This window comes from Garra rufa, chromosome 14, assembly GCF_049309525.1.
Source record: "Garra rufa chromosome 14, GarRuf1.0, whole genome shotgun sequence".
NCBI lineage: Eukaryota > Metazoa > Chordata > Actinopteri > Cypriniformes > Cyprinidae > Garra > Garra rufa.
Window position 1 is genome coordinate 31593432 of NC_133374.1, and position 116525 is coordinate 31709956.

General features: G+C 35.0%; 2 protein-coding genes and 1 long non-coding RNA gene across 3 annotated transcripts; 1 reads left to right on the plus strand and 2 right to left on the minus strand.

Annotated features, from left to right (window-relative positions):
* The first annotated feature begins 6108 nt into the window (after positions 1-6108).
* mipepa (mitochondrial intermediate peptidase a) lies at positions 6109-42729 on the plus strand. Its single transcript, XM_073817810.1, has 19 exons — positions 6109-6424; positions 6514-6687; positions 8857-8945; positions 9037-9123; positions 9379-9442; positions 9529-9711; positions 10485-10641; positions 10817-10865; positions 12112-12172; positions 12320-12372; positions 14738-14891; positions 15009-15086; positions 17030-17234; positions 17345-17454; positions 17737-17811; positions 23218-23334; positions 30390-30511; positions 32469-32542; positions 42287-42729. The coding sequence occupies exons 1-19, from the start codon at positions 6281-6283 to the stop codon at positions 42385-42387; spliced, it is 2097 nt and encodes a 698-aa protein (XP_073673911.1). The 5' UTR covers positions 6109-6280; the 3' UTR covers positions 42388-42729.
* A 1862-nt stretch (positions 42730-44591) lies between these two features.
* On the minus strand, positions 44592-97547 carry tnfrsf19 (tumor necrosis factor receptor superfamily, member 19). The gene is made up of 10 exons (XM_073818046.1): positions 97193-97547; positions 95145-95236; positions 94947-95057; positions 79908-80086; positions 75850-75935; positions 58858-59019; positions 53552-53674; positions 53227-53329; positions 51661-51905; positions 44592-45183 (listed from the first exon to the last, which is right to left on the minus strand). Exons 2-10 carry the CDS (start codon positions 95211-95213, stop codon positions 45179-45181), a joined length of 1083 nt encoding a protein of 360 aa, XP_073674147.1. The 5' UTR covers positions 95214-95236; positions 97193-97547; the 3' UTR covers positions 44592-45178.
* Positions 97548-101694: 4147 nt separating this feature from the next.
* Positions 101695-105587, minus strand: LOC141285365 (uncharacterized). The gene is made up of 2 exons (XR_012338591.1): positions 104959-105587; positions 101695-102475 (listed from the first exon to the last, which is right to left on the minus strand). It is a non-coding gene; the product is annotated as an uncharacterized lncRNA (long non-coding RNA).
* Between the last annotated feature and the right edge of the window lie 10938 nt (positions 105588-116525).

Sequence of the window (116525 nt, forward strand, 5' to 3'; positions counted from 1 at the left end):
CACCAGCTAAAACCAGCCTGACCAGGCTGGGAGACCAGCTAAAACCAGCTACTCCAGCTTAAACCAGTTAAGACCAGCCAATCAGCCTAGGCTGGTTTTAGCTGTTTTTTTGTTTTGTTTTTTCAGCAGGGCAACCAAATATTTTTAATGGAAATTAAATCTGGAGACTGAACAAGCCAATCCAAAACATTCTATGACTGGTCCCTGAACCAAGCATTATAAGTAGATTTGGATGTATACTTTGGTATGATTGTCTGGCAGGTAAGTCCATTGATTATCAGCTTCAGTCTATGCATCAAAGGCATCAGAATTCTTGTCATAATGACCTTAAACTTCAAAGAATCCATGATGTCCTTCATATGGTCATAATTTCCAGTTCCTGTAACAGTAAAAGGACCCTATAACAGGACTGATCCACCTCCAAGTTTGGCGATAGAGATGGTGTTCTTCTGCTCATAAGTTTTGTCTTTTTTTCACCAGACATACTGCTGATCCATAAGTCCAAAAGGGTAAACATTGTTCCAGCACTTTACAAGTCTATCCAAATGAATTTTAGCATGTTCAAGTCTGACTTCTTAGTCAAGAGTGATATTCGGCAAGATGCCTCAACACGAAGGCCGTACTTGTCTAGTGTTCTTCTTATACACTGCATTGAGATGTTTTTCCTCCTTTCATAAGGTCAGCTTGCAAGTCTTTGGCAGAACATTTCAGTTTTCTTCTCAGTTGTTCTGATCAAACATTGATGCAAAAAAAATGATCGATAAATGCCACAATTAAAAGAACAGCAGCAATAACAAGAATCACATTATTAATGACTGTTAATTCCAGGAATGTAATTTTGATTAAAAGAAATAAACATATTAATTCCCAATTCCAAGTTGTCAATCTGATCAAATAAAGTCTAATTAAATATAGTCTAATTAATCAAATTAGAATTAAAATCAAAGTCAAATTAAAAATGTAAGTCAAATTCAAAGCTAGTCAAATCTGAGAGAAGCAAGTCTAAAAGAAATAGACTGTCTAGGTCACTGGTCTCAAACTCAATTCCTGGAGGGCCACAGCTCTGCACAGTTTAGCTCCAACCCTAATCAAACACACCTGATCCAGCTAATCAAGGTCTTCAGGATTACTAGAAATTTCCAAGCAGGTGTGAGTTGGAGTTGGTTGGAGCTAAACTCTGCAGAGCTGCGGCCCTCCAGGAATTGAGTTTGAGACCTCTGGTCTAGGTGCACCCAGTATCTGTCACAGTTCTGTCTGTTTTGTCATTGGTTTTTCCCATTTGTCTTCCCCCTGTCATTTTGTGATCATTTGGTTTAGCCCTCATTTGTGTATCACCGTCACCTGTGTTTGATTAGATCGTCATCTGTATCACCTATGTCTTATGATTAGTATGTCTTTAAAAGTCTGTCTGTGAGTTCAGTTCCCTGTCGATCTTTAACATTATTTTGATGTGTGTGAAAGCCCTCTGTGTTCCTGCCTGTTCCAGCCTTGTTCATCTTGGAGAATTCTATTAAATATAGGATTGGGCATCGTTTTTAAATATATTGTTAATTGTTAATCTCGTCTATCGTCTCGTCTCGTCCTGCACACACCCCTAACAGAAAGACCGACCGACAACAGTTTATCCGGCACCTTTCCCTGCGTTTCTTTTCCGTTTTTTGTATCAGTGATTTATTTTTATTTATTTTTATTTTTTTTCCCTCATGGATGACCCTGCCGTCCTCATCATCCTCCTGAAGCAGGGGAACCGCTCTCTCGAGGACCACACCAGAGACTTTGTGTTCCTCGCCCCGTTAACGCACTACCCGGACAGCTGCCTATGCACGTTCTTCCACAACGGACTTAATGACACCATCAAGAGGCAGCTGTCCGGGGAGGGTCCTCGAGAGAGCCTCGCCGGATACATCGAGTGGGTGCTGGCGTCCTGTGGATCTCCCTGGACTGTTGGCTTTGTCGAGGAGGACGTCAGCCCCGCTCATGACCCAGAGAGCAGCCAATCATCGCCCCGACATGCAGAGCGATAACCCGAGCGCACCGCGGATGAGGGAAATGGAGAGCCCTGCCCACTGCAACACCGCTGGGGGTGAGATGGAAAACTCTGGGGACTTAATCGACTTCTTCTCCGAAGTTTTGGTGCACGAATCATGTGATTTAATAGACTTTTTCACGGAGCCACTGGCTGACATAAACTTCCCACCCACCCGCCCTCTTCTGTCTGAATCTGCCTGGTCCCCGCTGGTTCCGCCCAGCCGTCCTGAGTCCCCGCTGGTTCCGCCCAGCCGTCCGAAGTTTCCCAGGTCATCAGTCAGTCCCCTTGCTCACCCTCAGCCCACCATCTATGCAGTGGGCTCGCCGTAGGGATGCCAGCTAACATCGGTGGCATGGCTGGAGGTTCCCTCAGCTCCGCCTCCAGCCTCCGAGCCCAGATCTCCACCTCGGCCCTCCGACCCTGCGGTTCCACCACGGCTCTCTACGCCCTCAGCTCCACCGTCGCCCGTCGGCCCACCAGCTCCACCGGGCTCCATCGTCCTTCCGGCTCCGCCTTGGTCAGTCGTCGACCATCCGCCTCGGGACTCCACTCCTCTGGCTTCGCCTCATCCCTCTGTCCTTCCGGCTCTGTCAGGCTCCTCCTTCCTGTCAGCGTCGCCTTTGTCCTCTGTCGCTCCGGCTCCGCCGTGGACCTCCGGATCTCCGCCTCCGCCACCAGAGCCTCCGGTTCCGCCTTGGCCCTCCGATCCGCGGTGTCGCCCTGGTCACTCGGCTCTCCATCTCCGCCTCGGGTTCCTCTGCCAACTGCTCCGCCTCTGTCGGTCGGCCCCCTGGAGTCGGCGGTCCTTCCTCCACCATGGCTCCTCCCTCCGTCGGCTCCACCGTGGGCCGTCATCCTGGCTGCAATCTGGGTCCTGCTTCAGGTCCCTCCTGTTTCCTCCCTGGCTCCTCTCACCGTCGTCGCCCCCTTGGACTGTCTTTTTTGCCCTCTGGACTTATGTTTTGGTCCCCCTCCTTCGGTTGCGTCCTCCGCCGAAGCCCCCTCCCTCATGGACTCTATGTTTCTGGTTTGCCGCCCCTCTCTTTTTTTCTACGGTGCGAGGACGCACCTATTCGGAGGGGTGCGTAATGTCACAGTTCTGTCTGTTTTGTCATTTGGTTTTTCCCATTTGTCTTCCCCCTGTCATTTTGTGATCATTTGGTTTAGCCCTCGTTTGTGTATCACCGTCACCTGTGTTTGATTAGATCGTCATCTGTATCACCTGTGTCTTATGATTAGTATGTCTTTAAAAGTCTGTCTGTGAGTTCAGTTCCCTGTCGGTCTTTAACATTATTTCGAAACATAACGAAAGCCCTCTGTGTTCCTGCCTGTTCCAGCCTTGTTCATCTTGGAGAATTCTATTAAATATATTGTTAATCTCGTCTCGTCCTGCACACACCCCTAACAGTATCAGAGTAAAAGATAGAGAGCGGAGAGAAAGAAGTGAAGTCTCTGATCTGGTGCAGGGTTAGCACTTCTTATACCCTAAAACCAGACAGTACAGGAAGTCAACAGGTCGCTTATGTCTAATTTTGATTAAGAACACATATGTCTCAGCTTGTGAACAACACAAATTAATTTGCATGTTTGCCCAGCAACCCAAACTTTAAAAAGGCACATTTACTAAGAAGTACTTCTTGTTCTAAGAACTTCGGTCTGTCTGTTGGAGTTGATGATAGATATGATAAAACGTACAAAAATAACACAGCTACATAGCAACAGCATACAGTCTCATGTCATGTCTCAAAAGGTCAGTCAGGGTAAAACTGTTAAGGCATTGAATACATATTCTCAAAAATATTAACAATGATATAAATATAATTCATAAGACATATTATTAATACAGTTAATAATGCATAATCTTAGATATAAATATGCAAATTCTTGTTAATTTCATAAAGTTAACACATCAAACATTTACTGTGATTTTTGTAAAACACATTTAAACTAAGAAATAAGGCTGCCAGCTGTGTCTCTAGGAACTTTTAATGTCTTATCTCTAAAGTAATAGAACTATTTCTTCTCTGTAGCTTTTGTGAGAGTTCTGCTGACTTTGCCATATACAGTGCCTTGCAAAAGTATTCATACCTCTTCATTTTTTTCACATTTTGTTTTGTTGCAGCATTATGTTAAACTGCTTTAAATTAGTTTTTCCCCACAGCAATTTACACTCCATACACCATAATAATGACAAAGCAAACACCAGATTTGCAAATTTGACAAATGTATTAAAAAATAAAACACTGAAATAAGTACATTGCATAAGTATTCATACCCTTAATTCAGTACATAGTTGAAGCACCTTTACAGCCTCAAGTCTTTTTGGGTATGATGTGACAAGCTTTGCACATCTGCATTTGGCAATTATCTGCCATTCTTTGCCTCACCTTTTCACCTCTCAAGCTCTGTCAGATTGGATGGGGGCTGGCAGACATTTTCTAGAGTCCTAGTTGTTTCAATCGTCTTCCATTATGGATAATGCGACATGCTTCTGTGAACCTTCAATGCAGCAGATTTTTTTCTGAACTCTTCTCTAGATCATCGCCTTAACGCAAGTCTGTCACTGAGTTCTACAAGCAGTTATCTTGACCTCAGGACTTGGTTTTTGCTCTGATATGCATTTTCAGCTGTTAGACCTTTTCTGAGAGGTGTGTGCCTTTCTAAATCATACTCATTCAAATGAATTTGCCACAGTTTATCTCCACTCGAAGTGTAGTAACATCTAGAAGCAATATGAATGCTCCTAAGCTAAATTTCGAGTGTCCCAGAAAAGGGTATAAATACTTATGCAATGGGATCTTTTCAGTTTTTTATTTCAAACAAATTTGCAAATTGTTACAAACCTGTTTTGTGCTTTGTCATTATGGTGGATGAGATGTAGATTGATGTGGAAAAAAAGTAATTTAAAGCAGTTTAAGGCTGCAACATAACAAAACGTACCAAAAACCCTGCTAAAAAAAACAGCATATGCTGGTTAGGTATGTTTTGGTGCTGGGATGCTGGTTTTAGCTGGTTTATGCTGGTCCTTTGCTGGTTTATGCTGGTCCTTTGCTGGTTAATGCTGGTCTTTTGCTGGTTTATGCTGGTCATGTTGCTGGTCAAGGACCAGCACAAACCAGCAAAGTACCAGCATAAACCAGCTAAAACCAGCATCCAAGCACCAAAACATACCTAACCAGCATATGCTAGTTTTTTCAGCAGGGAAAAAAGGAGTATACTTAAAGGCACTGTAGCTACTTTAACATACAACTGTTTGTATGTGTAACAACTCGAGTTAATTCTGTTTTCTAATATAGTTTCTAAAGGTTTAACTGTGTTTAAGACCATTTTGTTCCCCACAATACAAATAAGTGACTAAAAACAGCAATAATTCTAGAACTCAAAAATATTATATATTGACATTATCACTCTTAATATGCCAGTATTCTGTTAAAGAAGCAGTTTTTATAAAATCCTGTATCTTTTTGGGATATATTTGTAAAGTACTGCAGTCTCTGATAGATATAGATTTTTGAACAATTTTCAAATATGTAGCTACTCCAATAATGATTCATTATATATAATTATTAGCATTGTTGTAAAAATACAAGTGATTAAATTTTAATGTGAAATTATTCATGTTTATATTAATATTTACATAAAAAGATAGTAATATATAAAATGTATGAGATGAAAAATGTAAATGTTTAAGTTGTCAGAAAACCAATTGATTATTTATTAGTAGTGTAGTAGTAATAGTAGTAGGTAGCAGTAGTAGTAGAAACACCAGTAATAGTAAAGAACTCTCTCTAAATCATATTGCGGAGATTATTATGTTCAGATAATAGTTGAACCTTTATTTTGAAATACCAGATGATTCGCTTCAAATTCAGTTTCGACTTAAACCAGAGAAAGTTTAAACTCACCGTGACATCTGTGGACATCTTGTGAATAATCAAACCACAACTGTATTACTGAAACTATTTTAATTAAACAAATTTTAGCATTTCTACAGAATGAAATGTGATTTTAGAAATTCTGACGAATTTATTCCCGTGTCGAAAGTGCTGCTGTGAAAACTAAGCGACCAATGTCATTAGAAGAAGCATGTCATGCCTGTTTTCTTAAAATCTCTTAAAGTTGCGTTTTACTGCAGTGCTGTTCTGTTTGTTGGAGTTGTTTAGTCTAGGTAGTTAAATTGTCGGTTTTGTTGACTGTGAATGTTGAATTCAGTGTAGTTGTCGAGTCGTATGTTTACTGTCATCACCAGTAATGTCAGTGTATAGACCCCTGGTGTGTTTGCTCAGGCATGGGACAGCAGCGCGGGTCTGTAGGACAGTCACCACCTGGTCACCTGTAGGAGCTGCTTTCAATGCCAAAGTCCAGAGAAGGCTAGATCTCTTCCAACAAAATGTGGTACGTACCTGTCTGGATCTGTCTCATTTTAATTGCTGATTGTTCTTTATTAGACTAAAATACAAACTATATGTCTGTCTGCCTGTCAGGGGCTGTTTGGTGTCCCAGAGCTCAGCTCTGTGGAGGGCTTTGAGGTGGTCCAGGACAGAGCCCTGCAGGAGACAGAGCAGCTGGTGGAGAAAGCCTGTCAGTGCCCTCCAGGAGTCCAGACCGTGGAGATATTTGACAAACTCTCAGACAGCCTGTGCAGAGTGGCAGACATGGTAAACATGTTAAACATGGTTTATGTAAATCAATAAATAACAGGGGATGAAAAACGAGAAGCTTTAGAAGACCACTGTCCTTGTTTTTTCCTCATTTGAAATATGTGATTTGTAGGTGTGTGTATATACACTACCAGTCAAAGGTTTTTGGACAGTAAGATTTTTGATGTTTTTTACAGAAGTCTCTTCTGCTCACCAAGTCTGCATTTATTTGTTTCAAAGTACAGCAAAAAGGGTAACATTTTGAAATACTTTTACTATTTAAAATAACTGTTTTCTATTTGACTATAATAATTTATTCCTATGATTTCTAAGCTGAATTTTCAGCGTAACTACTCTAGTCTTCAGTGTCACATGATCCTTCAGAAATTATTCTAATATTCTGATTTGCTATAACTCACAGTCACAAGTTTATATCCTGCAATTCTGACTTAATTTCTCAGAATTGCGGATTTCGGAAGTTATAACTCACAATTACGAGTTTATATCATGCAATTCTAACTTAGAAACTCACAATTACGACTTTATATCATGCAATTCTAACTGAGTAACTCACAATTATGAGTTTATATAACACAATTCTGACTTAATTTCTCAGAATTGCGGATTTCGGACGTTATAACTCACAATTACGAGTTTATATCATGGAATTCTAACTTAGTAACTCACAATTTTGAGTTTATATCACACAATTCTGACTTCATCTCTCAGAATTGCGGATTTCGGACTTCATAACTCACAATTACGAGTTTATATCACATAATTATGACTTAATTTCTCAAAATGAAGAAATTCGGACTTTATAACTCACAATTACGAGTTTATATCATGCAATTCTAACTTTGAAACTCACAATTACGAGTTTATATCACACAATTCTGACTTAATTTCTCAGAATTAGGGAATTCGGACTCTATAACTCACAATTTTGAGTTTATATCATGCAATTCTAACTTAGTAACTCACAATTACGAGTTTATATCATGCAATTCTAACTTAGAAACTCACAATTTTGAGTTTATATCATGCAATTCTAACTGAGTAACTCACAATTATGAGTTTATATCACACAATTCTGACTTAATTTCTCAGAATTAGGGAATTCGGACTCTATAACTCACAATTATGACTTTATATCATGCAATTCTAACTTAGTAACTCACAATTACGAGTTTATATCATGCAGTTCTAACTTTTTAATTCACAATCACAAGTTTATATCATGCAATTCTGACTTAATTTTTTCAGAATTGCAGATTTCGGACGTTATAACTCACAATTACGAGTTTATATCATGGAATTCTAACTTAGTAACTCACAATTTTGAGTTTATATCACACAATTCTGACTTCATCTCTCAGACTTAAGAATATATATTGAATATATTTGAATATATTCAAATAGAAAGCAGTTATTTTACATAATAAAATGTTTAAAAATTGTTTAAAAGTTTTTGCTGTACTTTGGATCAAATAAATGCAGGCTTGGTGAGCTGAAGAGACGTCTTTAAAAACTATAAAATATATATAATATAGAATAAAATAGAATAATAAAATAATAATAGTAAAATAAAAATAGTCTCTCATGCTTACCAAGGTAGCATTTATTTGATCAAAAATACAATAAAACATTAATATTGTGAACTATTATCTAATATCTATTATTTTTAAATATGTATTCCTGTGATGGCTAAGATGAATAAAGTTTTGCTGCCTAGAATTTTGCGAAAACTGATATGTTTTTTTTTTCTTCAGCATTCTTTGGTGAATATTCAAGTTAAAATGAAAAGCATTTATTTGAAATATAATTCATATGTAATATTATAAATGGCTTCATAGTTTTGACCAATTTAATGCATCCTTGCTAAATAAAAGAAATAATTTTAAAATGATTGTTTCACTGTATTTTGATTAATAAATCCAGACTTGGTGACTTCTTTCAAAAATATAAATAAAATCTTAATGATTTCAAACTTTCAACCAGTTTGGTATGTAACAAAAAATTATATATATATATATATATATATATATATATATATATATATATATATATATATATATATATATATATATATATAAAAACATATTCTTCTTTTTAAATGTATATACTTAAATTTTTATATATAATGCTTATTATTTATTATTATTATTTATTTTAATTTTTTTGCAGGCAGACTTTATTAAAGTGGCACATCCAGACCCGTCATACAGGGAGGCCGCAGAAAGGACTTGCATAAGCATTGGCACTATGGTAGAAAGGTGGGCCTGGATTTATATTCCCTCATTTTTGAATATATATCAAATATATATTTTCGCCTGAGGTCTTTATGGTTTATAATCTTTCCTACAGACTCAATACCAATGTTGAATTGTGTAAGAGCTTAAAAGACTTGCTGGATAATGAAGAGATCTTATCCAAACTGGACCCAGAAACAAGGTATAAATCAGAACTCCTATTATATTTGAATATATAAATTAGCCATGATAGTATTAGTGATGCAGATGTTGTGCTACAGGGAAAGTCGGTATGCCATTTATTTATTTGTTACTGTGTGAATATAACATAATCACAGGCATAGTATATAAACTTTAAAAGTTGCATCTCATTTAAAAATATATGTATGTAATAATTTAATTTGTTTGTTAAAAAAGTGTTTTAATATTAGCTAACTATATTGTTTTATTCATGCAGAAGAGTGGCTGAACTATTTATGTTTGACTTTGAGATAAGCGGAATCCATCTGGACAAAAAAAAGGTCAGAATTTTTATATTAATTATACATTTTTTGACTAATCTCAGTGTAAGACACAGTTAGTCATCTTACAGATTTCTTTTTTACAGAGGAAAGAGGCTGTGAACCTGAACGTGAAGCTGTTGGATCTGAGCAACCAGTTTCTTATGAGCTGCCACATGCCCAACAGAATCGAGAAGAGAGCTCTTCCTGAACACATTCACCAGCACTTCACTAAAGAAGGGAATTACATTCAGATCGGAGGCCTGAATGCAGATGCGCCTGATGATCTGGTAGATTGCTTTCCTTAATGGGAGACATTGCACTGTTTTTTCATGCACCTGTCAGGTTTGAGATTTTGGGCTTTTCGGTGTTTCATAAAGTGTTTTTTCAGACTAGCGGAAAGAAAACACCCAAAAGACACTGTTAAGTGTTTCTTTTATAGCACTTTATCTATTTGTGTCAATGGAGTTCAATTACAATGCATATATTTAAAGGCAGTTTTCTCAAAATGAGTTTTAATGAGCCATTAATCTCCACTTCACATTGTTTTCCTGTCTATATTCTGAAGGTTTTCGCGGAGGGATTTGTTAATATATAATTTGCTTGGTTTTAAACAATTTATTCCCTCAAAAATGGTTAAAAAAAATACATTGTTTTCTGTCTGTTCTAAGTTTTTTTCTGAATTATGGAGTGACAAAATGAGATCCCCAAGATCCCCTCAGTAAAAACATTCGACTCTAATATGTCAAGAAAATTAAACAAGAACTTTAAAAACTGACCTCATCCAGTGTTGAGATTTTTGTACTAGAAATGTATGCAAATTAGTGCATATTTCATTAACTAATGTCTCATTTGCATATTTAAACCTCACATTTTAGAACACTATGAATGTTTGCAATTATCAATGCAATCAATTAACTGGGTAAGTAAGGTGATAACTATTCATTTTTGTTTTACCCTATTCACCTGCAGTGTCTCGCCTTATTTATTAGAAACTGTTTAAATTATATGGCATAAAGATTGAAAGTTGCTTTGTTGTGACGTATTTTTACATATTTTTCAGGTCAGGGAAGTTGCATATAAAGTTTTCCTCTACCCGAATGCAGATGTGATGCACATACTTGAGGAACTGCTGTCCTGTAGAGATAAACTGGCTCGCTTGGTTGGTTATGAATCTTACGCACATAGAGCATTAAAAGGAACCATGGTTAAAAGCCCAGGTAGATTATTACAAATTTTTTTTTAACTCACTTTAATTTTTTATCTTTAAACTTGAAATGTGTTTCTGTACCACTAGCTACACCAAATAGAACTGAGAGAATAACATTGATTCAATATTATGTAAATGATATATTTTTTATATTATATTATATTGTAAGGTCTGTTTTTCCACAGAGGCAGTTATGAGCTTTTTACAGCAGATCACAGACAAGCTCACGGACAGGTTGAGTTTTCCCTCTTCAATATTTTGTCAATTGCTTTAAGCTGTGGGTACATAATAATAAATATATGTTATGTGCAAAAATGAAAATGTTTTTTTAAGAAAATATAACATTAATGTCCTGCAATGTTGTTAGAATCCTATTCTAACAGATGCCACTAGGTGTCACTGTCAACTACGTTTTATATATATAAAATAATGGAGACACTATGTGGTATTGTATTGGTGGCTTGGATTGATAGTTATGTGTAAAAAATGTATATATGCTTGTATAAGGTATATATTTTTATATACGAACTACTACTCAAAAGTTTGGGATCATTAAGATTTTTAATGTATTTGACATTTTTTAATGCTCATCATGGCTGTGTTTATTTGATCAAAAATACAGAAATGTATTATTACAATGTAAAATAACATTCTTCTATTTTAATAGACATTAAAAATCTAATTTATTTCTGTGATCAAAGCTGACTTTTTCAACATCATTACTCTAGTATTTAGTGTCACATGATCCTTCAGAAATCATTCCAGTATGCTGATTTATTATTATTATTATTATATGGAAACATTTGTGTTGCTTAATAATTTTTTAAAACCTTTTTTCAGGATTCTTTGATCAATAAAAAGTTAAAAAGAACAGCATTTATTTAAAATAGAAAGGTTTTCTAATAATATACACTACTGTTCAAAAGTTTGGGGTCAGAAATTATTGCTTTTATTCAGCAAGGATGTGTTAAATTGATAAAAAGTGATAGCAAAGACATATGTTGTTAGGAAAGATTTATATTTTGAGTAAATACTGTTGTTTTTAACTTTTTATTTATAAAAAAATTCTGAAATTCTGATCACAGGTTCCCAAAAAAATTTGGTAGCGCAACTGTTGCCAACATTAATTATTCTAATAATAAATCAGCACATTAAAATGATTTCTGAAGGATCATGTGACACTGAAGATAGTAGTAATGGCTGATGAAAAAAAAAAAAAAAAAAAAAATATATATATATATATATATATATATATATATATATATATATACATTATTTTGTATTGTAATAACACTTTGTATTATTATACATTATTGTTTTTTCTGTATTTTTGATCAAATAAAAGCAGTCTTGATGAGCATAAGAGACTTTAAAAAAAAAAAAAAACATTTCTTACTGATCCCAAACTTTCGAACGGCAGTGTAAATTGTAATGTTTATGTGTTATATAATATGTGAACCAATATTTCTGTAAACTTTAGGACAAAGAAGGATTTTGAAATGCTGAGGGAAATGAAGACAAAACTCAACCCCAGAAATGCTGTAAGCACTCAGTTGTCTATGATATTTGGATTTTCATATCGTCTGATTATTGTGTAATTTTTTAAAATGTTAGAAACTTACTGATACCTGCAAATGGTCTATTACTCTATAGAAAAATTCAACCAGAATAAAAATCTTCCTTTGCAGGAGCTGATGCCGTGGGACCATCCGTATTTCAGTGGTGTGATACGTGCTGAAAGGTAAGAGATCTGAGAAAAGCATGAGACGGATTTATTTTTGTCTAAAAGAAATTATCCTAAAATTAGCTGCAATGCTGTTCAAAAGTTTGGGATCAGTAAGATTTTTTTTTTTTTTTATTACTACCTGTGCTTTTTCAGAAAGGATGTGTTAAATTAATTTAAAGTTAGAGTAAAGACATTTATACTGTTAGTTTTCTAATTCAGATAAATGCTGTTCTCTTTAAATTTTATTTATCAAAGAATCCTGAAAAAAGCATTACAGGTTCAAAAAAAAAGCAAAAAAAAAGAAGCTGTTTCCAACATTTATAATAAATCTGCATATCAGAATGATTTCTGAAGGATCATGTGACACTGACTACGTTTACATGGACACCCGTAATCTAATTAATGACCTTATTCTGAATAAGACAATAATATGATTAAGCTGTTTACATGAGTTGCTTTTAGAATATTCCTTTCATGTTCCCGTTTTACATGTTATAGTACATAGATCGATTAATGACACACATCATTACGTCCACACGCGACGCTATCAGTTCATCTTCATTATAGACTTTTGGATGTTTGGGTTTTAATTTTACAAAAGCTTGAAGTGGCTCTGGACATATGCAACATTTTTTAGAATGTGTGAGTTAAAATTTGCCGTGGTCGCATTTGTGCGAGTGCGTGCTGTGCTGCTCCAAAGCGTCTGCTCCATACAGCGAGCGTTTCAGAGCCAGTCAGTTTTTAGGAGAAAAAAAAAACACACGCAAGCACAGTCACCGAAAGCCAGTTTAGTTTTACTTTTTTTGTTTGTTTTCATTTTTAAAACCCTGTTATCTTTGCCGTGTACCTCACATTACGCTTTGGAGGCTTTCTTTCATTTATTTTCTTTATTAATTATTTTGATTGCTCAGTGTTTGCGCGCCCTGTAATAAATTGTTTAGTCGGCATATAACAGCATGTGATGGAGTCCATGCCTCGTCTTATTAGTTTTTGTTAATAAATGCTATATAAGCTAGTTTTAATTTATTTTTGTTATGCTGTTTAATTAAAAATAACAAATCCATCTTTTAAGAATTTGTTTTAATCTTAAAATTGATAGGTGTAGCCTTATATATGCAAGCAAAACCAAGATCATGAATTCGAAAGTAAAAGTAGCCTAAAAAGCATCCTAAGACTTTCCAATAGCGGAAATCCCGTTCACAAAATTAAAATAAATACTTACAAATAATACTAATGAAAAAGGGGGTTGAATGTTAAAAACGTTTCCATAAAACTAAAAATTATGATAACAAACTAGGCTATTTATCAGCAATGAGCATTGATTAAGCCCATGTTGTAGCAAAAAATAAATAAATAAAAATGAAACCAAAGCGCGACCAACTGAGAGCGTTATGCCGCGTTCCAGACAACCCGTTACCCGTGTTTTTCCAAACTTCTACCCGTGAAAGTGCACTGGAAAGGCACTCAAACCCGTGAATTCCCACCCGTGAACTCGTACTAGATCGACGACGTACTCCCAGTTCCGAGTTCTGACGTGACATAGCCTGAGAAACAACAATATAAAGCCTCTAGGGGTGCGGTTTTTAGTGGCACACGGTGGAAAAATAGAGTTTAGGACAATATAACGTTGCAGTCAAATTATTAATACTATAAAAATAATAAATGCTTGGCGTGACTTGCCTGGAACGCTACAAAGTCCTGAGTCGTGGTTTGAACACGTGATTTACGAGCTCAAAAACCTGCCTGGAACGCAGCATTAGTGTGTATCCTGTCACAAAATGTGGCGAAAAGTCCTACAAGGGGAATAGTCTGATTAAGGTGTGTACATGTCTTCCATAATGCGACTAAAATAGGAATACTCCACCTGTCTTAATTCGATTTGTGTTTACTCAGATTATGACTTTAGTCGGATTAAATTAATCAAAAATATCAGTTTACATGGTTGCTTCTTAATCAGAGTATTGACTTAATCGCGTTAAAATCGGAATATTGTTGTCCATGTAAACGTACTCACTGAAGACTGGAGTAATTATATTGTAAATTCAGCTTTGCAGCTAAATAAATCAATTATGTTTTAAAGTGTATCAAAATAGAAAACTGTTATTTTAAAATGTAATAATATTTCACAGTATTACAGTTTTTTTCTGTACTTTTAATCAAATAAATGCAGCCTTGATGAGCGTAAGAGACTTCTTTAAAAAACATGAAAAATCGTACTAATCCTAAACTTGAACAACAGTGTGTATATATGTCATTTTTTGAGATTTCTGTGCTTATTCTCATTCTCAAAATTTCCCTTTTGTAGTCTTGGTGAGTAAAATTTGTGACCTTCAGCCTTTAATAACATGGCATGTTGGAATGTTGTGTTTTGTCTTTCCAGATTCAACATAGAGCCAAGTCTGTACAGTCCGTACTTCTCGCTGGGAGCGTGTATGGAAGGTCTGAATGGTCTTTTCACGCAGCTGTATGGTGTATCACTGCTGGCTGAGCAGCCCAGCGCGGGGGAGGTCTGGAGCGAAGATGTGCGCAAGCTGGTGAGATCACACTTCTGTGCTCGATTATCAAACCCAGTGGGCCTAAATGAGAGCTCATCTTCAGGTCAAGCCAACTTCATTTCTAATTTCACTTGCAATTTTGAATTTTTCCTTCAGGCTGTGGTGCATGAAACAGAGGGACTGCTGGGATACATCTATTGTGACTTCTTCTACAGACCAGATAAACCTCACCAGGTAAAGAATGACACTGAAAGCCCATCTACGTATAGTGACATTGGTTTGTCCATCTCAAATTAGTATTTGACACCATTATATAATCATTCACTTCAACTAATTTATTTAAAAGCATTAATTTAACTGATTGATCATTAAGAAAAGAATTAAGTAACTATCTTTGAGTCATTGAATAATTTACTCAATTTGTTCAAAAACCTTGATTCGTTCAGGAAAGAAAAAAATACTGTCTTTATGGGGGAGTCATTGTATCATTCACTCGAGCAGTTCATACAAAAACACTAATTTGTTAAATTATATGTGAGTCATTGAATCTTTATTCGACTAATTCATTAAAAGACTGCTTCATTAAGAAAAGAAACAAGTTACTATCTATATGTGTGAGTCATTGAATCATTTACTTAGACAATTTGTTCAGAAACATTGATTAATTAAGAAAATAATAAAATACTGTCTATATAAGGGAGTCATTGAATCATTCACTCAACCAATTCATTCAAAAACGCTGAACACTCATTGAGGAAAGAAAAAAACTACTCTGTCTTTGTGAGGGAATCATTTAATAATTTATTCAAGGAGTTCTTTAAAAAAACACTGATTTATTAAGGAAAGAAACAAGTTACTATCTTTGTAAGGGAGTCATTGAATCATTTACTCAACCGATTCATTTAAAAACACTCATTCATCAAGAAAAGAAACAAGTTACTATTTTTCTGAGTGGGTCATTTAATCATTTTCCCAATCAATTCATTCAAAAACACTGATTCATTAAAGGGATAGTTCACCCAAAAATGAAAATTTGATGTTTATCTGCTTACCCCCAATGCATCCAAGATGTAGGTGACTTTGTTTCCTCAGAAAAACACAAACGAAGATTTTTAACGAAAACCGGTGCAGTCTGCCAGCCTTATCATGGACGTTGATGGGCACCAAACCTTTAAAAGTAAACAAAAACATGCACAGACGAATCCTGCGGCTCGTGACGATACATTGATGTCCTAAGACACGAAACGATCGGTTTTTGCGAGAAACTGAACAGTATTTATATAATTTTTTACCTTTGATACACAGCCACGTCCATCAAAAACATTGATTCACTAAAGGAAAATTACTATTTTATGCGTGAGTCATTGAATCATTCATTCAACTAATTTATTCAAAAAGTCAGATTCATTAAGGAAAGAAAAAAAGTACTGTCATTGAGAGAGTCATTGAATAATTCACTCAAGCAGTTTCTTAAAAAAATGCTACTATCTTTATGAGGGAGTTATTGAATCACTCACTCAGCTGATTCATTCAAGAACACTGATCATTTAAGCAAAGAAACAAATTACTGTCTTTATGAGGAAGACATTTACTTATTTAGCCGGTCAAATCATTAAAAAACATTGATTAATTGAAAAAATACTATCTTTATGGGTAGGTCATTGAATCATTCATTCAAATACATTTGATTCATTAAGGAAAACAAATTACTATATTTGTGTGAGTCATTGAACCATTCATTCAACTAATTCCTTCAAAAACACCTAATCTTTAAGGAAAGAAACCATTTAATTTCAATGTGTGTGAGTCATTGAATCATTTACTCAGTCAGTTTGTTCGAAAATGTTGATTCACTAAGGAAAGAAAAAAATCATTGTCATTGAATAATTCACTCAAGCAGTTTATTTAAAAACACTAATTCGTTAATGAAAGAAACTATTTACTATGTTCATGAAGAAGTCATTGAATCATTCACTTAACCAATTCATTCCAAAACACTGATTTATTATAGAAAAAAACATTACTGTCTTTATGAGTGAGTCATTGAATCATTTACTTAATTTGTCATTTACTCTGCTCTACTCTACTTAATTGAATAATTTACTCTATTCATTCAGGAATAAATCAAATTTATATAAAAGTTTTGATCAACCCCGTTTCTTTTGTGTGCCACTTAGGACTGCCACTTCACTATTCGTGGTGGAAGACAGCTGGACGATGGGCAGTATCAGCTGCCGATGGTGGTCCTGATGCTGAACCTGCCTAACCCTACACGGTCTGCTCCCACATTGCTCAGCCCAGGCATGATGGAAAATCTCTTCCATGAGATGGGCCATGCCATGCACTCCATGCTGGGACGCACTCGCTACCAACATGTGACAGGTACGATACGATCACTGCAAAAAAAAGCTAATTTTGTTCAGATTTGTGGTCTTCAGCCTTAAAATGTACCTGCAGTAGCATAATCACAGTGATATTGTGTCTCTCTTTAGGAACACGATGTGCCACTGATTTTGCAGAGGTGCCTTCTATTCTAATGGAATATTTTGCCACAGACTATCGCGTGATCAGTCAGTTCGCTCGCCACTATCAAACTGGACAGGTACATTGCAGACTCCACTACAATGTTCATGTCAGTCATGATCAGTATGATCATTATTTAAAACTCATTTTGAATTCTATGCTTGTCACTTTTTTCAACTAAAATAAAATTGAGAATGAGGCTACTGAGTTTCAAACAAAGTGGAGAAGTACTGTAAAAATAGTCTATATGATTCATACATTATATTTCAAAGCTTTCATTCAATTCATTTTTGGATGAACCATTAATATAAATTGAAATTTGATGTGTATTTATAGTTTGAATCTATATAATTTCTCTTAGCCTTTGCCGCAAAGCATGGTGGCCCGTCTTTGTGAGTCCAAGAAGGTCTGTGGTGCAGCTGACACTCAACTTCAGGTACCAGATCTTTTAATACAACATTGAGAAAAAAATCCAACATAACTACATTTTTGAAGTATAAAATATAACAAAAATGACAATGAGTTTCATAAGAGAAAGAATTATTCATTTTAGAAACATTAGCTGATATTGCTAATATAAACAGTAATGCTATTGACTTTTTAATTAGGGTCTATAACTGATGTGATGGCCGAAATAGTTTTTTTTTTAATTTATTTTTAATTGTTATTGGTTTATTACCAATCATTCCAAAGCATTGATTTATCAAGGACATGATACTTTTTATGAATTAGTTATTGAATCATTTACTCAATCAATTTGTTCAAAAACATTGATTTATTAAGGAAATAAAAGAATGCTGTTTTTATGAGAGAGACAATGAATAATTCACTCAAGCATTTCATTAAAAAAAAACATTCTTTAAGGAAGGAAACAAGTTACTATCTGTGAGGAAGTCATTGAATCATTCACTCAAACGATTAATTCAAAAACACTGATTCTTTAAAGGGATAATTCATCCAGAAATGAAAATTTGATGTTTATCTGCTTACCCCCAGGGCATCCAAGATGTAGGTGACTTTGTTTCTTCAGCAGAACACAAAGATTTTTAACTAAAACTAGCGATCTGTCACATGAATACGACACTCATTGTTTACACAGTGCACAGAGATTGTGGGTATAGCGGCTATTCAAAATGGCAATTACTTGCGCTTATCCTGATTGTTCAAACCGATTTAAAGCTAAAAGATTACGTTTGCTTGTGCAAACTCATCCGGGACTGTTGTTTTTTCACAGATTTTCCCTTCCGGCGTTTGCGTATACTACGCTAGAGCACGTACACATGTAACAAGCCGGATGATGAGCTCGTACTCAGGACAGATGGACGTGGCTGTGTATCAAATGTAAAAAATGATATAAATACTGTTCAGTTTCTCGCACAAACTGATCGTTTCGTGTCTTAGGACATCAGTGTATCGTCACGACCCGCAGGGTGTAATTTGAATTTGTCTTTGCATGTTTTTTTTTTTACTTTCAAAGGTCTGGTGCCCATCCACTGCCATTATATGGCTGGCAGACTGCACCAGTTTTAGTTAAAAATCTTTGTGTTCTGCTGAAGAAACAAACTCACCTACATCTTGGATGCCCTGGGGGTAAGCAGATAAACATAAAACTTTCATTTTTGGGTGAACTATCCTTTTAAGGAAATTAACAAGTTACTATCTTTATGAGTGAGTCATTGAATTATTGTCAATAGCAAATTAGTTCAAAATTCTTTCTTTAATTTTTATTCTTTAAGCCAAGAAAAGATAACTAAAAAAAAGTCTTTATGAGGGAGTCATTGAATAATTCACTCAGGCAGTTCATTCAAAACCACTGATTCATTAAGGGATAGAAAATGACACATTTAAATCATTCACTCAAGCAGTTCCTTATTAAGGAAAGAAAAAAGTTAATATCTTTTTGAGGGAGTCATTGAATCGTTCACTCAACCGATTGATTCAAAAACACTGATTCACTGAGGAAAGAAACAAGTTACTATCGTTATGAGTGAGTCATTTAATCATTTACCCAATAAATTCATTCAAAAACACTGATTTATTAAGGAAAGAAACAAGTTACTATCTTTTTGAGGGAGTCATTGAATCATTCACTCAACCGATTCATTAAAAAACACTGATTCATTAAGGAAAGAAACAAGTTACTATCGTTATAAGTGAGTCATTTAATCATTTACCCAATTAATTTGTTCAAAAACACTGATTCATTAAGGAAAGAAACAAGTTACTATCTTTTTGAGGAAGTCATTGAATCATTCACTCAACCAATTCATTCAAAAACACTGATTCACTTAGGAAAGAAACAAGTTACTATCGTTATAAGTGAGTCATTTAATCATTTACCCAATACATTCATTCAAAAACACTGATTTATTAAGGAAAGAAACAAGTTACTATTTTTTGAGGGAGTCATTGAATCATTCACTCAACCAATTCATTCAAAAACACTGATTCACTGAGGAAAGAAACAAGTTACTATTGTTATAAGTGAGTCATTTAATCATTTACCCAATAAATTCATTCAAAAACACTGATTTATTAAGGAAAGAAACAAGTTACTATCTTTTCGAGGGAGTCATTGAATCAGTCACTCAACCGATTCATTCAAAAACACTGATTCACTTAGGAAAGAAACAAGTTACTATTGTTATAAGTGAGTCATTTAATCATTTACCCAATTAATTTCTTCAAAAACACTGATTCATTAAGGAAAGAAACAAGTTACTATCTTTTTGAGGAAGTCATTGAATCATTCACTCAACCAATTCATTCAAAAACACTGATTCACTGAGGAAAGAAACAAGTTACTATTGTTATAAGTGAGTCATTTAATCATTTACCCAATTAATTTGTTCAAAAACACTGATTCATTAAGGAAAGAAACAAGTTACTATCTTTTTGAGGAAGTCATTGATTCATTCACTCAACCAATTCATTCAAAAACACTGATTCACTGAGGAAAGAAACAAGTTACTATCGTTATAAGTGAGTCATTTAATCATTTACCCAATAAATTCATTCAAAAACACTGATTTATTAAGGAAAGAAACAAGTTACTATTTTTTGAGGGAGTCATTGAATCATTCACTCAACCAATTCATTCAAAAACACTGATTCACTGAGGAAAGAAACAAGTTACTATCGTTATAAGTGAGTCATTTAATCATTTACCCAATAAATTCATTCAAAAACACTGATTTATTAAGGAAAGAAACAAGTTACTATCTTTTCGAGGGAGTCATTGAATCAGTCACTCAACCGATTCATTCAAAAACACTGATTCACTTAGGAAAGAAACAAGTTACTATTGTTATAAGTGAGTCATTTAATCATTTACCCAATTAATTTCTTCAAAAACACTGATTCATTAAGGAAAGAAACAAGTTACTATCTTTTTGAGGAAGTCATTGAATCATTCACTCAACCAATTCATTCAAAAACACTGATTCACTTAGGAAAGAAACAAGTTACTATTGTTATAAGTGAGTCATTTAATCATTTACCCAATTAATTTGTTCAAAAACACTGATTCATTAAGGAAAGAAACAAGTTACTATCTTTTTGAGGAAGTCATTGATTCATTCACTCAACCAATTCATTCAAAAACACTGATTCACTGAGGAAAGAAACAAGTTACTATCGTTATAAGTGAGTCATTTAATCATTTACCCAATAAATTCATTCAAAAACACTGATTTATTAAGGAAAGAAACAAGTTACTATCTTTTTGAGGGAGTCATTGAATCATTCACTCAACCGATTCATTAAAAAACACTGATTCATTAAGGAAAGAAACAAGTTACTATCGTTATAAGTGAGTCATTTAATCATTTACCCAATAAATTCATTCAAAAACACTGATTTATTAAGGAAAGAAACAAGTTACTATCTTTTCGAGGGAGTCATTGAATCATTCACTCAACCGATTCATTCAAAAACACTGATTCACTTAGGAAAGAAACAAGTTACTATTGTTATAAGTGAGTCATTTAATCATTTACCCAATTAATTTCTTCAAAAACACTGATTTATTAAGGAAAGAAACAAGTTACTATTTTTTGAGGGAGTCATTGAATCATTCACTCAACCAATTCATTCAAAAACACTGATTCACTGAGGAAAGAAACAAGTTACTATTGTTATAAGTGAGTCATTTAATCATTTACCCAATTAATTTCTTCAAAAACACTGATTCATTAAGGAAAGAAACAAGTTACTATCTTTTTGAGGAAGTCATTGAATCATTCACTCAACCAATTCATTCAAAAACACTGATTCACTGAGGAAAGAAACAAGTTACTATCGTTATAAGTGAGTCATTTAATCATTTACCCAATAAATTCATTCAAAAACACTGATTTATTAAGGAAAGAAACAAGTTACTATCTTTTTGAGGGAGTCATTGAATCATTCACTCAACCGATTCATTAAAAAACACTGATTCATTAAGGAAAGAAACAAGTTACTATCGTTATAAGTGAGTCATTTAATCATTTACCCAATTAATTTGTTCAAAAACACTGATTCATTAAGGAAAGAAACAAGTTACTATCTTTTTGAGGAAGTCATTGAATCATTCACTCAACCAATTCATTCAAAAACACTGATTCACTTAGGAAAGAAACAAGTTACTATCGTTATAAGTGAGTCATTTAATCATTTACCCAATAAATTCATTCAAAAACACTGATTTATTAAGGAAAGAAACAAGTTACTATTTTTTGAGGGAGTCATTGAATCATTCACTCAACCAATTCATTCAAAAACACTGATTCACTGAGGAAAGAAACAAGTTACTATCGTTATAAGTGAGTCATTTAATCATTTACCCAATAAATTCATTCAAAAACACTGATTTATTAAGGAAAGAAACAAGTTACTATCTTTTCGAGGGAGTCATTGAATCATTCACTCAACCGATTCATTCAAAAACACTGATTCACTTAGGAAAGAAACAAGTTACTATTGTTATAAGTGAGTCATTTAATCATTTACCCAATTAATTTCTTCAAAAACACTGATTCATTAAGGAAAGAAACAAGTTACTATCTTTTTGAGGAAGTCATTGAATCATTCACTCAACCAATTCATTCAAAAACACTGATTCACTGAGGAAAGAAACAAGTTACTATCGTTATAAGTGAGTCATTTAATCATTTACCCAAGAAAATTCATTCAAAAACACTGATTTATTAAGGAAAGAAACAAGTTACTATTTTTTGAGGGAGTCATTGAATCATTCACTCAACCAATTCATTCAAAAACACTGATTCACTGAGGAAAGAAACAAGTTACTATTGTTATAAGTGAGTCATTTAATCATTTACCCAATAAATTCATTCAAAAACACTGATTTATTAAGGAAAGAAACAAGTTACTATCTTTTCGAGGGAGTCATTGAATCATTCACTCAACCGATTCATTCAAAAACACTGATTCACTTAGGAAAGAAACAAGTTACTATTGTTATAAGTGAGTCATTTAATCATTTACCCAATTAATTTCTTCAAAAACACTGATTCATTAAGGAAAGAAACAAGTTACTATCTTTTTGAGGAAGTCATTGAATCATTCACTCAACCAATTCATTCAAAAACACTTCATTCGTTAAGGAAAGGTTTATTTATTATTCATTTTTTAAGAGTATTTACAGTCAAGATTGTAAAATCTTTCATTAAATTAATAAAAAACTAACATTTTAAAAATTACATTTTATATGCTTGTTTTCTGTTTCCTAAAATAAAAAAGATGATATCAAACAATATATAATGCAGGTTAATAATATGGTTCATTCATAAATGGTGTGTTATCTAAATTCAAGGTTTCTGTAAATGGTCCTCTTTAGGTTTTCTATGCAATCCTGGATCAAGTTTATCATGGAAAACCACAAAATCGATCAACGACTGATATCATGTTAGACATGCAAAAGAAGTATTATGGCCTGCCATACGTCACCAACACAGTAAGTGCTTTTAATTAAAATTAAAATGAACTTTTTTTTTTCTTCCAATCCATATAGTAGAACTACAAAAATCCCTGAATTTGTAAAATCAGGTATAGGAAATCTTTGCTTAGACATTATGCTTGGTCTTAAGTATAACTTTGTTGTATTTGTCAGTTATTAAATGCTTCCTGGAAATCACTGTTTCACAAAAAGCACATCTCCCGATATGTAGGTGGTCCGTTGCCCTGAAATGAAGTGATCCATTGCCATTATTGAAGTTAATGAATGTTTGGGAATGGTTTCTTGGCTAATCCTTAATAACATCTTATACTCCCGCTTCTGAAGTAGAAAAACACATCAACACACCAAGGTAGTTTAGTTTTGGCCCCTTTCCTGCCGTGTGTTTTTCTACATCTTTCACAGACACTGCACGGTTAAAGGATTAAAATGCTTTTCTCCGCTCTCCGGACTTTTCGGGGGCCTTTTCTGCAATAACAAAGCAGAGATATACTTTGAAGAAGCACTCCCTGGGGGAAATATTTGAAACTCTTCTTTGAGAGTCTTTTTGGAAGGGAAAACATAGTTTGAAATGCTTTTCTCAGCTCTTCGGCAGCTGTAGAGATGGCCGCCTGAGAGCTGCAGCGATCTAAAACATATTTTATTTCGGAATGGCCTTCATAAACCGTTCATCCTGGCCTGTAATTATGTGGAGCCACTGGGAATCAGGCCTCCCCCCAACTCTAAATATTCCACTCTCTCTTTAATTGCTTCAGCCCTAATGTCTTTACCATCCTCTAAATCACCCAGCTTCCCCCTTTTTATCCGTTATTACTGCCTCTCACGGGAACGCAGCTAATAGTATGTGTGTGTGTCTTTGGTTCCTGTAGGATGCATGTTTTAGTGACTATTAAAGAACAACTGAAAGCTTTCCTCTGTCCACATATGGCCATAAAACCCAACTCTATTGAAATATGACAGCTGTTTTGACACATTTTGTTGCAGATTTTTACCAGTTTTTATAGATCCCTTCTTCCAGTGTAAACTCTTATGCTCTCTTGTGCTCACCAAGTTTACATTTATTTGATCATAAATACAGTGAAACTGTAATATTGTTAACTGTTTTCTATTTTAATAGACTTTATTCATGTGATGCAAAGCTACGTTTTCAGCATCATTACTCCAGTCTTAAGTGTCACATGGCCCTTCAGAAATCATTCTAGAAATCGATATTCGAAAATTTATCTTTTTGTTTTTGTTTGTTTCTTGGTTTGCTTTTTATTTGTTTCTTGTATTGTTTTTTTATGTTTTATTGTTTTTGTTGGTTTATTTTTGTTTTGTTTAGTTTGTTACTGGGTTTTTATTTGTTTGGTTTATTTAGTTTTTGTTTGAATTATTGGTTTTGGTTTGTTTGTTGTTTTGATTTTTATGTTTCTTGGTGTGCAGTTTTGTTTTTTCAATTATTTTTTGTTTGTCTGTTTTTGCTTGTTTTGGTTTGTTTGTTTCTTGCTATGCTGTTTTATTTGTTTGTTTTTTGATGCTTTTATATTTGTGACCCTGGACCACAAAACCAGTCTTAAGTCGCTGGGGTATATTTGTAGCAATAGCCAAAAATACATTGTATGGGTCAAAATTATTGTTTTTTCTTTTATGTCAATAATCATTAGGAAATTAAGTAAAGATCATGTTCCATGAAGATTTTTTGTAAAATTCCTACTGTAAACCTGTCAAAATGTAATTTTTGATTAGTAATATGCATTGTTAAGAACTTAATTTGGACAACTTTAAAGGTGATTTTCTCAGTATTTTGATTTTTTGCACCCTTAGATTCCAGATTTTCAAATAGATGTATCTTGGCCAAATATTATCCTATCCTAACAAACCATATATCAATAAAAAGCTTATTTATTGAGCTTTCATATGATGTATATATCTCAGTTTTGTAAAATTTAACCTTATGACTGGTTTTGTGGTCCAGGGTCACATTTCTTGTGTTGTTGTTTTTTAGTTTGTTTCATGTTTTGTCATTTTTGTTGGTTTGTTTGTTTCTTAATTTAGTTTGATTTGTTACCTTGATTGGGTTGTTTTGCGGTTTAGTTTTTTTTCTTGTTTTGGTTTGTTTCTTTCTTGTTTTCTTTGTCTTTTTTATTTTGTTTGTTTCTTGCTGTGCTGTTTTATTTGTTTTGATGCTTTTATATTTCTTCTTGGTTCGTTATTTTGTTTCTTGGTTTGTTTTTTTCTTAGCATTGTTGTGTTTGTTGGTTTATTTGGTTTGTTTGTTTGTTACCTTTATTGGGTTGTTTTGCTTTTTTTGTTTGGATTCTTTTTTCGGTTTGTTTATTGTTTTGATTTGTTTGTTTCTTGTTTACTTTGTTTCTTGATGTGTCTTTATTGTTTTATTTGTGCTGCTTTTTTCCTTGTTTATTACGATGTTTGTTTCTTGTATTGTTTTTTTTTGTTTTGTTTGTTTTATGGTTTGTTGTTTTATTTGGTTTAGTTTTGTTTGGTTTGTAACTTGGTTTGTTTGTTTGTTAATTTGGTTTGATTTGTATTGTTTTTCTTATTTTATGTTTTGGTGTTATTGTTTGTTTATTTGTTTTGTTTGTTTGGTTTATTTTTGTTTTATTTGTTTTGTTACTGGGTTTCTTAATTTGGTATGATGTGTTACCTTGATTTGGGTTGTTTTGCTATTTAGTTTTTGTTTTGATTTTGGTTTCTTTTTGTTTGTTTTATTGCATTTTTTTGTTTCTTGTATTGTCTTTATTTTGTTTGTTTTATGTTTTGTTATTTTTGTTGGTTTATTTGTTTTGTTTGTTTGTTTCTCAATTTGCTTTTAATTATTACCTTGATTGGGTTGTTTTGCTGTTTAGTTTTTGTTTGTTGTTTTCTTTGTTTCTTTGTGTCTTTTTTATGTTGTTTGTTTCTTGCTGTGTGTTTTATTTGTTTGTTTTTTGATCGCTTTTTGTTTTTGCTTATTGGTTCGTTATTTTGTTTCTTGTTAGTTTTTTTTTTGTTTTGTTTTGCATTGTTTGTTTCTTGTATTGATTTTTATTTTGTTTCATGTTTTGTTGTTTTTGTTGTTTATTTGTTTTATTTATTTATTGTTTGATTGGTTGATTTGTTACTTAATTTCTTAGTAATTTCTTAATTTGGTTTGATGTTGCTAGGTTTGAGTTGTTTTGCTTTTTAGTTTTTGTTTGTTTATTTGTTATTTATGTTGCTACACAATAAAGGACAATTTCAGGATTTTTTTTTTTTTATGAAAAAAAAAAAAAAGTTAAAAATTGCAAAGTACACATTTCTGTGATTTATTTTTGCCCATTTTAACTTCCACCTGGGGGAAATTGAGCCTTGCTGCTTTACAAAAATAGCACCCTGCAATTTGAGGTATCATTTATGTCTTACCACAAATGGCACAAGTGCCGGAGTTTCATACTGGGGTTTGTTCAAATCGCTAACCCTAATAATAGCAATGCCTGACCACTAATAAAGCTTGCGGCCAATGACGGAGATGGTTAATGATTCACAGAGAGAGCTGCATTTCCAGTTGTTTGACTTTTGTTGACGTTGATTCGGTTTACTAGGGCATTAATAGTGTTCTGCAAGATAATGTCAGCTGTTAGAAACATGGACCAGATGGAAGTTCTTGTCCTGTTGCTAATATTTGGGAACATGCGCACACAGCATTACATTCCTCTGGCTACTGAGATGCATCACGGGATGCTAAGAGCAGGTCCAAAAAGCATGGTAATACCATGTTAAATTTGGTCCTTTTGTTTAGTCAAGCTCTGTGAATGTGAAATTCTTATAAACATACATTTTAAAGTATCTCATGGCCAGCAGCTTGACAGGACCCATCTGCAGTGGAAATATTTCCATAACCGAATACAGATTTTAGGTGAGTGTTGATAGTCAAGTAGCTGTTCTGCTTTGCTAATGTTTGGCTTTCAGATGTTACATCCCAGCAGGAGTGCATTTAAGCTTACTGAAGTCATTAGGGGCCATATGGGATATGTCTTGCTGGTACTCTGGGGCTTAACTCTGTATTATACAGAGGTTTCACCTTCTTCAACCATAATGTGTCTCTCGTAGTGCTGTTTATACAACCCTGGCTCTCTTCAACAACTTTGCAGGAAAAAGAAAAAAACCTTAAAGCGCACATTCTGCATCAGAACAGAGTGTCCAGCATGTCCTTTTGTGATCATTAGAGCCAGATGTCTGTGCGGAGTCCTTAATATCCTTCAGCATGATAGCAGTGCTTTTATAATGTACCTACAAAAGTACGTAGTTATATAATACATGTATCTGTAAAATTAATGAGTACAGACAGGTTGCAACATTTGGATGTAAATCAAGTATTTAGCGGATTGTATAGAAGTGAGATCATTTGCACTTGGAGCAAATAGTTGTTGTTTTTTTGTTTTGTATTTTCTTTATTTCTTGGTTTGCTTTTTGTTTTGTTTTTTCTCTTGTGTTGTTTTATGTTTTGTTTGTTGGTTTATTTGTTTGGTTTGTTTGTTTCTTAATTTGGTTTGATTTGTTACCTTGACTGGGTTGTTTTGCTTTTTAGTTTTTGTTTTGATTCTTGCTTTGAATTGTTTGTTTCTTGTTTTTTTTGTTTCTTGATTTGTCTTTTGTTTTGTTTGTTTGTGGAGTGCAGTTTTGTTTCTTCAATTGATGTGTTTTCTTTTTTGTTTGCATTTTGTTTCGTTTGTTTCATGTTTTTGTTGGTTTATTTCTCTTTGGTTTTAGTTTGTTACTGGGTTTGTTTTTTTCTTAATCTGGTTTCATTTGTTACCTTGCTTAGTTTTTGTTTAGATTCTTGGTTTGGTTTTTCTTTTTTTATTTTGTTTGTTTCTTGATGTGCAGTTTTGTTTCTTCGATTTGTTTTTTTTTTATTTTTTTTTTTTATTTTGTTTGTTTCATGTTTTGTTATTTTTGTTGATTTATTTGTTTTGTTTGTTTTTAATTTGGTTTGATTTGTTACCTTGATTGGGTTGTGTTGCTTTTTAGTTTTTGTTTAGATTTGTGGTTTGGTTTTGTTTGTTGTTTTTATTCTTATTTTTCTTGTTTTGTTTCTTGATTTGCCAGTTTTGATTCTTCGGTTGGTTTGTTTTTTTGTTCTTGGTTTCTTAGTTTTTTGCGTTTTTGTTGTTGTATTGTTTTTTAAATTTTGTTTGTTTCTTTTTTTTGTTGTTTTAATTTAGTTTGTTTGTTAATTTGGTTTGATTTGTATACCTTGACTAGGCTGTTTTGCTTTTTAGTTTGTTTGGGTTCTTAGATTTTTTTTGTTTGTTTCTCGTTTTCTTTGTTTCTTGATTTGTCTTTTTTGTTTTATTTGTTTCTTGGTGTGCAGTTTTGTTTCTTTGTTAATTGTTTTTTTTTTCTTTCATGTTTTGTTATTTTTGTTGGTTAATTTGTTTTGTTTGTTGTTATCTTGGTTTGATTTGTTACCTTGATTGGGTTGTGTTGCTTTTTAGGTTTTTTTTTTTTTTTTTTTAATTTAGTTTTTTTTTCTTCTTGTTTTGTTTCTTGATTTCTTGGTTTGCTTTTTCCTTTGTTTCTTGCTCTGTTGTTTTTGTAGGTTTAATTTTGGTTGTTTGTTTGTTAATTTGGTTTGATTTCTTAACCTAGCTTGGGCTGTTTTGCTTTTTAGTTTGTTTTGATTCTTAAGTTGGTTGGTTGGTTTGTTTGTTTGTTTCTTGTTTTATTTGTTTCTTGGTGTGCTGCTTTATTTTTTGATAGTTTTTTGCTTCTTAGTTCATTATTGTGTTTCTTGGTTTGTTTTTCTGCACTGTTTCTTGTATTATTTTTTGTTTGTTTAATGTTTTGTTGTTTGTTAGTTTATTTGTCTTTTATTTATTTAATATTTGTTTGTTACTTAATTTCTTAGTTTTTTGGTTTGATTTGTTTGGGTTGTTTTGGTTTTTAGTTGTGTTTGTTTGTTTTGTTTGGTTTCTTGATTTGACTTTTTTGTTTCTTTTTGTTTGTTTCTTGGTTTGGTTTAATTTCTGGTTTATACATGTATAATATATTTAATTAATTTAATTTTTTTTTAAATAATTTATAATTTATTTTCTTGTTTTATTTGTTTCCTGTTTTTAATTGTTTTGTTTTGGTTTGTTTGTTTGTTTTTCTTTTTCACCTGGTTCTCAATTGTTTGTTTTAGGTTTGTTGTGTTTAGTTTTTTTGGGGAGGGTTTTTGTTTGTTTTGTAATCAAATAGCATTAATATAATATAATATGTAAATGTGCAATTTTTGTATTGTATTTGTCAGATTCAGTAGTCACAGGATTTTGGGGTGGGGGTTTGAGATTGCCTTGACTTTATGCAAAGTCAGGTATGCGTATCCTGCAGGGCTGTGTCAAGACCCACCACACAGAAACTACCGTTAACATTTTTGTAGATTTGAATGGCGTCCGCTTAACATTCAGTGGCTCCACCACACCTGACAGTAATGAAAAATGTCCTCCTTCATTCAGTATATCCCATACCAGTTACAGCATGACCATCTTACTTGCTGACTTTATGAACCCAGACATCCAGTTAGATTAGCTGTAGCTATAAACTGATATTATCATATACCAACAGGTTTGTTGCCCCTATTTACTGCCATATCAAGCGTAGTGTGCTCGGTTCATTTCCTGAAGGGATAATGGTAACAGCGGGTGTCTAAGCACGTCTCCATCCCTCAGCGATGCATTTGAACTACTGAGCTCTTTCAACACAAGTCTAGCCTGTGTTTTAATAGCAAAATACTTCCCTAACTTGCACCCACCCAAAACATTATCACTCTCTTTCATTTAGCTCAGAGTAAAGTAGCCATGGGAATAGGCTTTGCACCATTTGTGCTCTGGGAATGTAAATATTTAGTGATGAATGTGGTCCCGGAGGCATTGTGTGGCAATAACTTGACTCTTCCATTTAATTGGGTCACAGTTGGAGCTGAGATATTGAATGTTGTCAGCATCAGCATGTTTCCAGGTTAGGAAATAACTTGGCAAGCATTTACAGAGATGTAACAGGAATATTCCTACGGCAGCTTGTGATTAGTTCACCTGCACCTGTCTCTGCAGGCCTGGCAGCTGAGGTTCAGTCATCTTGTCGGCTATGGGGCGAAGTACTACTCGTACCTGATGTCACGGGCGGTGGCCTCAATGGTGTGGAAGCAGTGTTTCTATAAAGACCCCCTCAACAGGTTTGTGCAAAACATGCATTAGTTGTAATGCCACTACATGTGTTTTTCCTTAAAGTTTGTATACTCTTAACTATGGAAGCCCATTTCTGCCCACTGAATAAAAAAAAAAAAAACGTTTTTTGCGACTTATCTCACAATTCTGGATTCTTGGGTTGTTGTTTTATTTGTTTCTTTATTTGTTTCTTTTTGTTTTGTTTGTTGCTTGGTTTGTATTCCAATTCTCTCAGAATTGTGAGATATAAACTCACAATTGCGAGTTATAGTCAGAATTCTGAGATATGAACTCGCAATTCTGACTTTTCCGCTCAGAATTAAATATAAACTTGCAATTCTGAGAAATGAAGTCAGAACTCTGTTATAGAAACTCGCAATTGCGAGTTATTAAGTCAGAATTGTGAGAGATAAATTCGCAATTGTGTGTTATAAAGTGAGAATTGCATGATGTAAACTCGCAATTCTGATAAATTAAGTCAGAACTCTGAGAGATAAACTCGCAATTCTGTAAACATATCAGTCTTCTTTTTTCTCCTCAGAACTGGACTTTATAACTCCAAATTGCAAGTTTATATCTCACAATTCTGAGAGAAAAGTCAGAATTGAGTTTGTATGATGCAATTCTGAGAAAAAAGTCAGAATTGCCAGATACAAATCCGGAATTGTGAGGGAAAAAGTCTATAAAAAAGTTTATATCCTACAATTCTGAGTTTATAACTCGCAGTTGTGCGTTTATATCTCACATTTCTACAAAAAAAAAAAAAAGTGAGTTTATATAACACAATTCTGTGAAAAAGTCAAAATTGTGAGATGTAAACTCAATTGCGAAAGAAAAGGCAAAATTGTGAGATGTAAACTCAAAATTGCGAAAGAAAAGGCAAAATTGTGAGTTAAATAGTTGCAGTTACCTTTTTTAATTTTTATTCAGTGGCGGAAACGGCTTCCTTACTTAACCCTCTGGTGTTGTTCAGTAATTTTTGACAGAAAAATGAAAAATCATACATTTTGTTTGTTTTACTTCATCGGAATTATATAAAACTATGTGAACACACAAAAGAAAATCACGGATCAAAGTCAAAATCACAGTCAAAAATGATTCTGCACTCAAGCAAAATCTTACTGAAAGCTAATTTTTTGAGATATCAGCCTCAAATTTGGAGCACAACTTGTTTAAATTTTTGACTTTGATTTTATTGCCGTTTTAGAGTAAAACATGTTTTGGAAAAGATAGCTTTTAATTATACACTCTGCCGTTCAAAAGTTTGGGTAAAATACAGAAAAAAATATAATATTGTGAAATATTACAATGTAAAATAACGTTTTTATATTTTAATATACATTAAAAATCGAATTTATTTCTGGGATTAAAGCTAAATTTTCAGCATCATTACTCCTGTCCTTAGTGTCACATGATCATTCAGAAATCATTCTAATATGCTGATTTATTATCAGTGCTGGAAACAGAGAACCATTTTTAACTTATAAAATATATTTTGTCCGTGGTTGATAAGGTTCTTTGTGGCATTATAGATGCCAATGAAGAAGCTTTATGCATGCATGAAATTCATCTAATAAATGATTTCTGTATTACATACCTCATTAACTTAACTGAAATATTTGTTTCTTTTCTCTCAGAAAAGATAAACTGTACATTTTAAATGTGTATATCTACTAAAAGATATTTTGTTAGGATTTAAGACTGTACTAACATAAAAAATAGTCTCGAAGCTAACAGGCACAGACTGAAAACCACAAAACTCCTGTTTTCATTTCACGGGGTCTTTAAAAATACCAGGATATCTTAACTACTCCACTGTGGTTTTGTTCTTTAGTACTTCCTTTTGTTTGGACAGTTTTGGACATGTCAGGCAGTTAGAGAGGGAACATAAGGGTTTATGGGCTTGGATTGTGGGAACGATGCTGGTAGTGTAAAGTAAACCTCTGTCTGCTCACGTTGTTGCAGGGAAACCGGAGAGCGGTACCGTAGAGAGATGCTGGCTCATGGGGGAGGGAAGGAGCCCATGCTGATGGTGGAAGGTAAGAAAAGAAGTCTACACCTGAGAGAATGAACACAGTGTCAGTTCAGCCACTGCCATTTCTTTGTCCCTCAAAGAGTCAACATAAAAAGTCGAGATTGACCTTGTTTTCTTTCCTAGTACGTGTTCCTGGTGTTATACTGAATGATTCATCAGTGCCCCAGTAATGTCAAAATGCATTAACCTATAATAAACAATTGCCAAGAGTCAATGAATATATAATGGCAATAACACAATACCAGGATTTCTACTGGATGACAAATTTCCCAGCCCTGGTACTGAAAAAAATATATATAGTTACTCTTATCAACTGAAATTTCTACATCAGTGCATTCACTTCTTTATTTTCTGATTCCTTAGCTACTTGTATCTTTCACTGTTAACTTTCTGAACCAGGGGTTCTCCTCAGTGCACCCCATGCCCCCCTCCTCTGTGCCAAGCCTGTACACAGCTCTTGTTCCACAGTGGAACAAGAGCCACCCTAGAGAGAGCCTGTAGCTTGGGCCTTTTTTATCTGCCAGGCTCCTCGCTCTGAGCTGGCCGGATCCCAGGCCTCTGGTGCTGAAAAGTCCAGGCTGGATTAGATGGCATAGCAGAGAGAGGAAAGTGACGGACTGACGGCCATGCTGACTGAAGCCCTGTGTTCTCTAGCCATGGGCGGCACAGAGGCGTCTTTCATGGCCCTCAGCTTTCCCAAGGACCTCTATTTTAGTGCCGAAGGACAGACTGAAAGAACAATAGCTGACTCGAGCACCTGGGGTGGGATATGTTTTAGCACTGTAGCACACAGATGGTGACATGCATGAGTTTGAGATACAGGATCACAGGAGGGTCAGGTTCACCTTAGTTTCAAACATTCCCTAATGGGTTTTTAATTAAAAGTGCTTACATATGTATCAATAATCTATCACAAAGAAAGGCAGAAATATGGTGGCAGAGAGACCTCAACGCCCTGCAAATGAAAAACACATGCAAATAGAAAAAACACCTGCAAATTTAGTAAACATCTTCATCAGTTTGTCAAAACACCGGCTGCAAAAACTCACAACGCGACCAAATACAGAAACGCAATGCAAATACTCACAGACCACATGAGAAATGTTTAAGGGAACCGCAACAAGTGCCGAACCTGTCTTGCATGTTGTGAGTATTTGCAGCGCTTTTCTGTTTTTGGAGCACGTTTCTGTTTTTGGTTGTGTTGTTAGTTTTTGCAGCACGTTTCTGTATTTGGTTGTATTGTGAGTATTTGCAAAAAGTTTCCGTACTTGGTTGAGTTGTATTTGCAGAGAGTTTCTAATTTTGGTTAAGTTGTGAGTTTTTGTAGTGTGTTTCTGTATTTGGTTGAGTTGGTAGTATTTGCAGAGAGTTTCTAAATTTGGTTGAGTTGTGAGTATTTGCAACGTGTTTTTGTATTTGGTTGAGTTGTGAGTATTTGCAACGTGTTTTTGTATTTGGTTGAGTTGTGAGTATTTGCAGAGAGTTTCTGTATTTGGTTGAGTTGCGAGTATTTGCAGAGTGTTTCTGTATTGGGTTGGGTTGTGTTGTGAGTATTTGCAGAGTGTTTCTGTATTGGGTTGTGTTGTGAGTATTTTCAGCACATTTCTGTATTTGGTTGAGTTGTGAGTATTTGCAGAGTGTTTCTGTATTGGGTTGTGTTTTGAGTATTTTGAGCACATTTCTGTATTTGGTTGAGTTGTGAGTATTAGCAGAGAGTTTCTGTATTTGGTTGGGTTTTATTTGCATCACATTTCTGTATTTGGTTGAGTTGTGAGTATTTGCAACGTGTTTTTGTATTTGGTTGAGTTGTGAGTATTTGCAGAAAGTTTCTGTATTTGGTTGAGTTGCGAGTATTTGCAGAGAGTTTCTGTATTGGGTTGAATTTTATTTGCAGAGCATTTCTGTATTTGTTTGCGTTGTGAGTATTTGCAGAGAGTTTCTAAATTTGGTTGTTTTATTTGCAGCGCATTTCTGTACTTGGTTGAGTTGTGAGTATTTGCAGAGAGTTTCTGTATTGGGTTGGGTTGTGTTGTGAGTATTTGCAGAGAGTTTCTAAATTTGGTTGTTTTATTTGCAGCGCATTTCTGTACTTGGTTGAGTTGTGAGTATTTGCAGAGTGTTTCTGTATTGGGTTGGGTTGTGTTGTGAGTATTTGCAGAGTGTTTCTGTATTGGGTTGTGTTGTGAGTATTTTCAGCACATTTCTGTATTTGGTTGAGTTGTGAGTATTAGCAGAGAGTTTCTGTATTTGGTTGGGTTTTATTTGCATCACATTTCTGTATTTGGTTGAGTTGTGAGTATTTGCAACGTGTTTTTGTATTTGGTTGAGTTGTGAGTATTTGCAGAAAGTTTCTGTATTTGGTTGAGTTGCGAGTATTTGCAGAGTGTTTCTGTATTGGGCTGTGTTGTGAGTATCTGCTGAGAGTTTCTAAATTTGGTTGTGAGTATTTGCAGAGTGTTTCTGTATTGGGTTGTGTTTTGAGTATTTTCAGCACATTTCTGTATTTGGTTGAGTTGTGAGTATTTGCAACGTGTTTTTGTATTTGGTTGAGTTGTGAGTATTTGCAGAGAGTTTCTAAATTTGGTTGAGTTATATTTGCAGAGAGTTTCTGTATTTGGTTGAGTTGTGAGTATTTGCAGAGAGTTTCTAAATTTGGTTGTTTTATTTGCAGCGCATTTCTGTACTTGGTTGAGTTGTGAGTATTTGCAGAGAGTTTCTGTATTTGGTTGAGTTGTGAGTATTTGCAGAGAGTTTCTAAATTTGGTTGTTTTATTTGCAGCGCATTTCTGTACTTGGTTGAGTTGTGAGTATTTGCAGAGAGTTTCTGTATTTGGTTGTGTTTCAAGTATTTTCAGCACATTTTTGTATTTGGCTGAGTTGTGAATATTTGCCGCGAGTGTCTGTTTTTGGTTGTGTTGCAAGTATTTGCAGAACGTTTCTGTATTTGGTTGCATTGCAAATAAGTAATTTAATAAAATAAACCTCTTGAATTATAAACTCTGAAAACTCTTTTGCTTTATTGCTTTATACATTCTGTAAAGTCAGAATTGCGAAATCCAAACTATTGTGAGAAAAAGGGAAATGAAATGTGAGAATAAAAATTCGGATTTACTTTGTTTCCACACAAATTCATATCCGTATAACATCCTTTGTAATAAGATTTACAAGAAGTGAGAATTGAGAGATGAATGCTCTGAATTTTAATAAAAAAAAATCTGTGATATAAACTTATATATAATGTTTACAAGAACAATCTTTTTTTCATAGTTGAACAGACCTTAAGCCACATGATTCACATGCACAGTGGCATAATCCTTGAAATGTGAGCTTCCTTTTTATTTTTTTTTTGACAAAGCTTTGAAACCTTTAGTTTTAATTACATAGTCGATGATGAAGTAATTTAAGCCTTCAGGTAGATCATGAGCTTATTGCTTTCAACTCGTGACATGTTTCAAATAGTTACAAATGCAGGCGCACGTCAAAGCCGTGGAGTAACCAGAAAATCTCTTCATCTGCTGGGAGGGAGGCTGTAATTATCTTCTCAGTCTTTAAACATTGCTCAACCTGAGTCGAAGCAGCGTTCATAGAGACCAAGAACTCTGCAACTCATTCTGTAGAGTTTTAGGAGCACATAACAAAACAATGAACTCGACTCGGTTGCATAAGACTTCATATAGTATCTTATGTCAAGTCCTCGTTTGACCTCTTCATAACCCTGTCCTGTTTCACATGAAACCCAAACCAGTGCTACCTGAGTCATGTTCCACCATGTCTGTGTGCCCACGTAACTGCACAAGGTGTGGCGCGCGGCACAAGAGCCAAAGATCGGCGTTTAAACGGGGATTAATTGAGGAGAGATGAGCCTGCCTCACTTTGATGTGTCTTTAGTTTCATCATCCTCAAATCTCAGTCAGGAGCTCTTCTGGCCAATCACAGAGAGCATCCTCATCCTCTTGTTCTCCTCAGATAAATGAAGCTCTCTGTGAAGGGAAGTTGTTTGAAAAGGCATGTCGGACATTCGTTCTGTGGTTGACCTCCATTTCAAAGCACACACAGCTGGATTGTTCAGGGCTTCTTGAACTATAAAGTCCCTTTGATTCATAATAAAACACACACAGTGCACCTGCACTGATAAATATGGTGACTTTAGTCCATCCTTCCTTGCAAATGTTTGATCCTATCAACCGTTTAATCATGTTCCCACATAAAAGATTAATTATTTTTCAGCGGTAAGGTTAAACTTTAGTAGTGGGATTGTTCATTATAAGACCTTTGATCATATTATAATTGTTCAAAAGTTTGGGGTTGGTAATATTAAGATTTTTTTGGGATATAATTTTAGTCAAATAATATCTAATTGTCTAAATAAAATGTGTGTGTATTCTAAAATATTATATTAAAAATAAAAATCTTATATACTATCTTACAACAATAATAACTCACATGTTTAAGTCATTACAAAAGTTTAAGGCATTTACATGACTTTAGTGAGCATAATAGTTGCACGACATAAAAAAAATTCTGGCACAAAAACACTGATACGTTTTAATTGCTCTAAATGATCTAGATCATTCCAGAGATCAAAGGAAACAATAATATAGCCCAACTCTGACATCAGAAATGTAAAGGTCATTTCTGAACATTTATCTGATATCTTTATTCTCCCTGGATATGACCTTAATTTGTATATTTTTGGTTTTAGAAAAGGACAAAATGTGAGTCGGGATTGGGTTTTAGTCGGAATCCCCTCTAGAGTGAGCTCAGGAAATTGGCATCATTACAGAAAGTGCTATTGAAGCTGGAGATGTCTAGTCCTAGTGTGATCCACTCAGAGATTAAAGCAATAGTCCGGCTTACATCTTTAGATCTCTGAACATAATCGGTGACTGCATTCAGCTTAAAAACCAAAAAACATAAGTACAGTAAGGTGTAGAGTTTGAGGTGGCAATAGTGTTATCGACATAATGCTGGCAGCTGAAGTCAGACAGGTGATTATATAAGCAGCAGGTTTTATTACTAGTTTTTCTGTATCTTTCATGCCCGAGTCATGTCAAGTAGGTCAGAAACCACCTGGCGGCTATTTGGCAGCTTATGCTTAAAAATCCACAACCTAAATCTACAGAGCCAGGGGACAGGATGATAAAAATAATGCATACAGTATGTTTTGTGAGATAATGTTACGTTTTTCGGGGACACACCATTTGTGAAAGCAAATGCTTTCTGAGTGAACGCAAAGTTTCTTGGGAATACAATACTTTTGCGAAAGAATGAAAATGTTTTGCAAACTAATGCAAACACATTCTTGGGAGAACACAATACTTTTGCGAAAAAATGCAAAATTGAATATTTTTGCAAGAGAATGCAAATGGGGGGGGGTGATTTGTGAGTAAACGCAGAATTTCTTGATATCACAATTTTGCACGGTAATGCAAATGTTTTGCAAGAGAATGCGCACTTTCTCTGTGGAATGTAATACTTTTTCGAAAGAATAAAAGTGTTTTGCGAATTAATGCAAACACATTCTAGGGAGAACAAAATATTTCTACCAAAAAAGTCATTTTTTGCAAGCGAACGTTTTCTCACTGGAACGCAGTAATTTTTAGAGAGAATGCAGTTGCTCGTGGAGTGCAATACTTTTGCAGGATGATGCACGTTTTGCAAGAGAATGTGAAGTTTCTCAGGACAACGCAATACAATTTTCTAATAATTAAAAATGTTTTGTGCATCTCCTAGATGCCCCGATATCACTTTCTGGTCTGTTTAACGACGCAGTCAGTAGTATGGTCGTCGACAGGTTTCAGAAGGCGAAAAAGCAGTCTGCGGCTTTTCAGCAGTACCTCGCTCGCTGCTTTAAACTTAGGAAAGCTGCTCCGAGTGGCCAGCCCCAGCTGTCATCAGGCTCCTCGTACTGGCAGGTACAGAAGGTGAGTGTCGCTTCTAGGGCCCCTCCTTAGTGATTTTGGCGATAGAGGCGGCGCTCTCGCCCGAAGCCCGCCGACCCGAAGGTCGATTTGAGGACCGTCCTTCAGGCAAGAAAGGCTTTGGGAAAGAGGTACTGACTTTCGCAGGGCCTGTCCCCCCACCACCCCAGGGTAAAGTGATTGAGGTTGTTTCCACCTTGGAACCCATCAGGAGATCAATGTTGATATCCCCCCGTTCAGTACGCTTGGGCCACATTGATTTCCGGCTAATGCATGCTGCATTGTCTGCCCCAAGGGCTTGCGGCCTGGCGGCGGCCAGAGCAGGGTTGGGTGATGGAACAGGAAGTTCACTCCCTGTTGGTAAAGGAGGCCATAGAATGTGTTCCTCCGCCAGACAGGGAGTGCGGGTTCTACAGCCGGTACTTCATAATTCCCAAAAAGGATGGGGGGTTGTGTCCAATTTTAGATCTGCAGCACTTGAATCGTTCTCTCAGGAGATTCAGGTTCAAGATGCTCACTATTCCCACCATTGCAAGTCAGATCAGATCCGAGGTCTGGTTTGTCACGATAGATCTTAAGGACACATACTTCCATATTTGCATCATTCCTTCTCACAGGAAGTTCCTGAGGTTCGTTTTTGGAGGCGAAGCATTCTTTATGATCGTGCCCTGTCAATATGCATGAAACCTTTTCCCAAGGCCCAGTATTGGGAGTGTCATGTCGCCGAAAAGTTGTTTTGATAGACTCATACCTTACGGCTTGGGTGCGTGGTCATGGGCGGCATGGAAATGCTAGCGGTCTGCAAGGCTCTGAGGAGCTTTCTCCTAGATCTCAGTGGTCACCATACTACGTATTACTATGTAATACGAGCAGACAATATGTCGGTGGTCTTGTATTTGAACCACCGGGGGGTCTGAGGTCACACCCTCTGTGCAGACTTGTGCATCAGATCCTCATGTGGCCTAAGGGGAAACTGTCTTCTCTCAGAGCTTTGTATGTCCCCAGGGACCAGAATCAGGGAGCAGACGTCCTGTTGAGGCCCGGGGAATGGAGACTTTACCCCGAGCTGGTGAAGTCGATATGCTAGAGGTTTGGCCCAGTGGAAGTGGATTTGTTCGCATCTCGAGAGACGACCCACTGTGGTTCACTCTCAAGCATACAGCCCCACTGGGGTTGGACGCCATGGTACAGGTGCCCAATCACTCTGCTCCCGGGAGTGCTGGAGAGGGTCCGGAAAGAAGGGGTCAGTCTCTTGCTGGTAGCCCCATTCTGGCCCGGGTATGGTTCTCAGACATCATGTCACTCCTGGCAGGCCAGCCGTGGCAGATCCCTCTGAGGAGGGACCTGCTGTCTCAGGCAGGGGCAAAATATTTCCCCCTCAGCCAGAGCTGTGGAAACTGTGGGTCTGGCCCCTGAGGGGGCTCAGTACCTAGAGCCTGACTTGTTGGCTGGAGTGATCAAGACCATACTCAGTTCCAGGGCTCCCTCCACAAGGAGGTTGTACAGCCTAAAGTCGAATGTGTTTTCCACTTGGTGCAGAGAACATGGGTTGGACCCAGTTAACTACCTGGTAGCTTCAGTGCTGGAGTTCCTCCAAAATCGCTTCTCGGCTGGTCTTACCCCATCCACACTAAAGGTATACGTAGTTGCCATCATGGCTTTCCACGCACCTTTAGATGTTGGGCCTTTGGGGAGGCACCAGCTGGTTGTGCGTTTTCTCCGTGGGGCATGGAGGATGAGACCTGCATCTCGTTCCCGATCTGGGATCTGGCTGTGGTCCTTGAAGGGCTGTCACTTGCTCCCTTTGAACCTCTCGAGTCGGCTACGGCAAAGAAACTGACCTTTAAGCAGTTACTTCGCTCAAGAGATTGGGGGATCTCAAGGCCTTAGCTATCTTGCCGACTTGCCTGGAGTTTGCCCCTGGATGAGTTGAGGCCATTTCACACCCAAGGCCTGGCTATGTGCCCAAGGTGCCATCTAATGTGGCACGACAAGTGGTTCTTTAGGCCTTCCATCCTCCACCTCATGTGTTGGTGGAAGAGAGGCTTCATCTGCTTTGCCCTGGCAGAGTATTAAACTTCTTTATTCAGAAGTCCTCTCATTGGAGAAGGTCAGAACAGTTGTTGCTGTGTTTTGGATCCCCCAAGAAGGGACTTACTGTTTCCAAGCAGATGATTAGTAATTGGATTATTCAGGCTATTGCCTTGGCCTATCAGGTGCGCGGTTTGCCTTTACCTGTGGCCCTGAGGGCCCACTCTACTAAAGGCATGGTGTCCTCTAGGGCCCTCCTGTCAGTAGTACTGTTGCAGGAGATCTGCAGTGCGGCTGGGTGGTCCACCCCACAGGTTTTATTGCCTGGATCTTCCCTCCACGCTGGGTGCACAAGTGCTCTCGACGACTGTAAACCTTGTTCCCTGAGAAAGGGAACGAGACACTGCGTCTCTTTGCCACACCTCTCCATGCCTGGGAGCAGCTTGCTTCATCGCAAAAGCTGACTCTGTGGTGTGCCAGCGCCCATTTGTAGCTTCCGAGTATGTTATGTCATGACGCAACACCATCAGGATTAGAATAGTTTCATTCATGCTTCAGACGCACTATGCTGAGGGGTTCCCCAAAGTGTCGCTACAGACGCAGTGTCACATTCCCTTTCTCAGGAAACAAGGGTTACAGTCGTAACCCGAGACGTTTTATGAGACAATGTTTTGTCAAGGAAACATAATAATTTTTCGAGAAAATGTGAAGTTGCTTGGGAAATGCAATACTTTCACAAGATAATGCACATTTTGCAAGAGAATGCAAAGTTTCTCAGTGGAATGCATTACTTTTGCTAAAGAATGAAAATGTTTTGCGAGTAAACGCAAAGTTTCTCAATACTTTTGCAAAAGAATGAAACGTTTTGCAAATTAATGCAAACACGTAATACTTTTGCTAACAATTTTTTTTGTGAGAGAACATTTAAATGTTTTTAAAGGAACGCAATAGTTTTCCAAGAGAATGCAAAGTTGGTCTGGGAATGAAATACTTTTGCAAGATAATGCACGTTTTGCAAGAATACTTTTGTTTTGCGAGAGAACGTTTTCTCAAGGGAATGCAATAATTTTTCGAGATAATTAAAAATTTCTTAGGGAATGCAATGCTGAAAGAATGAATGTTTTTCAAATATTTACAACATTAATTATGCATTTCTTGTTTATTTGTTTCATTTTATGATTTATTCATTGGGAAAGATGTACATAGAGTTTGCAGGTCAAAGTTGCATGAGATTTTAGTGCAGCCTGTTGCTATGTGGACTTGGCCTCCTCTCTCTCTCTCTCTCTCTCTCTCTCTGTGTGTGTGTGTGTGTGTGTGTGTGTGTGTGTGTGTGTGTGTGTGTGTGTGTTTTAGAGGTGACCCGTGGAGGAAAGAGGGGGAAGGGAGGGGGGCCTATTTACATTGGCAGCTCTACAAGGGGAAATGAGCAGACTTCAAAGCGCCAGCAGAGAGGAATTGTAAATCGAGTGCGCACAGTTTAGCAGGACGACACACACTGATATTGGCTGCACTGCATTCACTGAGCTGGGCAGCAGATATGTGTCAACCTGTGGAAGACGATATTGTCATTTTATAATGTAGCACTGGGAAGATAACACCTCTGCCCTTTTAAAAGCTGCTTCTTTGCCAGTGTAAATGCTGCTTAGATTTACAGCACATCTTTGAAGTTAACATTATTCAGTTTAAAGCATATAGAGAACATTTGACTAAAAAAGCCATTAATGCACAGAAATCATCCTCCTTGAACTTGAGCGAGTGTATGTAATTGGAATTTGCCCCTCTTGTTTCATGTCCAGGCATGTTGCAGAAAAGACCCTCCATCGAGGACTTTGTCAACGCCCTCGTGTCTGATCTGGACCCTGACTTTGAAACCTTCATCATGGACTCGGAGGCCTGAGGGATTTTTCATAGCAGTATAACTTTATCTTCCACACGGTAATCAGTCTTTACAACTGGGTGAACAATCAGTATTTGTTGTTTGAGAAAGGACTGAATTTATAAGGCTAAACTGAATGGTCGCACAGTGGTGCATTATGGGATATGTGGTAGTAAATCTCAAGATATGTGAAGAACTTGTCCAGGTCATGTTTCACATCAAAAATCAGAAGAAAATAGAAATTTATGTGTGTTCTATTTGTTTGCTTTTTGAATAAATGTTGCTTTTTGTAATAAATGTTGTATGGTGTATAAAGGTTTATTCCAATAAACCTTTATACACCATACAACATTTGTGGTACTAATGTAATTATTACAAAATGTAATAATGTTACAAAATGTAATAATTGTAAAATTGAGTTATTAAATAAAATAATGTTTAATAACATTGGTATTATTCTTGTACGTTTTAATACTATATTAAAAATACCAAAAATATACTGTAATACTTGTAATAAAAGTAATATTTTTGCTGAATGTGGAGGGGATGTATGTACGTATATATATATATATGTGTGTGTGTGTGTGTGTGTGTGTGTGTGTGTGTGTGTGTGTGTGTGTTTGTCTGTCTATATATATATATATATATATATATATATATATATATATATGTATGTATGTATGTATGTATGTGTGTGTGTATATATATATATATATATATATATATAAAAAATGTATGATTCATAATAAAATCAATATATAATCATTTATACATTAACACAAAATAAAAAAGGATAAAAATACTATAAATATATATCTAAACTGACATATTTATTTATGACAAAAATAATAATCATTTACACATTCATACAAAAAAGATAAAAATACTATACTAAGTTTTAAATTAAATAAATTTATTTAAGTTTATCTAAATATATTAAAAATATACTATACTGTATGTATTTTTTTAATTTATTTAAAAATACTGTTTTTTCCTTTTTTCATCATTATAAAAGTAATATTTAATAAATTATTACTAATAATTACTAATATAAATTTAATTATTACTGATTGATATGTAATCATTTATACATTAATACAAAACTATTCATATAAAAATACTGTATATATAACAAAATTGATGTATTTTTTATATACAACTGACATCTGTATATATATTATATTATATAAATTTAATTTATTTAAAAATACTATATATTTTGTCTTTTTTAATAATTAATAAGGAATATTTAATAATTTATACATTCATACAAAAAATATATAAATGACTAAATTTTATATACACAAATATATATATATATATATAATTAGTAAAAAATTCATTTATACCATTTATACATTTCATACAATTTTTTTTAAATATATATATTTTAGATATATAACTGACATGTTTATCTATGATCTATATATCATTTATATTTAATTATTACAAATTATATAAAATTACTATATATATTACAAAATGTATGTGTATACACACACACACACACACACACACACACACACATATATACATATATATATATATATATATATATATATATATATATATATACATACATATCAAATATCTGACAAATGACCATCTGACAAAAATAAAAAAAGTTATAAAATACAAAAAAAAAGATATTCGTTTAATTTATTTAAAAATACTATATATTTTTTTCTTTTTATTAATTAATTATAAAGGAAATATTTAATCATTTATACATTCATACAAAACAAAAATAAAAATACTAAATTTTACATTATTTTTTTTTATTTTGAATGAAATAAAAAAAATACAATTTTTTTTTGGTTTAATGATTAATTATAATAAAATGCTAAATATTTTTAATTAAATGTATAACAAATACTATATTTTTTGTTTAATAATTAATTATGATAAATTAAAAAAATATAAAAATACTACATTTAGACCAAATATGAGTTTGTGACTATACTAAATATGACCAAATATATGTCTGTGATATTCACCTAATCATATGTGATATAACACTGGGTTATTATTGTTGGATAGTAATGAAACACATTTGTTTTTCTTTGTCCTCAAAAAAGTATAATGTTAATTTACTCAGGTCTCCTAGGGTATATCTAAATATGCAGTGCTTTGTATAACAAAGTTTGTTTAATCTTTCAGATAGTTGTCATAAAATGACATGATTATATTTGTGCATGACATTTTACCCTCAGTAAATACTCCAGCAAAGCTTACAAAGTTTTATTTACAAATTTGTTGAGCAACAACATTCAAACAGTTTGCATGAGTTCACAATACATCATCACGAAAAGCAAAAGTGAAGGCACAAGATGAGTATCTACATTATAAAAATATCGTCCTTCTATTTTCTATAATACAATATCTACAGTTCAACACACTGAAGCTCACACACTTACACATGCACACAAACATGCGCAGTTTGATCTACAGAACGGGAATGTACTGCAGAGAGCAATGCAAACCATTCAGGTCGACTGCAACTAATACCTGCAGCTGAACCTTAACTTCAACCCACCTCAACAGGTGGTCAGTGCTGGGGTACACAACTAAACATCTAGTGCTTTCTTTACAAAAGACAGCAATCTCTTTTGTCTCGTGCGGTTTTGTTTACACATTAATAAAGTCTCTTTAGGCCGCTGCTGGCGAGCGTCACACGCGGCTGGAGAAAGACGGCAAAACACACGTTCTCGGTGTGTGTGTGGCCCTGTGTAATCTGAGGGGGAATCTTCCTTCGCTCTTTCTACCTCCAGAGTGGCTCTCAGAGACCAACAACAGGTGAGATAAGAGCAGGTCATCCTGGAACGAGACAAAAAGAGCGCAAGAACAAACTTGTTAATCACTTGGCACTGAATTAGTCAAAGTAAATTAGTCTCATGAAGTCTTTTCATTTATGTGAATTAGCACAGGCACTGAAAGATTTGGCCTGGCCTCTTAAAGAGATAGTTCACTCTTTCTTTTGTAAGTGAATAAAAGAAAGTGCGCTGTATTTCAAGACTTCTGAAGCCATGTGATGGTTTTAGATGGAAAAATGCTAGTCTTGCAAGAACCAAGCCTTCTCTTACAGTCTTCTCTTGGCTTATATTGAAATCTCCATTTTCTTTACAAATTCTCATTTTGTACTTGTAAATCAGTGTTTTGAAAATTTCAACAAAAATTTCAGATTTAGTCACCCCCTTGTCATTCAAGATGTTCATGTTTTTCTTTCTTCAGTCGTAAAGAAATTGTTTTTTGAGGAAAACATTTCAGGATTTCCCTCCATATAATGGACTTCTATGGTGCCCCCGAGTTTGAACGTCCAAAATGCAGTTTAATGCAGCTTCAAAGGGCTCGAAATGATCCCAGATGAGAAAGAAGGGTCTTATCTAGCGAAACGATCGATTATTTAAAAAAAAAAGATAATTTATATACTTTTTAACCTCAAATGCTGAAAACCTCCCATCTCTTTTTCTCCTCAAACTTCAAAAACATTTCAGGATTTCTCTCCGTATAATGAACTTCTGTGGTGCCCCTGAGTTTGAACTTCCAAAATGTAGTTTAAATGCAGCTTCAAAGGGCTCGAAATGATCCCAGCCGAGGAAGAAGAGTCTTATCTAGCGAAACAAATGGTTATTTCCTAAAAAAAAGACAATTTATATACTTTTTAACCTCCAATGCTCATCTTGTCTAGCTCTGCGTAAACTGTGTATTGTGGTTCAAGACAGTTAGGGTACGTTGAAAAACTCCCATCTCATTTTCTCCTCCAACTTCAAAATCGTCCTACATCGCTGTAGAAGTACAGACCCAGTGTTTCCAAAGTGAACATGCAAAGCAGATCAAACTCCCTTTGGTAAAAAAAAAAGGTTTGAGGAGAAAATGAGAGCATTTGAGGTTAAAAGGTATATCAATTGTCAATTTTTTTAGAAAACAACCCATCGTTTTGCTAGGTAAGACTCTTCTTCCTTGGCTGGGATCATTTAGAGCCCTTTGAAGCTGCATTTAAACTGCATTTTGGAACTTCAAATTCGGGGGCACCATAGAAGTCCACTATATGGAGGGAAATCCTGAAATGTTTTCCTCAGAAAAACAATTTCTTAACTACTGAAGAAAGAAAGACATTAACATCTTGGATGACGGGGTGAGTATCTCAGCTGGTTTAAGCTGGAAGTAGCCTGGGAAAGTGGCCAAAACCCCTCTAAAACCAGCCTGCTGACCAGCTAAAACCAATATTTCGATTTTTTTTTTTTTGTTTTTTTGCACTTTTAGATTCCAGATTTTCAAATAGTTGTATCTTGGGCAAATATTGTCCTATCCTAACAAACCATACATCAATGGAATGCTGAAATGAAAAAAGTATATTATAACTGGTTTTATGGTCAGGCTCACAAATAACTTAACAGCTGGTCTATGTGGTAATATAGTAGGTCAGGCAGGAGATCTAAATGCTCGTCTATCATTCATCAACCTCAAATATGGCTTATCATCTGAGACCTGTAAGTAGTAGCAACTTTACATGGCCGCTCAATCGAATGTTAACCTAGAAAAATGTGCGCTATTCGAATGTTTGTGCGGATATACATGTATACGAATAACAACGAAATGTTGCGCTTTTGTAAAATAATGAAAGCAAACAGGATGCGCTTTCTGCCATCTCAGCCTCTGTGAACTTCAAAACTCTGTATACTTGCCTTACAGACATGAAAATATATCTATAGAGAGTGAAATGTCTACTTTCAAATTAACCAAATAAAATGAAAACAAATATTCTCAGATTAAGTAATACGTATGAAACATGCAAACAGGTGCATCCACTCTTGCGACTTCATCTTTTAAAACAAACAAAAAAAAGCACTAGATTATCAACAAATTATTAAAACGTTAATGCAGCCTTCTTGCTGTTTTTCCCTGACACATTCATAATTATTAAATCTGCAATTATTAAATGGCAAGCTTTTTTTGTTTTATTTTTTTTTGCGTGCGCTTGAGCGCTTAGGTTATGTAAGCAATTAAAGGCTCATTGTTATGATTTATATGGTTTGTTAATAAACATGCGACTAAAAGTCGACTAAAGCTTAAAATGAAGACTACTAGTCGACCAGAAAAATCTTTAGTTGAGGGCAGCCCTAGAGGAAACACAAACCTGTTTCTTGATTTAAAACAGAATTACTCATTAGACAATGTATAACTAAGAAACAATTTTCTTGTATTTTGAATTTATTTTGTTAAGGAAAAATTACTGGAAAAGTGTCAAGTGAAGTCTGTCATGTTCTGACCATAAAGACCAAATAAACCACAATTAACCGTCTGGTTTTTATAACTTTCACATTGGAGCAAAAATCTGCCTTTAAACTTGATATTATTGATATCAGCTGATATGAAAAAAAAATATCCCATGGTTTACTCACCCTCAAGCCATCGTAGGTGTATATGACTTTATTCTTTCAGATGAATACAATCAGAGTTATATTAAAACATGTCCTGGCTCTTCCAAGCTTTATAATGGCAGTGAATGGCTGTTGAGAATTTAACGTTCAATAAAGGGCATCCATCCATCATAAAAAGTGCTACACACGGCTTCAGAGCAGTGTTGCCAAGTCTGCGCTTTTTCTGCGGAAGTGGGCTACTTTAACACTGTTGCCAAGGGTTGTTTTTAATGTCCGCAGGTTGAAACGACCCCAATAATGTTATATTTAGCTCCTGAAATGCACATTTTACCAGGGGAACCCCACCCAAAAATGTGTTTTTACGACAATTTTTACCACAATTGTTTATTTTTTAGCACAATAAAAAGATTATTGTGCAATTTTTTTTGTCCATATCCCCCAGTAAAATTTGCATTTCAGAAGCTAAATATCACGTATTGGGGTTGTTTTAACCTGCGGACATTAAAAACAACCCATGGCAACAGTGTCAAAGTAGCCCACTTCCACAGGAAAAGCACAGACTTGGCAACACCGCTCTGAAGCCGTGTGTAGCACTTTTTATGATGGATGGATGCACTTTATTGAACTTCAATTTCTCAACACCCATTCACTGCCATTATAAAGCTTGGAAGAGCCAGGACATGTTTTAATATAACTCTGATTGTATTCATCTGAAAGAATAAAGTCATATACACCTACATCGCTTGAGGGTGAGTAAACCATGGGATAATTTAAATTTTTGGGTGAACTTACAGTCCCCAGTTACATTATACAGACAAGAACAGACATAACAATCTTAAAATTCCTTCTTACAGATTCAGGTTTGGAACAACTTAATACCATGACTTTTTTTTTTAAATACTACTGTCAGCTTCCTTTTTGGTTTTTAATCCTACGTGTCAAGGTTAATCTCTTGAAACAAAACCCAGAAATCTCTGTAACCTTTCAATTCCAAACATTTAAATTCATCGTGTTTAAAACTGGCTACTATCTGGCGACATTTTGAAGGGTAACAAAGTAGGGAAGACATGACTTCACGTGTTTCACACCAGTACGCTGTTTGACAAAGGGCCCTTTTATGCGATTCAAAGGAAATTGAATAATTTGTTCCTTTCATGTTCGGCTTTTCACCATAAGGCTTTTGTTTCCTGTGATCGCATGTTTACACACACCACCCTCGGCTCTTGATGGCATCGACAGTTTGTCAGTTGCTCATTTGCTTTGGCTCTCATAAGCGAAGACAGAAGTGGAGTGTTTCAACATCTCGGCTTCCAGTCTCACGGCTTGAAGTATGTGGAAATCCGATTGCGAAATTTTGATTGATTTGATTAATGTAATTCAGCTTATAAGGCATATTAATGATTAATCTTTCAGTTGGAGATTTTCCCTTGATTTAAACTCATTAATTAATGCATTAGGTATCATATTCATCTTGTTAAATGTGAACAGTTAAGTTTGGGGTTGCATTTATTTGATTAAACATACAGTAAAAACTGTAATATTGTCAAATATTATTACCATTTTAAATAACTCCTTTCTATTTTAGTATATTTTAAAATATAATCTATTCCTCTGATGCAAAGCTGACTTTTTTAGCATTATTACTCTAGTTTTCAGTGTCACATGATTCTTCAGAAATCATTTTAATATGCTGTTTTAGTGCCTCAAAAACGTTTATTATTAAATTAATGTTTAAAACTGATAATATAATTAATATAAGTTTTGAACTGAAGTTGAACAGGTAAAATAAAAAAAAATACTTCAAAATTAAAATTAGTTAAAAAAAAAGAATACAACTCTGAATAGAATAAAATAAAATAAAAATTAATAAAACAAAATAAATTAATAAATAAAATAAAATATACACTAAACTATAAATAAAATATACATTTAAAAAGATCTCAGTCTATGGAAAATGAGAAAATGCAACATTAATGCCAACTATCATGTAAAATAAAATAAATAAATACAAATAAAAAAATATATAAAATAAAAAATAAATACAATTAAAAACAAAAACAATACAATATAACAAATAAACTATAAAATACATAAAACAAATTAAAACTTAATACAAATTAAAAAAATAAATACAATAAATAAAATAAAATAGAATCTAAAATAAAAAAATAAATAAAAATAAAATAATAAATACAATTAAAAATTAATAAACAATAAAATAAATAAAACAAATAAGAAAATAAAATGATGAATAAAATACAACAATCTAAACTATAAATAAAATTAAAAGAAAAAACTAAAAAAATCTCAGTCTATGGAAAATGAGAAAATGTAACAAATGCTAACTATCATGTAAAATAAAATAATAAATAAAATATAATATAAAATAAAAAAATTAAATGAAATAAATGAAACAAAATAAATACAATTTAAAAAATAAACAAAAAAATAAAATAAAACTTTGATATATAATTAATATAAGTTTTGAAATGAAGTTGAACAGGTAAAATAAAAATAAAAAATACTTCAAAAATAAAATTAATTAAAAAAAAGAATACAACTCTGAATAGAATAAAATAAAAAAAATGAATAAATCAAACAAAATAAATTAATAAATAAAATAAAATATACACTAAACTATAAATAAAATATACATTTAAAAAGATCTCAGTCTATGGAAAATGAGAAAATGCAACATTAATGCCAACTATCATGTAAAATAAAATAAAAAAATAAATACAAATAAAATAAAATAAAAATCTAAAGAATAAAAAAATAATGAATAAAATATGTAAAATAAAAGAATAAATACAATTAAAAATAAAAACAATACAATATAACAAATCAACTATAAAATACATAAAACAAATAAAAAATTAATACAAATTAAAAAAATAAATAAAATAGAATCTAAAATAAAAAATAAAACGAAATAAATAAAAATAAAACAATAAATACAATTAAAAATTAATAAACAATAAAATAAATAAAACAAATAAGAAAATAAAATGATAAATGAAATAAAACAATCTAAACTATAAATAAAATTAAAAGAAAAAACTAAAAAAATCTCAGTCTATGGAAAATGAGAAAATGTAACAAATGCTAACTATCATGTAAAATAAAATATAATATAAAATAAAAAAATAAAATGAAACTAAATAAATCAACTAAAAATAAATACAATTTAAAAAATAAACAATAAAATAAATAAAACTTTGATAATATAATTAATATATATTTTTTGAGATTCTGTATGAACAGAAAGTTTAAAAGAACAACATTTATCTGTAACATTATAAATGTTTTACTGTTACATTTAATGCATCCTTACTGAATAAAATCATTAATCTTAAATTAACTGATTGTTTTAAGAATTTAGATTAATAAAATTACAAATTTTAGTACTTAAAATAAATAATAATCTTACCAAATACCAATAGATTTTTTTTCTTCATAAATAAACATTTATAATACATCTTTTTTTTTAATTAAAAAAAAAAAACAATTTTAAAGGCGATTTTCTCAATATTTTGCTTTTATATTATATATAAAAACTTAATTTTTGTGCACCCCTCAGATTTTCAAATAGTTGAATCTCGGCCAAATATTGTCCTATCCTAACAAACCATACATCAATGGAAAGTTATTTTCAGCTTTCAGATGATGTATAAATCTCAATAAAAAAAATAAAAAAATTCGCTGTTGCAGAATGAGAATATTATATATCTAAATTGACCAGGAATCCATTTTATTTGGACTAAAAAAAAAACTCATAACTATAACTTCTAAACTCTAAACAGGAAGTTCCCAAAGGAGTACAGCGTTGATCCACAGAGAGTTTGTCCTTGTAATGAGTTTTCTGATTGAGGTTGGACTGATTAGTTGCATTTGACCGTGTAGCTTTACTCACCTTCAGTTGCAGACAGTTGTGGCTGTAGAAGCCGACGGTTTGACCCATCCGCAGGTTCAGCTGGGGTCAGGCTTGAGCTCTGCAGATCTCGTTCCTCATCCTCGTCACACAAGGAGCATCTCTGTGTGGATTCGGAGCCGCACTGGAGATTGTCTGAGGTTGCGAAGCTCTGAACGAGAGGCCAGGCCTCATCAGATGCACAGTCCACATCTGCCTGGCTGCTTCTTAGTGATGGATTCACCAATCTGTTGGGACAAAAACATACCATGTCAAATTTCATAAAGCTCAATGGTTTTGAACAGGTAAAAAAATAAATAAATAAATACGGAATAAAAGATTGTGTCCTTTAATTTTCTGAATTTACACAATACCCGCATTACTTCAAAAAGAAAATAATACAACTCTGAATAGAATTTAAAAAATAAATAAATAATAAAATAAATCAAACAAAATAAAATAAAATATAAACTAAACTATAAAAAATAAATTTAAAAAATATCTCAGTCTATGGAAAATAAGAAAATGTAAAATTAATGCCAACTATCATGTAAAATAAAATATAAAAAAGGAAAAAATAAACACAAATAAAAAAAAATGAAATAATAAAAAAAATAATAATAATAATAAATACAATTCAAATAAATAAAATAAAAAATAAAATGAAATTAATAAAAATAAAATAAAAAATAATAAATTCAATAAAAAATAATAAAATAAATGAATACAAATAAACTAAACTACAAATAAAATAAAAAAGTAAATAAATAGAAAAAAAAATACAATTAAAAATAAATAAAACAAATAAATAAAATAACAAATGCCAACTCATGTAAAATAAAATAATAAATTAAATAAAATAATAAATGAAACAAAATGAATAAACAATAAATAAAAAAATGCAGTCTGAAGAAAATGAGATAATGTAACAAATTCCAACTATCATATAAAATAATAAATAAAATATAATAAATGAGAAAATGTAAAAAAGTAGAAAAAAGTATTTAATACTTTCTATTAGAAAAGACACAATAATGTAACACTGCTTTTTTAAAATATAGTTCACCAATAATTGTATTATTTACTAAAACTAAAATAATATTTGTGGTACCATTCAAAAGTCTGTGGTCAGTAAGATTTAGGAAACTGGTCAGTAAAAATTTTTTTTTTTTTATTCAACAAGGAAACATGTAAATAGCTCAAAAGTGACAATAAAGAGATTTATTATGTTACAAAAAAATTTATTTCAAATAAATGCTGCTCTTTTGAAGTTTCTATTCAATAAACAATCCTGAAAAAAAATTAAGATTTTTTTTTTTTTTTTGTAAGATTGATTCAACATAGATGATGATAAATGTTTTTTGAGCAGCAAATCGGATCATGTGACACTAAAGACTGAAGTAATGATGCTGAAAAAGTTGTCATTTTGCTGTAATTTTGTCAGCTATTGTAAATGAATCTATTGAATTTGATCTAAATCTCCCAGATCTGCCAGAATAAAGAGGCCCAGATCCAAACCTGATCGTTTAACGTCATTTAAATGTGAATGTGTCTGCTTGACGGACCCACCCTTCATTGAGACTGTTGTGAGAGTGAAAGGGACGAGTCTCTCGGCCGCGGCTCTGGCTCCAGGTGTCATCGCAGCACAAAGACGGGATCAGGTGTACGGGACCTATAAAACAAACCACACATGAATCTAATACCATGGCAATCAGCATTCCTGTGACACTCCAGAACTCTGCGATTAATAAAATGCTCTTCTGACAGATAATTGCTGGCTAACTGGCGTGTTTGGACTCGTCCAGGAGCTCCAGAAAGAACACACCATTTCTCATCACACTCCAACAATTTAGCAACGTGTTCATAAGACTTCTGAAAGGAGTGTGAAACTCACCGCAGGTCTGTCCTGATCCGTGACGGCAGTGACAACAAGGCCGTTGGGAAAACTCCAGAACACGCCGATCCAGACAAGACAACTCGGACCCCACGTAAGGACCCTCATGGGACCTCAATGAAACTGAGACATCGGCACACGAACCAACGGAAAGAAAAACTGTGGTGAAGTTTCATTGTATTATTAGACAATGTTTTAAACATAATAATTAACTACTTTTACACCTACGTCATGATAAAATAAATACTTTTATTCAGCAAGGATGCATTAAAATTGGTTGTAAGTGACTGTAAACACCTTTACATTGTTTCAAAATACTTTTGTTTCAAAAAAATGCTGTTCTGTTCATCAAAGAAATTCAGCTTTGCATCGCTTAGATGTTAAAATCTATATAAAACAATGTTATTTTAAAAAGCATTTTCACAGCATTACTGTTTTTACTGTGTGTTTGATCAAATAAATGCAAGCTTGATGAGTATGAGACTTCTTTCAAAAACATTAAAGTCAAACTTTTGAATGGTAGTGTAATTATTAATAATAATAATCTAAACTATAATAAACTATCCACTGTTGGCCGCTTGCAACAAATTTTAACATCAGAAATTAAGTCAGATCTATGGAAGACGTTTCTACCACTGACAATTTGTTATTGTGACTTTTTATCTCACAATTCTGACTTTGTCCTCTTGGTATTGTGTGATATTCTGACTCTTTTTCTTAGAATTGTGAGATATACATTTTTTTTTTTCGCGAGTTATAAAGTCAGAATTGCATGATATAAACTTGCAACTGTGAGTTTATAAAGTCACTTTTTTTCTCAGAATTGCTATAAACACAACTGACAGAATTGTGAGATATAATTTTTTTTGCGAGTTATATAGTTAGAATTGCATGATATAAACTTGCAACTGTGAGTTTATAAAGTCACTTTTTTTCTCAGAATTGCTATAAACACAACTGACAGAATTGTGAGAGAAAAACTCACAAATTCAAGTTTGTATCTCGCAATTCTAACTTTTTTTTCGGGGAATTAAACAACTCTGAGAAATAAAGTCGAATTGCTAGACAAAAACTCACAAATTCAAGTTTGTATCTCGCAATTCTGACTTTTTTTCGGGGAATTAAGCACAACTCTGAGAAATAAAGTTGAATTGCTAGACAAAAACTCACAAATTCAAGTTTGTATCTCGCAATTTTGACTTTTTTTCGGGGAATTAAACACAACTCAGAGAAATAAAGTTGAATTGCTAGACAAAAACTCACAAATTCAAGTTTGTATCTCGCAATTCTGACTTTTTTTCGGGGAATTAAACACAACTCTGAGAAATAAAGTTGAATTGCTAGACAAAAACTCACAAATTCAAGTTTGTATCTCACAATTCTGACTTTTTTTCGGGGAATTAAGCACAACTCTGAGAAATAAAGTTGAATTGCTAGACAAAAACTCACAAATTCAAGTTTGTATCTCGCAATTTTGACTTTTTTTCGGGGAATTAAACACAACTCAGAGAAATAAAGTTGAATTGCTAGACAAAAACTCACAAATTCAAGTTTGTATCTCGCAATTCTGACTTTTTTTCGGGGAATTAAACACAACTCTGAGAAATAAAGTTGAATTGCTAGACAAAAACTCACAAATTCAAGTTTGTATCTCGCAATTCTGACTTTTTTTCGGGGAATTAAACACAACTCTGAGAAATAAAGTTGAATTGCTAGACAAAAACTCACAAATTCAAGTTTGTATCTCGCAATTTTGACTTTTTTTCGGGGAATTAAACACAACTCTGAGAAATAAAGTTGAATTGCTAGACAAAAACTCACAAATTCAAGTTTGTGTCTCGCAATTCTAACTTTTTTTTCGGGGAATTAAGCACAACTCTGAGAAATAAAGTTGAATTGCTAGACAAAAACTCACAAATTCAAGTTTGTGTCTCGCAATTCTGACTTTTTTTCCGGGGAATTAAGCACAACTCTGAGAAATAAAGTTGAATTGCTAGACAAAAACTCACAAATTCAAGTTTGTGTCTCGCAATTCTGACTTTTTTTCCGGGGAATTAAGCACAACTCTGAGAAATAAAGTTGAATTGCTAGACAAAAACTCACAAATTCAAGTTTGTGTCTCGCAATTCTGACTTTTTTTCGGGGAATTAAGCACAACTCTGAGAAATAAAGTTAAATTGCTAGACAAAAACTCACAAATTCAAGTTTGTGTCTCGCAATTCTGACTTTTTTTTCGGGGAATTAAGCACAACTCTGAGAAATAAAGTTGAATTGCTAGACAAAAACTCACAAATTCAAGTTTGTATCTCGCAATTCTGAATTTTTTTCGGGGAATTAAACACAACTCTGAGAAATAAAGTTGAATTGCTAGACAAAAACTCACAAATTCAAGTTTGTGTCTCGCAATTCTGACTTTTTTTCGGGGAATTAAGCACAACTCTGAGAAATAAAGTTGAATTGCTAGACAAAAACTCACAAATTCAAGTTTGTGTCTCGCAATTCTGACTTTTTTTCGGGGAATTAAGCACAACTCTGAGAAATAAAGTTAAATTGCTAGACAAAAACTCACAAATTCAAGTTTGTGTCTCGCAATTCTGACTTTTTTTCCGGGGAATTAAGCACAACTCTGAGAAATAAAGTTGAATTGCTAGACAAAAACTCACAAATTCAAGTTTGTGTCTCGCAATTCTGACTTTTTTTCGGGGAATTAAGCACAACTCTGAGAAATAAAGTTAAATTGCTAGACAAAAACTCACAAATTCAAGTTTGTGTCTCGCAATTCTGACTTTTTTTTTCGGGGAATTAAGCACAACTCTGAGAAATAAAGTTGAATTGCTAGACAAAAACTCACAAATTCAAGTTTGTATCTCGCAATTCTGAATTTTTTTCGGGGAATTAAACACAACTCTGAGAAATAAAGTTAAATTGCTAGACAAAAACTCACAAATTCAAGTTTGTATCTCGCAATTCTGACTTTTTTTGGGGGGAATTAAACACAACTCTGAGAAATAAAGTTGAATTGCTAGACAAAAACTCACAAATTCAAGTTTGCATCTCACAATTCTGAATTTTTTTCTCCGAAATTGTGAGACATAAACTCACAATTGTGGGTTATAAAGACAGAATTGCGAGGAAAAAAACAATCATGAGAAACAAACTTGAATTTGTGAGTTTTTATCTCGCAATTGTGACTTTATTTCTTGCAGTTGTTTATATCACGCAATTCTGAGAAAAAAAGTCTGAATTATGACTATATCTCAAAATTCAGACTCACAATTGTGGGTTATAAAGTCAGAATTTCGTGATATAAAGTCATAATTCTGACTTTTTTTCTCAGAATTGCATGATATAAACAAAACTGCAAAAAAAATCTGTATCTCGCAATTTTTTTCCTCACAATTCTGAATTGTGAGATGTACACTCGCAATTGCGAGTTATAAAGTCCGAATTTCGAGATATAAAGTCAAAATTTTGACTTTTTCCTCCGAATTGCAAGATATAAACAACTGCGAGAAAATAAAGTCAGAATTGTGAGATGAAAACTTACAAATTCAAGTTTGTATCTCGCAGAATTAAGATATAAAGTCCCCCCCCCCCCCCCAAAAAAAAAAATCTGAATTGCTAGATATAAACTCATATATTGAAGTTTGTATTTCACAATTCAGATTTTTTTTCTCGCAATTCTGACGTTTTTCTCAGAATTGTGAGATATAAAATCACAATTACGAGTTATAAAGTCAGAATTTCAAGATATAAAGTGATATAAACACAATTGCAAGAACTCAAAATTCAAGTTTGTGTCTCGCAATTCTGACTTTTTTTCGGGGGAATTAAACACAACTCTGAGAAATAAAGCTGAATTGCTAGACAAAAACTCACAAATTCAAGTTTGTATCTCGCAGTTCTGAATTTTTTTCTCAGAAATTGTGAGACATAAACTCACAATTGTGGGTTATAAAGACAGAATTGCAAGGAAAAAACAATTGTGAGAAACAAACTTGAATTCGTGAGTTTTTATCTCGCAATTGTGACTTTATTTCTCGCAGTTGTTTACATCACGCAATTCTGAGAAAAAAAGTCAGAATTATGACTATATCTCAAAATTCAGACTCACAATTACGAGTTATAAAGTCAGAATTTCAAGATATAAAGTGATATAAACAATTGCAAGAACTCAAAATTCAAGTTTGTATCTCGCAATTCTTTTTTTCCTCACAATTCTGACTCTTTTTCTTAGAATTGTGAGACGTACACTCGCAATTGCGAGTTATAAAGTCAGAATTTCAAGATATAGTCACAATTCAGACATTTTTTTTTCTCTGAATTGTATTATATAAACACAACTATGAGAAATAAAGTCAGAATTGCGAGAAAACTCACATATTCGCAATTCTGACTCTTTCTCAGAACTGAGATATAAACTCACATTTGAGAGTTAAAGTCCGAATTTCAAGATATATTCACAATTCAGACATTTTTTTTTCTCTGAATTGCATTATATAAACACAACTATGAGAAATAAAGTCAGAATTGCGAGAAAACTCACATATTCGCAATTCTGACTCTTTCTCAGAACTGAGATATAAACTCACATTTGAGAGTTAAAGTCCGAATTTCAAGATATATTCACAATTCAGACATTTTTTTTTCTCTGAATTGCATTATATAAACACAACTATGAGAAATAAAGTCAGAATTGCGAGAAAACTCACATATTCGCAATTCTGACTCTTTCTCAGAACTGAGATATAAACTCACATTTGAGAGTTAGAAAGTCCGAATTTCAAGATATAAAGTCACAATTCTGACTTTTTTCTAAGAATTGCATGATGAAAACACAATTGTCAGAAATAAAGTCAGAAGTGCGAGATAAAAACTCACAAATTCAAGTTTGTATCTCGCAATTCGGTTTTTCTTCTCGCAATTCTGACTCTTTTTCTCAGAATTGTAATCTATTGCGAGTTATAAAGACAGAATTTCGCGATATAAAGTCGAAATTCTGACAGGCTTCCATACAGATCTATCAGTATCGTTCATTACAGTGACAATTGATGTAGCAACATGGTTGTGATATTTGTGTGAAGCAAGTAAATACAAATAAAATCCTTTAAAATCAACTATCATAATATGATTTTACAGATGTAACAAAAATTGTAGTAATTATAGAAAGTGGCATTACAAAAACTACAAAATTAGAGATACTTTTATTTAATAGGACTAATTATACAATTATACAATTATTTCAAAAGCTTTATTACTAAAACACAGATAATTAATCAGGCAAGAAATTAGACGGCGTGACTCACCTGGTTTCTTCTCCAGCAGTTGTCTCTTACAGTAGATGACACACAGGATGAAGAGGGCAAGGAGGACGGTGGCCAGAGCACTGCAGATGACCGCAGCTAGAGCCATGTCTCTGGGGCTGGTCACTGCCGGCTGGACCGGTACAAAATTCACTCGACCGATACCTGACAAATACACAGAAGAAAGAGGGTGTCCAGTTCAGCTTTTATTCTCACGCAGTTCTGTTGTACTAATTTATGCTGTCTAAACCAGAGGAAAAAAATGTGTGGGAGCTGCTAAATCATAGAGAAGAACTTAGTAAGAAAGAAAGGGCGCAATATGTTGACACACTAAAGTTAATTAGTAAAGATACATACAAATAGCATTAATTAAGATATTAGCCTAATATTTCACCTATCTGACCAGAAATAGTAAGAACAAAAACAAATGTTGTCAATATTCTTGCCCTGGAAATTCTGGTTTAGTTTGGCCAACCACAAACGCCTTTTGTTCCTCAGTTTTTTGCACTCTTCTCCTTGATTTGTTATAACTTTTGGCAGTCTATAGTACTCCAAATGTTTTTCTCAGTCTAATCGATTAGTACAGCCCAAAACATGACAATAATTGACTATTTTCAGCAGCAATAATCAGCGAAATATGTGAGAGTTCATTCAGTTCAGTGGCATTGTTTACGTTCCGTGCCGCCAATATGGCCAATTGCTGACGCGTCTATAGTGACCAGGACCTGTCAAGCACAAAAAACGGACAAGATGCCATCCAAAAAGTGGAGTGAACACCTTTTATGGTTCTTCAATAGTGTTTTTAGAGCTTTAGACAGCAAAGCCACTGCACTGTACAAAGTTGTCACCAGTTTCGAACTTAAAAACGTAAGTTCAGCAGCTGCCTTAACATTTTAAGTTAAATCAACATAAAACTACAAGTAATTTCAACTCATAAGTTAAATCAACTTAAAAGTACAAGAAGTTTTAATTCATTTTATTGTCGCGAGTTGAAATAACTTGAAGTTCATTGCCGTGAGTTAAAATAACTTGAAGTTTTAAGTTGATTTAACTTAAAATTGTAAGGCAGCTGCTGAACTTAATCTTTTTACAGTGTGGAAGAAAAGCCAAAAAAAGCTTAATAGCTAATGCTTACGCTGTCGCTTTGGCAGTATGCAGAGAAGGAGACCAGAGACCCTTTTTTTTTTAATGGATGTCAATGGAGGAGAGGTTTCACTACGCTGAATAAGCAGCTTTTGTGAGGTATCATTTAATGAATCGGCAACCTAACTTGTTTGCCATTGATCAATAGTTTTGGATTAAACTGTTTTTAAATCAGTTTTAGAGTAGTCACAGACTTTTTTGTTTACAGCTAGAGTTGTCAGGTCTGTGTAACAAAACTAACCCAATGGCCAATTAAAAATAGCCCAAAAGTTGCCCAATGACCATATCCAATGTCAAAACTCAAAATATGCATTTCCCAAAGTACATAGTATGGTAATCATAAACTGAGCTTACCAGTGGCCCTCCTTCACAAAACATAACATCTACTGCAGTTTTGTCATTAGTATTTCAGTATAAGCATTTCAGTCAAGTATACTTTTAAATGTAGCCCAATTCTACGGGAAAACCACAGACTTGGCAACCCTGTTTACGGCACTTCTCATTTATTTCTATAGCATCTGTAAATGGAGATTGACTGTCGCACAACTCTGACTGAAATTCACGACCATCACTGTTGACAGGTTCAGCACTAATTTACTTTCAGTGTCTAAAAAGAGCTGAGTCAACATTCTGCTAAAGTTCTTACTGAAGTAAAATGGTTTGAAGTAAATGAGGATGACTAAATAATGAGTAAAGAATTTAATCCTACAAAATAATCTAGAACTATTTGTGTTCACTAAAATGAAGCTGAAATAAAAGTAAAATATAAATATTAAATGGAGATAAAAAATGAAAAATGTTACCATAAAATAAAAAGATAAATAAAAAATATCTTATTAAAAGTTAAAATATATGTATATGAATAATACTAAAATAACTGCCCAAAAGGCTAAGGGGCCCAACAGTTAAACAGCCCTCTGTTCTTCAGAAAAATCATTCAGGTCTCACAAAATCTTTGGTTTTCAGCATTTTTGTGCAAAAGGGGGCCAATTTACTTAAGTGCAATCCAAGAAAAAATGGGTGTGAGGTAATTTGAAATAAATCAGGCTGTTTTGGTGGTTTGAAACAGTTTGCTGGAGTGTACTTTCCAGAACATCTTGCGTCAACCGTGGCGCACCTTTAAACTGCCAATGGACATTTGATCTGAGGCTCCACCTTCTTTAACGTGGAAATCTTTTAAGGTTCTTGTCCTGACTCTGTCAAAATCATACACAAAATAGAATGTTCGCAAACAGTAACTATTCTACATTTCTGTTTGCCTCTAAGCGAAGAACAAAAAAGAACTTCACTTTGAGTATATAACGGCCTGAAGAATTTCCTTGAGGGAAATAATAATAGTGCTATAAAATCCAGACGTTATTTGAAGAGACTTTCACATTCTACTACTTTCCATTTTTCCACCGTGTGACCCGCTCTGTCTCATCTTCCACTGAACCTGCCAAAACCAAAAACCCCAGCCTGAGTGTGTGTGAGTGTGTGTGTCACCAATCTCCTCTCGCTGCGGTTGCGGCTGGGAATCTGCTCCAAAGAAGACACGGTTTAAATAGCAGAAATGTCCCGAAGGTGAAGGGCACATTCCCGACCTGCCGATAATTTTTCACCCCTTCACCCCGGGCCAGTCGGGCCTTCACTTGCCAGTCTAGCGAGTCCATTATTAGGAGGCAGATCAAGGCCGAGGGCGCTCACTGCTATATGTTTGAAGTCGGGTTGGGGAATGTGTAATCAGCCTGAGAAAACAGCTGCCACAGTCTGAAGGCACCACAGGAACTCTGATGTCACTGTCTAGAGAGCCTTCCCTACCCTGAAGACAACAGCCATCTGAGAAAAAGCCAGCGACTATCGAGTGACTGATCTAGCCTGAAGAAGGGGTTTTTACAGTCAGTGTTCTTCTGACACCGACTATTAAGTCATTGAGATAATTGGGGTTATCATGTTATCTGGTGTGTACATCAATGTATCCGTCACTTAGGACTGGAAAAACGGCTGTGTGGCGAGCTCTAAAGTCTTTCGATGGTAACGGTTAATCAATTAGCAACCTGGGAAACAGTGTGCAATGTGTTAAAAACTACTTTACGTGTGTAACATGCTTATCTTGGAAGTGAAAACTTTCATTTTGTCTATAGGGAAACTGATTTTTAGCACTACTGCGAGCTACGAGGTTGTTAATCCATGGTACAGTCAAAAGTGTACATACACCTTGCGGAATCCGCAAATTGTTAATTATTTTATCAAAATAGGAGGGATCATACAAAATGCATGTTTTCTTATTTAGTACTGACCTTAATAAGACATTTTTACATTAAAGATGTTTACATGTAGTCCACCACAAAAGAAAATAATAGTTGAATTTATAAAAATGATTGTTCAAAAGTTTACATACACTTGGTTCTTAATACCTCTTAAATAAATACTAAATCTTGTTTGTCCTGAACAATTAAACTGCCTGCTGTTCTTCAGAAAAATCCTTCAGGTCCCAAAAATTGATTTGGTTTTCGGCTTTTTTGTCTATTTGAACCCTTTTCAACAATGACTGTATGACTTTCCCTGCTGAAAAAAACAGCTAGTCTTAAACCAGCTGGTCTTAGCTGGTTTAAGCTGGAAGTAGCTGGTTTAAGCTGGTCTCCCAGCCTGGCCAGGCTGGAAAAGTGGCCAAAACGCCTCTAAAACCAGCCTGCTGACCAGCTAAAACCAGCCAACCAGCCTAGGCTGGTTTTAGCTGTTTTTTTAACCAGGGTTGAGATCCATCTTTTCACACTGAAAACAACTGAAGGACTCATATGCAACTATTACAGAAGGTTCAAACACTCACTGATGCTAACCCTGCTGAAAAAAAAAAACAGCTAAAACCAGCATAGGCTGGTTGGCTGGTACTAGCTGGTTTAAACTGGAAGTAGCTGGTTTTAGCTGGTGGTTTCACAGCCTGACCAGCTAAGACCAGCCTGACCAGCCTGGCCAGGCTGGAAAAGTGGCCAAAACCCCTCTAAAACCAGCCTGCTGACCAGCTAAAACCAGCCCACCAACCTAGGCTGGTTTTAGCTGTTTTTTTCACCAGGGAGTAGAAAAAATGATGCATTAAGAATTGGGGGGTGAAAACTTTTAAATTTGAAGATCAGGGTAAATTTAACTTATTTTGTCCTCTGGAGAACATGTAAGTATCTTCTGTAGCTTCTGAAGGGCAGTACTAAATGAAAAGAAAATATAATATTTAGGCAAAATGAGAAAAATTTGCACATCCTCATTACGTTCAAAAGTTTTCACCCCTGGCTCAAAGCATTGTTTGTCCTTCTGGAGCATCAGTGAGTGTTTGAACCTTCTGTAATAGTTGCATATGAGTCCCTCAGTTGTCCTCAGTGTGAAAAGATCTCAAAATCATACAGTTATTGCGTAAACAAAGTATTTGAGGAAGTAACTTAGATATTTCAATGTAATATCTTACTTTACAAGTTACCTGAAAAAAAAAAAAAACAATCTGTCCCCTGCTAAAAAAAAACGGGCTGGCCAGGCTGGGAAAGTAGCCAAAACCCCTCTAAAACCAGCCTAGGCTGGTTTTAGCAGTTTATTTCAGCAGGGACTACGTAACTTGCGTTACTTGTAATCCATTACCCCCCAAGTGCCGGGTTTTGCACAGACTTCAAAGACTTCTCCTTGAAAAAAGCTAAATCTAATTCAGTGCAGAAGAGTTTTGCATTGTTTTTTTGTTCAATTCAAGCAATCTGTAAGATTTGAATACATCAAAAAATATAGTGACAGTACAGACATGCCTATCGCAAATCCCCCACAGTGAGATTTTGGAACAAAGACAACAACACATCGAGACAAAGCCTGTGGACTTTTTTATGCCCAAGTATTATTTCGGTATAATGAAGTTAAATATGAACCAGATATTTGTTCAACATCTTTTCACTGCGTGAACACAAGCATTCTTTATTTGCTCCATGGTAAATTAATCATTAAGCAAACATGGGCTTGGCCTCCACAGATACAAGTGCTCTTTGTGAGACAATGTCAACATCAGTTGAGCTCTCAAAAGAAGTTTCTTTGTTGGAGATGTATGCCTTTGTGCACTCCGTTTGAAGACATAATCAAAACTATAGGTGCAGAGCTCATCATTTAGTCCTATAGTGACTAATCTCTTTCTTAGACATGAAGGGCATTTTTGCCCATCAGCAGATTTAGAAAACATTTAGCTGTGCCAAGGTGTTTCTATGTGTATGTGAAGGGTTTTAGCACTTTGATATAATGTTCAAAGTGGTTGCTAGGTTTTTCTATGGCTATATAGTATGCACAAAAGACAAAAGTACTCAGATGACCTACCACTTTCTGCCAAGATTCTAGAGAGTACTTTCAATGGGACACTTTACTGTACAATGACAAAATAGTATATTTAGTACGTCCGTATTTCCTGTCCGAGCCTGGTCTCTTTGTGTATATGTAGGTATAAGTACATAACATTTAAAAGCACATTTTTGTCAATTTTTATTGATGCTAAAATGTACAATTTGGACAAAAATCAAAAAAAATTGTAAGCTTGTAAAGCTTCTTGAAGCAGCAATTTTTGAATTTGAAATGAGCGTGTTAGGATTTGGATTACAGTGCACGAATAAAATCTTTTGTAATTATGCTGCATTTTTTTTTTTTTTTTTTTTGGTGTATTTTGGTGTTTCCTATACCAAGAAACCCTTCAAAAATTCAAATAAGACAACAATTTCATCTGATTTTTTCGGTTATACTGCTCAAATATAGTAACTGATATTTGATTTAGATTATTTTTTAAGGTCAAAGATTAGCTTTATCACCTAAAAGACACTGTATAGTTCGACACTAGCTTTGAGTTCGGTATTTTTCCATGTAGATGTGTAGTTAGGGTTACACCAGCATATGCAAGGTCTAATTTGCGCAACATAAAAAATTTCAGTAAATTTGACAGGACTAATCCTATTGTGTTTCTTATTCAAGGGTTTTCCCCCTCTCAGATAAATCTCGAAATCATTCTGTCCCAAGCCCGGAATTAATCTGAGGAATCATTACTGGTAAACCTTAAAAAAGATACTTCAGTTTTTATATGTATGTTCTGTTAGCATTTGTGTACTGTGCCCATAATGCATATTTCATCACATAACACATAGCCCAATTTTAAGTGGGTTAAGAGATACTTGCATAACTTCTAGAGAGAAATAGCGCAGACTCTGGACAAAGAAAAAACTTTTTAGTGCCCATTTCAAAACCAAAGCAATTTACCAATCAATTTATTGTCTGCCAAAAAAAAAAAATTGCTCAGTAAAGCAAATAAAAGCTCACTTCTCTACAACAATCTACAGGGTGATTTGGGTGTTTCAGGGTGATTTGCTTGCTGAAGAGTGATACTTAAGGTTCTTGCACACTGAGTATGAAATTTTTGTATGCGTCTTTTCATATTCGTCAAAATTTGTCAGGCATAGAACGTTACAGTGGATCAGAATTGTCAAAAAAACACCCAAAATGCTTGCTACAGATGTGAAAAATGCAGAAAATTTAACCCGATCCAATTTTTTTTTATGACAGACCAAAGATATTTCGCATAAGAGAAGTTTACATATAGTCCACAAGAGAAAATAGTTACATTTATAAAAATTACCCTGTTCAAAAGTTTCCATCCCCTCGATTCTTAATACTGTGTTGTTACCTGAATGGTCCACAGCTGTGTTTTTTGTTTTTGTTAAGTAATAGCTGTTCATGAGTCCCTCGTTTGTCCTGAACTGTCTGCTGTTCTTCAGAAAAAATCTTTCAGGTCCCACAAATTCTTTGGTTTTTCAGCATTTTTTCCAACAATGACTGTATGATTTTAGATCCATCTTTTCACACTGAGGGCAACTGAGGGACTCATATGCAACTGTTACAGAAAGATTCAAACACTCGCTGATGCTCCAGAATGAAAAAGAAAACATACATTAACAGCCAGGGTGTGAAAACTTTTGAGTACATTTTTCTTATTTTATCAAAATATCAAATTGATATATTTTTGCCCTCCAGAAGCTACAGAATATACTTACATGTTCCCCAGAAGACAAAATAAGTTTTAATTGACCCTGATTTTCAAATTCAAAAAGTTTTCACCCCCGGCTCTTAATGCATCGTGTTTCCTTCTGGAGCATCAGTGAGCATTTGAACCTTCTGTAATAGTTGCATACGAGTCTTAAGATTAAATTTGAGAGCTTTCTGACCCTGCATAGACAGCAATGCAACTGACAAGTTTAAGGCAGAAAAAGTTAGTGAGGACATTAAAAGAGTCCAGTCCAAATACCCTAAAGAACACAAAAATGTACTTTTTTCAACAACGAAAAAACTTTTTTCAACAATTTCTTGTCTTCTGTGTCAGTCTTTGAAGCATGTTTATGACACTAACACAATGTTTACTTTGCGCACAAAACGTATTCTCATAGTGTCATAAAATTACAGTTGAACCACTGGTATGGATTATTTTATTAATATCCTTACTACCTTTCTGGGCCTTGAACGTGTCAGCTGCATTGCTGTCTACAAAGGGTCTGAAAGCTTTCAGATTTCATCCAAAATATCTTAAGTCAACTAAGGTCTTACAGGGTTTGGAACGACACAAGGGTGAGTTATTACAAGACGAAATTTTCATTTTTGGATGAACTATCCCTTTAAGGAGTGAATGTCCTCAAAGTTTCCTCATAGTGGTACTTCTATCTCCACTGTCACTGTCAGTGCCAGCAAATCTGGCCCAGCTGTGTGCTGTCGTCCTTCCCATTCACCTCCCCCCAAAACCAAAGCGTTTCCCCTCTTATCAGCTGCCCACAGCTGCAGCAAACACAGACAAAGGGCGGCCCTTGAAAAGATCTCACCTGCTGATACTATCGCTGCTCTGCGCTCCGTGAGCCAATAGACTGCTCTCTTTGATATGTGCGCCTGTTGACTTTAGAGAATGCCACACTCAAACACATGGCCTTGAGCCCGAAACAACTGCGGGGTGTGTAGTATAGAGGGTTGTGTTGATCTAGATCCCGAGATTCCAAGCGGGCTGCTGATTAAACGCTCCAAATAAGACCCACCATTATTCACTTCATTAGTTGCCAAGGTTGGGGCTTTTATGCTGGTAGGGTAAAACTGAACTCTGTTCTGAAACCTAGGGAGCGTCTTTGGCAGCATCAGAACTGAAATGGAACTTTTTCAGTGACTGAACTGAAACTCTTTAGGCGTCACACAAAAGCACTTCTCATGCAAAATGCACAGGACACACGATTCACAGTTTAGCAGAGTTCAAAGGTATCATGCTAGTTAATAGCACATTAGTCAGCTACCCAAACCATACACATATTAGATATATTTGTCCAATTGTAAAAATGATTTTAATTAGGCCTTTCACAATTATACATTTTGTGCTGTAGATTGTCATACAAATCATTCCATTTCAGAATTTAATTACATTTATGTCAGTTTTGTTCATGCCACTTACAATGTAATATGTTTTACTTGGATTAATATATAATACAATAATAAATTAATGTTCAAATGTGTAAACATGTATCATATTTTTATTAATAATTATGATTTTTATTTATTAAGCAAAAATGTAAATATTTATGATTATTTTATAAATATTTATTAAATAAATGTTACTTAATGTTAATTATTTATAATATAATAATATAGTGATATAAAAAATAATCACATAACCACAAACACACAATTGATCAATAATTGTGACAGGCCTGTTTACAACAACAACAACATAACAACAACAACAACAACAACAATAATAATAATAATAATAATAATAATAGGTTTTTATGTAATATTTTATAAAAAATACTTGTGTATATGTGATATTTATTATATAATATTTATTACAGTATAATTTTGAATTATGTAATGCTACTTGTGTAAATGTATTTATATATTTATATTAATATATTTTACTATTATTATTATTATTATTATTAACAAAGAATTAACAAATAGAATTAACAAAAAATTATAAACAATTTCACAATACTTACTAATAATAATAACAATAAGTATTACATAATATTTTATAATATGTGTGTGTATATTTACTATTTATGATAATATTTATTATCATAAATATTTATTTATTTATATTTATTAATATTATTAATAGTAGTAGTAGCAGTAACAACAGTAATAATAATTTGTTGTGTAATATTTAATTTTAAACAATTTACGAATGCTTACAACTAAAATAATAATTATCCAGTATAATATAATTATACTTGTATATTTTAAATACGTATTATTACCTATATTATTATATTATATTATATATTACAGTATAATTATATATTATGTAATACTACTTGCGTATATTTATTTATATTTAGGTTTATACTTATTATACTTCTTCTTCTTCTTCTTATTATTATTATTATTATTATATTTGATTTAAACAATTTCACAATACTAATATAATTATACTTGTGTATTTTAAATACTTCATATTATTATATTATATTATATACATATTTTGTATTATTTAATATTTATTACAGTATAATTATAAATAAAATACTACATTTGTATATGTATTTATTTATTTATTATTATTCATTTTCAATTTAAACAATTTCACAATACTTAATAATAATAACAGTAACACAGTATTATATAATATATTATATGTTTGTATATTAAATATGTATTGTTATCAATTAATTAATTATTATTATTAGCAGTAGTAGTAGTAATAATAATAATAATAATAATAATTATTATTATTATTATTATTATTATTATTTGTAGTGTATAATTCAATTTTAAACAATTTACTGATGGTTACAACTATAATAATAATAATAATACAGTAATATGTCATACTACTTGTGTATTTATTTATATTTATGTTTATATTTTTTTAATTGTGTATTTAAAATACTTATTATTAACTATATTATATTATATTATATTAATTATATTAACATATAATATACTTGTGTATATTTATTATTTATTACAACATAATTATGCATCATTATGTAATACTACTTATGTATATTTATGTTTATACTTATATAACAATAACAATTTAATTATACTTGTGTATTTTAAATACATTATATTATATTATATTATATTATATTATGTATAATATACTTGTATATTTTATATTTTTTACAGCATTATTATTTTGTAATACTACTGTATTTATTTCTATTTCATGTTTATACTTATTATTATTATTTTATTACTATATTCAATTACAATTCAAAACAATTTTACAATGCTAATATAATTATACTTCTCTATTTTAAATACTTATTATATTATATATTTTTCTATTTTTGTATATATATATATATATATATATATATATATATATATATATATATTTATTTATTTATTTATTTATTTATTTTTTCACTTTTTACCAATACTTCAATGCAGGTTTCAGATCAGAGCTGTGTTTGATGTGTACTGTGATCTAAAGTTTGAAGCTTTTAATCAGAGGATTGTCTTTCATGTAGTATTTCATCACCCTAGACTAAATCGAATAAGTCCATCAGTGACCCACAAGACACCAGACTCCAAGATGAAAGCCATCGCTAATGATGATCTATGGGCTGAGCCAATGGGACGTAATCCCCTTCAGGTCAAATACCAAACCATTCATCTCCTCTCATAATCTTGCGCTTCAAACTTTCTTCAATATGAAACAGAGGTACACTAAAAGATCTAAAGAGCACCCAGATGAAAAATACATCCAAGTACAATTCAGGACAACAGTCCCTTTTCATGCTGAGCTCCTTCAGAGCATCTAAATTCAGTAGCTTTGGGCTTGAATCCTAGTTGAAGTTAAAACAGAGGTGTTCGCAACAGCAAAAATGCCAGCTTATATTACTCTCGCCCATTACCGGCCCAGCGGCCGCCCCGGCTCTCATGTGACCCTTTCATAAATTGGCTTCACATCAGTTCAGATGCTTAGATGGGACAGCTGTGAGGGGCTTTGCCAAATATTTAGAGCTATCCCATGACAAGAAAAGACAGCAGCAGATGAAACACATTAAAGCCTCTAGAGGAACCCATAAAATGCTGTTTTCTTCCTTTGGCTCTCGGGATGGGCCAGGGAGACCAGAGTGTTTCTGGATTTATGGTCCTCTCTAAAGACAGACTTCCTCGCGCAGCTGCGTGTTCGCCCTGGGCCCACGTGGGGGCCATTAAAACCATCAGGCCTTTGAGTTTTCACCACTCTCTGTTAGATAACCCCAGAGGAGGCGAACACTCTGGAGTCGTTTTAGCCATTTGCATGCATGTTGGGTCAGAGCGGCTTTGAGTACCAAGACCAGCTCTGGTCTACAGTTGGAAATTATGATTTTAGTGCATCGCAAGCAAAGGAAGATGTACTGTAACTCAAAACCTCAAAACATTTATTAAAACTTGGCTGCACAATTTGTCTTTTTAAACTATCCTAGCACGACAACCAACAATTACATGTCAACTATTTTGCTTTCAGACACTTGTTGAGTGCTGAAATGCACTATAACTTTCAATAGCAAACTCATATGTATAATGTTACTATCATATTATTATTATTAGTAGTAGTAGTAGTAGTAGTATTATATAATGTAATGACAGAATCTAAAAAGAAAAATCTGGAAATCACACTGTATGATTTTTTAACGATTTATTTGTTAATTACTGTCTCAAATAAGTATAGCTTATCAGCCAGATTTCTGACCCTCAAAGACCTGTTATTTTGCTTTTAAATAGTCCAGCTACACTCTGCTCATGATTCTAAATTAGTAGCACCTGTTTGAGGTCGTTAGCTGTCATAAAGACACCTGTGCACCCCACAATCAGCCAAAGTCCAAGTAGCAACATGGGCAAAACCAAAGAGCTGTCGAAAGTCACAAGAGACAAAATTGTAGAGCTTCACAAAGCTGGAAAGGGCTATGGGCCAATTGCCAAGCAGCTTAGTGAAAAAAGAACAACTGTTGGAGCAATTGTCAGAAAATGGAAGAGGCTAATGATGGCTGTCAATGTCCCTCGGACTGGGGCCCCACGGAAGATCTCTCCTCGTGGGGTATCAATGATGCTAAGAATGGTGAAGAATCAGCCCAGAACTACACGGGAGGAGCTGGTCAATGCCACGAAGAGAGCTGGGACCGTCGTCTCCAAGGCTACTATCAGTAATACACTAAGACGTCATGGTTTAAAATCTTGCATCGCACGGAAGGTTCCCCTGCTTAAGTCAGCCCATGTCTAGGCCCATCTGAAGTTTGCCAGGGACCATCTGGATGATCCAGAGGAGTCATGGGAGAAAGTCCTGTGGTCAGATGAGACCAAAGTAGAACTTTTTGGTCTTAACTCCATTCGCCGTGTTTGGAGGAAGAAGAATGATGAGTATCATCCCAATAATACCATACCTACAGTGAAGCATGGGGCTGGAAGCATCATGCTCTGGGGGTATTTTTCTGCACAGGGGACAGGACGACTGCACTGAATTAAGGAGAGGATGAACGGGGCCATGTATTGTGACATATTGGGCAAAAACCTCCTTCCCTCTGTCAGAGCATTAAAGATGGGGCTGGGTCTTCCAACATGACAATGACCCAAAGCACACAGCCAGGAAAACCAAGGAGTGGCTCTGTAAGAAGCATATCAAGGTTCTGGAGTGGCCTAGCCAGTCTCCAGACCTAAATTCAATAGAAAATCTTTGGAGGGAGCTGAAACTCTGTGTTGGCTCAGTGACACCCCCGAAACCTGACAGATCTAGAGAAGATCTGTATGGAGGAGTGGGCCAAAATCCCTCCTGCAGTGTGTGCAAACCTGGTGAAGAACTACAGGAACCGTTATATATACAGGGTGCGATTTGTGAAAAAAACAGAGGGGGGGATGCTTTTGAAAACTTTTTTTTTCTTTCTCCATAGGCAGAGGTTGACCAAACTGTTAGTGTAATCTGTTAACAACGCGCATTATATACCTGTCTTTTTAGGCAAGAACCAGATAATGAGAGTCAGTAGTATAGTAGTATAGTATAGAAATGGTGTCAGGTCATGAAATGTTTTTAATACGACGGAAGCTGTATTATGTGATCACAATTTAATAAAAACATTGTAAGTTAGGCATATTAATAGTAATGATTTAATTTCAAACAACGAATACATTTTATAGAGAAGGTGAGCAAAGTATCAACGGAGCTTTTTGGAAACTGAATCAGTAAACCATTGTGTCACAAAAAGATTCACTGTTTCGAAGCACTCCAATCGGATCGCGAATAATTTGATTCAGAACGTTCAACTTCAAAGCGCATATGGCTAATCATTTGATTCAGATGACTTTAAAGCGCGTATCACGAATAATTTGATTTAGATCGGGACGTAGGAGCGGCTTCGTGGGACGTTTTATCCCCACCGTGGATAAAAATAATTCAGCAGAGGCAGGGATGCATAGACCAGAGGGGGGGAAATCCCCCCCCCATCCCCCCTGGCAAATCGCACCCTGCGTGTGTGTATATATATATACAGTATATACCATTTACAGCTAAAAAACAAAGAACATACTGTCCTTTCCTCTAAAGGTTACTAAAATGAGCCAAAAATCATAGTGATTACATAATAAACCAGAGTTTACACAGAGATCGAATTGGTCACATTCAGGGGTCGAGCTGACCAGAACGTCTTTCCATGTATCTGGCATATCTGCAGGTTAGACATGGCTCAAACTCTGCTCTACAAACACACTACAAATCCCCACATGCAGCAGCTGCAAACTTTTGCAAGTCACACTTAATTCAGAAGGTATAAGATCCCCACGTCTCTCCCCGCGTAACTGCCAAAGACATGAGCTTCTGTACAATGGCACTCAACGGTGGGTAAAATGAGTCCAATTAGCTCCACAGACTGCTGGAGAACAATGCACTGCTTTGTGAAACGCTACGTGTTTAACATACCCAGCGTGTGTGTTTGCAGAGGAAAGCCATACCATTTCCAACAGTTGCGCAGAGAGCTCCGTTTATTACCTTTGCCTGTGTTCTGACTTGTAAAAAGAGGCATTTATTTGATTGTAAAACACTGCTGGATGAATCACCAACACTGAGTGGGTCATCATCTCGCAGATTATTAGTAATGCAACTGTTTGTATGACGGCCCCTTTTAAAGGATTACTCTCAAACAAAATCTGTCATCATGTACTTGATTATGTATGTTTTTGATTGTATGTTTTTGAGAACTGACGCTATGAACCTCCAAAAATGGACAAAAAAACACCATAAAAGTAATCGTGCCCTCCGCAATAGCTCGCATTCACACGTATTCAACTGGCAGGCTTCATTCTGAAATGAGACTTTGAATACAATGGATAAGTCAAGTGGCTGCTGGCTAGGACATTCTTCAAAACATTTTCTTTTATGTTCCAGGGGTTAAAGGATTAGTTCACTTCCAGAATATACATTTCCTGTTTATTTAAAAAAGAAATTAAGGTTTTTTGAGGAAAACATGCCAGGATTTTTTTCCATATAGTAGACTTCAATGGGGATCAACGGGTTGAAGGTCCAAACTGCAGATTCAGGGCAGCTTCGAAAGGATCAACATGATCCCAGCCGAGGAAAAAAGGTCTTATCTAGCGAAACGATTGGTCATTTTTTTTAAACAATACAAATTTGATGAAAATGAGTTTTTCCGCCCTACCCTACCTTTTTGATCTGAAATACTCAGACGAAGAACTAACCATCAGTGATCCTAATTATTTTATTTTATTTCTTTTTCTTTTTTTTTCTTTTTTTTTTTTTGATGGCTCAGCGTTTTTGAATACTCAGTGCAATTACAGGGAAATTGTTTTAAATTTCATAAAATTCCCTTGATTTATTTTATTTTATTATTTATTTTTATTTCATAATTTTTAATGGCAGTTATTAAATAAATACTAGTTGTAGTTACCAAGAAATAATTTTAAATTCCATATAATTCACTTTATTTAATTTTATTGTTTAATTTCATATAATTTATTGTTTTATGTTATGATTTCACAATTTCATGTTTTTTATGGCAAGAAATTATTTTAAATTCCATATAATTCCCTTGATTTATTTTATTTTATTTTTGATGGCAGTTATTAAAATAAATACTCTGTGTAATTACCAAGAAATTATTTAAAATTCCACATAATTCCCTTTTTTGTTTATTTGATTTTATTTTTGGCGGCAATTATTAAAAGAAATACTTAGCGTGTTTAACAAAAAATCATTTTAAATTCCATATAATTCCCTTAATTTCATTTAATTTTAATGTTTTATTTCATAATTTAATTGTTTCATGTTATGCTTTCATAATTTCATGTTTTTATGGCAGTTACTAAAGGAAATACTCAGTGTAGACACCAAGAAATCATTTTAAATTCCATATAATTCCCTATATTTTATTTTATTTTACACCTCTTGGAAACGACTCATCCAAGAGGTCACAAAAGACCCCACAACAACATCTAAATTCCAAGAACTTAAGAACTCCTTTCCAAGAAAGGAGTTCCAAGACGAAAAATGTTGCTGAGCAAAAAGAACATAAAGGCTCGTCTCAGTTTTGCCAGAACACATCTTGATGATCCCCAAGACTTTTGGGAAAATACTCTGTGGACTGACGAGACAAAAGTTGAACTTTTACATCTGGCGTAAAAGTAACACAGCATTTCAGAAAAAGAACATCATACCAACAGTAAAATATGGTGGTGGTAGTGTGGTGGTCTGGGGCTGTTTTGCTGCTTCTGGACCTGGAAGACTTGCTGTGATAAATGGAACCATAAATGGAACCTGCTGTCTACCAAAAAATCCTGAAGGACAATGTCCGGACATCTGTTCGTGACCTCAAGCTGAAGCGAACCTGGGTTCTGCAGCAGGACAATGATCCAAAACACACCAGCAAATCCACCTCTGAATGGCTGAAGAAAAACAAAATGAAGACTTTGGAGTGGCCTAGTCAAAGTCCTCACCTGTATCCTATTGAGATGCTGTGGCATGACCTTAAAAAGTCAGTTCATGCTCGAAAACCCTCCAATGTGGCTGAATTACAATTGTGCCAAGATTAGTGGGCCAAAATTCCTGCACAGCGCTGTAACAGACTTACTGCAAGTTATCGCAAATGCTTGATTGCAGTTGTTGCTGCTTAGGGTGGCCCAACCAGTTATGGTTTAGTGGGCAAACACTTTTTCACACAGGGCCATGTACAGCCATATCACCCTGCAGCCCAAGTCTGGTTGCTCACTGAAGCTAAGCAGGGTTGAGCCTGGTCAGTACCTGGATGGGAGACCTCCTGGGAAAACAAGGTTGCTGTTGGAAGAGGTGTTAGTGAGGCCAGCAGGGGGTGCTCACCCTGTGGTCTATGTGGGTCCTAATGCCCCAGTATAAGTGACGGGGACACTATACTGTACACGCTTTTGCAGTGCAGAACACAGCGTCTTCTGGACATGATGTAAACACACTAACTAGTCTAACTCTGTTTGTATTTTGCGGGCAGGTTGGGATTATGCTAATATCTGTGACATAGATTGGTAACAGGCAGAAGATTTGAAAATATAAAGACTCTTTTAGGCGATTCTTAGTTGATTTTTTCTTTTGAGAGATGGTATCTTTATGTACAATGGGTTTACACCGAAAACCCATATGACCTGCTCTTTAAGAATGTCATGAGAGCAAGGTTATTATAGTTCAAACTAAAGCCATCAATACGTTTTTCATTATTTGAAATAAAAGGAACATTGACTGAAACAATACTAGAATTTTCAGTAAAAAAAACCTTTTAAAAGCATTATCACTGATGGTTCAAATCAACTATAATTGTGATCTGATGCTGATGTCTGGAAAAGGAAATCTGTTTATATTCAACCGTAATAAATAAATATGCTTACAATGTGGTTCATATGGTGGTGGCGGATCTCCACACGGGATACACTCCATATCCTGGAATCCACTTAGCTTTGTCTTTCTGTAAAAGCTGAAAAAAATTAAATGCATATTGATTTATTTGCAATAATATTATTATAAATAATGTATTATTTATTTTTGGAATTGACAGTCAATTCAAAATTTTAATTAATTACATCACATAACAATTAATTATTTAAATAATATTGCATACCCAACCAAACTCTAGGGTTAGATTTTTAAAGAAATTTTAAAGATGCATTAAATATCACGTAAGTGACAGAAAAGATTTGTATTTCAAATAATTGCTCTTCTTAGTATTAATCAAAGAATCCTAAAAAGTATCACAGTTTCCACAAAAATATAAAGAAGCGTTTTCAACACAAGACTAAGCCAATTAAAATGATTTCTGTATCATTTGGCAATAAAAACTGGAGTAATGATACTGAAAACTCAGCTTTGCATCACAGGAATAAATTGAATTTTTAAATATATTCAAATAGAAAACAACTATTTCAAATTGTATTAATATTTCACAATTTTTACTGTCATTTTAATCAGCGTTGGTGAGGATTTTTTTTACTGATCCCAAACTTTTAAACAATATTTGCTGAGTATAATTCAAAGACATCCCATTAGTGTTGAAGACTTTAAAATTAAAACAACTGGATAGACAAAAAGTGGCTTTAAAGTCAAAATACGAATTAAAGTCTACAGTAATCCATTTTACAATTGAACTAGACTTAGGGGTGTTTACAAAGGAAACATACTTGCCTGTGATATTTTTTATTTGCTGGATTATGTACATATTTCAAGTGAATTGCTTCTCTGATAGTAGGAAAATCCCTTATTAGAAAATAATTATTTAATTCAGCATTAACTAATGAATCAGCACTGAAGAAAAACTATCCATTACAACATGAGAACTATTCCAGCGTTAGTTACAGTAACAGCCCTAAGAACACATTTTTCTCAAATGATGTAGATGAACTTTAAAGGTAACGTGAAGAGTTGCCTTCAGCGTGTCGTACTGTGCCAAAGCACTTAATTATGGGTAATCAAAAGTTATTAAGAAACTTATCTGGTGAGAGCAGGATGCTGCTGTGGGGAAACTAGTAACTCTTGCAGCGATGGCGAAAAGCAGGTCTTCAAAAAAACCTGACATGTTTTAGCTACTAGGGCATGTCTGGGCCTTGAGTTTATTTCCCTGACCTGGACTTTAAACTGAGAAATCATCGGCTTCGCTTGCGGCTTGAGGGCGAAAGTGCGTGTTACTCATGTCAGTCAGGTTTAAACGCTTTTCTGAGAAGAACACAGTCACGGCTGCTGGTAAATACACTCTTAGTGTTTTTTATTGACATCTACGGTTCTATGAAAAACCTTTAGTCCATGCAAAAATGAAAAGTACCTCATGAGTTATTCACCCTCAAGCCTTCCTAGGTGTATATGACTTTCTTCTTTCAGATGAATACAATCAGTATTCACTTCACTAGGCCTTTATTAACTCTCTGGAGCCATGTTGAGCACTTTTTATGATGGATGGATGCACTTTTTTGGCCTTCAAAATCTCAACAGCCATTCACTGCCATTATAAAGAGCCAGGACATTTTTTAATATAACTCCAATTGTATTCATCAGAAAGAACAAAGTCATACACACCTATGGCTTGAGGGTGAGTAAACCATGGGGTAATTTTTATTTTTGGGTGAACTATCCCTTTAACATCCATGAAAACATTCCAATTCTACAAAAGGTTCTTTAGAGTGAAAAAAAAACTCTTTAAAATAAAGGTTCCAAAAAGAGGTTTTCACAGTAAAACCATTGAAGAACCATTTCTGGTTCTCGAAATAACCTTATAGTTACCAGTTTCTAAAAGAAGCTTTTTTTTTCTTTTTCACTATAAAGAATCAGAAACTATAATATGGAAACTATATAGATTCCACAGATGTTGAAGGTTCTTCAAAGAACCATCAATGCCAATGAAGAACCATTATATTTATTCACACAAAAAAAATTGGAACTGCACACTGAAAGGTACACTGAAAGGAACCCAAAATGGTGAAAACCCCTTTTGAACCTATAGTCTTCATTTCCAGAACCAAGATTTACAGAAAATGTACTCACCCCCTTGTCATCCAAGATTGTATAGAAATCATGTTTTTTGAGGAAAACATTTCAGGATTGCTCTCCATATAGTGGACTTCTATGGTGCCCCCGAGTTTGAACTTCCAAAATGCAGTTTTATATGCAGCTTCAAAGTAGGGAACAGAAATCAAAAGTTTTGGCTGAAGCCGAACTAAATTACCCACTGGGCTGAAGACGGTAGTTCGTGTTTTTCCTCCATGTATTTTGCCATTTTATTTCACCACTGCATAAATTAAATTGCCAATATTTGATTTTTACAGTTTTGTCTTGCTTTTCAAAGAAAAGTGCTGTCAGTGCTTGCAACTGTCTTTCTCAGACAGTTTCAAATGCTTCCACACTGCCGACGTGTTTGCTGATCGAATTTATTCAGCTTTTTCGCTTATTCGGCCAAACACAGAAAGAGCTTTTTTTGCTATTTTCGGCTGAATAATTTTGGTTGCCGAACACTCGGTGCATCCCTACTTCAAAGGGCTCTTAAATGATCCCAGCCGAGGAAGGAGGGTCTTATCTAGTGAAACGATCAGTTATTTTCTAAAAAAAAAATAATACAATAATAATACAAAATACAATTTATACACTTTTTAACCTCAAATGCTCTAGCTCTGCGTCAACTGTGTACACTCCAGTTAGGGTATGTTGAGTAACTCTCATCTCATTTTCTCCTCCAACTTTAAAATCGTCCTACATCGCTGCAGAAGTACCGACCCAGTGTTTACAAAGCGAACGTGCAAAGAAGGTCAAATGCCCTTTACAATAAAAGGTAAAAAAAAAGCAATGTAGGATGATTTTGAAGTTGGAGAAGAAAATAAAAAGTGTCTTGAACCGAGTTTATGCAGAGCTAGACATAATGTGCATTTGTGGTTAAAAAGTGTATAAATAGTAATTTGTTTTAGAAAATAACAGATCGTTTTGCCAGATAAGACCCTTTTTCCTCAGCTGGGATCATTTAGGGCCCTTTGAAGCTGCATTTTGGAAGTTCAAACTCGGGGGCACCATAGAAGTCCACTATATGGAGAGAAATCCTGAAATGTTTTCTTCAATAAACAACTTCTTTAGACTGAAGAAAGAAAGACATGAACATCTTGGATGACAAAGGGGTGAGTAAATTATCGGAAATTTTTGGTTCTGAAAGTGAACTACACTCTTAAAAACAAAGGTGCTTCACAATGCCATAGAAGCACCCTTTTTGTCTAAATGGTTCCATAAAAGAACCTTCAACAGCTGAAGAACCTTTTTGTTTCAAAAATGGTTCTTTGTGACGAAAGAAGGTTCTTCAGTTTCTAAAAAGGTAAGAAAGAGATGTTTTTTTAAAGAACCTTTGACTGAATGTTTCTTTGTGGAATTAAAAATGGTTCTTCTATGGCATCGCTGTGAAGAACCTTTTAAAGCACCTTTATTTCTAAGAGTGTATTTTTATGTACTTTTTAAAGGGTTAGTTTACCCAAAAACGAATATTCTGTCATTAACCTTACCCTCGTGCTGTTTCAAACCAGTAAGACCTTCGTTCATCTTCAGAACACAAATTAAGATATTTTTTGTTATTTTTTTAGGTAAAGGACATTGTTAAAATAGACAACGTGACATCAGTGGTTCAACCATATTGTTATGTTCACAAAAAGTGTTCCCATAGATTTATAAAACTACGGTTGAAAAACTGATGTCACATGGACTATTTTACCAATGTCCTTACTATCTTTCTAGGCCTTAAACGTGTCAGTTGCGTTGCTGTCTATGCAGGGTCAGAATGCTCTCAGATTTCATCAAAAATATCTTAATTTGTCTTGCGAAGATAAGTGAAAATCTCACAGAATTTTCATTTTTGGGTGAACTATCCCTTTAAACATGTGGTCTGTAAAAAAAAACATCCATCGTTCTTTATTCTATAGGTCTGACTCACCCGAGCAGGCAATCTCCGCACACGGCGTTGTTGGTGGTGGAGCAGTTCCCCTTCTGGAAGCGGTTGAGGAGAGAACAGTCCAGACACGGCTTGCATTTCTGCAGGCTGCGGTCCTCTTTGAAGCGACTGGCTCTGCAGGGCACACACTGGGCATCCTCCCCATATCCAAAGCCACATTCCTGTGAGGATTAACGGAAGATATCTCACTGCCGAGGAAGGGAAGGGAGAGGTAGAGCCGTGCTAAAGAAAAGCGCCAATGTGGACTAACAAGAGGCCGAGATGAAATAATGATCACAGTGTGTGTGTGAGATCCCCCCGCTGAACAAAGGCCAAGCTTCTTTTGAGAGAGTCTATCTTACACAGGCAATAATCTCCCTGACTCTCACGGGATCAATGAACAGCCTTCTGCTCCGGGCCCCCGAAGGGCTCCGCATTTGAATCAGAAAGGCCCACGGGGACGCCCATTGTTGGTTTATTGGGAGTTTATTGCAGAGGTTTTGTCAGGCCTCTCTTTGGCCAAAGTGTGTGTGAAAGAGATATTGATTTTAAGAGGTTTTGGTAAGCGGAACGCAGAAAGAGAAAGCCCTTAAAATGAAAGATTACTAAGATTATAGATTTTAAGTTTTAATGATGCAACCAATAAAATTTGCTTTCTTTGTTCGTTTCTAAGCACAGAATCAGGTATGCACCTGAATTTTAACATTTAATATAAACAAGTTCTACATTATGAATAAATTATGATATAAATATATTGTTAAAATAAAAAAATAAAAATCATAAAATTAACATAAAACAGATGTCTAAATAGTTTTGGTTAGTATTTATTTTTTTCGAAAGTAAATAAAAACAATTTAAAATAAGTGCGTATTTACTTTCTATTAAAATAAAACTTTAACAGTTCCCGCAAAACATTAAGCAACATTTTTCAACATCGATAATGATAAAAAAATGTTTCTCAAGCAGCAAATTAGCATATTAGAATCATTTCTGAACAAACTTGTGACACCAAAGGCTAAAATGATGGCTGAAATAAATTAAAATAAAACATCACAAGAATAAATTACATTTTAAAAAACATTAAAATATAAAACAGGGGTCCGTTCTTCGTACCTCGCTTACTACATCCAAGATCAAATGACACATCCAAGATCAAATCATCACGCTAACTATGAGCTCGCTATTCCGGTTCTCCGAACTCACCTGTTGTTGATGATTAGTATAGCTGGATGAAGTCATTTGAGATCACTGGGTGGCTTAAAAGGGGCTACGTATCGATAGTAGAAACATTGATCGGCGACTCTTTGATTGGTCGGCGAACATGCCGAAGGAGCGCGCACAGTATTTTTCTGCAGCAGAGCAAGAACTCTTGACTGAGGGATTTCAGGAGTTTCAGAGTTTAATTAAAACGCCAGGGAACACTGCAAAGGATGCAAAAGCAAGGAGAGAGGGCTGGCAAAAAGCAGTGAACAAATTAAATGCGTTAATGCTGCCCATGTTACATGTTTTTTCCTTGATATGTTATTTTATTCATATTTTTATTTTTTATACACTACCGTTCAAAAGTTTGGGGTCAGTAAGACTTGTAATAGTCTTTAAAGAAGCCTCTTATGCTCATCAAGGCTGCATTAATTGATTAAAATACAGAAAAAAAAAACAGTAATATTGCAAAATGTTTTTACAATATAAAATAATGTTTTTTATTTTAACATACTTTACAATAGAATTTATTCCTGTGATGAAAAGCTGAATTTTTATCAGCTGTTACTCCAGTCTTAAGTGTCACATGATCCTTCAGAAAGCATTCTAATATGCTGATTTATTATTAGAATGATCAATGTTGGATAATATCAACAATGGAACCTGTGATTTTTTTTCCAGGATTCTTTTAGTTTAAAAAGTACAGTGTTTATTCAAAATATATATTTTTTATAACAATGTAAATTATTTATTATTAACTTTTAATCAATTTTTAATTATTAACTTAATACATCCTTGGTGAATAAAAGTATTGATTTCTTAAAAAAAACAATAAAAATGTACTGACCCCAAACTTTTGAACGGTAGTGTCTACACTTTCTTGCAAGATACTTTTCTTTTCCCACGTGTCCGCGTCAGTCGTGATCTTTAACCAATCAGATGTGACCTCGCCATTTCAACCAATCATAACCCACCTGGAGCGCAGCCTAAATCCTGTTTACATGAAATAAACCTGCTCCCGAGCAGGTTTAAGCTTACGGACCTGTTGCTATGACACCAAGTCCGAGATGCGCATCGAAGAACGAAACAATCCAAGATCAGGACAAATCCACAACGATCAAATCCAGCTAACTGAGTTCGCGACGTACGAAGAACGGACCCCAGTACTATTATTTCACAATATTACTGTTTTTACTATACTTTCATCAAACAAACATAGCCTTGATGAGTATAAGACGCATCTTATATTTAAATATGTTAAAAATAAAAACAAATCTGCAAAATGAACCTGACTGAAATGTGAAGAAAATCTAGTATAGATGTCAGTTCCTCCAAATTACTGTAAGGTTCATGTTGTTTAAGAATAATATTTCATTTTAGGGCGAAACATAACCCAGATATGTTCTTAACAAGTTTCGTGAGATTCACCCAGAAAAGTGATCTGCGTATCTACGCAAATCCAAATCATGAAAGAAACCTGAGGAGAGGTCTCAGTGTCTTGCTGTGGGGTCGAGAAAGATTCTCAGCGCTCTTGAATAATACGAGACAACACCCTTTGCATTGTTCCCTAAATACAGGCCTATTTCATTTCAATACAAAATCGAAAACAGTGCAGTTCATGTAATCATATGAGGCAGATTTGCAGAACACATGCAACGTCTAAGCAAAACATGACAAAGAGACCACAGGGAAATCATCTACATCAACAAAACCAGAATGAGGCTTATCACAATAGAACAGAATACAGTTGCCCTGAGCACTAGTATTTTGCACACCAATGAGACAGAAAATTAATCTGGGAAGACGTTCTAATGGCTTCAGAATGGTCTTTCCTCGAACTGTGACGAACAACATTCGCTGAGTGTGTTTCTGTGCAACATGCTGGATTTTTAGGTTTTGCCACATTGAGTTTGACATTAAGAAGTGAAATGTAAACCAACTTTTTTTCCAGGCTCCAGGATCTAAACTCAAATCTTAAGTGCTGCTTAATTAGCATTACTCAGAACAGCCTTTCCCCCCTCCTGCTCCACCCACTTCAATAAACAACACCAGAGTCTTTTCAAAACTCTACTGACAGTAATCAATCTGGAACACGCTTGTCTGTTTTTAATCCTTTCCACATTGATATAATTCTTGGGAATCGTTGGGAGACGTTCAGCTTTGACTGAGCCAGATTTCTCAAACCATAAGTGAAGCAAAGCTTGGTGGAATTCAGATAATGCCCTTATGCAACTCTCCAACAGAATTCATCAATCAAGATCAATCAATGAAACCCACCAGCAATGTGACACTAATTCAAAACACGGATAGTTTGTGCAAAAACCAAGATTCTGTCATTGTGTACGAAATACATTATGAAAGCCGATGCAGAATATCTGGAATCAACTGACGCAAATAAGTTTTGACATATAGGGTGCAGCAAGATTTCTGCTGAATGACTTAGAGCGTGTTCCTCACAGAAAGCTATTGAATGGCATCAGACGACTAGGAATGTATTAGCGCACGCAAGTCATCTTGTTCACTTTCAAGGTACTTTTGATGGTTGTAAATTTGGCAATTCGGTTCAATGTAAAATTTTCCAAAAAAAAAAACAAAAAACTTTTGGGTCCCACAGAAGAAAGTCAGATTTGGAACAACATGGATGACAGAATATTTATTTTAGAATATATAGGCCTATTTGGATGAGGCATTTTTAATTTTTCCAAAAAAAAGTGCACCACATTTTTTTTATTAAAACTATAAAACAGTAATACTGTGATATATTTTAAAGGGGTCATCGGATGCCCATTTTCCACAAGTTCATATAATTCTTTAGGGTCTTAATGAAAAGTCTCTAATATACTTTGGTTAAAAATTCTCAATAGTAGTGTAAAAAAAAAAAATCCCTTTTACCTTGTCCAAATCAGCTCTGCAAAATATCAGGTCATTTTATCGCATGGGCCCTTTAAATGCAAAAGAGTTCTGCTCGCCCCTCCCCTCTCTGCTGAGGGATTACGAGCTGTAATGTTTACTTTAGCTGCGTTTAGCTGCATTTAGTCACATTTATCGGCGAAAGTTGCCAACAAGCACATTATCAAGAAAGGCCATTTGCAAAGATGCATAAAAAACCCTTGTACTCACTTCTGCTGTGGGTGAAGCTGCATCACGAATGATTCACACGAAGAAAGATGCATATGTAGAAGGGAATTGGTGCTTTCCTTTTAAAAACGAAAGCAACGTTAAACCTCTGCGTCTTCAGCGGCGCAGATGTCGGGAGTAAATGACGACTGCTATGTTCATTATTATATCCAACAGAACACCTCAATCGCTCAATTAGAGTCTGCCTCTGCACCTGAGTCACACAGTGAGGATCGTATTCCGATTGTTTCAGCTCGATGATGGCGGGTCTAAGGTAAGATGCTAATGTCAATCAACTGTGTTTGGTCACAACGACAAGAAGCTGAGAATGACCTGATTTTAAAAAGGGGATATTACTTTTAAAAAGATTTTTTTTAAAAAATACCACTGGGTGGATTTTTATCATTGTAGGGTGGTTGTGTACACAAACTGCCAACACACATTAATGTTCAAACAACATGTAAAAGTTAGTTTTGCATCCGATGACCCCTTTAACAATTAAAAAAAAAATCTATTTTACTACCGTTTAAAAGTTTAAACTATGTACCATTTATGAATGTTTTTGAAAAGTCTCTCTTAAGTCTCGTAAAACCCACTTCATTTATTTGATCAAAGATACGGTAAATAGAGTAATATTGCTACATTATCCAACTACACTGACCAAAATTATAAACGCAACACTTTTGTTTTTGCCCCCATTTTTCATGAACTGAACTCCAAGATCTAAAACTTTTTCTATGTACATAAAAAGGCCTATTTCTGTCAAATATTGTTCACAAGTCTGTGTTTGTGAGCACTTCTCCTTTGCCGAGATAATCCGTCCACCTCACAGGTGTGGCATATCAAGATGCTGATTAGTCAGCATGATTATTGCACAGGTGTGCCTTAGGCTGGCCACGCTAAAAGGCCACTCTGAAATGTCCAGTTTTATCACAAAACACAATACCACAGATGTCACAAGTTTTGAGGAATTGTGCAATTGGCATGCTGACTGTGTCCACCAGAGATGTTGCCTGTGAACTGAATGTTCATTTCTCTACCATAAGCCGTCTCCAAAGGCGTTTCAGAGAATTTGGCAGTACATCCAACCGGCCTCACAACCGCAAACCATGACCACGTGTAACCACACCAGCCCAGGACCACATCCAGCATCTTCACCTCCAAGATCATCTGAGACCAGCCACCCAAACAGCTGCTGCAACAATCGGTTTGCATAACCAAAGAATCTCTGCACAAACTTGTCAGAAACCGTCTCAGGGAAGCTTATCTGCATGCTTGTCATCCTCATCATGGTCTCTACCTGACTGCAGTTAGTCGTCGTAACCAATTTGAGTGGGTAAATGCTCGCATTCGATGGTGTCTGGCACTTTGGAGAGGTGTTCTCTTCACGGATGAATCCCGGTTTTCACCCCTGCTGAAAGAAACAGCTAGGTCAACCAGCCTGGTTTAAGCTGGTCAGCAGGCTGGTTTTAGAGGGGTTTTGGCCACTTTCCTAGCTTGGCCAGGCTGGTCAAGCTGGTCTTAGCTGGTCAGGCTGGGAGACCACCAGCTAAAACCAGCCTGGCCAGGCTGGGAGATCAGCTAAAACCAGCTACTTCCAGCTTAAGCCTAGGCTGGTTGGCTGGTTTTAGCTGGTTAACCAGCCTGGTTTTAGATGGTCACACCTGGTCGGCAGGCTGGTTTTAGAGGGGTTTTGGCCACTTTCCCAGCTTGGCCAGGCTGGTCAGGCTGGGAGACCACCAGCTAAAACCAGCCTGGCCAGGCTGGGAGATCAGATAAAACCAGCTACTTCCAGCTTAAGCCTAGGCTGGTTGGCTGGTTTTAGCTGGTTAACCAGCCTGGTTTTAGCTGGTCACAGTTGGTCGGCAGGCTGGTTTTAGCTGGTTAACCAGCCTGGTTTTAGCTGGTCACAGTTGGTCGGCAGGCTGGTTTTAGAGGGGTTTTGGCCACTTTCCCAGCTTGGCCAGGCTGGTCAGGCTGGGAGACCACCAGCTAAAACCAGCTACTTCCAGCTTAAGCCTAGGCTGGTTGGCTGGTCTTAGCTGTTTTTTTTTTCAGCAGGGATGGCAGACAGTGTGTATAGCTTTGTGTGATTGAGCGATTTGCTAATGTCAACATTGTGGATCGAGTGGCGGTGGGGTTATGTTATGGGAAGGCTTATGTTATAGACAACAGGTGAATTTTATTGATGGCATTTTGAATGCACAGAGATACCGTGATGAGATCCTGAGCCCCATTGTTATGCCATTCATCCAAAACCTTCACCTCACGTTGCAGCATGATAATGCACGGCCCCATGTTGTAAGCATCTGTACACAATTCCTGGAAGCTGAAAACATCCCAGTTCTTGCATGGCTAGAATACTCACCAGACATGTCACCCATTGAGCATGTTTGGGATGCTCTGGATTGCCGTATACGACAGCGTGTTCCAGTTCCTGCCAATATCCAGCAACTTTGGACAGCCATTGAAGAGGAGTGGACCAACATTCCACAGGCCACCAACAATCTGATCAACTCTATGCGAAGGAGATGTGTTGCACTGTGTGAGGCAAATGGTGGTCACACCAGATACTGACTGGTTTTCGGATCTTTGAGTTCTTTGAGAATTTTCCTAAGAACAGAAAGTCTTCTTGGCATTAGTGTTAAAGGAGTAGTTCACTTTCAGAACAAAAATTTACAGATAATGTACTCATCCCCTTGTCATCCAAGATGTTCATGTCTTTCTTTCTTCAGTTGTTAGGAAATTATGTTTTTTGAGAAAAACATTTCAGGATTTCAGGATGGTGCCCCCAAGTTTGAACTTCCAAAATGAGCATTTGAGGTTAAAAAGTATATAAATTTGAATTTTTTTTTTTTTTTTTTAGAAAATAACTGATCGTTTTGCTAGATAAGACCCTTCTTTCCTCGGCTGGGATCGTTTAGAGCCATTTGAAACTGCACTTTGCAAGTTCAAACTCGGGGGCACCATAGAAGTCCATTATATGGAAAAATCCTGAAATGTTTTCCTCAAAAAACATCATTTCCTTACGACTGAAGAAAGAAAGACATGAACATCTTGGATGACAAGGGGGTGAGTACATTATCTGTACATTTTTGTTCTGAAAGTGAACTACTCCTTTAAGGCTAACATATCCATACTGAAAAAAAAAAATCTCTTCTATGCAAGTTTTCATATGTGGAGTTGGCAGATATCAAGAGCTCAAATCCCCAAATCAGAACTTCTCTGTTAAAAGATATTTCTTCCCTGTGTTTAGCTTTTTTTTTTTTTAATCGGGCAACCACACGTTTGCTCTTCATTGTGGAAGTGCCAACGATGATCTAAAACAAGTCCAAAACACAGACAAAAAAGTAAGCTGGAGTTTAGCGACCTCCATGTGAGATGTTCAGCTTAAATGAAAGTGTCAGTTACCCTGTCTGTGTTCTGTCATGAGATCTCAAATTGCGGTTGCTGAATAAATGCACTTACTGTTTTTGTTTGTTTATTTGTTTTGTTTCACCAATTTTCATTACGTAGAAAGAGTTCATTGACTAAAACTAGACTAAACAAAAAAAGGACAAGGTTGACTAAATATGATAATACCTAAAACCTATGACTAACCCTGATTTAGTAGGCTAAGACTAAATTAAAAAATGTCTGACAAAATGAACACCACTTGACATCTTAGATGTCCTAAGATGCATCTTCAACTTTATAAACAGCACAATCTGTGACCGTGATCTATTAAACAAACACATCCCCTCAAACAATCCCGTTCCCACCAGTCGCATTCCAGCAGAGGAGAGTCATGTGGAGAAAAGTGAGAGGACCTTTGTGGTTTGATATCGCCCTGCACTATTGTTTTTTTTTTCCCAGCTGCCCCTTCCCAAGTCAGGTCACCCTTACCCGCTTGCATTTCCACCACACTGAGCTGGATTAGAGAAGAGGCTCATATATCATTAACGTGGAGATCGGCTTCAAACAGGGGCCTTCTTTCTACACCGCGATCCAGTTTCCCGGCTTGGGCACACATGGATTACTGGTCTGCGTGAGAGAGCCAATGACAAGAGCTCTCCACAAAGCCTGGCCCGGGGATCAGACGGGTTTCAGCCACTGTTAGAGTAGGCACATTTGGCTCTCTCAACACAGACCCTCCAAAGATTGCATATAGGGTGCCTGAACAAAATGACAGCTGTTGTTGTCTGGCCGCAGCCTATATAAGACCTTCCTCTCCAGCAGGGCATGAAGGATTGGGGGGACGGTGAATAAAAGAGGTATGGTCACTCATTTGAAGGCATGATGCCATTCCTGGAGAGATAATCAACAACAGAGTGAAGGGGGGAATAGAAATCTAAGGAGCTCTGTAACCCCCTGTGGTTTGTCTGTTGGAGTGTGCTGCTGCGATCTTCCAGCATTCAGAAGTTCAAACAGATAGCTGGACCTGAGATAAAAGCCATTCAGACTCTCAAATGCAGCTCAGAATGTGTCTACGTGTCAGAGCTGTGGCTTAGTAGTTTTCATTGTGTGCTGTTTGTCATAAGCAGAACATGTTTATGTGTCAGAGCTGTGGCTTAGTAGTTATCACAATGAGCTGCGGTTCTCATATAGGCAATGAGAGTTCGAATTTGGCTCGCAACATTACCAAATCCTGTTTCCTTCAACGTTTTCTGTCCTCTCCCTATTATCATTTCAATAAAAAATGACATATGCAGAATGTGTCTACGTGTTAGAGCTGTGGCTTGGAAGTTATTTAAGTGAGCTGTGATGCTCATAAGGGCAACAGGATTTTGAATCTGGCTCGCAACATTTCCAAATCCTGTTTCCTCTAACATTTTCTGTCCTTTCTTTGTTATTTTTCCAATTAAAAAATGTCATAAGCAGAACATGTTTATGTGTCAGAGCCGTGGCTTAGTAGTTATCACAATGAGCTGCGGTTCTCATATAGGCAATGAGAGTTCGAATTTGGCTCGCAACATTACCAAATCCTGTTTCCTTCAACGTTTTCTGTCCTCTCCCTGTTATCATTTCAATAAAAAATGGCATATGCAGAATGTGAGCCATGGCTTAGTAGTTTTCATTGTGAGTTGTTGCTCATATAGCCAACAAGAGTTTGAATCTGGCTTGCAACATTTCCAAATCCTGTTTCCTCCAACGTTTTCTGTCCTCTCCCTGTTATCATTTCAATAAAAAATGTCATATGCAGAATGTGTCTATGTGTCAGAGCCATGGCTTAGTAGTTTTCATTGTGAGTTGTTGCTCATATAGGCAACAGGAGTTCGAATCTGGCTTGCAACATTTCCAAATCCTGTTTCATCCAACGTTTTCTGTCCTCTCCGTTATAATTTCATTAAAAAAAAAAATCATATGCAGAATCTGTCTATGTGTCAGCTGTGGCTTGGTAGTTATTGCAGTGAGCTGTGATGCTCATAAGAGCAACAGGAGTTCGAATCTGGTTCGCAACATTTTCTAATCCTTTTTTCCCCAGCGTTTTCTGTCCTCTCCCTGTTATCATTTCAATAAAAATGTCATATACAGAATGTGTCTACGTGTCAAAGTCATGGCTTAGTAGTTTTCACTGTAAGTTGTTGTGCTCATATAGGCAACAGGAGTTTGAATCTGGCTCACAACATTTTCTAATCCTGTTTCCCTCCATGTTTTCTGTCCTCTCCATGTTATCATTTCAATAAAAATGTCATATGCAGAATGTGTTTTTCATTGTGAGTTGTTGCTCATATAGGCAACAGGAGTTCTAATCTGACTCGCAACATTTCAAAATCCTGTTTCCTCCAAAAAATCTCACATGCTGAATGTGTCTATGTGTCAGAGCTGTGGCTTGGTAGTTATTGCAGTAAGCTGTGATGCTCATTTAGGCAAGAGGAGTTTGAATCTGTCTTGCAACATTTCCAAATCCTGTTTCTTCCAACATTTTCTGTCCTCTCCATTATCATTTAAATAAAAAATGTCATATGCAAAATGTTATTGCTAGTTATTGCAGTGAGCTGTGATGCTCATAAGGGCAACAGGAGTTCGAATCTGGCTCGCAACATTTCCAAATCCTGTTTCCACCAACAGAAAATGTCCTTTCTGTTATTTTTCTGATTAAAAAATATCATAAGCATAACGTGAATGTGTCAGAGCCGTGGCTTAGTAGTTATCACAGTGAGCTGCGGTTCTCATATAGGTAATGAGAGTTTGAATCTGGCTCGCAACATTTCATAATCCTAGCTGGATGTAAGAAAAAAGCCAATAAAGATTCAGGCTCCCGAATATGACTCAAAATGTGTCTGTGTGTCAGAGCCATGGCTTAGTAGTTATTACTGTGAGCTGTGATGCTCATAAGGGCAACAGGAGTTTAAATTTTCTTCGCAACATTTCCTAATCCTGGTTCCCCAACATTTTCTGTCTTTTCTGTGTTATTATTTTAGTGTTATTATGCTATGTTATTAGTCAGAGCCGTGGCTTAGTAGTTATCACAGTGGGCTGCGGTTCTCATATAGGCAATGAGAGTTCAAATCTGGCTTCCAACATTTCCTAAACCTAACTGGACAACAGCTATAAGACAATGAGGATTCACGCTCCTGAATATGACTCAAAATGTGTCTATGTGAGTCATGGCTTAGTAGTTATTACTGTGAGCTATGGTGCTCATAAGAGCAGTGGCAGTTCGAATCTGGCTCGCAACATTTCACAATCCTAGCTGGACATCAGATGAAAGCAAATTTATATTCATGAATAAGTCAGGGCCATGGCTTAATAGTTATCACCATAGTCTGTGGTACTGATAAAGGCAACAGGAGTTTGAATCTGGCTTGCAACATTTTATAACCCTAGCTGGACACCATATATATGCCAATGAGGATTCAGGATTTTCTTTCTTTTCCTGTTATCATTTCAATAAACAAACAGCACACACTATGTATTAATGTCACAGCCATAGTTTAGTAGTTATCACCATGAGCTGTGGTGCTCATTAGGGCAACAGGAGTTTTAATCTGCCTTGCAAAATTTTCTTATCCTAGCTGGACATAAAAGCAAATGAGTATTTAGGCTCCCAAATATGGTTCAGGTGTCTGCATGTCAGAGCTGTGGCTTAGTAATTATCATCTTAAGCTGTGGTGCTCATAAGGGCAATTTGTGTTTGAATCTGATTTGCAACATTAATAATCATCGCTGGATGTCAGATAAAAGCCAATGAGGATTTAGGCACCTAGATGTGGCTCTGAATGTGTCTATGTGTCAGAGCAGTGGTTTAGTAGTTATCACCATAATCTGTGATACTCATAAGGGCTACAGAAGTTTTAATCTGGCTCGCAACATTTCCTAATCCTATCAGGATATCAGATAAAAGCCAATAACCCACATTCAGGCTCCCAAATCTGAATATGTGTCAGAGCTTAATAGTTATCGCTGAGGTATTGACTCCAGAAGTTTGAATCTCGCTCGTAACATTTCGTTATCCTGTTTCTCCCACCATTTCCTGTCTTCTCCTTGTTATCACTTCAACAAAAATGCCACAGGCAGCCACAACACAAATGAATGGTTTCCCCCAAACACACCACCCATCTCTCATTTGTCAGAAAACAGGCAGTATCGCTCCAAAATAATCTATAATAAATAGGTTTGCTAGATCAGAGCTGTGTTTGGACTGTAGCTGTAGTGCTCACGAAGGCAATCTGAGTTTGAATCTAACTTGCAAGATTTCCCAATCCTGTTTCCTACATAATTTCCTGCCTGCTCCCTGCTGTTTTTTCTAAAAAGGCAAGAGGTCAAAAGAGGTCAATACACACTATAATGCCCTAACTAACAGGCATGTAACAATAAGACAGTGATCAAGCCAAACTATTGTCTATGTACAGATATTTGAGCAGTACAATGCAACCTAATTTAAAAATGCTAATATACTAATAACAGAACATGTTATTTTTGCTATAAAAAGAAAAGTTAACAATGCCACCCTCTTCACAAATGCCTGTTTTCACAGTCCAGAATCACCCAGGAACAATCTTGTCTGAGAGGAATCGCCTAACCAGTACCTGCAAGTACCATTTTTCCACTATCTCAGATCAGATTTGAGTAAGAATGCCAAGCAAAACAGTAGAATGGATGTGTGATAGAAGAGGAAGCTGGAAGAGTAAAGCATGTTAAGACACACAAAGGTTTTGAAGTCGTCATATTCAAACCCCAAAAACACTGTTAAAAAATACTATTTTACTAAACTACCCTGAACCCTTCTTACTTCACCCAACTGGTAAGATTTAATGATGATTCTCATAAAACCTGTCAAAAACATATCTGGGTCATATTTCATATTTCTGGGTCATATATAAAGAAATATACACTATATATATAATAAAACATATTCAAAAGTTTAATATCAGACAAAAGAGACACTGTTGCTAAGACGGCTTTCATTTAACTGCTCAAAAAGTTGAGAAGCAATCTTCCATGATGCTTAGCAATCAGGAATGTGAGTTGTTTATGAGGTCTGTTTTGAAGAAAATGCACATCTGCATAAAAATGAATTGATATATGGAGAAGATAATTCATCAAGACGCTTGATTTACTTTCAGCTGTGGTTTAGTTATTTCTGTTCCTGATGGAATCATTTAAAGCAATACTTGTGTCATCATTTAATCACCCTCATGTTCCAAACTCATATCTACCCCAGCTTTTCTTTGTCCAATTTATGAAGAAATCTCTTCAGAGTCAAATCTTTTTGAGAGTGATGGGCAAGACAATAGAGAAACTTGTGTTTATGTAGCAAATGCAAAACACACTACATTCAAAATGTATTACTTAGATTATCATTAAATCACCTCAAGATACCACTAAGGTGTCAATTTGCTATGTATTGGTGACCCTGGACCACAAAACCAGTCTTAAGTAGCACGGGTATATTGTAGCAATAGCCCAAAATACACTGTATGGGTCAAAATGATCAATTTTACTTTTATGCCAAAAATCATTAGGATATCAAGTAAAGATTGTGTTCCATCAAGATATTTAGTAAATTTCCTACCGTAAATATATTAAAACTTCGTTTTTGATTAGTAATATGCATAGCTAAGAACTTCATTTGGACAACTTTAAAGGCGATTTCCTCGATATTTAAATTTTTTGCATCCGCAGATTCCAGATATTCAAGTAGCTGTATCTCGGCCAAATACTGTCCTATCCTAACAAACCATACATCAATGGAAAGCTCATTTATTCGACCTTTATGACTGGTTTTGTGGTCTAGGGTCACATTTAAGCGTTAATCGTTGTTTGAGTTCACGAAACCACCTGACTGATTCGTTCGCAAACCAGTTGCAGTGGTTAACATCCTAGTAGCTGTATCCGCATCAAAAAATTCCCCTCAGAAGAAAGTCAGTTTACAATAACATGCGGCTTGAGTAAATGATTTCATTTTTCTGTCAAGTTTAACAATTACAAAATGCCTATCTCGACTGTTATTGCCTTTTTAGGTGAAAGACAGTGTGTAGGTGGGGGTTTTACAAGCTGTTTGACTAGTCACGCTTCTCTGAGAAAAAGGAAAAGGGCGTTATGTGAACCGTTCTCCTGCTTTTACAAAGCAAATCGTCTGGAAGAGCTTCTGAAGTGTCAGACACTAAAACAACTAAAATCTTAAGGTGTTGGTGTTGTTCTTACATCCATTCTAAGGATAAGTGTAATTTAAATAATGACTCTTTTTAAACAGGTTTCCCAGCACTCCTCCCATCCGCCATTGGTCCAAACAAATAGCCACACCTCCAAACCTACCCCATTGGTTGATCCCCTGATGCTGTTGTTGGGCAGTTCAGGATGTTCAAACAAACAAAGCTATGTTTTGATAGCAGAGTTTATACTTTTTAGTAAAATAAACTCTGTGTAAGCTTCAAACCTAAGCTAAAGTACCAGCACCACATTGTCCTTGGCTCCAAAGAATTGCGTCTGAATGGAAAAAGCAGGGAATCATTTACTACCATCTGAAGCATTGAAGCGTATAACTAATAAGTGTGTGTTCATGTGTACCAACATGAAAGTCGTACGGTTAAAAAAAAAGCATGTGCGCTACATTTGTATACATCCAAACAGCTTGATGTACCTGCATTCACCCAGGCATAAACTGTGTAATGATTTCCAAACGTTTCAGAAATACGCCAGACCTCCGTTTAGATTAGGTTTATAGCACAAAACCACTTAATTTCTTAACATGCTGTGTTTACAAGGCCTTGGAATTCTCTTGGGTGGCAGTGACATTAAAAGGCTTGAAGGAAAAAACAGAAGATTGTGAGCAGGAGAGGATAAGAAGTGTGGGTGTAACTGATTAAAGCGTGGCCAGCGCTCTACAAAGGAGAACAGCGGTTTACCCTCTCTCTTTATGAAAAGGAGGAAGCAATAAATAATTGGTCAGGACAAGCTATTCAAAACATTGGCATCCCTTCTTTGTTGGTGAAATTCTTTGCTTTTGGCCAATTTGGTTTAGAGGTCTTTCGCGAAACGGATTGAATCGCAAATGTGGTCTTAATATAATAATATGTCTAAATATATTTGCGTATTAATCTGCCTGTGGTAGGTGGCGAACGGAAAGAATTCAAGAATTAAGCTCAGAGGGAAGGAATTCTACGAAACAGAGTGCTTTGGATATTATGTCTTGATTTAACAATCTTTTTAGGAAATTAAAGAAACAACTTTTATACATCCACCAGTGTTTCAAATTAGGCTAACACGAAAAATAAATAACCCAGTGTAGTATTGGCAAACCTTGGAAAGCTCTTGTCCGGCATCACACTGCCGGCAGGGAATACAGTTTCCAAACTTATCCTTGTATTCCTGTTCTCTGCAATCTCTTCTCTCCTCTGCCATAACCGCAAACTGTAATATGTAACAAACCTGGTTAATTATTCCATAATTTCAACATTTGATGAGGTGTGGTATGAATGACATGACATGTAAACATACCATAACACACAGAGGAAGGACGAGTATCCTCTGAAGAGGAAAACTGAAGAGGTTCAGAGCCCTAGGCATTGTGAAAGGTCTTTCCCACTACACTGTGAAAGCAAAAATCCTTTGATGAATGATTAATGGAGGACACTATTTGCATTATCTCTCAAAACTGTGTGAACACCAAGCAAACAATTATTGCGAACGTTTTTGATGTTCATAATAAAGCTCCAGTTTAGAACACTGCATGCTGAAATCGGACGCTTCGCGTCGTGCAACGCCCTTAAGCCGTGATTTATTCACGATACAGCACGGCCTCAAGTACCTTATTGCTTTTATAAAATGGTTACCATACAATAAAAATATTAATATCAAAAATATATATTAATATATATATATATATATATATATATATATATATATATATATATATATATATTAGGTTGTAAGTTTTTTATAAAGTAAAATCATTAACTGCCTTCCGCTGTAAAAAGTAGTCCCTAACTGCTAAAGCTTTGTTTACGTTGCTAAGGGTGGTTGCTAAGGAGGTTCAATGATACACAGAACGTTGAGTGAAGCGGTCGTAGCCGTGCTGTATCCTGAATAAAACACAGCTGCTGACCAATCAGAATTGAGGAATGGAACTAACCGTTTTATAATGGGCAATAATGATCTATCAGAATTTGTTTTAATAAATTTCATAAACATTTTGGCTTATGCTGTTATACACTCTTAAAAATAAAGGTTCTTTATTGGCATCGATGGTTCCATGAAGAACCTAGAACATCCATGGAATGTTCAAATGCAGAAAAGGTTCTTTAGATTTTTTAAAAGTTTTTTTAAATGGTTCTGATAACAACTGTTTACTGAAAAAATGGTTCTAAGAGTGTACTAAATTCAGTTTTATAATATTATATACATTACCAGTCAAAAGTTTTTGAACAGTAAGATTTTTAATGTTTTTTTTTTAAGAAGTCTCTTCTGCTCATCCATTTGCTGGATCCAAAGTATAGCAAAACAGACCAATTTTACAATATTTGCACTATTTAAAATAACTGTTTTCTATTTGAATGTATTTTAAAATTTTAATCAATTCCTGTGATTTCAAAGCTGAATTTTTAGCATCATTACTCCAGTCGCATGATCCTTCAGAAATCTTTCTAATATTCTGATTTGCTGCTTAAATAACATTATTATCACTATGTTGAAAACAGCTGAGCAGGGTTTGTTTCAAACTTCTTTGATGAATAGAAAGTTCAGAACAGAATTTCAATTCAAAGCATCCTTGCTGAATGAAACAATTCATTTCTGTAATATATTTACAAAAAACAAAATATATACTGACTCCAAGCTTTTAAATGGTATAGTGCATAATGTTACAACAGCTTTTTATTTCAGATACATGCTGATTTTTGGATCTTTGTCATCAAAAACCCACCTGAAAAAATGCACTCAGCTGTGTTAAATATTGATAATAATAATAATAAATGTTTCTTGAACAGCAAATCAGCATATTAAAATGATTTCTGAAGGATCATGTGACACTGAAGCCTGGATTAAAAATGCTGAAAATTTCGTTTTCTATATTTTAGATCAAATAAATGCAGGCTTCGTGTGCAGAGACTTCTTTAATAAAAAAAAAACATTAAAAGTCTTACTGTTCAAAAACTTTTGGCTGGTAGTGTATATATATATTGTGTGCATACAGTGTATATATTTTTGACAATATTAACCAATATGCAATAAACATCAAGTTGGCTGCTAGTTGATATCCATTAGAGATTGATCTATTATCTATTAGTATTATTGTTATTGGCATTTTTGCGTTTGTTGTTTATTATTCACGTAACACTACATCAAGCTTCAAATCATAATCACTTTTTCTGTTTGTAACTTTAAATTATAAAACAGTGTACTGGACGATTTAAAAATAGGTCCCTGTATGAATTATAAACTATAGCTATGCACTATATATGATTGTTTATTTCGTGCAGTTTTCTGAGTTTTTGATTCATATTGCGTGCAGTTAAGCAGCGCTGCAGCTGTGTGCAAAACTTTCTTACCGATAATGAGTCACTCGTAAGATCGCCGTCTCCTACGGGAAGCTATTCGGGATGTGATCCAGTGTGCTCGCCGCTGAGGTCTGAACCCGTCCCGAGTCCAGCCCTGAAGTAAAAGCTCAGATGAAAGCCTGCGGTCTGATGCCTGTAATCTGATCTCCCATCAGCATGTACATCAAAGCTTCAGACACGTCCTGGACAAAAGCGCTTTAAACGAGCCTGTTTATTCACTTACACTCCTCCATATATGTTAATCCGAGTATCTGCAAATGCACAGACTCCGTAAGAAAACAAGAAAAGTCTCACTGCATGATCCCGACGCAGGCACGGAGGGAAAGCAACAGCTCGGTCTTGTATGATCTGATCTGCTGCCTGCGCATGTTTGATGCAGAATTCCCTTTCATCTCAGTGACGTCACCTGGCGAGCAGCGATTGGCTGGATTGTCTGCAAGCAGAGGAAACTTTTCACATCGAGTTCGATTTCTTGAAATCAAATCTCTTGCATTCACCAGCTCCAGAGAACGTATCTGAGGAGTCACAGTTAAAAGCACTGAGTTATCAGAATATCAAACCGGTAACATTTATTTTGTTGCAATAAATAAATAAATGTGTTCAACAAAAACATTTAATAACAAAAAGTTAAAAAAAATGTTGTCTGCACCAAATGAATTTTCAAATAAACTCTGTAGTAATTTTAATGTTTAAAGATGTGCTAGTAGTGGATGCCATCTGCTGGTCATTTGAGAAGATTACAATCATGCAGCTTTCAGTACTACCTCAGATACAATTGTCAGTACCTCAAATATATACACTAATACAGTGTAAACAATATGTTTAATCTACGATTGACTGTATTTACATTCGACAATCTTTAGCTAAGCACTACAACATACGGGAAACATGGCCTGATTGCCACAAAGTCAAGTCTATGGCAAGCCGTTTTCGCCTAAAATATACTAAGTGTTACTCCTTGTAATTGCTTTTTTACTAGTAGCCTAAGAATTGAATTACAGAGCTCTATAATTTAATACCTACTAGTAACAATGCAAATTAGAGAGCTCTCTAATTAAATTCTTACTAGTAACAATATTAACTAAAGAGCTCTCTAATTAAATTCTTACTAGTAGCAAATCCAGTTACAGAGCTTTCTAATTACATTCTTACTAGTAACAATTCTAAATAGAGAGCTCTACAAATTAATTTTTACTAGTTATATGTCTCTTTTGACTTCCATTCATTTTTAATTACAACATAATTTTTACTAGTAGGAATTCCAATTAGAGAGCTCTACGACTGAATTCCTACTAGTAACAATTACAATTAGAGAGCTCTCTAAATCAATATTTACTAGTAATAATTCCAATTAGAGCTCTCTAATTCAGTTTTAACTAGTAACAATTCCGATTAGAGAGCTCTCTAATTTAATTATTACTAGTAAAATTGCAATTACAGAGCTCTATAATTAAATTTTTACTAGTAAAAAAACACATTAAAGATCTGTTTAATTGAAGAGCTCTGTAATTGAATTAAAGAGCTCTCTAATTCAGTTCTTACTAGTAACAATTGAATTAGAGAGCTCTTCAATTGGAATTATTGCTAGTAAAAATTATTTAGAGAGCTCTCTAATCGGAATTCTTACTAGTAAAAACTGAATTAGAGAGCTCTTCAATTGGAATTATTGCTAGTAAAAATTATTTAGAGAGCTCTCTAATTGTAATTGTTACTAGTAAAAATTCATTTGTAGAGCTCTGTAATTTAAAATGAATGGAAGTCAATGGAGACATATGACTAGTAAAAATTAATTTGTAGAGCTCTCTAATTGGAAATTTTACTAGTAAGAATTGAATTAGAGATCTCTGTAACTGGAACTGTTACTAGTAAGAATTGAATTATAGAGCTCTCTAATTGGAATTGTTACTAGTAAGAATTGAATTAGAGATCTCTGTAATTGGAACTGTTACTAGTAGGAATTGAATTATAGAGCTCTCTAATTGAATTGTTACTAGTAAAAATGCAATTACGACGAGTAACACAGTGTATTTTAGGCGAAAACGGCTTGCCATACTAGTCCAATTACATAAACTGTCTTCATTTCCACCTTTTTCTTTAACGCGCAATTAGGTAAGACTATGAGTGAGACTTCCGGTTCATTAGCCGCTATAGGAAAATAAGAAGAATAACAACGTGCAGTAAACAGTAAAACGGTTCGCACTACAAACCAGTGTGTTCATTTTTAAGATGATACATTCAAATAATAGGGTAAGACACCATCATTTGCAGTATCAAGCAGCAAAACCCTTAGTAGCTATTTTGTACGTAAAAATAGCTGGATGCGGATTTAGAAATGGCCGCGCCCACTCTAACAAGAAGAAAAATTACATCTGGTGTAAAAATAACACAGCATGTTAGAAAAAGAATATCATACCAACAGTAATGATGGTGTTAGTGTGATGGTCTGGGGCTGTTTTGCTGCTTCTGAACCTGGAAGACTAGACTATAAATGAATACAAGTGATAACCCTGGTGAAAAAAACAGCTAAAACCAGCCTAGGCTGGTTGGCTGGTTTTAGCTGGTCAACCAGCCTGGTTTTAGCTGGTCATAGCTGGAAGGCAGGCTGGTTTTAGAGGGGTTTTGGCCACTTTTCCAGCCTGGCCAGGCTGGTCAGGCTGGTCTTAGCTGGTCAGGCTGGGAAACCACCAGCTAAAACCAGCCTGACCAGGCTGGGAGACCAGCTTAAACCAGCTACTTCCAGCTTAAACCAGCTAAGACCAGCCAACCAGCCTAGGCTGGTATTAGCTGGTTTTTTCAGTAGGGGAATGAAACCATGAATTCTACTATCTACCAAAAAATCCTGAAGGACAATGTCTGGCCATCTGTTCGTGACCTCAAGCTGAAGAGAACTTGGGTTAGTAATATGCATCGCAAAGACCTTCATTTGGACAACTTCAAATGCGATTTTCTGAATATTTGGATTTGGATTTTTTTTTTTTTTTTTTTTTGTGCACCCTCAGATTACACATTTTGAAATAGTGGTATCTCTGCCATGTTGTCCTGTAACAAACCATACATCAATGGAAAGCTTATTTATTCAGCTTTCAGAGGATGTGTATCTCAGTTTCAAAAAGTTGACACCTGTGACTGGTTTTGTGGTCTATGGTCACATATGTTCAATTAAAAACAGTCCATTTAATTTCTAATAATATTTCACAATATGTTTTACTGTATTTTAATTATATACAGTGGTGTGAAAAAGTGATTTTTTTTTTCATGGTTGTCACACTTTAATCAACAAGCAAGATCAACAAACAAATTTAAATATTAATCAAAGATAACACAAGTAATCGCAACACACAGATTCTTCGGAGGTTTTTTCAAATACAGGTTCCGAAGCCAAATCCTTTTGTCCGTTTTTAAATGAAGTTTTTTTATTATGAAGGGGAAAAAAATCCAAACCCACATGGCCCTGTGTGAAAGTGGTTGCCCCCTAAACTTAATAACTGGTTGGGCCACCCTTAGCAGCAACAACTGCAATCAAACATTTGCGAAAAACTTGCAATGAGTAGCCCACTCATCTTGGCAGAATTGTTGTAATTCAGCCACATTGGAGGGTTTTCGAGCATGAAGCACCTATTTAAGGTCATGCCACAGCATCCCAAATAGGATTCAGGTCAGGACTTTGACTAGGCCACTCCAAAGTCTTCTTTTTGTTTTTCTTCAGCCATTCAGAGGAGGATTTGCTGGTGTGTTTTGGATCATTGTCCTGCTGCAGAATCAAAAAGTTTTGATATATTTACTGTGGGAAATTTACAAAATATCTTTATGGCACGATACTTAATATCCTAATGATTTTTTTCTGAGAGGTGAAAAGGTGAGGCAAAGAATGGCAGATAATTGCCAAATGCAGATGTGCAAAGCTTGTCACATCATACCCAAAAAGACTTGAGGCTGTAAATGTGCTTCAACTGTGTACTGAGTTAAGGGTATGAATACTTATGCAATGTACTTATTTCAGTGTTTTATTTTTAATAAATATGTCAAATTTGCAAATCTGTTTTTTGCTTTGTCATTATTATGGTGTATGGAGTGCATATTGATGTGGGAAAAAAAATAATTCAAAGCAGTTTAACACAAAGGGGTATGAATACTTTTGCAAGGCACTGTATACCTGTTACTTAAGACATGTTTTGTGGTGCAGTGTCACATTATAAAACGACATGTACTCATGTGATGCTAAATGTTGAGCTTTCATTGTCAAATGGTTCTGCAAAAATGATTCTAATATGCTGATTTGCTGATCAAGAAACTTTTGCGAATGAAAACAGCTGCTTAATAACACTGCTTAATATAACAGCTGCTTAATATTTTAGTACTGTGATATTTTTTTTTCAGGATTCTGTGATGGATAGAACATTTTAAACAGCATTCGAAATGTAACTAGCCATATTCATTTAAAATAAATAAATAAATAAATAAAATAATAAAAAAAGAAGCAGACACTTACAAACTTTTGTTTCCCAAAATCAACATTTTTTATTAAAGCCAACATGAAATTACTTAGCAGAAGGTATATTCATAACTGGCAAAAAAAGGAAGTGTGATTGAGATGAACTGCTGAAAACTAGAGTGAAATGTTTTTTTCTCCCTCTACAGTACGTATACAACTAATATTTACAGAATCTACAGAATCCTTTCATTTTACATTTTGAACCTTCATCCTTTATTACACAATTTGAATTATTGAAAGGTTAGTTCACCCAAAAACGGAAAATGGAGATGCTCAGCATCATGCACTTTCGTTACTTCTTTTTTCCATGCAATAACAGTGAATTATTTATGACTGAGACTGTCATAACATCCTCCCTTTTGCATGCTACTTTCTCACTTTTTGCATCCAGGTTCTTCACATAAAGCACATTCTCTGAACAGAGACTAATAATGTGCTCCCGGAGAACTTGCCAAAGTGAAGGTGTCACTGGGCAGCTTGTAAGACAAGCAGTTGTGTCAATCCACACACTAACAAATCCGGAGAAACTCCGAAATGATGTGACAGAACAGTTACGACTGAATCAAGCTTCAGTTTCAAGAGCGTCAGTAAAATGATCAACTTCAACAGCTCTACTGGAGGCACAGAAATAGACACAAACACACTGTTTGAAACCAACGTCTATGTTGTATTGATGTTGGATCTCATCAAAGCACATTATTTTGGTCTTCCATTGTCAGATCCATCCTGAATCTGAGCATCATGGTATGCAGCATCCCCAATAATTACTTCTTCGTACTCATCTGGAAGGAATGACAAGAGTTATTTGTAGAAATACAAACACATGTAAATGAAGAGATAGCACACATTTTCATAGCCTTCTATAGACGTTTTTCCTGAACACGGAAGTAAGTCCGACTCTTAACTGAAAGAATGCTTTGCATTTCCGGTCTGCATTGTTTCTAGTCAAATTAGGGTATATTCCGAGCTAATAAACTAATGTTAAACCTATTAAAATGTTTTTAAAAAGCACATGGCTCCATAGCGCCATCACTTGGCAATGTCGCAATGACCGTCGTTTGTCATTGCCTCACTTTAATGAGTGTGTAGATGACACGAAGCAGCGGATGTTAGCTACATTAAAAACAGATGGACGCTATTTGAATGGGTTCCTATGGAAACCGGAACAGAAAAGCATTCAATCTGACGTTAGAATTCGTAATGGCGGCGCTCATCGTTTACTCAGGAAAAAGGTCTATAGAGTAAATATTACAACCTAAAACAAACTGAAAACATTTTGAAAAATAAAACAAATTAATATGCAATATAGACTTCACTAATATTGGCACCCTTAGTAAATATGAGCAAAGGTGACTGTGAAAATAAATCTGCACTGTTTATCCTTTAGACCTTTCATTTGAAAAATTCACAAAATTCTAACCTTTCATTGAAGTGAAACGATAAAAATGAAATAAATGTTTTTCTCTAGTTCACATTTGGCCACAATTATTGGCACCCCTAACAATTTGTCTAAGTAAAATATCTCTAAAGTATATTCCCATTATTATTACGATTTTTTTAGCACACCAGGGTGGCTAGGAGTATAAAATCATCCAGCCGTGACTTACTGTGCTACCGGATTATAAATATGAGGAACACAAAAGCCAAATTCCCTTAATCATCCATCACAAGAAGTAAAATCAAAGAATGTAGTTCTGATGTGCAGAACAAGTTTGTTGAGCTTCACAAAATAGAAAGTGGCTGTAAGAAATTAGCTAAAGCATTGAAAATGCCCATTCCCACTATCAGGGCAATTATTAAGAAGTTCCAATCAACTAAAGATGTTACAAATCCACCTAGAAGAGGATGTGTGTCTATATCATCCTAATGCATGATAAGGAGGAGAGTTTGAGTGGCCAAAGACTAAGGATCACAGTTGGAGAATTGCAGAGAATTGTTGAGTCTTGAGGTCAGAAAGCCTAAAATAAAATGATCAAACAGTCCCGACATCACCACATGTTGTTCCAGAGGGTTTCAAGAAAAATCCTCCTGGCTCACCCAAAAACAAACTCCAGCATATTCACCTGTCAGACATGATTGGAACTTCAAACAGGACTGGCTTCTATGGTCAGATGACACTAAAAATGAGCTTTTTGGCAGCCAACCCTCCAGATGGTTTTGGTGCAGACAGGGATTAAAAAAAAAAAAAAAAAAAATTTCCCCATGCCCACGGTTAAAAATACTGCAAGGTCTTTAATGTTGTGAGCCTATTTCTCTGCCGGAGATCCTGGACATCTTGTTTAGATACATGGCTTCATGGATTCTATCAAATACCAGCAATTAAAAAAACAAAACCTGACCGCCTCTGTTAGAAATCTTATAATGGGCCATGGTTGCATCTTCCAGCAGGACGATGATTCAACACAAACATCAAAAGCAACACAAAATTGTCACTGAGCACAGAATGAAGCTTCTACCATGGCCATCCCAGTTCCCTGACCTGAACCCTGTATAGAAACTGAAGAGTAGAAGCACCAACATGAAGCTGGGAATAAAGAGATTCTGGAGAATCTAGAAAGGAATGACCTCTGATTTCTTGTCAGGTGTTCTCCAAACTCATTAGACAGTGTTGGAGAAAACACAAAACTGTTATCTTGGGAAAAGGATGTTGCAATAATTGGGTGGCAATAATAGTGGCCAATGTGAACAAGAGAAAAACATTTATTTCATGATGAGATTTCACCCCTAGGTTCTATTGTTTTACTTCAATGACAGGTTAGAATTTTGTGAATTTTTTGAATGAAAGACCAAAAGGAGGTTTATTTTCACATCCACCTTTGCTCATATTTACCAAGGGGGCACTGTGTATATATTATAGCCATGTGTTTTCAATAAAAGACCCAATGATATGCTGTGAATACATAAATGTGTAAAGGAAACTGTATTTTATTATTTTGACCAGTCAGAAAATAATAATAATAATACGGCCATGCTATAGTTTTAAAATATTATATACTGTGTATTTTATCTTATACTTCTTATGCTCACCAAATCACAATTTATTTAAATAAAAACTGTTGGAATAGCAATAATATTGCAATTTAAAATGAGCTTTCAATTTCAATATATTTTAAAAAGCTTTTTTTTTGTAATGCCAGTTGATTTTTCAGCAGCCATATATAGCCACTGTTTTTAATCAAATAAATGTAGCCTTGATGAACATTACAGACATCATTTAAATAAAAAAAATTAATAAACATTTAAAAAATAATAAGGTTAAGCACACCTTTAACTTCAACTTTAATCACAGTGCTGGTATCTATCCTTTGCAGTTTGCGGCGTTTCTTTTCCGGAGGTCTGTAGTAACCCAGCCATAGCGTTGGATAAGGATTCTCTGCTGTAGGTCTCTTGTCAACAAAGTGAAAGCTGCACACGTACAGATTCTTCGGAGGTTTTTTCAAATACAGGTTCCGAAGCCAAATCCTTTTGTCCTCTTCGGCATTAGGCATTCGATAGAAGGTATACCATTGTGGACAGGGGCACTCCGCTTTTGTAAGCGGTTTGTGATCGTAACACTCTTGATTTAGCCATAGGTTCAGTTTCCTTCGATTGTTGTAACAGCCACTGACTGCACACGTCGTCCCAGAACTTCTCAGAGACATTTTATAACGATTCAACCGCAAAACTAACCGCGTACGCTAGGATGCGTTTATCAGCTACACACAAAACACCAGCCTGTCGGAAGTTCCGCCCACCTAACGTTAACTCAAATACGAAGACCTCGTTTGCAAGACTAAGACTTAGTAAAAGAAACAATAAATGTGGAAAACAGGGCAGTGCGACGTGTCTACTCTATTTGAGGACGGAATAACTCGTGTTCACTGTTCACTAGACTTGTGTTCCTAGGCTACTGATTTTCTATTAGTCAACGCGGAAGTTAAGCCTATGGGCGAGGCTTCCGGTTCATTAGCCACTATAGGGAAATAACAACCTGCAGTAAATGGTAGAACAGTTGCACTGCAAAGCAGTGTTCATAATTAAGATACTACATTAAATAATATGGTAAGACACCCATGTGCAATATCAAGCAGCGAAACAAGCTTAAAAATAGCTGGGCGTGAATGAGTCCAGAAGCCAGACCCATCAAATTTAGACATGCCTGCGCCCACTCTTGGAGGAAAATAGGTGGATAGGGAAATAACCAGAAGGCTAATAACGTGCTGTAAATTCTAAACTTTTTGTGCAAACTAATGTGTTCATAATTAAAATAACAGATTAAAAAAAATATGGTAAAACACACCAATTTGCAATATTAAGCCGCTAAAAATTGCTGAACACAGATGACACAGGAAGACAGAATCTTATTTTAAATTTAGAAATGGCTGCACCAACTCTTACAGGAAAAATAAGGTGGATAGGCCTATAATCTGTCTAGACGTAAACCGTAGAAGCCCAAACTTGGCAGGATGGTCCCAAACGTGCACCACGCTGAGACACACACCCATCCCACACTGGATGGGTGCTGCATTTGGGTTCATAACACTGAAACCCCAAAGACTAGGCTAGCATCTAAATTTACTAAAGTTTTTGAAACTTTCTACAGTAGCAGTTCTGTCAATAGGGGACGCTAAAACCTTTTGCTGATAAATCCACCAAGCCTAAATCAAGTTGAAAACTGGTATGTCTCTAAATATCACACAGATAAACCAACAAACATGGCCAGCAGCAGCTTATAGAATCAAATCTGACCTTTATATAAACCGAAACGATTGTATATAATGTCAAATACCAGACTGTGTGTAAAAACTCGGTGAGAATCAGCCAGAAGGTGGCGCTGTAAGAAGCAAATAAACCTTTCTTCTAAAATCATTCAGCTTTTCTGAATTCATTCAACAATGTAGGCTACGTTTATCATATTTATGACCTCCTAACCAACACTTTATTTTTTTATATGGCCTAATGTTGTCAAATATACACAACCAGTCAAAAGTTTTGTAAGGAATTCTCTTCTGCTCACCAAGCCTGCATTTATTTGATCCAAAAAATTACTTAATTACTTAATTATTTGATCCATTTAAATTAACCTCTAATATTTTAAAATGTAATTTATTCCTGTGATTAAAGCTACATTCCAGTCTTCAGTGTCACATGATCCTTTAGAAATCATTCAAATATTCTGAATTGCTGTTCTAGATTTTTTGAAATTATTATTATTATTTTCAATATTTTTTAACATTATTATAACATTATATACAAAATATTTCTATTTCAGATAAATGCTGTTCTTCTGAACTTTCTGTTCATCTAAGCAACCTGAAACAATTCTACTCAGCTGTTGTCAACATAATAATAATAATACATGTTTTTTGAGCAGCAATTCTGAATATTAGAATGATTTCTGAAGAATCGTGTGACTGGAGTAATGATGCCAAAAATGCAGCTTTGAAATCATTGAATTAATTACATTTTAAAATATATTCAAATAGAAAACAGGTTTTTTAAATAGTAAAACTATTTCAAAATTGTACTGTTTTTGCTGTACTTTGGATCAAATAAATGCAGGCTTGGTGAGCAGAAGAGACTTCGTTAAAAATCTTACCGTTCAAAAACTTTTGACTGGCAGTGTGCTATTCCTGAATATAGCATATATGACAAAGGATACATGTGAAACAGTTGAATATATCTACTAAGTTTAAAGTGTAGTCTAAATGTAGGTTTTACAACTTTTGATTAACAATTTTGACATGTTGACCAACTTCTTGTGCTTTATCCGTTCTGCAAGTTCTGTCATGATGTCTTGTTTACATTTAACTGATCTAGAAGAATGAGAATTATGAACAAGACAGATTAATGAATGGATCATATTATGTGTCATACTGTAATGCTGAAACATGTTATATGCACACCCTCAGGATTGAACTTCTCTGCATATTCCATTGCAGTGCATTGACACACTTGAGTTCAAGTTTCAAGTCTGTAGGGCAATAGTCTAATGACACAGAATTCCTCTGTGCATCATGTGTGTTCATCATGACAACAGATGCAGAACAAGACATCTCTGCTCTGTTGTCAAGGTCATCATAATGTCTTCCTCTAGTCTATGCAATGACTTAGATATGAGTATCTTAGATAGAGGTTCCAGATTCTTGACCAGAACTGTGAGCTGAGAGGCAATTTAATTGCTGGAAAATGCTTAAAACTTTTAAATGAAGCAAAATCATTATGAATAGCTTTCTGCTGTCCTCTGCTCTTAAAAATAAAGGTGCTTTAAAAGGTTATTCACAGCGATGCCATAGAAGAACCATTTTTGGTTCTTTGCTTCTTCAGATGTTAAAGATTCTTTATGGAACCATTTAAACAAAAAAGGATTTTATGCCATCGTGAAGCACCTTTATTTTTAAAAGTGTACTGTCAAATAGAGAGTGGATTTTTGTGGCTTCTAATGGGTATAACTTTGCACTTCATAAAACTAACAATGTGTACTTTTGTTAACATAAAGCTATTGATGCACAATGCTATAATCCCAAAGCAAATCTCCTAGTAATTCCATGGGGTGGAGTTGCAGAGATTCCCAAGTGCTCCATGGGACAGAATTCCCCAGACTATGGCAGACCTGCACCTGAGCTACGAACAAATCTAGTAACAAGCATAAGCAACCTGGCATTAAATGCAGGGAACAGGACTGATGTGGCAACACCATCACTCATATATTTGATTGAAAAAATGACAGAAAGTCTCACTGGAATGTTTGTGTTTTTATTGAAATGCAAATGTTATTTAATTGGGTACCTGTTAAAAGATTTATGTCCTATGGTGAAATCAAGAAAATATTATTTTATTTTCATTCTTTCTTTCTTTTAGATTTAATAGGCCTACTTATTGTACAGAGTATAATCTAATATTTAATCTTTGAATTTGCATTTGCTTTGCATTTCACTAAAACCTTTATTGCTTTATATCGACACGCTTTATATTGATTCGGCTGTGGGTAATCACAGTGTGCCAATATACAGCCATATCGCGCAACTATGAATGTTATAATGCATTTATACAACAGTTGGCGTGCACAAGTTTGTAAATACAAACCCTCTTTTGTGCAAACTACTTCCTTCCACCACGAATTCAAATCTAAATTTGACAGTTTAACAGCTAGGCTCAAACCTCCATTACTAATTCAAATTTTACTTTAAAACCATTAAAGACTGAACCTTGATTGCTTCATTAAAAGCTTATTGTATTGCTGTAGTAAAAGGTCACTGTATTATGGAGAATAGATGAGAGAGAGATAGACAGAGCGAGTGTGATTACCTGCATCTGATACAGCATTCATTCTTCAGATCAATCTCATATTCACAATAAAACATTAGTTTGAATGTCCACTGAGGAAAGCGTTATCTTGGTTGTACTATCCTTTCATCTGTTAAAGGAGAAGTTAACTTCCAGAACTGATGTAGGACAATTTTGAATTTGGAAGAGAAAATGAGAGACCACGCAGAGCTAGACAAGACGTGCGTTTGAGGTTAAAACGTATATAAATTGTGTGTGTGTGTTTTTTTTTTTTTTTTTTTTTTTTTTTTTTAGAAAATAACCGATTCTTTTGCTAGATAAGGCCCTTCTTCCTCAGCTGGGATCGCTTAGAGCTCTTTGAAGCTGCATTTAAACTGCATTTTGGAAGTTCAAACTCTGGGGCACCATAGAAGTCCACTATATGGAGAGAAATCCTGAAATGTTTTCCTCGAAAAAACTTAATTTCTTTACGACTGAAGAAAGAAAGACATGAACATCTTGGATGACAAGGGGGTGAGTAAATTTTTTGTACATTTTTGTTTTGGAAGTGAACTTCTCCTTTAAAGGAGAAGTCCGGTGTGATATTGACCTAAAGTGTATTGAATCATGATACCGAGTGTGAACGTACCTTGAATATCTCATCTCTGTTTGTGTCCTGCTGTCCGAAATCTGGGGTCAGTTAGCCGATGCTAACAACAGGTTGTCAATGAGAGTCAATAGGGCATCGAAGTAGCCATGTAAATAAATCACTGTTTTATGCCATTTACGAGGCACAAAGTAGCTCCACACTTCATTGGTAGAAAAAGCACCGGTAGTTTATTTACGAGAAGATTTATACAGACAGTTCCTGCAAGAAAAAATCCGGTCGCCGCCATCTTGAATTTAGTCACGATAAGTCGAGTGTCGAGCAGGAAGGAAACTACAACCTGATAAGTTGATAACCTGATAAGTTCCTTCCTGCTCGTCACTCGACTTATCGTGACTAAATTCAAGATGGCGACGGCCGGTGATTTTACTAAGGGGAATGTCTGTATAAATCTTCTCGTAAATAAACTACCGGTGCTTTTTATGAGTTCTCAATGTCTCGTTTTAAATGTCAGGGCCCTTGGAAGTCTACCAATGAAGTGTGGAGCTACTTTGTGCCTCGTAAATGGCATAAAACAGTGATTTATTTACATGGCTACTTCGATGCCCTATTGACTCTCATTGACAACCTGTTGTTAGCATTGGCTAACTGACCCCAGATTTCGGACAGCAGGACACAAACCGAGATGAGATATTCAAGGTACGTTCACACTCGGTATCATGATTCAATACACTTTAGGTCAAAATCACACCGGACTTCTCCTTTAAGTAAAGGGAACAGTTCACATTTCTGATGTGGCAATACCATCACTCATATACACTAATTTTATTTTTAAATGACAGAAAGTCCCACTGGAATGCTTGCGTCTTTGCTGAAATGCATGTTATACTTAACTCCCTGTTAAAAAATTTGGTTTAGATGATTTAACAAGTTTATACAAATCTTCATCTTCTATAGTACAGAATGTCTGGAATTGTTCCTCAGGAGATCTATAGTGCATAGCACACACCTGATGTGATCGATCTTGTAGTTGGCAAATGTCAACACCTGTTAAGGTTATATATTTTTTTGTTAATTTAGCCACTGTACTGAATAAATAACTGGGATTGTGTTTGTATTCTTCTAAAAGAGATGAGAAGTAATCAGATCTAGCAGTTTTTAAGGCTTTTCTGAAGGAGGAAGTATTTTTGCTCCATTCAATACCAAATACCTCTAGTTTTGTTTTCTTCCAGCTGCGCTCCATTTTCCACAGTGCTCTCTCTTAAGGGTGTGAATGTGCTCACTATACCATGGTGTCGGACTGTTTTCTTTAATTTTCTCTAAGCGTAAAAAATTATCAACCATATCTAAAGTGCTAGATAAGAGAGAGTCCATAGTTTCCGTTACATCATCATTTTTTCTGAGCTATTGGATATGCTGAGGAATTGAGATAAATCAGGAAGATTATTAACAAAGCAGTCTTTTGTGGTAGAAGTGATGGTTCTACCATGTTTGTTACAAGGAGATACACAAGGCTAACTAATGACCTGAGATATTGTCGCTCTGCTGCTAAATTACAATGCCCTCAGCATAAATTATTTGTTATTAAATATTGAGTTATTATTCAAAATGTAATCTTTGCATTTCATTAAAACCTATAGCCTATGTTGCTATTATGACATCTCTTTAATATCTTCATAATATATTCCCATTTAAATGAGCAATATCACACCAGTAGCAGTGCGATATGGCTGTATATCGGCATGACTGTGTTTCAATCATGGGTAATCATACCCATATACAGCTATATTGCATGGCTACGAGTGTGATATTGCATTTATACAACAGTTTGCATGCATGAGTTTGTAAATACACAAGTAACAACAATGAAGTGTCTTTAAAACCCTCTTTTGTGTGAGCTACTTCCTTCCGCCATGGATTTTCAAGTTGCAAATTTAACAGTTGAGCCCAAGCCTGTGTTACTAATTCAAAAACACCACCTTAAAACTAATAACGAATGAACGTTGAGCTGCTTCATTGAAAGCATTTATTAAAAGCTCACAGTATTATGTGTAGTAGAGTATTATAAGAGAGAGATGGACTGAGGGAGTGTGATTACCTACAGCATTCATTCTTCAGCTCAATCTCATACATTCACAATAAAACATTAGTTTGAATGTCCGCTGAGGAAATTAAAAACTACTGTTATTTATATAAAATACTATTTATTGAATAATACTATTTAATAAACAACAACAGCTATCATAAAAGTTGGTATAGGCAATTCAGTCAAAAGTACAAAGGCAGCGCTCTGATGTACAGCATTAAAGTCACATAAAATAAATTTAATGAATTTTGCCAAAACTATTTGCTCTGGAACAAATAATAGATTAATGAGACCAAAGACTGCCTGTGTCACGGTTGCAGAGGAAGGAAGCATATAAACATGGATTTCATATTTCAAAGAAGACTTTACTAAGAACGTAAAACTGGCACCACACAGAACATCAAATAATAACCAACGAAGGATACAACAGAATCAGGAGTTTAAATACACACATGGTTAATGAGGGAACTAAACAAGAACAGCTGGACAAAAATTAACTAATCAGAAACCATGGCAACTAATGAGAACTCAACAGACATGACAAGCACAGAACTAAACAGAACTATGACAGCCTGTTAAATTGACCCAAAATGAATTATATCCCATGTTTAGCCAGTATAGAGACATCAGAGCCAGCTGCAATTTCCAGTAGATCTGGCCAAGGCAAGGCTGCTCTCTGCAGGTTCATGAAAGCTGAATGGCTGCTGACGGTCTGGAGCTCATATCTCCGAAAACATTGAAGCAAATGTTCAAATAGCTGTTATCTTTATTAACAAATCACATTTTTGAAATCTAAACATAAGTACATCCTTGCCTGAAAAGCTCTTAAAACTACATTCTGTGACACAAAACAGTATTATTTATAAAATTATAGTGGCTTTGGGCATCCCCCATGACACTCGCTCTTAAAAATACCGCAAATAAATGGTAAAATGGTTGGAGTTTTGATATCACTAGAATATCACACTCCTCTTAGCCAATCAGATTCAAGGAACAGAAAGAACGATTGTATAAATATATAAATCCGCATTTGGCAATTATCTGCCATTCTTTGCCTCACCTTTTCACCTCTCAAGCTCTGTCAGCTTGGATGGGGGCTGGCAGACATTTTCTGGAGTCCTAGTTGTTCCAATCGTCTTCCATGGATAATGGAGGCGACATGCTTCTGTGAACCTTCAGTGCAGCAGATTTTTTTTCTGAACTCTTCCCTAAATCATCGCCTTAACACATTGTCTGTCACTGAGCTCTACAGGCAGTTATCTTGACCTCAGGACTTGGTTTTTGCTCTGATATACATTTTCAGCTGTTAGACCTTTTCTGAGAAGTGTGTGCCTTTCTAAATCATACTCATTCAAATGAATTTGCCACAGTTTAACTCCACTCGAAGTGTAGTAACATCTAGAAGCAATATGAATGCTCCTGAGCCGAATTTTGAGGGTATGAATACTTATGCAACAGGATCTTTTCAGTTTTTTATTTCTAATAAATTTGCAAAGTTGTTACAAACCTGTTTTGTGCTTTGTCATTATTGTGTATGAGAAGTAGATTGATGTGGAAAAAAAGTAATTTAGCAGTTTAACATAATGCTGCAACAAAACAAAATGTGAAAAAAAAAAAAACTTTTGCAAGGCACTGTACCTTAGTCCATAACACTTCGATAACTATTGGTGAAATATTGATAATATGTGCTGTGAGGAGTAAACAAAACACTCTGGTGTTTATATATTTCTGTTACACCATTGGCCTTAAAATTACTTATACCTTTAATTACAACTAGCCTAATCATTTTGTATTTACTACATTTTTAAACTGGAAAAAGAGCTACATTTTCATATGATCAAGCATGTTTTAAATCACTAAAGTAAATAACTAAAAATATTAACAAGATTATTTATATGTTAAGTTGAGTAGAAAATGTATACGTGCAGTCTGGCACTCTATGGCGCTTGTTGAGGAACTTCAGCCCAGCTGCAAGAGAGCGATGACCTTGGCATGGGTTACTGTTATCCTGCTATAAAAACAGCGTGAAGATAAGGGTCAGACAACAGACACACAAACCATACACATACATAATGAGATTAATGTCCTTGCCCTCATGTCTTTTTGCTTTACCATGGCCATTTCTGTTATTAACATTAGCAAACATGCAAAAGATAATATTTTATTTATAACACACAGATACTTTACCCAACCAATAAAGGCATTAAGATTAAATTATCCAAACCACCATAAAAAGCAGTTAACTTTTTACTTGAAATGTCAGGATATGCCCATATGTTGTAATTTATCTACAAAGTTATGACATTTTAGCTACTGTTTAGAATAACTAAACACTCATGTGCATGTTTCTATTTATTCTGTGCATTACTGTTGACCAGTATGACCAATAACTTCCTAAAATTGGATTATTAAGGAGTCGTTCTTGGAGTTGTCATATTTCATAGACTCTAAAGTGATGACCTGTATTGCATTACCAGAAACGCCAGTGACTCATGGCTAGATTGCATTACTCTTAAGCCAACTGGTGGATGGAGAAGAATGACTCATTTAGTTACTTAGAGGGACACGAGAAAAGACAGTGTGTGTGTGTGTGTGTGTGTGTGTGTGTGTGTGTGCTGAGGGCTTGTGTGGGAGTTGTTTCAGTACAGCCTACAAATGACTGCTATTTTTTAACCCTTGGTGTGATGCAAAGTAATAAAAAACGTTTGTTATATTAAATCAACGTTTATATTGAATATATTGTTTTAAATTATTTATTTAGATTATAAATATAGATAATTCATCATTTATATTTGACCATTTATATATAATCATATTTATTAATAAATATATTTTTCATTATTATTATTATTATTATGATAATGATGATGATTATTGTTATTATTGTTATTATTATTATTATTATATTCCCATTGTTATTTTGTTTTTAATTGTCTGAGACAATAAATGTGTTTAGATTATAAATATAAATGATTTAATATTTACAAATTCACAGTTTTTATATATATAACTGTTTATTAATAAATATATATTTGTACATTATTATTAATATGATAATGATAGTTATTACTGTTATTATATTCCCATTATTATTGTAATGTGACCTTACATTACAAACCCACGTTATGAAAAAGCAGAATAGATTTTAAGAATAATAATAATTAAAACGAGACAAAACATATCAAAGAAATGCCTAAGCAATAGTTCATGATAATATAAAAAAAAAAATAATCAAATAACATATATCCTTTATACAGATAGATATATATATCCTCTATTTAGATTATAAATATAGTTAATTTATAATTTATATTTTAGCATTTATATATAATTATATTTATTAAGATTTTTTTTAACATCATTATTATTATTGTTATGATAATGATGGTTATAATAATAATAATAATAATAATAATAATAATAATAATAATAATTATTATTATTATTATTATTATTATATTCCCATTGTTATTTTGTGTTTTTAATTGTCTGGGACACTAAAATCTATACATAAAGGTCTTAATAAAAGTAATAAAAAATAAATTAAGGCATGATGAAAAGTTTCCAATACAATTTTAATGTGACCTTTATGTAACAAAATAGCAGTAGTTCATGATAATGTTATTAATAATAATAATAATAATAATAATAATAATAATAATAATAATAATAATAATAATAAAATATATCCTCTATAGGATATAACTGTATTTAGATTATAAATATAGATAATTTATAATTTATATTTTAGTTTATATATAATTATATTTGTTAATAAATATTTTTTTACAGTATTATTGTCATTTTGTAATTTCTATACATAAAAGTCATAATAAAAGTAATACAAATAAATGATGAAGGCATCATAAAAAGTTTCCAATACAATTGTTATGTGACCTTCAATAATAATAATAATAATAATAATAATATAAATATACTAGAAATAATTATTTAATAATTATATCTACATTTAGTATGACTTTCTTATGAGCCGCTGTTGTTATTGTGGCGGTGAGGGTCACGTGATGCGAATGTGCGCACGTGTAAGTGACAGAGCCGCTCATGGAGAGAGAGAAGGCGAAGGAGGGGCGCGCTATCATGCCCGGAAGCGAGTTTACCAACCCTACTATTGGAAAGAACAGGCTCATGAATATTAATTAGGCTCCTTGATTGGACAATGCAAGAGCGTTGTGGATTCATATTAATGAGCTAAGGCTTAGCCATAGTAGGAAGCGTAATTTCGCCACCCGCACAGTGTTTTATAAGATACGAAGCGTACTTACTCTTTGTTCGCCAAGGATTGTAGAAACAGAAATTACAGTGTTGTCTGTGAGAATGTTGTTTTAATTAGTTGTAACGGCTAAAATGAGCTTGTTTTGGATATGGGCGAGAGAGCACCGGAAATTCTTTATAACCGCTGCTGGTCTTTTATAGTGCCTTTACCATATGAGGTAAGTACGGTAAGCCAAAATACAGTGATATTTCTATTTTAGCGGTTAAGATTTGGGTTTAACTTAATGAACAGACAATTAATCTGTGTTTGTCAGTTTACCAAGATGCATAGTTATACAAATAGTTAGAGTAACGTTACATTATACAAGAAGCAATGTGTTAAAGGATTGTGTGCCCGATCATTTCACTGGTTTTATTATATTTTATTTTACTTATAACGTTATTTTTTACGGTGCCCGCCAGGGGACACCTTCGGTTCACTTATGTTTGTCGTGGCCACGACATATAAACTCGTGGGAACATGATATTATGTTGTGGCCACGAGATATTAATTCGTGGGAACGTCATATTAACTCGTGGGAACGTGATATTATGTCATGGCCACGAGATCATTTTGTCGAGGTAACGACATCCTTATGTCGTGGCCACAAGATGCGATGAT

Excerpts from the sequence above, each read along its gene's own strand:
- mipepa (XM_073817810.1), top strand. The coding sequence starts at position 6,281 with ATGTCAGTGTATAGACCCCTGGTGTGTTTGCTCAGGCATGGGACAGCA. Across the intron at positions 9,712-10,484 it reads CAGATGCGCCTGATGATCTG|GTCAGGGAAGTTGCATATAA; the intron begins GTAGATTGCTTT and ends CATATTTTTCAG. Across the intron at positions 23,335-30,389 it reads TGCCATACGTCACCAACACA|GCCTGGCAGCTGAGGTTCAG; the intron begins GTAAGTGCTTTT and ends CTGTCTCTGCAG.
- tnfrsf19 (XM_073818046.1), bottom strand. The coding sequence starts at position 95,213 with ATGCCTAGGGCTCTGAACCTCTTCAGTTTTCCTCTTCAGAGGATACTC. Across the intron at positions 95,058-95,144 it reads TCCTTCCTCTGTGTGTTATG|TTTGCGGTTATGGCAGAGGA; the intron begins GTATGTTTACAT and ends TACATATTACAG. Across the intron at positions 51,906-53,226 it reads CACAACAGTCTCAATGAAGG|ATTGGTGAATCCATCACTAA; the intron begins GTGGGTCCGTCA and ends TTGTCCCAACAG.